Genomic DNA, 105,425 nt, shown 5'->3' on the forward strand with positions numbered 1-105,425 from the left:
AGTAATGGTGTGGGGTGGCATTTCTTTGGGGGGCCGCACAGCCCTCCATGTGCTCGGCAGAGGTAGCCTGACTGCCATTAGGTACCGAGATGAGATCCTCAGACCCCTTGTGAGACCATATGCTGGTGCGGTTGGCCCTGGGTTCCTCCTTATGCAAGACAATGCTAGACCTCATGTGGCTGGAGTGTGTCAGCAGTTCCTGCAAGAGGAAGGCATTGATGCTATGGACTGGCCCGCTCATTCCCCAGACCTGAATCCAATTGAGCTCATCTGGGACATCATGTCTCGCTCCATCCACCAACGCCACGTTGCACCACAGACTGTCCAGGAGTTGGCGGATGCTTTAGTCCAGGTCTGGGAGGAGATCCCTCAGGAGACCATCCGCCACCTCATCAGGAGCATGCCCAGGCGTTGTAGGGAGGTCATACAGGCACATGGAGGCCACACACACTACTGAGCCTCATTTTGACTTGTTTTAAGGACATTACGTCAAAGTTGGATCGGCCTGTAGTGTCGTTTTCCACTTCGATTTTGAGTGTGACTCCAAATCCAGACCTCCATGGGTTGATAAATTTGATTTCCATTGATAATTTTTGTGTGATTTTGTTGTCGGCTTATTATTATTATTGTATGTATGTATGTATGTATGTATGTATGTATGTATGTATGTATGTATGTATGTATGTATAGTGTGTGTGTATTTAATGAGATCATTTCATTTATTCAGATCTAGGATGTGTTATTTTAGTGTTCCCTTTTATTTTTTTGAGCAGTGTAGTTAGTGAAGAAGACACAATAGATACAATAAAGGAGTTTTATTATACAAAGTACCGTAAAAGTAAACCTGAATGTCAAGTTAATAATAGTTCAAAAATATTATATATTAAGGAAAGTGGGGAAACTTAAAAAATAAAATAAAATCAAAGGCATTTACATATTCTATTATATTAGAAATTAGCAGTGGTGAAAAGTGTTTTTTATTTTTTTTACTCCACTAAATTTATCTGACTTGCAGATTAATTCATTAATAAAACAAAATATAATAAAACATTTTTTTTACCTTTTGCAGGACTTTTACTTGCAACAGAGTATTTCTACACTACTTCTTCCACCAGCAAATCAGTAATATATTTTTTTATTATTGTTATTTTAATCATTGCCTGCAGTACTTGCCTACACAATACTTGTGTAGTGAGTCCAACATTATCTGACCTCCAGCTGGGTCAAGGAGATTCAGTGGTCTTTTAAAAGCATTGTCACAACAGTGGTGGGGATTTTTTTTTTCTTCTTCATGCAATGCATCCAAAAGAAGAATATTTACTTCTTCATTAAGAAGTTAAAATATTCTCTGGAAACATTAAAATTTGCAGGAGACTGTTGATTGTAGGTAATGGTGGCTTTGTTGTTGTTGTTATAAATAAATGTCATAATTTTTATTCCCTCTGTCAAATTCTGAGTGTTTAAAGAAAGCGGCACATAAAAAAAGGTCTAAATATTCAATATATTTCTGTAGGACTGCGGGAGTTGTGGTCTTGCTGTTTGACAAGAGCAATTAGTCTAATTAGCAACTCGCCGACCTCCCTGTTCTGTGCTGTTTCAGGAGAAACGTGTCGAAATAGGCCGAATTTTTCCTCAAAGCAAATCCTAATTATTATTTATCTTCACGCCAACAGGAGGAAGTTTGCGGAGCTCAGCAACAGGTGAGTTTGTGTAAAGTAATTATGAACTGGTAGTGCCACCATGGATGTTTCTAAATACTCGTTTGTACTGTTGCAACTGAGGTTTTAACATATTATTGGCGTCACTTAATTAACTTTAAATTTACTGATATCCTCAACGTCAAGCCATTTATATGGGACTATTTGGTAGTTTGTTGTCGTTTCTCAGCTGTGTAACATTTAGCTACGTTTATTTAGTGTGGTAGCTGGAAATGCACAGCCAGTGGTTAAATGTAAACACCAACATTTACTCAAGGACTGTACTTTCTACTAATTCGAGGCAGCTACTTGTACTTTACTTGAGTATTTCCATTTTATGCAGCTCTATGCTTACACTTGCATTTATATGGCTTATATGGAAAAAGGAGTATGAGCAGCCTGCTTTGTCTGCACAACACTTTCCAGTTGGCTGCATGTGGTTTGACGGTAGTAATGACGGCTCTGCTGCTTGTTTATGGACTTGTATGGGGGTAAATTGTAATAAACTAAGGTGGATTTTTGAGTTTTGTGTAATTTTAGATAACGCGATGGTCACATTTATCTCAAGCCTAGTTTCCTGTGGTGGCCTGAGATCATAATGACTATGGGTTATTTAGGGTAGTCTCTTTTTAATCGACACGTGATAATGGTTAAAGTGGTTTACAGGTTCACCTGTACAGTTTTAAATACAACAGCTCTGCCATAAATTAAATCTTTACGACGTTTTTAGTGAGATGTAAATTCAAGAATGTTTATTACTGAGGTCATATTTGAAGTTGTACATTATTTATTATTATTATATTTACATACAGGAAAGGGGAGGTACTATAATAGGAAAAACCGCAATGGGCTATAATTCAGACCACCACTAACTATCCTCTCAGGTGCTAAAACATAGCCTAATTAAATTAACTGACAGTGTCGAAACCCGCTTAACATTACAGGCATTATAAAAGTAAAAGTTATGGCAGCACTAGTACTGGGTTCCAGGTGTAACTAATAAAGTGCCCATAGAGTATATTGAGTCACATAAGCACATTTTCAGTGAGCCTGTTTTGTAAATTTATTATGACTGGCAGATGTGTTTCAAACCTTTTATAGTAGATAGATATTTTTATTTGATTAGTTCTATCAGGGAAATCACAGGTGTGACTAATAATATTAATGATACTGGTTCACAAGGGACTACAGCTATAATTAATGTTATTGTGATGCCTGTGCTTTTTACACTGTGCCATGTAAATGTGAAAAGGGCTATACATACAACTGAACTTTAGTAGGTTTATAACATTAAAATGAAGGCATGTTAATTTGTTTGCTTCTTTGCTATTGTCCACTAGAAGGCGCTGATTACTAGTCAGTGTGATACAGCCACTACACAATTAGTAATTAAGTAAAAAGTAACTTCATCATTAGAAATAGTTTAAATATCTATCTGAGATCCTCTGGAAAATCATGATACTCTATCAAACAGTCAAACTACCTACAAGTCTTTTTAAATAGAGTATTTTGTAAACAGTATTTTGTCTACCACCTTACATTTGGCACTGTGTAGTTTTTCAAGAACATTGAAAAACGGTCCTACATCATCAGTTTGTTTAAGAACATAGCCTACCATTTATCACGTATCAATGTTTTTCTTTTTTTAAACATATTTGGCTATAATTGTAAAGTAAAAATGGCAGCTCATTGATTTAGAAATGATTTTTTTATATGGCTATAGCTACATTATTTATATAGGATGTATACCTCTTTCACAGTTTACTTTAGGTCATTCTACTCAAGAAGCAAGAAAACTGATGTGGCAAGCTTGTAAATTTTATTTTCATGTGTAAATGTCTGTTACTGATTGTATTTTCTCATCCTTTTTTGTTAATGAAGAAACAGAAAAAAGCATTCACAAAGTAAGAAAACATTTATAGATACATACACTATATCGGTGTGATAAAACACAGTATCACATGTAGACAACCTGGAGGAAGCAAAGAAACCTCTCTGCTTAAAGGGATTCAGAGCAAAAACATTCACCATCAAAGATGTCGAAGTATCTGACTTTCTTGATCACACCAGTAAGCAACACAAGAATTTGTCCTTTAAATTTTAAAGATTCAAAAACCCTTTACTCAAAAATCCTTTTCAGATTAGTAAAATATATATTTTGTTGTCTATTGCCATTTTGACCAAAAAAACTGATCATTTTTTCAACATTTCCAGGAGGAGCGGATGACCTGCGAGACATCTTTGACAGTGACTTCTGCTGTGAATTCCAGGTGTGTGAAACAACCATGCATGTTGGATGGGCGAGTGTGGGATGAAACATACTGTACACCGGCAGAGACAGAATACGTTTACAGTTTACAACGTATGAACCACATGTGAATTTTACCACTCTGTTGCAGGCACAATGGAGAAACAAAGTTGATTTTTAACAAACTGAGGCGCCCAAACAAATCAACTTGTTCACTTTAACTGAAAAAGATGATAAACACTCAAAAGAAAGCCACTCAGAGATTGACGATAGATTGTTTCCACTTTCTGAATGATGATAAAAACTGGAATGTTATCAGATATTACACATCTGTCATTGGCTTTTCAATCCCTGTTCACCTTCTGTTTTAAATTTTATTTTGGTTTTTCAGCAGCGCCAACATGAACATTATGCAGACAACAGTGGTAAAAACACACCGTCTAAGCAGAGTCTGTGTGAGACAATGTGTGTGTCAAGCTGAAAACAATTACACTAAAAAAAGTAATATTGTACCTCAAATTCACACACAAATTCGATTGCACCCAGCGTTACCCATGATGACCCGATACTGTAAACCCTCCACGCAAACTTTTATTATTGCTGCTGCTTCATGGCACAAATCATAGAAACAATACATCATGTTATTCATATTATTATGTTCTTTTGCCATGCAAGCTCACTACAGTACTGCTTCTATATTAGCTTATATTACACAGAGCAACAAAAGAAATCAGAAAACAGAGCAGGTTCATGTTTGAATAGCCACACACAGTGCCAGACTAACTTCTACAGCTGGTTTTACAGTTTGAGTAAAAAGGATTAGTATTACTGTCATTATCACACAAAATAATGGTTATGATAGTAATAGCAACATTTTATAATAATAATAAAAAAAAACACATACTCAGGGCATCACAAACATAATGAACCAAAGGGGGCCAAACATAATGTTTGAAATAATTTAAACATTTCTGACATTCATTCCTTCGGGTGTTTTCTTAATTTATGTACAGTATATAGTTATATTTGTATAGAAGTAGTGCTTCATTTTTAGAAATACAAATGAAAAAACACAAAAGGGCTGCATTCTGTGAATGCTGTGCAAATAACATCTTTTTACATCAAACCTCCAAGTTTTACGGTCCTGACGAACACACATCACCCTCCCCCACATATTCTTCACAAGCACTCACAAACACAAAAAGTTCTACCCTTGACTTATACAAAACTTTGATTTCAAACCATCACACCTGCCGTCCACTGACAGACAAAAGGTGGCCATTAACTTTGATTCTGGCAGGTACATTTACATCTGTACAGCTAATAAAAGTACTACGTTGTCTTATCTGTCTTAAACATCTCACAAGTAACGAGCCACTTTACCAGAGGTTCTGATAATAGAACTTTGCCTGCCAAAACAGCCGGTTTACAAAACTTACCAGCTAAAGCCAAAATTCAGCGACAGTTGTAAATTTCTTTGTCCCACATTTCAAATCACACTGTGACATCTGGACTCCTGTCTGATACAAGACAACGTGACCTCCACAAAGAAATATGAAGATGACAAGCTCGTTGGCATGTATCAAACCTCAAACTCTCTCCTCCTCACCTCATTTTACCTGCCAGCAGGAAATGCAACTCCACTGGGACTGCGGATCTGAACAAAGACAAACAGCTGAGAACGTTTTTTGTTGGCTGTAAATCATGCTACATGCTATCAGACCCTCGGCACTGACTCATCAGTTGGGAAGAAATTTCAGTTTACCACAGACGGAGTTGTTGCCTCATCAATTCAGTACAGCCTGTAAAGCTACAATCAGACTTCAACCAAGGACCAACAGAGATGCATCACAGTTGTTCAGTCGCATCAGCTGCACAGCAACTGCGTCGGCACTGACATTCAGGAGACTGCGCTGATACTTGCAAACTCGTTCAAACTACCACTGCCTGTAGCCAACATGCTCGCTTCAGAGAAGCAGTAGCAAGGTGGACCAGATACTGGCTCCTCTCCTCAGCATTTATCACCCATCTTTCAGAATCTACCTTGTCCACCTGCAGCAAACTGGACAAGTAAAAAGTCAACAGAAATTTCCAGATGACTTTTGCAACAACCATCTACAAGATAAAATCTCCTAATCCGAGAAGGACTGTTTTCTATGAGCATCTTGAGTCAAATGCTGCATTCAAGTGCAGTCGGAAATATCAAAATCATGACATGACGTCAAAACTCTTAACAGCAGCGGTTTTCTGCAAGAGGCTCATGGGAAACGAAGTTCTGAGTTACTCCGTGAAGGAGAAGTACAGCTAAGCACTGTAAGCCAACTTAGTGTACATCCTGCTGACAAATACTACCAAAATAGGAAAGAAAATGCTGAATAGAAATAAATGAAAAGGAAAATCAGAATCTGTCTTTCACAACAGCTCCAAGAGTTAAAACAAATGACTTTTTCCTTGGAATACAACACACATCCTTTTGTCTTTCAAGAAAAACGTGAACAACAGTGTCTCACAAACATGAATACACTTTAACAAGAATACACGCATTAACTTGTTTTTAAACTGGTGAATGAATTTTAAAAATCAGTCAGAAGGTGAAGCATCCAGGATGTTAGATGAGTTTTCTTGACAGAATAAAATAACCAACCGCCTCGTGCCAAGGAGGCCACTTCTGAGAACTTGTGACTCCCTGAAGCAAGGCGAAAGAGGGACTTGTCACATAGTGCAACGTCCCAAAGAAACAAGTGTCTAAAATACCAGTCCTCGAGCTGTCCAATAAGATTCCTCAGCATGAAGGGAAAAAAACAACACGAAGAACAAAGATCGACAAAAGAAAAGTTCCTGAAATCAAAAAGTCAAAGTCTGTTTGATTTTTCTTAGACGATGGGGAACTGAGACACGATAACAGAATAGCAAAGTCTTTGTGGGATGATGATGATGATGATGATGATGAAAACAAACTGTAATGAGGATTCCTTTTTCTCCATGGTTTTTTAAACGATATGCAGTCACACGAGGCAGCAGGGATCAGTTGTGGCTGACAGGAGTGATTTTGGTGCTGCATTCATGTCATGGGAAAATGGCTGTAAAAATGCACATCTTGCGTCACCTTTTTAAAAGCACTTAATTAATCTCAGACTGTAATGTCCACATTACTGAATTCTGAAATCACCAACAAAGACACTGCTAGTAGTCAAACAGACAATCATGTATTTATCAAATGAATATGATTTGATAATGAACATTTTTGCAAAGATTTTTAATGCTTCTACGCATATCACTCACTAATAGGGGGTTTTCTACAGAACAGTCCCAAAACCGAACTGCCAGGAACTAAACAAAGCAGCTAAAAGTTATTTTAGCACATTCATCTTTACTTTTTTTGTCAGAAGACTCGCAAAGATTTGGCCAATTAGAATGATTTAAGTATTAAAAACCATTTGACATTTTTAGATGCCACAACAAAGTGATCATGTTCTTTTGATTTACTACTTACTTGCAATTTTTTACTGGTCAGAAGAAAGTCCCATCCCAAATCTTAATACTGCTCCAACAACAACCAATGTGCACATAGCTGCAGTCTTTAGGGTTGTGTGTGACCAGTGCTAGTCGAACAGTTTGACTAAAAGTCCCTCAAAAAAGGTTACTGGAAATGTTACCACGTTATAACTGCAAGTTAAATTATTACATATTGATTTTAACGTTCAGTATTTGACCTCATGAACGCATCCAAAGTACACTGTAACTCTGAACCAGCAAGTCACTCTGATTTAGTTTTCTCCACAACATAAATGCAGCACGCACAAGTGGTGGTCATGAAGTCTGACTGAGTGTCTCGACTTCCTGGGAAGTCACGTGATGTGGTTGCTGTTGCTGGTTGGAGTGTTTGTTAAACTCTTCAAGGTATGATGACGTCAGCAGTGATGAGAGCTGATGTGTGTGTGGTGACAGCGGGCGTCTGAGGAAGACGGGTCTAGATGGATTTGGAGGAATCCTGTTTGCTGATGAGAACCTCCAGGAGGCGGAGCTTGGCCTTGATCCTCTTGTACTCCCTGTACTCCTCCAGCATCGGCACCCGGTCCTCCTTTTGAACATTTCTACAGCAGTGGAGGTAGATGGAGGAGAATACATTTTTATTTTTTATTGTCATGTCCTGAAAAAGTCTCCCGCGTTGTCCTCCAACTGACACAAGCTTACTTTCCCTACTCCCAGCAGCTACAGATAAACTATCATTGAGCAAACTGAACCTCTCTGCGGGCCTGTTTGGAGGCTGTTTTACTGAAACAAAATAATTTATCAGCTTCCTCCAGTATTATACTGTTCTGACATGTTCAGTGATGCTTTCAATCACATCACATCACATTCCTGATACCAGAAGATTGTTTGCTTACTCCTCCCTCCTGACCATGTTTTCATGTCCTACATGTTGGGACAGGTTTCTAGCCATGTTACAGCAGGCACTGAAGGCACTGTGTCTACCTAATCTGTGATATTATCTTCAAAGATATATAGGATGTGTCTTCTAATCTAGAATTTTGAATCTGCAAGTGGGTGTGATTAGAGATAGATAGTTAACCTTTTTGGATAAAGCACGGTTAAAACATGTAAATAGATATCATTATATATCATTATGCTGACAGTCTGGATTTTGTTTCTGTGCGCATGTGAGTGACTGTGTCTTCGACCTACCTTCCATTACGCTGATAAAAATCCTCCTCAAACTCTCGAATGGTCTTCCTCAGCTTCTTCTTCTCTGCTCTGGCCTTCCATAGCTGTTCCAGCAGCTCTGGCCTGGAGGATGATAACACAGTTACATGCTCTGCCGTGATACTAACTAATAACATTACTACAGTTAGGAGTCTCATCAGCACAAAAACACTTAATGTATTTATTCAACAGCAACCATTTGGATCTTGACCCATAAATTAAGAATCTAGTCCACAGGGAAAAGGAGGGCAGGAAGTGAGGTTACTGTGAGTAGGAAGTGAAGTGTGGTGGCATTAGGGATCAGCTGTCAGGATCACGTCCCGGTACAAGATCGGGATGTACAAACCTGAGCTGATAAAGGATAGAGGTGTGTGTGTGTGTGTGTGTGTGTGTGTGTGTGTGTGTGTGTGTGAGCTACGAGCTTGGTGACACGTTAACCAGATTACAAACTCGGCAGATAAAAACCTGTTTTCTTTCCGTCTCACATTATTCCTGCTGGTGTCGCACAGTTAGCAAAGCTGGAGATAATCGGAGCTTTTTCCCTGTTCCACATTAGTTAATACAGTTAAAAAAAGAAAATAGCCGAGCTGGATCATCCATTATTGTAAACACAATATGCATTATGTTGGCTCTGCTTATGGTCAATCACCTGTAGAGGTGCAACGATTAGCTGTCAACTATTAAATTATTCGCCAACTATTTTGATAATCGATTAATCGTTTTGAGTAATTTTAAGAAAAAAGTCAAAATGCACTAATTTCAGCTTAACTGTAAAGATTTTCTGGCTTCTTTTGTCCTCTGATAGTAAACTGCATATCGTTGGCTTGTGGACAAAACAAAACATTTGAGGCCGTCAACTGGGCTTTGATCAACATTTTTCAACATTTTGTGGACCAAACAACTAATCAGTTAATCGTGAAAATGATCAACAGACTAACCGATAATGAAAATAATCATTAGTTGCAGCACTAATCACCTGACTCCTACAGGAATAAATGGACGTTTTAGTCAGATGTAGGGTTGGGCCAATAGACGATGCCATCATCCATGGTCGATGGTTGAGCAGGCATCGTGATTGTAAAACCCCAACCCACGGCAAATAAAATAATTTTTCACATAATACCTCTATGTGAAAGCAGGTTTTAATCACCACAAACATTCGCTCCTCGGAATTCTCTTCTCCCCACACTCAGACACACAAGAGGCCTACACCTCAGGTAAACACACCGACTGTAACGTCATAGGCTACCAAGTTTTTAACCGAGTGAAGTCTGTGCGAGGTAACATTACATTACATTTATTCATTTAGCGGACGCTTTTATCCAAAGCAACTTACAATTGCTATACACGTCAGAGGTCGCACGCCTCTGGAGCAACTAGGAGTTAAGTGTCTTGCTCAGGGACACAATGGTGGATGGGTCATTGAACCCAGGTCTCTCACACCAAAGGCATAGTCTTATCCATTGCCCATTGCACCATCGCCACCCCCGCTAATACATGCACATTATTAACAAGGTCAAACGTCAATTAAAATCTGGCTAACTATCAATGCATAAATTAAAAATAAATGACATGTGCATTAATGATGCTGGCACAGTGGATCTCTTCATCTTTGTATATTGCCTCTCATCACAGAAAAGGTTGCCGACCCCTGGTCTAGAACATACTGTAGCAAACACAGAATGTAGCCTCATGGATTAGCTATTAGAACTAACTGAACGTCTGCAGGTCAGTTTGTCTGCATTTCTGAGGCTGTGGGTTGCCATCGAGTTAGCTTGTGCTTAATAAAGAACAATTATGTTATTGTCTTCTGAAGAAATTCAACAAGTGTAATAATGGCCAATTATCTATTGACTAGACAATTAATGAGGAGTCATCGTGAGTCATTTCACTTTGATGACCTATTTGTCCAAACCAGACAACACAGATGAACTAAGTCAAATGGAAGGGGAGAGACTAAGAATGGAGAAAAGCTTTAGGATGTGCGAAGTTAGTCAAAGAAAAGGCACAATTATAAAAATTAGATGCAGGTAGAAAACTACTGGAATGTAAACATGTAAACAAAACAACTTGTATATGTGAAACAAGTATTCGCTTTACAGGAAGTGTAAAGAGGATATATATTAAGTGTGTGTGTGTGTTCCTACATGGACGAGGCGTTAGAGCTGGACAGCCGCAGGTCCATTGCCAGCTTCCCTGACCCCTCCTCCAGTTTGTCTCTCATTGGACAGTCGCTCTGTCTATCAGGTTGGTTCTGGCTCCTCACTGGTCCGTCAGTCGGGGTCACAAGGTCAACGGCCATGATGACCTCAGAGCTCTGCATCTCCCCACCGCTGCTCTCTCCCTCTTCCTCTTCCTCCTCCTCCTCTTCCTCCTCCTCCCTCTCCTCCTCCCTCTCTTCTTCTTCTCCACCTTCTTTCCGCTCGTCCTCCTCTTCTTCTTTGATCTCCTCCCAGAAATGAGCGGTTTCACCCTCAATGATTGGCTGGAGGGTCTGACTTCGCCTCTTACTGGAGGGAGAAACCTGGGGAGAGAGAGGGGAGGTTAATGCGGGAGAGGTACGATTTATTATAGGGCTGTTGGATTAGACTGAATTACCTTTAGCTAATAAACAGCACAGTAAGTATTATATAAAAACAGTATACTGATTTCTGTATGCTTTACTACTACTAACTTCGAATTAGTGAGTATGTTGCAAACAGTGTACTATATGTAATGATGTGTTTATGTGTACGTACTGTGACAGGTGTGATGCTGACTCTGGTGAGCATCTGTTTGACCAATCTGTAGCGATCGTAGAGAGGCTTCACCACCAGACGCTCCTCTCTGGTCACCTGAGAGACAAAGAGAGAGAAACTGGTTAGAAAAAGTTGAAATGAGTGTTTCAACACAGCTTCACAGAAAAAATGAAATCCAGGCAGGATTTAGGATATCTGTAACTTACTGGTCGACCATGCAGGCCCTCGTAGTGCAGCAGGTTCTTCTGAAGAACCGTCTTCTCAGAGGACAACTGCTCCTTAGTCATCTTCTACACAGAGGCAAATCATTATGTAATAGTGATACTGTAGAGAGAGACTGTTGCACAGCTGTGACCTGCCACAGTCCCCGTGTTTGCATCAATGAGATGAGAACTGACGATGTGACATCTTATGCAATACAACCAGGTCAAACGGATAAAACAATCATTACTCATGTATATTTGCTACACAGTTTATGCCCAATCTAATATACTAAAATACTTGTTGTTGTTAAATGTTGTTTGTGTTGTAGTAACAAAAATACAAATTTCCCCATTTGTCTCTTCTGTATAGGGTCTATTTGTATGCCTATATGATCTGAATTTGTTTGCATTTAATTACCATTCCATTTTTAAATGCATTAAATGGAGGATTACTTACCTCAAAATGATACATCATGTATCATGTAAAATCTATCACTTGTTTCTCAAAACAAACAAAAAAAACTTCTTCTTCTCATAATGCTTCTTCTGTTCACAGTTGCAAGGCAAAAAAACAAACAAAACTGCTGCTAACCTTTATGTCATCAGGCCAGCCGTCCTCCTGCCGCTTCCCTTTGACCCTGTGCTGGATCAGCTCTAGTGTTTCCTCCCTGGTGGGATGCTGACCCTTGACCTCCCCTGCTGTGTCATATTCTCCTTGGTCCAGCGTGGAGCCGAAGCTCTTGGGCAAGGTGTTGCTCCGAGGACGAGTCTGGGGTCCGAGTTCGCTCTCTGCACGGTGTTTGGCATCTGGGGAAGAACAAATACAGCGATGACAAAAAGAGAGGTGGGGGGGAGGGAAGAAATGGAGTTGATAGGGTAAAGTACAAAAGAACGAACCAGGACAAGAACAGTGCTGCAGAAAGAGAGAATGGGGAGAAACACTTAAAGGTGACCTATTATGCTTTTCCATATTTTCTGTCATATCTTTAATGTTACAATGTCGGATGTTCATGTTAAACGTGGCCAAAGCTTCAAGTAATGAGGTAAATGTATTTAAAATAAATTTCTGTGAGCGAAAACCTCAGATTCCCCCTGTTGTGAACGCTCCGGTTTCAACAGTGTTTTCTACTCTCGGCTCCATACCTCTATATAAGATCATAAGAGACACAACAGCATCTACAGCTTTTTTTCAGACAGAGCTGTAATGAGGGGCCAGTATAAGATAGAAAATAATTTTTTTGAACTTTGAATCATGCAAAGCTACCATAGGAGTCATGGAACTACAATATATGGCTAGAAATGCAGTATAATAGGTCACCTTTAAGTCTTCAGACACATAAGACATCTTTTACTGGACTATCAGATATGCAGGAGCCTGACAGACAGCTGCAGTGGTTTAAGTCAGCAAATTACAATATATGAGGAGGAAGACAAACATGCTTCGATTCAACACACAAAAACACAACACCGCACCCTTTCAACAAAACAGGCAAAAACCTTTTCCTGAACAGCATCTAGACATTCAACAGCCCCCGAGTCAGTCTGACAGACGTATTGCTGCTGGATATTGTAATTTCTCAAGATAAAGGGTCACCTAACTCTGCAATGATCCTATTCAAGTGTATTAACTTACCCTGTGCCAAAGCATACACAGTTTTGGTTTGCAAAACATGACTGTATTTATATTGTGCTGTTGTTTCCTTGTAAGAACATTATACACTGTTTAAAAATTTCAGGTATTTAAAGATTAATAACAGAAAACAATATTTTATTTTTTTATACATGCGCACAGCACTTCCCCCTATGTGGTTACATTGGAATAACGGTCACTGTATAAAGTTTTAGAGTCCAGTTTTGGTCACAATGAAATAAAAACTAATAATCAATGCCTAAGCATACATTTATTTATCAATAAACACCCCCATTAAAAAATAAAATGCCTTTCTCTTCCTCATGTTACTTCACTCCAGATGGAAAGAGTTAGATGTCCTGTCCCAGCATGCAGTTTCAACAGGAAATACACCAAAACAAAGAAGCAAGATGCCCTCACAATGCTGCCTCATTGTGACTGTCAGTAGTGTTATGTATTGTCTACTTACTGAGGGGGTTGGTACTTACTGAGGTGATACGGTCTAGAACTCAGGCCTGAGTAGGGGTGGAGCGGGGGGGTGAGTGTGTGATGGGGAGGTGAGCAGATAGAGGAGGAGGGTGGGGAGGAGGAAGGGGAGGTGGGGGCATGATGGCGTCTGTATGAATGGAGCAAAGCCTGGTGCCTCAGCGTGCTTCTGGGTAAAAGGTGGTGCTGGCGTCCTGGTTGGCCCATCAGTCAATCAATCAATCAATCGGTCGGTAGGAGGAGGAGGGAGGAAAGTGGAGAACGGGTGCTCGCGTTATTGTTGTTTTCAATTTTGATTTGAAACAGAGAGAAATGTTTCGACCACTGCGTTCTCCGAGGAGAGCCGTCACCTCACATAGAGAAGGTGGACGAGTGTCATGGGTTTTGTTCAGAATGGTGAAACGATGCACAGGGGAAGACACACGTCAAAGTGTAGGAAACTATTTCTAGACATCAGATAAATCATATTTTACTTTCTAATACCCGAGTTTGGCTCACTTACTGGCAAGTAACACACTTGCCAAAAACATCAAAAGCTTCAATTTGAATTCTGATCAAAAAGTAGATTGTGTGGATTATTTCTTTATCAGGGTGCCTTCATATTTCCAAATATTCTGCAATCAATTTATGTATAACTTTAAGTCTTATCCACCGTTTCACCTTACCGAATTCGCCGCAGAGGTAATGAATGTGGGTTCACAAGGACGCACCAGCACACGGAAGGGTGGGAGCCACGCATGTGAGAGCCACGTCAACCCCTGGCATGTTTGTGTTTGCACATGTGTGTGTGTTTATTAGACCAGCATACATGCAATGTTGTTACAAAAGTTTTTGAGTGGGGAGGGTCAAGCTGTCCAGCATGGAACAGGATGGCACGCAGACACTCTAAACCCAACACATACACACAAATGCACATTCACAGGAAAAAGAGCGAGTGGTACCTTTAATCTGCCTGCGGATCTTGGTGAGGTCGGTCATCCATTTGAGGACTTTAGGGTTAGCTGCCTTGTCTCCATGAGAGGGCTGCAGAGAGAGGAGGAGAGAAAGGGCAGAGAAAGAGTTAGTGTTTCACTAAAAAGGTCATGACAATACTGCAGAATTTACAACAGCAATTTAAGTCCTTAGCTGACGCTTTTATATACATACTTGGACAAAGTCTTGCTAAATGTTAAATATTAAATTATCAGGGTTTGTGATTTACTTTTTTAACCATTTTGCTTTTTATTTACTTTAAAAAAATAGTTTGTTCATATTATTGAGCAGTAAAATTTCTAAACAGTAAAACAAATAAAATCTCTTTACATTTTTTACCTTATAATTCCTCTCCTTCTCAAACTGCTCTTCAAATTGCTTAATTTTCTTCTTCAGGTGCTGAAGCTTTTTTGTTAGCTGGTGGGTCACCGAATCTCCGCCTCTCATTGCCTCTTTGGAGCCAAAAGATGCTCTGCGCGGCCTTGGGATGGCAGAATACACACTTATAAATGAATAAAATACCAAAATAAAGCAACAGAAGAAAATGACCATTAAAATCCATAAACAGAATCTAGTAGCAATGCTGGATGTCTACGCCTCATCGTACCTCTGTGCTTTGGTGGGCGAGGTGGCGTCCGGGTCCTGCTGGAGGAAGCGCTGAGCACCGTGCGCTCCGAAGTCGAGGAAGCGTCTTGCCAGGACGTGAGCGTGGTAGTGGGAAGAGGGGGAGGCATCTTGCCCTCCTTCCCCCTCGCCATCCTCCTCCAGGTGCAGTAGGGGGAGAGGAACCATACGACCGGCCAGCGGGGAGAGCTGCGCCTCTCCACTTTCATTGTCGTCCTGCCAGGATTTGAATGCCGGGACGGGGTCTGGAGAGAGAAGGAAAGAAACAAAGAGAGGAGATCAGATCAAGTTAACGGAGGTCAGTAAAGCAGGGAGAGAAAGAACAACAAATTGAATCCCTAGCTAACAAGAGTTTGAGGTAGGTACTGTACATATCAATAAGATCCACACAAGGGCTGCTTGGAAAGGGGGCTGTTGAGCTGATACAACAAATTAATGTTCTTCTTCGGTACCCTGCTGACTCAATCTTTGCCTGATTAATGGTGTCTTGACTGTCAGCGCTATGCTAACGAATGGAGTCAAGGGGGGAAGTAGCTTGTGAAGGAGGGTCAGAAAGATAAGAAGCAGAGTCGGGGGAAAAATGTATTTAGAGAGAGAAGGTGTCCGGATCAATCTGCCCAGTCACACTGCAGCCAGAGGGAAGAGGAAAGATAAGAAGAAAAATGTCCCGCTATGTTTTCAAATATGATGGAAAGAAGTGCTTCACATGCAGGGAGGGATTTATTCATGATCAGTATCACTCAAGCTAATTTTAAAATAGAATATATGAATAAAGTTTTCTGTACTGTACTACCAACAAGCAACTACAATTTTTACAAAAAAACAAACGGGAAAGGATGAAAGTAAGGATAGGTAAACCGGTGGATGTGTGGGCAGATATGAAACTACTTACCGTGGCCTTCTTTTTGCAGGTGCATACATGAGAAATCTATGGGAGGGAGGTGGAGATGGGAGGGGGGTGATGCTGTTTGGATGGAAGGAGGACAATAGGGAGGAAGAAGAGAAGAAAAGGTAGGAGGGACAGGGAGAGAGATAGCAGAGAAGAGGAGCATTGAAGTCATTCATCATTCATAACTTCACTCACCAACATTCACTCAGCACACGTGTGTGTTGGGTTTAATTACAACAAAATGATGCAGAACATCAAATTTTTCCCTCAGCCATACATAATATATGACAGGATTAACGGGGAAATGAAGGAGAATGACAGCTCAGAATGTAACTAAATTTTGATTAATTCAAAGATCTTTGAGAAACATTTAAAAATGCATGAGACACACAGAAAGTAATTTTAATTACATGTTTAGTGATAACATTTAGGTAAATTTTGGAAGAATTTCTTATGTTATACTGACCATGATTAAGCCACTATGTTCTGACAGAAAAGATGGTTTAGAGCCATTTCAACAACAACAACTCTACAAATGACTCTATCCCATGAACAAAAATGGAAGAATAACTGGATTTGACCAAACTTGGAAAATATATATAATTTGGGATCATGTTGGTAAAAACTCTGCTCACTGGGGCTGAACAATTAACTGAAATATTATCAAAATCATGCTGATTTGGCACAGACCCCAGCATAAGTCACATCATCGTCATTTGTTTCAGTGAAAATTAATTAATTAATTAAACAATGATTTTTTGATCATTCAGCCCTACCTCTCACTTAAACATGTTTTCTGGGTCTGCTTTCCTACTCAGCATTTTATTTTTTTATTGTATATTATGCATGCTGTGAAAACTGAGACAAGTGGGTATCTACCTTCCCAGTGGTTGTCAGGAAAGAGCTGGAGATGGGGGTTATGGCCAGAGTTTGGTTGGCATGGCGAAAGGTAGTTTCTGTTGGTCTGACTGGTGTTGGCGTTCTGATCACAGCGGCATGAAAGAGAGTCCTGGAGGAAGAGAGATTAAAAGAACCAAAAAAATGAGGGATGAAAGAAAAAGGAAACAAATAATTGAAGATAAAAGTATGAGAATGAGTAGAAGACAGAAAGAAGTATAGCATAAATTGTGAGGTATTATTGTTTTTAACTGATCCAAAATTACTCTGCTGTGCTTGTAATTCATTCCATCAAAAAAAGAATCACAAACTATTTTAGTACAATGAGACATACACTGATATACGCCCTCATATTGCTACTTACACAGCTTATGGGGTCGGTCTGAGTCTGCTCCATGGTGTCACAGGGGTCACTGTCCTGCCTGAAAACAAAGATTAGAAACACAAAACATGCTTGAAAAAATAATTACGACTCAAAGTAAAGTGAACAAAATATTCCAGATTTTACAACCACATTAAACTTGAGCTGTGCATTTTAATTGTTAGGGGACATAACCTTTTAACCGCTTTGTTGTTTTCAAATAAAATAAGAAAACTGTATTTTCTTTCCTGTACTGGCCAGTCTTTGAGCATACCACTGCAAACACTTACTGTTAACAAACAGCAAGCCAAGTGACCTCATGGATCTGGGACATATCTGATTTTGAGCAAATCAAAACCATTTTTGAATCAACTCTTCCCAGAACAATTTAATGATGATAAGTTGGAGATCCCAAAGTATTTTAGTCATAATCCTTCAACTTTATTTGAAGTCTTCCTGAGACATTGTTGGCGTCTGACCAGATCTGAACAACAGCTGAGGAAGAGTCACACTAACTAGAAGGGTTTCCACATGATGAATAATTTCTTGTGGGAAAAAGTCACAAAACTGCTGCTTCAACTGTTGGGAAATCTCACATTTGTTACAACTAAAATCTATACTGTTGCTATTGATTGTTTTATCCTGCTGATAAACATGTTCCCCATTTTCCTGCATGAACCATTTTACAATGAAACAATGCAAGCAACATGAACCATTGTACATTAACCTTGCTTGGAAGCAATCAGAACCTACAGGTGTGACACAGTATGACATATGAGGTGTAAACTACACAAGCATGCAGTGCAAGTTAAGACAATTATGTGCGAGAGAGACAGATAATAATGACTTGTATTAGATGCAGCATAATAATGAGTAGAGTTGGGCGATCTCTACAATGAAACATCGGGATGGACGATGGGGGGGAGGGCAGCAGTTGTCTTATGTGCATGACTTCACTCAGTAAAAAAACTGGTAGACTATTAACTTACGTTACAAGTCGCAGTGGATATTTTATGCACGGACCAGGTAAAGCAACAATGAACACAGAGGGTGCAGATGTTGGTTTCAGTTGTTTGATAGGCTACGTCATTAACAAGCCGACATGCGGCTCACCTGCTGCCGTGACAACGCATCGCGGGTGGAAATATACGGAAAAAAGACGAGTTGTCAGTCTTTTAGGCGACTTTATAAAACATACCGCTGATGGAGAAAATGGAGCAGACGGGGGGAGAGAGAGGCGGGGCAAGCCTGGTGTTTACCTGAGGTGTAGGTGTGTGTGAGTGTGTCAGAGTGTGGGGAGAAGAGAATTCTGAGGCAGGTGCAAAGCATAATTAAAAACAATAATAAGAATGTTCATGGTCATTGAAACCTGCTTTCACAGGGTGGTATAATGTTAAAATTTGAGATTATTTTTTGCTGGGGAGGGCCACCGATGGACGATGGCATCGTCTATCGTCTATATGGACGATGGCATCGTCTATCGTCTATATGGACGATGGCATCGTCTATCGGCCCAACCCTAATAATGAGCTGAGGACTCCATATCGAAGTGATTTGTAAACCTGAGGTGTCAAGTGACCAGTGTCCTCGTCCAAATTAAGTCTGAAGTTAGTCTGAAGTCTTAATTCTAATCTTGATTCTTAAAACACAAGGCTACAAAGCTATCTGTCTAACTCTAATAACATTGCTAGTATATTCTTGACACAAGGTGATTCTGAGCTAAATAGAGGCTCAAAAGCAAACTGACAATCAACCCAGCCCACCTGGCATTGTTGATGTTGTTCTCAGCATCTCTCTTCACAGCCTCTGTATCCAGATCCATTCCCGAGCTCTCCTCTAGGGTGGTGCCAGAGTCCAGTGAATCCTGAGAGAAAGCAACAAGCAAGAATTTAAGATATTTTATTGATTTTATAAATGGAAATCAGAGCCTTAAACAAAACTACTAGAACAGAGCAAGGCCAAGAATATAAACAAATAGGAATCTCATAAAAAGCTGCATTCAACTGGGCTTTCAACGTTACAAGTTTGTAGCAAGTTAATTTGTAAGTAATGTTATGTATCATCCATTGGGTTAAGTCAGTAGGTGTTTGTTCTTGTAAAGTTGGAAGTTGTTGTGTTATACTGTGCTGAATTAAATGAACAAAATGTTCAGTCCTTTTGCTGGTTGTTCCAACATATTCAGAATCATTACCGCTTTTCGTTAACAGGCAGTTAGTGCTTTAAAATTTGAATTTTAAAGGCTCATCATTATGGTTTTGTATTTGTCTGTAACATAGCACAGTGTCGACAGTGTTCCTTATAACATTCTTTCTCAGTCCTGGAACTCAAACCATTTTCTGATGTCCCAAAACATTTATATTTATATAACTACATTGATATCATAAATATTCACCGACTACAGGTGCTGGTCATATAATTAGAATATCATCAAAAAGTTGATTTATTTCAGTAATTCCATTCAAAAAGTGAAACTTGGATATTATATTCATTCATTACACACAGACTGATATATTTCAAATGTTAATTTCATTTAATTGTGATGATTAAAACTGACAACTAATGAAAATCCCAAATTCAGTATCTCCGAAAATTAGAATATTACTTAAGACCAATACAAAAAAAGGATTTTTAGAAATGTTGGCCAACTGAAAAGTATGAGCATGAAAAGTATGAGCATGTGCAGCACTCAATACTTAGTTGGGGCTCCTTTTGCCTCAATTACTGCAGCAATTCGGCGTGGCATGGAGTCGATCAGTCTGTGGCACTGCTCAGGTGTTCACCTGTGCCCAGGTTGCTCTGATAGTGGCCTTCGGCTCTTCTGCATTGTTGGGTCTGGCGTATCGCATCTTCCTCTTCACAATACCCCATAGATTTTCTATAGGGTTAAGGTCAGGCGAGTTTGCTGGCCAATTAAGAACAGGGATACCATGGTCCTTAAACCAGGTACTGGTAGCTTTGGCACTATGTGCAGATGCCAAGTCCTGTTGGAAAATTAAATCTGCATCTCCATAAAGTTGGTCAGCAGCAGGAAGCATGAAGTGCTCTAAAACTTCCTGGCAGACGGCTGCGTTGACCTTGGACCTCAGAAAACACAGTGGACCAACACCAGCAGATGACATGGCACCCCAAACCATCACTGACTGTGGAAACTTTACACTGGACTTCAAGCAACGTGGATTCTGTGCCTCTCCTCTCTTCCTCCAGACTCTGGGACCTTGATTTCCAAAGGAAATGCAAAATTTACTTTCATCAGAGAACATAACTTTGGACCACTCAGCAGCAGTCCAGTCCTTTTTGTCTTTAGTCCAGGCGAGATGCTTCTGACGCTGTGTCTTGTTCAAGAGGCTTGACACAAGGAATGCGACAGCTGAAACCCATGTCTTGCATACGTCTGTGCGTGGTGGTTCTTGAAGCACTGAATCCAGCTGCAGTCCACTCTTTGTGAATCTCCCCCACATTTTTGAATGGGTTTTGTTTCACAATCCTCTCCAGGGTGCAGTTATCCCTATTGCTTGTACACTTTTTTCTACCACATCTTTTCCTTCCCTTCGCCTCTCTATTAATGTGCTTGGACACAGAGCTCTGTGAACAGCCAGCCTCTTTAGCAATGACCTTATGTGTCTTGCCCTCCTTGTGCAAGGTGTCAATGTTGTCTTTTGGACAGCTGTCAAGTCAGCAGTCTTCCCCATGATTGTGTAGCCTACAGAACTAGACTGAGAGACCATTTAAAGGCCTTTGCAGGTGTTTTGAGTTAATTAGCTGATTAGAGTGTGGCACCAGGTGTCTTCAATATTGAAACTTTTCACAATATTCTAATTTCTGAGATACTGATATTGGGGTTTTTATTAGTTGTCAGTTATAATCATCAAAATTAAAAGGAATGAACACTTGAAATATATCAGTCTGTGTGGAATGAATGTATACATTCACTTTTTGAATGGAATTACTGAAATAAATCAACTTTTTGATGATATTCTAATTATATGAACAGCACGTGTATTTCACTAATGGCTTGAACTAACGACTACTAGTCAACTAGAAAAGTCTTTAGTGGGGGGCAACCCTAGTCTGGAAGCTCAAATGGTCCTTTGGACAAGAGCCACTGAGGGTCAAAGAGGGTATGTGACTCTCGCTGTCTTGATTTGGAAGATACCACTGTGCTGCTGCTATCTGAAAATGTCACCAGTCAAGAATATGTGGTTCACTTCATACATCCATTTACAAACCTACTATGTACCCCGGGCATACAGTAGGTACAAAATGTGGACCTGACTGCTTTCGTAAAGTTACAACAAGTAGAAGCAAACCCTCTGGTTAAATCTCGGAAAGAAGTTTAGACAGTTTTCACGCACTCATTTCAAGTATGTTTTGGCCTTACGTCGTTCCCTCATGACTAAAATTTTATAAGAACAAAACACTGCCTGTGTATCGTTGCATTCATTAAACTGTGAGTATATTTGTAAAACACATCTCTTGTTGTCTCTGCGTGCCACCCCATTTGAATTCCAGCTATTGAAGCAATCAGAGCAGAACAAAGATGGACTGTGCTGATAATATCAAACATTCAGCCTTGGAATGAACTGACAGACTGAGACAGGAAGGAGGTTAGCTATGGGAAATATGCCGCCTGCCCACGCAGCAATAAGTCAGGGTTTGGGGATTTTATGTGCGAGTTTTTGAGGGAATCTCCACTTGTGTCTGATTTAACTTTCAATTTGTTTACCCACCGGAGACAATTATGGTTTTTGCGATTGTTACATTTAGTTTGCATATAGTCTTTCTCTGATGTGTGTGTGTTTGAAGTCTAGTTGGATGCTAGCTAAAACATTGATTTTATGTGTTTGAGCATGTGCAGGTGTATGTGTTTACGTGAGTGTTTAGCATCTCCCACAGACCTGCGTGTCTTTCTGGATTTGTTGTAAATGCAGCTCGGTCTCTGTGATTGTGGTCTCCCCTTCTGTGTCACAGGGACTGTCCTCAGGGTCAGTTTGTTGCTCCAAATCTCCTTGGCAGCCCTTGTCTGCAGGCTCATTGGGACTCACCCTGGAAAAAACAAAAACACAAGCATTAATAAAATAATGAAACCTCCTATATTTTACCATTTTTTTCCAAAGCTGATTATATATATATTTAATAACTTAAAAACACTAATGCCGTTAGTGCATGCTGATTAAAATAAAGCTGCCCATTTTAGTATGCAGAGTAAAACTCTTGGACATCTTGTTTGGTCTTAGAGGTGACTGACCAGCTGCTGCCCCCAATAAGTACAGTTTGCTAATTAACATCACAGCTGTCAGCATGTTTACTGGTAAACCGAACCATCTGACTGCTTTCGTGCCTCTGTACACAATGTTCACTATGACAAATATGTTTCTTTAATGTAATCTGATGCCACGTTCAACCACTGAGGAATCTGTGTTAAGGCATGTTTCTACTAGCAGGTGCATGAAGGAAAAAAAGCAGCTCCATGGTTCTAATACTTTATTCAAGTGTATTTGGTCTTCGTGTTTGTGTATGAACTGTGTGAGTGTGAATGCTAATGTGTATGTGCGCTCTCACCCCTGGCTGTCATAGTTGCTGAGGTCTTGGTCGATGGAGGTTTTCAGATCAAAGAAGTGCTGCTCCACTGCAGCCCTGATGGTTCGCTGAATTATCCTGGGAAAACACAAAAAATACAAATGTAATTTATGAAGATTTATGTGTATTCACTTTTTTTTTTTACTGTGTGGCTTATGATGATACATTACATTTGACAAAAAAAAAAAAGGGCATTTTCGTCACATAATGTCCCCATGTTTTTAAGTTTTGTGCTGCTTCTGTTCAAACAAACAGAAAGGTAGGTGATCAAAAAATATATTTTTAAAATATTTGTGTCAGAGCATTTGATTATTGAAGGCATTCCCACTTTTGAAATTTAGCAAGGCAGTTAGTTGATGCTCAATTGCAGTCTTTGTTTAAAACCGTGTTAAATACAGAGTAACAATGCAGCTCTTGTTTGAGTTAAGTTCAACTGTAATGAGGGTAAACAGCTCAGTTTACCAGTGACTAACAGGACAAACTTTTTCCTAAGTTTAATTAACTACTTTACATAAGCTCCTGTGACCATTTTCTCTGTGACTCCATGGCAGAAAACCCCCCCACCGTAGCCAATAAAAATATCCAGGTAAATCCACATAAATTTACAGTCTGTTGTACAGTCAGTTTGTTTTGTTACGAGTGCCTGCATGTATGAGGGTGGCTGACTCACACCAGTGTAGTTTATAAACAGTCAAACTTTATTTCTTCCTATTTCCATTTACTAACAACTGGGACCACATTGAACCTGTGGTGTTATATACAAACTAAATGATGCCTGAAACCATTTTCAGTTTACTAAATGGAGAGTTCAGTTCTGCCCATAATTAGTTAAACATTAACGATAAGTAACTTCTGCCTGCTGTAATAATGCATGTTATAAATAAGTATTTGTTCTATTAGTTTGCATTTTTTAAACTGTAACCTGCAACATTCCTGACAAAGAATCCAAAACTAGAAATGTATTATATATATTTTTTTATATTTTGTAATTCACTTCAAACAATCCAATTTCCTCTCACTGATCAGAACGTAAAGTGATCATCTTAATGTTTTAACACTTCAGTAACTGTGTATCTTAGCCTCTGTTCTACAATAAGGTTCAATGATGTGTAATCCACTCCGTTGTGTTTAATTATTGAATTGTCTATATGTGAGATTAATTTATGTGCCCTTTTGTTCAGTTACACGGAATCCAATACGCTCAGTGCATTGTTCACCCATTTAATGAAGATCTTTTTGTTCAGAATAAGGTTTATGAGTACACAGGAATGATGCACAGATTAAAACCTTAATCTCTGGAACCACATGTAAGCCTCCTCACATAATCCTACCTGTAATCAGCCTCTTAATAGAAAGACCTCTACTCATCAATTAAATGACAAACTGATGTGCTTAGCTCCATGCTAATTACAAAAATGTATTGGGGTATAAGGTATATACAGTAAGAGACATTTACTAAAAGGTTAATCATTAATCAAACATATTGAGAGCCTTTTAATGACTGGCATGGTTTCTTTTCCATTCTGGGCTATTTAACAAGTCCTTATTAAGTCAATAACCTGGTCCAGTTCTGAGAGGATTAATAATGCTTAAACTAGAGCCAGGGAGAGAGGGGAGGAAATCGGCCTATAAAAGGTAACAACAGCAGCCACTCTGACCTCTACTACACTGACGTGTGACGGCTGATCCACAGGCTCTACTGACACTTTATTTAACTTGTTTGACCATGTGGGTGTGATCAAAACGTATGCCTCCCACATTTACTCTGGCTTCCTGCAGGCTTTTGTCAGGTTTGTTTCTCCTCTGTCTTAGACAGCAATAGAGGTTGAAGACCTGGTAGAAAAAGACATTTACTGAGAAATCTCAGCATTCTCCACACCAGCTGCTGCTCATGATGGATCATTCTTCATCATTCAATTTACTTCTATATGCCCCCCAACTCCTATTATTAAGCTTATACTCTTTAATTAAATGTGCTATGCAGTATATAGTCACTGGCAAGACCATACTAGGTGTACTGGTTTGGTGACTACAAGATGTTTCCTCCAACAAACATGATTTCAAGTGGTAGACTTGGAGTTCGAACATAATTGCGTTTTGGCTTGTCATCCATGGCCATTTAAGTTTAAACTCATAAAGGTCTTAGACCTGAGGTCTAATAAATGTGTGTGTGACCTGAGGATATATCAGCAATACTCCTGCACAATTTTACACACACTTCCTTGGACCACAAGCTCACCTTCGCCTGCAGCAACAACTCCACCTCTCGCTGTAGGAAGCTCTAATAATAATGACTATCCATCATGCACAAACACAGTTACTTCCACAAACGAGCACATGAGCAGTAAAAGATGATGTGCTAGCAGTCTCTCATTTAATGGACTTGTGAAAGTGGAAAAAGTTAATGCACTGGCATGACACCTAGAACTGAAGAGATAGTTCCCCCTAATAGCTAGTATGTATTCAAGTATGTTAGTATTCTTTGTCATTGATAACTTTATTTCTAAAGAAATCATGGTCAACAAGCTCTCATCTTTTGATAATGTGTGTTTTTTTAGGTTGCTGAATAGAGAGGTCATGTTCAGAAGACAGTATTTGTCTCACTGTTCAGCACAGAGGAAACCAACCTCATCCAACATATTATTATTATTATTAAAGTATTTTTTAAACAAAAATGCAAAACACTCCGTAGTTCCACATCCCAAATTTTGAGGATTGGTCTCTTTTCTTTGGCTTGTGCAATAGCAAACTAAACATCTTTGGGTTTTGGAGAACTGGTCAAACAAAAATAGGAAATAGTGAAGCATTTTTCACTATTTTCAAACATTTTATAAATGTAACGATTTGTCAAGATAATCAGGAATATAATTAACTGATTAATTGGTAATATGTTGATGTCAACAAATACAAATCATCAAACTGAATATGAAGATTTAGGCAGGACCAATTTTCTGCCAGTTTGTTCTCTTTCGTTATTAATTAATTAAAACTCGGGAATATCAGTGTTCATGTGTTATTTCTGAGCTGTGAGGCATTTTGTATTTGTGCCCTCAAGCCTTCAGGGCAGTAAACTCACATTAATACATATTGCACCACAGAAAATTATTTTATGAGTTTGCAAGAGGCAGACGCCTGACAGTCATGTGATTGCGGAGTTTATGTCCTTGAGGCTCTAAAAGAACCAAGCCACGCAAAATGCTTTAGTTTAGCTTCATAATCAAAACACAAGGCCGGTTTTTCTACTTCTTCCTTCCTCTTAACCTCTTTCTCCCAACTAAACTCTTCTCAGCGCCGCCTGCAATTCTTCTTTCTTGATTCCTGTTATTTTTGATCTGCCTCTTGAGTAGATGGCCCTGAGCTTCCTTTTCCCATTTCAGTTAACCTGGTTGTCTCTCTCTCACCCCTTGTTTGCCTCGTTGCTATCATTTTCTTAATAAAATGTGCAGGATATAACAGCTTACTTTAAGATTTCTTTCCCAATTTGGACATGAAATTACTTGCCAGATTACAGTTTCATAGTGTAGCTGTATGTCCTAAGGTTGTTAGAGTGTATATCTAAGTGCGTGTACATAAAGAAGTGCTTATGCATGTTATTGTGGGTGGATACAAATATTCTGTATGTGTGCGAGTGTACTTACTCAGCAGAGTCAGCAGGAAGGATGGATATAGGGGAGAGGTGGGAGCTGTAGAGAGAGAGAGAGAAGGGAAAAGGACAACACGATTAGAACATCACGTACTGGACTCCCTTCCCATATTGACATGAAATGACCTTGGAGGGTGTGGGGCAGCAAGAGTCACAACAGGAAAGAAGAATGACAATAACCATGAACACGTCTGTGTATACCGTGTGTGTGTGTGTGTGTTTGCAAAACAGCCAGCGATCAAGTGCTCACTGTGTGTGAAAAGGAACGTAATAAAGCTGTGTATAAGTCAGCATGATGAGTTTATGTTCTCACTGCAAAATATCTCCTAATCCAAGATCCCTTTTGCCAAATGACAATCTCAAAAATTGCACACACACACACACACACACACACACACACACACACACACACACACACACACACACGTTTCAGTCACTGGCGCCACTCTGGGTGGGCAGATTGTTATTTAGGCTACAGCGCTCTGCTAAACCCTACTGATCAGATAGAAGGGTGTGTGTCAAGACATTTATTCTTCAATGTTCTTCCAAAAGCAAGGAAGTGTGTGTGTGTGTGTGTGTGTGTGTGTGTGTGTGTGTGTGTGTGTTTGGGGGGGGGGGGGGGCATGAAACAGGGAGGCAGCTGAGAAGTGTTCATTGATCCATCAGGCTGCTGCTGGCCTCACATATGCACACTGACAGGCATGTCTGGACTCCGTATTTATATAACACTCCTACACACACACACACACACACACACACCAAAAAAAAAAAAACAGCAGCTGACACTATGCATGCTTTTAATGTGTATGTTGGCTCTTTAAAACAACCACACACACTCTAAATGCAGCCGTCCTCAAGTAGACTGATACATACTGAATGATTAATGACAAGCAGGACAAAATAATGCCATCCATACTTATTCTTCTTTTTCCATCTTTTCTTCTAATCTTTTACTTGTTTCTTGTTGCTATTCTTGCCCTTTTCCTTCAACTTCTTTCTGACTTTATATTCTGCCATTTTTTACAATTAGATTTTTTTTTCTCTAACCAAACATTCCCCTGTTTTCTCTTCGTTTACTTATCACTTTATTGATTATTCTCGCCTACGTCTTTTACATGTTTTCCTCAGATATTACATTTTTCCCTTTTGCTCCTTGTTAATGCTTTATACAAAGAAGTTTTTTTATATCATCTTTACCCTTTGCTTATCTTTTTCATAAGTTCTTCTTTCTCAATCTGTCTCCAGTGTTTCTTTCCCCTTTAATCTTCTCTCCTTCCTCCTCCCTCGATTCTTAGCATCTCACATTCCCTTTCTGACACTGTAACCTTGATTGTGAATGTGTGTGTGATGGAGAGAGAAAAAGAAAAAGGTGAGGTGTTGGAGATCAAAGAATACGCCTGCCAAAAAAGCCAGAGAAACAGTGGTTGTGAGGGAAGAGGAGTAATGAAATGTGAAAACAGACAAAGTAACAAAATAAAACTGTTTTGTTCTCTTGCCCTCCTAAGTTGACTGATTAAGTACTTGTTAAATGTTAAATTAGCTTCTGACTTTGTATAAGGTCAACATCTTTTGTGTCCATCTCTGAAGTGAGTTTACATCAGATCCCTTGTCATTTGAAATGCTCCTCCTCCTCTTATCCTGTTAGTTAACATAGTGAACTGCCCTTTAAACATGAAGGCACCCTACATGCTCCCTACAGCAGCGAATGTCTCTTTCGAAGCACCGATAACATCTGACAGCAGACTCCCCTGCAGAGATGTACCCTAAGGGACCGCATTGGGTGGCTACATGACTAACAACAGATTTGTGATAGGATACTCAAGGACATTACATAATCTCCATGTGCCTTAAGTAGCAAAGATAATATCTAGCCATACACCATTTTGCCCCTGAAGACTTGAACTGAATAGCTGTTGCAGCCTTCGGGGTTCTTGCCCTCCTGGAGCTCCCTAAGCGGCAGAGATAACATTTCTATCAGCGCCAGTTGACTCCCAAAGGACAATATCTTTTGGGCATTTATTCCATGTCGAGGACACTATGAAGGGCAGATAGGACTGAGTATTCTAGGTCCCTAATGTAGTAGAAACTGGTTTTGAAGTGTCTCAAGGTGATATGTTTCTTGCAGTTTTCCTTTACTAATCAACGGACTCGAAACTTTAAACCAGAGGGGGTGGTAAGTTGCTCTTTAATAGGGATCCATAACATGTTTTGTGTGTGTTTGTTGTTTATTTAAGACTTGATATTTAGATTAAAGGATGAAAAAGACAGGTCATTTTAATGATGATCCATGTATAATTGCATTTGTTGCAGCTAAAACTTGCACAGTATTTATTTTTGTTGTTGATTTTAGCTAGAAACTGCCACATGTGCATGGATGCCAAGAAAGTATTAGTTAGCGAATAAAGAACTGGCTTTCAGAAGTGCTCCAACTAGGTCGGATTAAATCAGCTCCTGCCCTACAGCCAAGACTGCAATAGTAGCCAAAGATAGAGATAAGACCTTGATAACATCTTAAGGACTCACACCTTTAGCTAGCTGTTGGCTGTGACACTGTAAAACCTTTTAAAGTGACCTAAGTAGACAGTCATGTTGTCTTTGATCATATCTCAGAAGCAAACAAATGGTCCCCTTGTCTTCAAATTTTATTTAGCAGTCATGACTGATTTATCAATCACATCCTAAAAGGCATCTGAGGCGAGTTAAATTAATTCTTGCCAGGCAGGTGTGTATTACCTGAGGGCTGACTAATGAACTTCTGATTTAATTTCAGTAAAACATATATATATATATATATATATATATATATATATATATATATATATATATATATATATGAGTAAATGTTAAAGAGGTGGTAATATGAATATGCTTTTTTCCCTCTACTTTATTGAGTTCTATACCTTTTTTGTGCATGTAATAGGTAAGTGAAAAAGCCCAAAGTCCAGCCCAAAGGGAGTTCCCATCTCCCACAGAAAACTCTGCTCTGAACTGCTTGAAAACAGCTCATTTGTAGTCCAGCCGTTTCCCTGTGACGTCACAGGGATGAAAGCTAAATGCGCCTCATATAATGCTCGCCAATCGGCTAGTCCGACACGTCCTCAAAAACACCGGTGGAAAAACACTGAGCTGCAGCACACAACTTTCCTCTCCCTTCCAAACACTAGCTACCCTCCAGGCAACCTGAAAATGAGCATAATACCACCTCTTTAACATCAGAAAACAGCATCGATCTTTACATCTAACCAGCGTTTGTCACATTTCAGTACCCACAGATTTTCACCCTCATGTTAAAATTGTCTATGATGTGATGATTTTTATAATCCTGTTTTATTTATAAGTGAAATTGACACCATAATGGTTTTATACAAGAACACCATGAAACGCTCTAAAAGGCGGACAAATACATGCACCAGTTTTGTTAGATTTATTGTTTTATTCCAGAAGGGTTGCAGTATCTAAATCACATTTGTGATGCATAAAACTTAAACATAGCTCTGTAATCCATAATTTACACATTTACTGCCAATTTACCTTAAAGAGACTGGTGACACATTACTGCGCCTGCGTGTTTCACTGGTAATGAGACTTTTAGGGATTTGCCCATAGCTAAGCATAACTGTGTTTGTACTGCACAAATCTTATAAGTAATACCATATTTTGTTTCTGCAGTGAGAATATTAAGCTTCATATCACATTGTAATCTAGGATTTTTTATCTCCATAAAGTTTGTGACCTTCATATATTAGCAGATAAAATCATTGAGAAACATAGTTAGCCCTGGCCTTGCTGGTAAAATACCGCAGCAAAATTTCCTGTCCCAAGTTCTTCTTTTCACTCTGATGCAGCATTTTGGCAAAACATGGTTCAGTCCAGCTGTTCAGTCACAGTCTCTGCTGCATTTTGGTATTTAGCCATGTTCATCTTTGTTGTTGAGAAGAAACTGACCTAACATATTGTAGTACCACATATTATAGGCAAGAGAATCAGCTTCACATAGCTAAGAGTGTATACTGCAGAGCTGAAACAGCAGCAGTGACTTCATGTCAGCGGACAGAGTGACTAAACAACAAAAACATCCCAGGACGACTGTGGTTTTATCTGCTGCATTAATTAACAGAATATTGACAACAGAGGAATTTTGTGTTCCCAGTGCAGATGGTGAAGAAGAAAAGGGCTGATCAAGGGCATACTCATATTATTTATAACAATCATTCAGAGGCGCTCGATATAAAGGACACAAAGAGAGAGTGTGCGTACGTGTGTGTGTGTGTGTGTGTGTGTGTGTGTGTGTGTGAATGTGTGTGTGCAAGGTGGGTTAGAGGTTAGTTGTAATTCCACAGAGGTGCTGTTGTCAGCAAACCTGACTCTGCTCTGTTCTGGCTGGGAGGTACGACAGAGTGCTGCAGTCTTTCCACCCACACACACACTACATACATATTATATATAAGCATGCACAAGAGGACATTTTTCATATTGCTAGTAACCTACTTCAAACATACTCACACCCTTTGTCCCTTTAAGCCATTCCTCCCTTCACACACACGCACAAGCATGTGTGCGCGCACACACACACACACGCGCAGTTTGTGACTCGGACTCGAGTCCGACTTAATTAAACAAATAGTGACATCACACTTGACTTGATACTCGTCCTCAAAAGTCTTCAGACTTGACTCGGACTTGAGATGCAGGACTCTTCTGTTTTGATATGAAAAGAGGAATGAGCGTTTGTTTACTTGCCAAACTTCAATTAACGTAATCATTTATGTCCCGCTTACAGCCATCAGTGTTAATTATTAACACTGGCTGCAAACAGGTTACAGGTTTATTGTTGATCATGTAACTTTCTGCATGGATGCTGCTCGTGTGCTTGCTCATCAGTTGCTTTGTATTTGGGATTATAAATTACTGCCACTTCATTAAGTTCACCTCAATAATCCCTCAAACATTTGGCCGTCTAATATTTTTTTGTTTGTTTAGTTGACTCTATAATCTTCCACATTCCTCCTCTCTACCTTCTCAACCCTCCTTTAATTAATCATTCCTCTTGCAGAGCTGATGCAAGATTGCACTTAAAATGTTGTATTAGTTTGGAACTACCTGAGGATACGTATAACTGGATGATCTATTTTAAATTAATAAACAATCTATGTGCATATCTTAGAATATCAATAGCTTTTACAGTTTCTAGTGACACACAAAATTCCCGTCCTGTGGAAAAATGACAAAAAGGGTTGCAACGATTATTTTCATTATCAATGAATCTGTAGATTATGTTTTGAGTCTTACATGATTTTTTAGTTTATAAAACGTCACACTTTCCGAGACAAAAAGGGGAAATCCAACCAGAAGTCCAAACCCAAAAATATTAATTTGGTTTTACAATAAACATTACAAACAGAGATAAAATTGACAGAAAATTACTTTGCAACTATTTTAAAGAAAGATTTTTTAACAATCAATAAATTAAGTATATAATAATTTCTCAAGCAAAAATACCAAAAATTCTCTAGTTCCAGCTTCCTATTTTTCTCTGGTTTTATATCATAGTTACATCATAGTTTGGGCTGTTGGTCAGATGAAATAAGATGTATAAAGACGTCACCTTGTGGACTCTAGTAACAGTGGGGAATTTTTCATTACTTTCGACATTTATTAAACTAATCACTTGATTAATCAAGAAACTAACCGTCAGAGTAATCAAAAATGAAAACAATCATTAGCTGCAGCAAGAGCTGCGGCGGTTCATTACTTAGTTGTGAGGTATTAAATTAATCACCGAACTATTTTGACAATTGATAAATCGGTTTGAGTAATACGTTTCTGTTTTGTTTGCTCCTCCATGACACTAAACGGAATATATTTGGATTGTGGAGAAAACAAGACATTTGGAGACGTCAACTGTGGGTTTGGGAAACACGGATTTACGTTTTTCATAATTTCTGACATTTTTTTTTTAAACCAAACAACTAACTGATTTATCAAGAAAAAGGAAAATAATCGTTAGTTCCAGCTCCAAATAAATCCTTACATTTGAGAAACTTGAGAAAGCATTGTTTTTCTGATGAACAACTTTAACAAACAAACAAACGTTTATTACAATTCTTTAATTTTCTGTCAATCAATTAATCAACCAATTGTTTCAGCATTAGTCCAGATTTATCATAGCAAACACAAAATTGCAAAAACAATTATACTCTTTTTACCTCATCGCTTCTCTAAGTGACACATATTGAGCAGATGATCCAATTATGAGTGAAGCTACTAGTTAAATGTGCGTGCCTCAAATATATTAAAATGGTATATTTGATTGATGAAGGCTTCATTTGAGAAAATGCTTATTAAAATGGGACACCAGCCAATTTCTGCCCCTCTACGTAGCAATACGCTGACACATTCTCAACAGGCCAACGCTTAGATTGCACAACACAACAGCTATAATGCGATGACCACTTTCTCTCTATCTTATTTTGCTCCGTTTCTCTTCCTGTAAAAGAAAAGACAGACTTTCTCTCAATTCTCTGTTCTCTTTGATCTCTCCCTGGTAACAAAACAATGAGCAAGAAACACAATCCAACCTCTTTTCCCTCCCTTTTTCCATTTCTATTAAAAAAGGCTTTAAATCACTTAACACAGCGTCCACTAATTCATTCTGGCATTTACAAGTTGATCCATTCTTGTAACTTTTGTTAATCAATATCATTCATCCAATTTCTAACCCTTTTTCTTCCTTTCACCCTCCAATGCTCATTTATTTATTCATCTATCATCCAACCACATATTTGCTTTCTCATCTATCCATTCATTCATTTGTCCATATCATTTATCCCAGTCAGAATAGAGGAGTTACATAACCCTGATGTTTACCTCTGCAGCAGAATGTCACAGGCCATTCTCATTTTTCCAGCTCGGTTTTCTCTCACTGTGATCTGTCGTTTTTGTTTTGTTTTAGATGTTTTATGTCAGTGGAGCCCGTCTGTGTTTCCATGTGACGGCAGCCTCGTTTGTCTGGTATGCTTTTTCTGTCCGTTTTATCTGTCGTGCCTCTTCTTCTTCTGCCCAATGTGGTCAGCAAGATTACACAAAGGTTATTAAAGACCGGCCTGTTTTTTATTTTTCAAATCCCGCAGAGAAGTCAGCTTGACTCTCCTCCTTTCAGATTTCTTCTGATTCAGTATCAGGTGGGTCGGCCTTGTATCCAGTGGGAAGGTTATCCCAGTTGAGCACTTTGAGGGGTCTGCGTCAGTACCAGCTGGTCTAGCTGCAGGACCAGGGTATCGCCTGGGTGCATTCTGTGGCGTCTTCTGAACCCTTGTATGTGTATGTGTTCTTGAATGGGTGTCTGTGAGTGAGAGAGGGTGTCTCACTCGGCACTGTCTGTGAAAGTGCTGCAGTAAACATCCAGAGCTCTGCTCAAATATATGAGCTTCTGATGTAACCAGGCAACAATCCCAGGAGGACCAATGGGATGGGAGGGGCTGAAGTAGTGAGCCAATCGTTAAAAGGGAAAGACTTCTGCAAGCCAATCATGAGCCAGAGAGGGGAGGAGGTTTGGTTTTTTTGGTCCACTCAGTGGTGCAGTTATTACAGCCGGCCCAGTGGGCTGTTTGATTTGATACACAGATGCATAGGCATTAATGTAAACATGGACACACACCTGTGTCTTTTATATCACCCTCTACGAGGCCTTTCGTAATGGAAGCCCTTCATCAGCCTCTCAATATGCATTTATAATGACAATATTTAGTTATAAAATTGTTTGTCTTTTAATATAATTTGCATGCAATTTATGTGAGCCTTTCATTTATGTTTTTATGTTGTATGTGAGCCCCTGACCTAAGACAATTTTCAATCATTATGTGATACAGTAAAGTTTTTTGAATGTTAAATCTTGAATGCATTAATACATTTGAATGTATCCGAATGCCTCATCTTATGTGCATGTGTTCACTCGCACAGACTTCACACTCGGTAAAAAACAATCCGATGGCGATGGCATCGTCTATCGGCCCAACCCTATACACCAAAAGGTATTTTGTATTTCGTAGGTGTGTCAGGTGACTATTTTGGTACATTCATTAACCCAAGATGCAGCTTGAGTTTCAGAAATTGTTTAAAATTCTACTCCTAAATTTTGATTATTCACTTCCTGTGTGCATAGAATTACCTTCAGAGCAGAATTTAAATTGAGCAAATTAAGTCAATTTACAGGGTATTTACGACAATTAATGTAATCCAATAAAACACTATACTATATAAATGTTACATTGTGCAACTTTTAATATTTTGCACAATATTTCAGTACATTATGGTGTACTAATTTGGGCACCAATCTTTTGGTGTCAGTCAAGAAAAAGCATGTGTGATCTATGAACAAGGTCAATACAACAAAAGCACAAACACACTGACCTACATCCTGTTATTTAGGTCAGTGTATAGGTCATGCAGACATGACCTTCATCATATACTTGTCATAAACATGTACATTATGTGCCAGGGCACTGCTGCTCGGCTGCATGCAAATCACGACACAAGAAAAGCAAAAAAGAAAATAGGATAAACACTGAGGCACATACTGTATGACCAGCAATATGAATTGTGTCACCACATACTGTTCTGTGAAATATGTGTTCACTTAACACAAAAGAAGGCACTAGCAATTATCTTTCTTTAGAGAAAAAGACAAGTAAAAACAAACAATCGAGGAAAGTTCAGTGCATAAAAGCGGTTTCTTTTTTTTGTCCATCACAAGCAGCTTTCAGCTTAAATCTTGGACAGTTGATGTTGCATTGGTTGCACATTGAAAGGTCACAAACAAGGTCATAACCTAAACTGATTCAACTCCAAATACAGGGGCGAGGCTGTAAATCTGTGCGTCTCTGCTCTCTCCATAAAACCAATGACTCACATACGGGGGCGGAGCTAGACTCTCAGCACAGTGGGGGCAGAGCTTCATCATGGGCCCACCTGCTACAAAGTCATATTAACCAGGTTTACATGACCCCAGACTCACTCAGAAAGTCCACTGAGTCTGTCTGCTTCGCTGCTGCCGGAGCAGCCATTCTACTAAATGTCTGTGCTTACACCAGAAGCACGGCAGTGCGTCCAGGAAGCGTCCCAGCATCAAGCAGCAAAGAGCAGATTAACCGGCAGGAAGTCAGACACAGAAACAGCAGAGAATTTTGTCAATTTTCAAAATAAAATACCCGTTACAGACTTCCGATCGTATATCAACAATAAACACAGTTAAATCTGACAAAAAAAGAAACATTTTAACTGTTTAACTGTTGTAACATTTAAATAGTTGGTAAATGTCTTTCTTGAGGTGGTTTACCTTCACCTTCAACAGTGAAGGGACTGTTTCATTTGATAACAGCTGCTGAATTCTCCCGGTGCAGCGTATTGTCATGTGCCGTTTTTTTTTGTTCGCATCCACTACAATCAACTGAGCTAAACTTCATAATCCACGTAGTGGGCCGCCAACCAGTCGGGGCCCTGGGTCGGCCGCCCCCATGCACCCCCGCTACCTCCAGTTCTGCTTTAAATGATCACATAATTTCTTTGCTGATCATGTGTTAAAAGCCTAAAGGACCTCAGCAGTTTTGGACTGTCTGAGGCGAAAGTTTGTGAGAGAAACGTGGTAAAATCTTCACCAATCAAATACAAAAAATACTTCTTTTGAAGTTTGTCGATGCATAAAAGTGTCGGCACTACGGCAGAAGTTTGTATATTGTTTTGCTGCACTTTTTTAAATTAAAATGCGGCACAGATGGATGACTCAAGTTTTTGACGTCTCAAATTAACTTTGTACAGTCTGACACATATTGCAATCGAGATTTGATTAGACTCATCTGGGACATTGTGGCACGCAATAAACTTACACGATCGTTTCTGTCACACAGCCTACGGGCTTCTTTACACAATTAAAAGGGTTTTGTGTGCTTAGTCACATGAATCATCAGGCGCTCCCCATGAAAAAATGCAATTGTACTGGACCTAGAAGGGAGGAGTGCACATATATTTGTGTCTGTGTGTTTTGTGTGGGTGTACACGTTTGTTGGCACACACAGAAAGAACAGTGCTCTCCAGCACTGGGATATAAATCATTTCCACAGCCACATAAAAATAACAGGTAGAAAATCCCACAAGGGAATTCAGCGACAGGGCCTTTAAAAAGTAAAGAGTGGTTATCTGCAGCATGAGATTCTACATATAAGCTTGATAATGTGTTTAAATGTAACCTTCTGAGTTGACTTTTCCCTCCCGAGGTCTGATATTGTATTTTCACCCAGCCTAAAAATCAATAAATTGTTCACAAGTAGGGACACTTTCAAATTCTCCGACCCTCTCCATGGCCTCCTCTGCCCTCTGATTCTCTGTTCCCTCCACTAATCCATCCCTCCCCCCTGCTCTGCTCCACCTCATGGGGGCCAGGAGTGCATCCCAAGAGCCCTCTTCCGCAGCCTGTCAGGACATTTCAGAGTCCTCGTGAAAAATGCTTTCCACAGAGAGAGATAGAGACTGAGTATATAAGCAGAGTACAGAAGGAGGTAAGTAGTGATGGGGGATGGGAAGAATGATAGTTGAAAGATCAGAACAGAAATACCAGGGATTATATATAGATTTGAAATGAGCTGAGGCTGTCATCATGTAAGGTGTGTGTGTTGACTGTCCGAGTCTATTAAGGGAGCACTGCAACAGCCACAGAGGACAGACTTCCCTGTCTGTCAAGTGCGAGACAAACAACTCAACCACAGTTAATGTTGAGTCACTAGACAGGAACTTTCCCTCTTTCAAAGCTGTCACAACCAGTTATGTGTCAGGGAATAATAGATATACACATGACAGTGAGCTATTCTGAAAACAGTCAAGAAAAATGCACATGTACAAGGACCCATCAAAATCTACAAGACAGTACTTAAGGTTATAATTACTTTAACTGAACTGGAAGAGTGACAAACTGAGAGACATGACACAAAATGCAAACAACATGAAAACAACACCCCCCACTGATTTTCCATAGCAAGTTCTTTGTGTTTAAACTGACAATCACTCAGTCTTCAAATTCTTGAAATTGCGGGTTTGGAAAATGTCACATCCTTTTAGTTAAACATACCAAATTATCTTCAACTCTCAAATAAAATCTTTAACATGTCTAGAACTAAAACTAATAGACGATTAATCAATACACAGAAAATTAATCGGCAACAATTCCGATAATTTAAGTCATTTTATAATAAAAATCATCATTTCAAATGTTAATATTTGCAGGTTTCCTTAGTTTTTAAACTGAATATTCGAAGACATTTTAGAGACTACTTTCAGCACTAAACTTAACAACAAGAAAAGTATCATTATTGTTGATAATTCTGTTTATAAAAAAATCCTAAAAAGAAATCTGAGGCTGAAATATGACTTCCTGAAGCAGGAGTGGGGGACTTTACCTATAAACAAACATTAAAGCCCTTGCCAAACAACTTCACACAATGGTGATTACACCTATCACCACAAGGTAAATCTTTTATATTTGAAGTATACCGGAATTTTTAAATTTGATGTCTGTGGCAATATTCCTGTGCTAAGCAGCAATGATTGGTTTGCTAGAACTGAAGGGGGGAGCAACTCTAGCAACAGCAGCAAGTCAGTATTGCAGAGTGCTGGCAAAGCCTATACATGTAAACACTGTTGTGTAATTACGCTCACTGTCAGAAGGGAGAGACTCCACACTGCAGGTTTAATCCAGTATTTTTTTTGTACCGTTACAGGATCTGAACAGTAATCCATTATCAATGCAATTTTTCTACAATTGTGTTTAATAGCTGATGATCCCTGTAGTTTGTGTTGAAATTAGAGAGCTTTGAGTTTTGTTACATGTGGACCTGGAACTAAGATAAGGGGGGTTCCACATAAAACACAGAAAGCATAGATATTCTTTAATTTTAGGTCAGGTGAGCACTGGGAAGTGAGAGTACAGTGAGTGCTCCATATTTTAAGCAATTTAAACTGATTTATTCTCTCAAGCTCTGGTTCTGCATTATTTAAATGGCTTTGTTGTGTAGCCTGCTGACTCCACAAATCTTATCTACAAATACAGCAATAATCCCCCTGAGCAGACACTAAGGCTAGACAAGGTCACAGGGATGATGGCTGCTATACGCAGCTAAAAATTTTACTAACTAAAACAATGACATCAAACTTGCGTTTTCGCCTGCGTGGTTAAAATTTCAATAATTTGCTCCATGTAAACTGAGTGTGTATAGTGTAAGAAACTGTGGGTGTATGTGGATTATGGATTACTGTCTATAATCACCTTAAAGGCCAGAGTAGGACGAGACTAGCAGCATGACCCTTACAAACATACACACACAAACACACACAGACAAAGCCCAGTAAGCGCTATAAAGAACCTCAGCGGACTGATTTACTGTCCTACACCGTTTTACAGCTTTGTCTTTATCTACCAGGTAGCGAGCTACTGAGCAACTAGGGCAATGCAGTGAACACAAAGCTGAAGGAACACAAGTTTTTACAAAACTCCTGGTTTAAGAGACCGTGAGTCAGGATCCAACACAAATAGAGGTCTCCACAATAAGACAGTAAATTTGTTTGAGGATGATGAGACAAAATAACTTTTCTGGATTAAAAAAAGTGTAGAAGCCACTGCAACCTATTTCATCAGGACAGGAGACAAATTGCAGTTAGGCTTACACTGTGTACTTCAAACGCAACTGACATTACAGAGTAAATTAAAGACATTGGACACATAAAGCAATCTTATAAGGTAAAATGGAAATAATACTGCCATAATAAAGTACAGCAGCATGAATGTAATATAGAATATAAATCCAGAGACAGCTACTCATGCTAATTAAAATTAATAAAAGAACATTTTGCATTAAATGTTCAACATTAAAGATGGTTTAAGTGTTGAGATGATTTATTTTCACATAAAAATTATCGTTTACTAGGGAAAAAGGCAGGCCATTCAAACTTGAGGAGTACACACTGACATTGAGGAATCAGTTTGAAGGCAAGTGCTGTCTGTGTCCCTAAACTTTGAAATATTTTACCTTTCACTATCAGATCATCCAATCCAATTGACTGACTCACTTATCTCCCGATAGCCTGTTCATTCTTTTGCTTTTGTTATTGGTTTTGTTAATTCTATTATGTTGCTCTTGTGTTTGTTACTGTCCCGCCTATTTCCTATTCCATGCTAAATACTGTAATTGTGAAGCAACTTCTGTTTTGAAAAGTGCTTTATAAATAATTATTTACTTACTCACTCACTTCCTTTGTGTTCTATTCTGACCTGAGATTATCTGCACAGACTTAATCAAAATACTGTGCCGTTCTGTGCTCTGAACTGAAGACATAATGAAATGATAGTCTGAGTCAAACAGGACTAACTGTGTTTCCCATACCAGGGTTAAAACGTGGAGATCTGAGATCTTCATGTACCTGCAGGGGGATTGCACTCTGCCTCTACCCTTTGTCTTCTGGTTGGTTACCAGCTACAGAACATAGGTCAGAACACAAACTCTGCATCTTTTAGTGGGAACAAATGGAAACTGCTGCAACTGTGACCGTGAAAACAAATTTACAATCATACTGGATTCTAATTACACTGGTCCCCTGACTAGACAGTAAAATGCTGAGCACAATGACTGAAGTGTGGAGACCCATTTCTAGTGTGGAATTTTGGAAAACAGCACAAGTACCAATGTAAAGATTACATAACATATACATTATTTTGCAGCTAATTAACAGAAGTAGACTGTCAGATTGCGTAGTGTTGCTTTCAGAACTCCCCAGCACCTTCTGGAGATGTCTGTATTAAACTACAAAAGCCACAGACCCTTCAGAGTACATACTAACGAGTAAAAAATAAAAGCTAAATTTGATCAGGTCACCTCACCTAGTCGACAAACTTTTTTAGGCCTGCACAGAATTGTAGTCACAAGCGCAGGCACAAGCAGTAGAAGCAGTGTAACTTACTACTCTCACCTGTTTCAAGAAATATCCATTATAAGTCAGTTTAATCTGTGTACCATTACCCAGTAATGAATGTCCAATTATCTTTTCATCATTTACTTATTATGCTTTATTGACTTTAGTAGGATACACTATGGAAAATGGACTCTGTAACCACAGTCCTGAGCTAAACTATTGAAAAAGTGTTACAAATGATCAAAATTCATCATTAGGAAAATAGGAAAAATAAATGTAGGAAAAGCCATGACAAGTTTAGAGATATATAAATGCCACAAGACAGTGATGGGATGTTATCATTATTCATAAGTCCATGATACATCGAACACAAGCGTTGTAAATCAGACTGAGAAAAGCAGCAGATAAATAACCAACTAAATCACTGATAGGCTTGACAGACTATTTATAAATACCATGTAACTGCACTGGCCTGTTCTGGAGTGACCCAAGAAAAAAAATAATTGGCTAGATACAGTAAGTTGTTGTGTCTCACCTCGCTGTGGGGCTGTCATCAGTGCGTGTGTGTTGTGGTAAGTCAGAGGAGGCAGGACCCTCCTCCCCGTCCTGAGGCAGCTCTTCACATTCTGCCTCACACCTCTCATCATCCAACAGTTCTGTGATCTGGAGAGAGAAATATAAAGGACACAAAAGGTTACCACTAAAAAGGATTCATTTATTGAGATGAAAAAGCATATGAAAACAGTGTTAATTATTACAGAACAAAAGGTAAAGTTACAACACATGGATTTCTGTTGGGTTAATCTAATCTGACATTGTCTTTGGGATCTAAACTGTTTCTAACTGGGTAATTTGATTCATGCCTCATGAGGAAGTCAGGCGAAGCGGATAATAGTATCTGTTCCAGGACTTCAGTTCTATAAATTAACAAGATTACGATGATGTTCGCATGCACAAAAGGTCACAGTAAAGATTTATTTAAGTAATTTGGTGGTGAAGTTGTTATATTTTATGTAACTGGTAATAACTCACCTCCACCGTGCTATGTAAAAACCTACAGATCATTTTGATAAAACATTACCCTTTCCCTCTCCTTTATTTTTTTAGTTTAAACTTTTAGTGTCTAGAGATGAACAGTTTTCTGATTAGAGACTTTCAAAGAAAGGTGTTCACATACACAGTATGCGTGTGTGAATAAAAAGAACAAGACATTACAGTTTGTTCCATAAGACATCTAAATATAGATGAAGCTAATGATTAACACATTGACACTACAGATACAGTGGTAAGCAGAGAGATAATAAAAAAGAAAGGACAGGGAGGGGGTGAGCAAGAAGCCACAGCCAGGGAGGGTTTGGGGTTTCTGTTCAACAGATTTCAGGAAAATGCTATATTTACGATTTCAAAGTACTTTGATTTTTACTTTTTCTTTAAAACTGAATCCACAAACGTTAAAACCTCCATATATCTACTGAAATTATGCAACTTTTTATGTCACTTTAACACAATATCTATTGCTAAACACTAACATTACAATGTTCTTTTTCAGATCTAGCTTAAAGGCAGATGCCAATGCAATAGATAAAAAGTAGTTAAGAATACAGGAGAAAGGCATAGACTGTGTAAAACATGGATGTAGTGCCGGTGAAACTGTTGTAAAGCACAATATTGGCGGCACCTAGTGGCTCCGGCCATTGGCTAATCTAAAAATGGGCAGAGGGCTGAGACGGTGCCAAATGAAGCCTGGTTGCTGAAGCACCCAGCGGCTACCCACCTTTGAGTGCACCCACCTATCACTCAAAGCAGCCACATCCATTTTAAGTAAGTTATATAAAAATTCGCCCCTCGCATAGTTGTCGGGAATGGGGAAATTAGCGATAGAGACCAAAACTATTTTTTGTACCAGGTTCTAAACATGTTTATTTCTGCTGTAAAGGTGGGTATTTAAACATGACCCCATGTTTAATGGGGATTGGCTTGTTTTTGGAGCCTCATGTGGCCATTCCATGAACTGCAGTTTTTGCAGAGTTTGCTGTTTGGAGAAAGGTGGAGAGAACCAGAGGGAAGAGAAAGAGGGAGTGATAGAGGCAAAGATTTAATGAATCTGACAGTAAACAACAGATGGAAGACGGGAAGGAGAAAAAAGAAGGGAGGTAGATAATGGAGCGAGATAATGGTAATAAATTTGTAGACAGAAATAACGATGTGGCGATAGGATAGTGGATAAGACACATGCCTTTGGTGTGGGAGGAATTGCATTGTCCCGCTGCGACACATCCACCATTATGTACCAGAGGCGTGCAACCTCTGATATATACATAGCAATTGTAAGTCGCTTTGGATAAAAGCGTCAGCTAGATGACTAATTATCTAATCATAACTGGTAAAACTGATACTGCAGTAGTTGACAACGAGTAGGAGCTACCAACTACTCAAACTACTTTTTTTGTTTTAAATAATATAATAAAATAATAATAATATAATTAAATAAATAATTTTTCTAAACAAATGTCATATTTGTTCTGTAATAACATCAAGTCCAACCAGTCCGAACGAGTCAAAAAGCTTTTCCGTGTGCAGTTTTATGTGACAAGTCAGTTAAAACTTAACTGGGAAAACCCCTGGCAGGAACATGGGTTAAAAGGTTGTGAAGCAGATTCGTCACCACGAGACCTTTATTCTCCATATATCTCCTTTTGTACTCGTGTCTATTCTATTTCTTCCCTTGCCTCTCTCTCTCTCTCTCTCTTCTCAGCAGCAACCCCATCTGCTGCTGTCATTGTGCCGTTGCTATGGCAACACCTCTGTTTCAAGAGCTCCGATTGGCTGTCAGGGAATTCTTGCATCGTCACATGTGCAGATCAGTGAGGATGACTCACAAGCCTCCTCTGTGTGTGTTTATATATTTTCCTTATGACCAGAACATTAAAGACCTTCTCAAATTAAACTTAGCAGTGAAAATGTTCTTTGTGTTGGTGCACAGCCAAGCATAGCCGGACTATGACGTGCATCCTTGTGTGTAGGTGTCTGTAAAATGTTAAGTAAATAACTAAATTGTGTGAAAAGCTGAGAAATAATGATTTATCACCACACCCTCTCACTCCACCTCACACAAACCCTTTTGCTTTTAGTGTGCTGTGTGTTTACGGGAAAAAAACAAAAAACAAAAAAAGAGTCTATGTCATAGTTATCTAGGGAAGGTTAAAATCCTGATTGGTAGGGAATAGCTGAGTCTCTCAGATCATGGAGGAAACATCTTCAAGTATCTTCAACCAAGTCCAATTGATATTGATTTTAACCTTCCTTGGATATATTTGTATAATATATACAAATTTCCTAGTGTTTTGTTGGAACTGCAGTAATTTGTTTGAATAAGTCAATTACTGTCACAGGTAAACAAACCTGCCAGAGTAACAAATCAAAATCAATATATCTCCACTTAAGTTTTGGATGAATTAAAACGTCAGCTACAGTTGATATCTTCAATTTGATTTTCAACTAATCTGTCTAGTCATAAATGCACACCGGATATCTTTAATCTAAATCCTGTCACTCTTTATTTGTTAATTGTGGATATCATAGATGTTCCACCACGTACCTAAATCATAATGAGGTGTTCATGTGGCCTAGGGGTTTTAGACAAGAATCTATAATAATATAACCACAACATCCCAAGCTGAAAAACAAATCCAAATGAAAATTGAATCATAATTTCAATCAATTATTCAGTGTCTTCCCCCCCTACTTCAAACTCAAACTGAACAACAGAAGATTACCTAGAAGAGATTACGGAATAAACAGTTGGGGACATCACCTCTCCATTAAATCAAATAGAGCGCTGGAAAAATTATCCAAGGGGAGTCATTAGATAATTGACTTCCTGCTATCATCATCCAGATCAGGTTGTTTCTGTGTAAAATTGTTCCAGATTTTATGGGCAGAATAAAAAAATTTTCAGGATTCTGGGAAGTGATGACCTTGGTTGAAAGTCTGATCTACGTTATCATCATGTTAAATTCATTCAGAGCGATTCACCAGTAATATGGATGAACAGTGCCATGAATATAACCTTGGATTATACACCAGCTACCAAGAGTATGTTCTATCAAGGCTGCTGATCATTGATATTGAAAAATGAGTCTGTATCTCGCCATAAATATAAACATCCCCTTGTGTATCCCCATTAAAATGCAGGAGTTGAGAATGTATAATTGTCCTCTGGGATATAGGTGTTCATTCAAATAGTGTGGACAGCGTTATGAATATAATCACAGCTCTGCTGAGTAATCAGAAAGCCTTTGAGGTGATGTAACAATATTAAAGGATATGAGTTGTCTAGGTAATCCAGTCAGGATGACCTGGAATGGTCACTTGTGTTGAAAATATTATCCCCTCATTTAAAACTGTGGAGCATTTTTATCATGATAACTCAAATTAGAACTTAGAAAAATAGCTGTCCGTTTCTGCATATTATGTAGGCTTTGTGTGTGTGTGTGTGTGTGTGTGTGTGAGAAGTGGGTGAAAAGACAGGGCAGAGAGCAAATGATGGATCAAAATGGAACAAAAGTTAGTGGCTTTCGTTTAGCTGTTCAGCTCCTCTTGAAAAACATCAAGAAGACAACTTTAGACTTTATGTTGCGAGGTCTTTTAGATTTATCCTGTTGTGGAGGGAATTGGCTTATGTTGGCTGGTGTTTTCTTTTAATGATTTCAACCATTCATGTGAAAATTAATATTTATCACTGTTAGTTTATTTTTCCTTTTTAAAGAAAAATATGCATGGGGAAGAGCTGAGTGTTGCTGGACAGGGTTTCATTTTCAAAATTTGCTTTGTTGTTTACATTAGAAACACAAGATCTCAGCCTTGGCCTTGGTTCTGTGCACAAGGAGGAAATACAAGAGAAGCAATGCGATCACTTTTCAATCTAATCACTGTGATCAATATGTTTTTTTGTTCACTGACAGACCTCCAGGATTCTGAGGCAAGCAGGAACGATTGCAGCTGACTCCTCCCACCCCGGACACAAACTGTTTCAGACTCTCCCCTCTGGCAAGTGGCTGCGGTCCATCAGGACCAAAACCTCTCGCCACAAAAACAGCTTCTTCCCGTCTGCAGCTAGCCTCATTAAAAAGGCCCGGATCCCCCACTGACACCCTCTCCTTTCAAATAATACAAATGTCTCTGCACAAGTAAATATTATTTCCTTTCATATCGTGCACAAACCTGTCACATTGCACATATTTGTTGTTAATCGCTGTTGTTTTATTTTATTTTTATATTGTCAACTTATATATTTATGTACACAATATCCTCTTACGTTGCAATACGTCTGCACAACACAAACCGGACTAATGCACATGTAAATATCTGCTACGTTGTTCTTTCTCCCCAAATAGTTGTATTATTTTTCTCTATTCTTTTATTATTCTTATATAACTTGCATTTGTTTATTCCATATTTATATATTTCTACATCTATTTATATCAACTGTATGTTTGTCTACATGTATCACCTTATCACCAAAGCAAATGCCTTGAATGTGTAAAACACTACTTAACACTACTTGCAATAAAGCTCCTTCTGATTCTGACTGGACCTGACCTGACCTCATTTGTGTCATCGAAGCTTGGGGTACATGTTTTAAAATAGACGTTTTCGCTTTCAAAGAGTCGAATATGAGAAATAGAAAACTGTTCTATTTCTTCTCCTCGCATTTTCGCTCACTCTTGCCTTTGTCACTGTACTGTTTACTTCCAACAGTACAACTGAAGATAAGCCCTCTGGCCTAATGTCCATGCAGAGAGTGGGCTGTGTGATCTCTCATCCTTACCTCCATAAGTGCTAGAAACCTTTTTTTTTTTTTACAGACATTCATATTCCCTCTGACTACTCACAAAATGCAGTCAAAGTAAATAAATCAACAGCACGAATGTTTATTTCTTAACACTAAAAATAATTTGTGTGGGGGTGTGTTCATACTAAAGGAGATATACATCTCCCAAATGTCAAACAACTAGGCCATCACCTCCTCCTTATATAACTCCATGTTCCAACATAAATAGGTTATTGCTCAACAGCTTGTCACGGTGCCACAGGATCATATACATCTATTTGCTCATACCTATATAGCCTATTCCCTGCTGCTGAACATAGTGACAACCTCTGGTATTTGTAACATTACTCCATTAACCCACTTGTAATTAATGTCTATAGTCTGTTTATGGCTCGGCTCCAGAAGCACTTGACTAAGTTGGCAGAGATAAAGTAATAGGACACATCCTGATTCATTTATCTTAGGTCAAACGAACAGGCCTGGAAAAATAAGGCTGTCATCAAGAGACTGATTAATTAAGTGGATAGACAACAAACAGTCTGTCCAAAACTGTGCCAGCAGGCTAGAGAGAGGTTGCTACTGAGGGCCTTTTCAAACATGGTATATCTAACACTGCTAGCTTCATTAAGCTGTTAAAGTGATGGCTTTATGTCTTTCAGACACAGACGTCCATTAAGTTAATGTTCCTTGCGGCTTGACAAGATCTTTACAGACTAAGCATGAAGTAAAAAGTGCTGTGAACACGATTCTCACAATAAATATTATATTAAATGTTCTCAAATTTTATCAGTTTTATCAGTTTTATCATTGGAGAATTAGGTTACCTGTTTTTTATGTCCAGCATTACACAAGAATATAATCACAAGAAGATGGGTCTCTCGTTTAATTCCTAATAGCTGACATGCTATATGTAAAGTGTTTTGCTGGATATTCATAGTATCATCAATGCAATTGGCATGAAAGAGAATCTAAAAACTAGGGAGGGTGCGCAGCTCTGATTAAGATTTTAGCTTTCAGACTTCAGACTTGTGCGTGCTGGCAGTTTCACATAAAAGCATGTTGCTTGTTGCATGTTGCTTGTTGCTTTCTAATGCCACAGGATGCAATGTGGCTGATTATGACTTAGGGGTGTGTTATATGTATTGTCTACAATAATATCTTAATTGTTGTTTTAATGTTGTGTGAGCAGACATTATCGAGTAGGCTACAATCAAAACCACTTTGCACATTCACTATACGTGCTAGACCTAAGCAAGCAATAGCTGCTGAAAAATGCACAACTTAAGTTAAAAATTAATGAACAAATGCCAGGAGATAAAACACACCACCAGTCTCGCAGTCTATGTTGTTAGATTTAATTGCTAGACGTGGATCTACCTCAATCGCATGGAGGTGGTTTGGCTTTGAAAAGACAGATGTTGTTAAAAAAAACATCAATCTGCAAACAATGTCAGAAATCGGTTGCTGTTGAAGATTACAAACTAACTACTGCATGGATTATCAAAAATATGAGAAGCTAAATAAGTCTAAACCAGCCAAAGTACCAGCACAAAAACAAACTCCGGTTCAAAAACCGCTACACTGATGATGACAGATTCAAAGCCACTAAGCCAACAGCTACGACAGAACTCATGGCTATAGCGATAGATGAAATCGTCGTGCTTGCTCTGTTTGATGTCCATAATTCTTGCACTGGTGATTTCAGGGGTTTTATATTGTTTTTACTTGAATGCTTTAGTTTTAATTAAATAAATAAGACCTGTTTCCATTATTGTCATTAGTAAGCAACAATTAATATCCTATTAACAAGAGCAAGCTAGTACAATATTAGACTTTTACAAATTCAAAACTGACTCTCCAACAGTTTAGCCTTTCTGCCAAGCTAGGCTAAAAATGTCATGGGCTACCTCAGTACCGGAAACACAGAAATTATGACTTTTTCCCCCTTATTTAAAACAATAAGGGAATCCATTCTGTTTTAATTATTTTCACTACTCTGCCCAGATATCTTGGCACTAGAAAGTGTCTTCAAACACTGAATCAAAACAAACGCACCCACTGGTTTCATCATAGCAACAACAAGCCTCTGCATAGCCTCACTCTGAACTAAGCAATAACTGAAATTACTCCCATTTTGCCAACAAACAAGCCAAAATCCAGCTTAGCATTTCTCATTGTTAGATCCACACCAGCCTCATTGAGTTTCAAAGTTATGCCCAAACATGCCATGACACAACTACTGTCTTCTTTCTCATTCCCTCCATATTTTATGTGCTTCTCTGTTAAAATACCCTTCTTCTTGTCCATTATTTCTGTAGTTTATTTGAATTGTTCTAACAAACCGTGTGATGCATTTTGAATGTACTCTTAAGTCTGATACCAGGCTTAACTCAAAGCATGAAGCATGTGTGCGTTTCCTGTGTGAAATCAGGTGTGTGTGTGTGTGTGTGGGAGATAATCCCCTTCATGAAGGTTTGTTCGCACAGAGAGCCATCCACAGTGAAGTGCAGGGGCTGGAGATGTTACATCATCACCAGTTTCTTTTCTTATCCTTCCCCTCCCTCGCCATCTCTCCCTCCCTCTATTTCTTTCTTCTGTCTCTGCACTCTCGTCATTTCTCCCCCATCTTCTTGGTGGCCTTTTCTCCCTCTAACTATCTAAACCACCCACTTTTTTGCCCTCTCTCTTACATAAGACACAGGGGTCAGTTAACAGATGATTTGTCTTTACAGATTTTTGTCACTGTTCCGGTTTTCTCCATCTTCTTCTGCTCTCTCTCTCTCATTCTGTCTCTTGGAATTGTTATATTCTCATTCAACGTTCAACTGAAAAGCCAGGCAATGAAACTGAACAACTGAATCTGAGGAAAAAAGTGGAAAACTTCATTTGGAAAATAACAATGAAATTAAAAGAGTTACACCAGGAATCCACTGACTCCGGCTACGGCATGTTACAGATGCACCACAGTTTTGATCCGTCTATAGCCCGGCGTCAAAGTCGACTGGAAGCGTCTCAGAAGCGTTTCAGCAGTGGAGCGTGCAGCCTGCTCCACATTATTTACTTGTTATTAATTTGTCCTTTTTATGCTTCTATTACCTTCTTCACAGCTGTATGTGACCCTGTTTCTTTCTGCCATCTTCAGGCCACATTTCCCACAAGGAGCGTTTGAGAATCAGAGCATTTTGCCTGCCTGATTTTGCTAACATGTTTAAATTTTGTTGATTTGGTAATCAGTGTCAGACTATGATTAAGTGGGCTACGTAGTTAAATGATTTCTTTTTGTGTCTGTTTTAACCGTGTTTATCGTTGTTTTAAGATCTGGACTCTCCACACTGTGTTTTAATTTGAAAATTCTCTATGCCGTTCTGTGTCTGACTTCCTGCCTGGTTTGATCTGCTCCTGCGGTGCAGCCGTAATGTGCCGAAGCCTGATTCAGTGGAATTGAATTAACTTGCAATCTAATTAGCTTTCTTTTAAAAGGCAGAGCTTTTGTAAAAGCTTAGATTTTTTTGTTCCTTAATAGAGAAAGGATATGACTGATAGTTTCCTGCATCAGTGCCAAGACGTCGGTTAAAAATACACTAAAATAGAGATATAAACTACAACAAAGAAGACATAAAAAAGGAGGGAATGAGTGTAGGAAGAAGGAAAGAAACAAAGAACTACAGGAGGCAGCTGAGAGTAAACTGTAGGTGCTTTTTCACTTCTGGCCAGACTTTCACAATGACTGTCTGTAGCCTTTAACCTCAACATTTAAACATGATCTTTATAGTCTCCCTGCTATTTTGGAATATGTACTCATAAATGTGACAGGAATTACAGTACAAAGGCAATGTGAGATACCGATCAATAAATATTGTGTTTTTGTATAGGTTATCATATAATAATACAATGTAATCAGGCCACTGTAAAATTAAATGTTAACTATGCCATACTTTGTACTGTTGGCCCAGTGGTGAGGTTGTGTTGCTGGGCAACAGGGGAAATGCCTTAGAGTTTGTTTAGTCTGCCGGTCACGTTCTGCGTGTTCAATGTAGATTTAAGACAACAAAGGAAATTTAGAGTTCAACACAGTCAAACACCTGCAGAAAATGTTTGGCATGAGCTCATTAAACCATGGTCATTCTTAGAGTCTGACATTGACATTTAACACTCAGCACATCTCAGAGTTTAGTCAATGCTCTGTGTGTGTGTGTGTGTCTGGGTGGGGCTTTTCTAGATTCTTCTGAAAAAAACATTTGTTGACAGAAGAGCTTTGTGTTCAGCAATACTATGTACTATACAACAATAGCTAGAAGAAGTGAGTGCAGCTGAATATTAACATTACTTACATTCCTGCCTGGATGGATTCACTGTAGTTTGTTTTACTGGAAGTGATTTTTGCTACGGGATGTAGTCATTTAATCTTTGTCAATGAGTTTCCTAATGTAGCCTGGACTAAGATTTACCAACTTGTATCACTGCAGTCCAAAAAGCCACTTGAAGTAGAACCTTGTAGTAATTCGTGTATTCTCTTGCAGTCTTTGCTGGTGTTATCATTGCCAACAATTACAATGAATGATTTATAAAATAAAACCATCACATCATGCATGAGTAAGTAGAGTAAACTTATTTTGTTAATTCGAAATCACAGCTTGATTGGAATCATTCAAATGGACAGGAAAAAGTGCCCTCTTCCCGAGTTAAATCTGTTATTATGGCCTTGTCTTTTTCCTCAAAGCAGTTGGGAGTTTGCTGCGTCTTGCGGCTTGAGGGTTTGCGGAAACTTTAATCTTTCACTTTTCGTAGAAGGATTTGACTGTTTTCGCTGTGTGACAACACAGAAAGAATTTCACCCCTGACCCTGGCAGAGTTAAATGCCACATCCTACTGTCTCAGTGCCACAAGAGAGAAAGAAAAAAACAGACCAGGAGGAGAAGACAAAGAGGATTTTGATGGGGTCGGTAATTTGACTTCTTCGCTATTATGTGAGGAATGTTGACAGTAAATTCAAGTATTCATAACATTTTTTTATGCAAAGAGTTTTACAACAATGCACAGATTGTGCTTTGTTCTCTATTGTAATGGTTATTGTACTTTGTTCAATGTTTTGTATTTACAAATTGTAAGTAAACATATCACTGGGTCCTATGCACCTATCATACAGTAGTAGACAGTAGATTTATACACTGATAATATAGAGAAAAGAATAACTACAAATACCCATTTGGGTGGATGGAGGGATGAGCTGAAATAGATCAAACATACTGTATTTATTCCTGAGGGGAAACCATTCGAGCAGCAGCAGAGGAGATGTGAAAGCTTGAGACCAAAGACTAAAATGAGCAATAAGATGAATAAAGGACAACCTCTCTGTGATTTCTGATAAGACTTCCTTCCTCACAATTTACGTACTTGTGAGATGTGACTATTAAATCAAAAGCCTTGCAGTACCTGTTCATTGATAGAGCTGTAGTCGTTGGTGGTGGAGACATCATCGTCCTCCGAGTCGAACAGGCCCTCCTGGTTGTCCAGCAGCTCTGCCAGGACTCTGCTGACAGACTCTTGGTCTCGAAGGTCTTCTCCTTCTGTTGACAGACTGCAGAATGAAGACAAGAGAATGGTGTGTCATGTTGATTGTATGCTGGGAATTACTGTGGGATGTAAAACCATTACAATAGCTGAATAAATGCATGTGTAAGTTCCTACACGTGCCTACATGTGACTATGTATAAGTTTATGTGTGCACCACCTAAATCTATTTCTTTCTGTACAGCTATCCTGTCCTTATGTTCCCATTTTCTGATGATTTTATGACATTTGCAGTAGATGATTTAATTTATAGTAATGATTTAAAACCAAATAAATTTACAGTTTTGACATCAGACATTTAAATACATACTACACTGGCAGATCCACAAAATCTACAGCTCAAATTATTTTGCAAAGGTACAAAGATTGTGATTGTAATAACAATTATTAGATAGCCCTATACAGGCATCTTACTGGAAGATGTCTGGCCCAAAGACGGCAGCTAGCGTCCCAATGTTCCAGCTCTCCTGCTGAAGAGATGCCACGCTGGCCAGGAAGCGGCACAGGAAACGCAGCAGGCCATAGTTCAGTAGGGGAAGCTGCTGCAGCAGGTACTTTAAGTTTCTACACAACTCCTCTTCATTGGTGTAATCTGGGGATGTATAGGAGGTTATGATTACATCTAACTATTAAGATTCTCATAAGCTTCACAGCAGACAATAGATCTTACTCACTGTAATTATTTTTACTGGAAAAGTAGAACTTGTATGATTGATACATGCTGCTTTCAATGTTGCTACAAAGCACATTTTTGTTACTGAGTGAATTATGGGTTATCAAGTCCTTCGTGTTCCTTCACAGTTGACCTTAAAAATTCTTAACAAGGGAAAACATGTAGACACACAAGATTAGCAGACATTCCTCTGGGGGAGGTGAAATGAGGTGAAACAGTAGATGGCATCAGGTAGAAAAAATTGCAAAAAGGGTAATCCTTGATGTAGTATAGTAGTGCAATTATAGAATATAATGAGAAATTAATGACATGACAAGGAAAGTCCTTGCAAACTCCGCCACTGCTAAAATCTACATGACAGCAACAGGAACAACCATCATCATGACAAGGGGATTAGAATAGATTATCTGTGATAGAAGCAGCAGCAAAAGAGGACAGGGCAAAGTGGAGAACCAAAAACAGAAACAGAGCTAATGCGGTGGAAGATCTGTAGAAGTGAATATTCATTTTCCATTAAACATGTATTACGCCACTTCTTAATTGCCTATCTTAATACAATATTTGCATGCCCATATATGTGGCCACGGGATGTACACTTCTTAAAGCAATTTCAGTGTAAGTGATGTGGGACAAAATCCACGGTGCTTGTTTTGTGCAAAAATTAATTCTAAAGTTCAATTGAAGTCAATACAAAAAGTCAATAGTCGGAGATAGACAAATCTAATGGGTTAAAGTTATGTCTGTTAGTCTTTTCTGGTAAAACATTCCTGCTTTGTGTTGGTATCTCTGCGACTATAGACTGTATCTGATAACAACCTGATTTGTCTAAACCAACCCAGCTGAACTTGTTAGCTTCAGCAAAACATTAGAAAACATTTTTGCACAGAACAAGGACTGTGGATTGTATCCCTCTTCACTTCCAATGATATTGCTTAAAGAAGGTTTTCTTGGCAGCCAGTATTGACAGTATGATAAAGTACAGCTACTAGTTACCCTTTTCAAAGTGCATATGGTGCAGAATTAGTACTACTGTTCATAGATAATATGAACCTGTCCTGTCCTCGGGTGAAGAGACAGAAATAAACATAAAGAAAAGGAAGCACAGTATCAGTGCAAAACCTATATAGACACCATTTAGGTACTTGCAGTACATGCAGTACAGCTAGCCACCTAGTGTTGTGAAAACACTAGGTGGCTAGCTGTGTTGTGATAAGAGAAAAAGAACAAAAAAAAAGAGGCTACATTTTCCACAACAAGCAAAAATAACTGCATGAATTAACCTCAAAACAGAGCAACAACAGAAAATCAAGTGTTGGTTTCAGAGTGGATAGAAAGAGAGATGAGGTGAGTTGAGTGGGTGGAGAAAAATACAGAATGGCATGAGAAGAGGGAAAGCAGTCCCTGTCACACACCTTGGTGTAGCTGTAATATGTGTCCCTGTATTGCCGTTGGGATAACAGGCTCAGGAAGCTCCTGCAGGAAGAGTCGGAGCAAACTGACTGCTGATGCCAGGTCCGCCTCCTTCTCTAGCTCCACCTCCTCACCACTGTCATAACGCTGGCGCAGCCAATCCACACGCTCTGCGTTTCCATTAACAAGGAAGAGCCCCTCTAAGTCCAGATGACCTGATGACACATACAACAATAATTAGTCAAAGTTATAAATGTTTGGGCTACTGACATTAAAGACATAATGATTATAAAATGTCTATAATTTAAGCTAACATCCTTGATTTTAAACCACCCAACACCGAGAACAAACAGGCAGTGTATCAAAAAGAAAGTTGGTCTACTCCGTTAACAAGCCACCTGCCTTTCTGCTTTACTCTTTGAGTAGAAGGATTGGTTGTAGCTGAGGCTGGGCATTAATATCATTAATAATAACAAAGTCTAGCTTCACAAACATAATAGTCCAAAACTAAAAGTAACAGTAATACTAGAGTAATAACAACCAGTAAGTACCTGAGTGCAAATACCAGGTAATACAGTATGGTCAACTTGGGAGTCAATGAAAAGTCTCCTGTACTCTCAAATAATTAACTGATTGATGTGTTAATGTTAGGGGAAACTGGTGGCTGCAAGGAATAAACCGGTTGAGTCCTCTAATTTCTGGCCAAAGAAGGTTGCATTTCTCAGCCATATTTGGAAGAGCCTTTGGGTGGGAAAGACCTTGTAGAGTCTTTATAACTTATTTGGTCTAGAAATGTGGACTCCAGCTCCTAAATTTGATACCCAGCTTACAGAAGGTCAACAGACTGATATAAGTACAAGGATCTGTGTGTCTGTGTGTGTACACAAATGCATTTGTGCATGTGAACTACTCAAGGCATGACCACACTGGCTGTTGTCATTACTATATGTGACAACGTCACTGAGCGTTTGCCATTAAAAGGACAAACTGATAACATCAGCATGTCCTGCCAGTTTTATAAAAAAAAAATGTATATATATATATTATCATGTTTTTCTTGTGCATCTAGTATGTGTACTGAAACCCGTACTGCTAGTAGTTTCTGAATTACTGGTTGGATTTATACAAATTAAAATCAAGATTATTTTGGCAAATTTTCACGACATACTGAAAGTATGTGTACAGCCATACAATTTAGTTTTAATTTTTTTTATGGATAACAACACACACTTATCTACATGTAAGCCGTATTATTCCATTAACTCTTGGCTTGCCTTAGTTTTGCAAATGCTTCAGGTAACACGTGCCATCCGCAACCATTATCATTGCAGCAGGTGAGCCACTTGTGGGCTTGTTAATGACGCAGCCTATCAATCAACCGAAACCAAAATGCAACCTGTGTGTTCAACGCTGCTTTACCTGGTCCGTGCTTGTAAAATATCCACCGAGACTTGTAACGTCATAGGCTACCAAGTTTTTAAAAGAGTGAAGTCATCGACCATCCCGATGTTTCAGTATAGCTATTGTCCGATGGAAATTTTGTAGATATTGCCCAACCATAGCACTGGAGCCTAAAGAATTTGAGTATGCCTCAAACAAACTAGTTTTTACGTAGAGTTGTTTGAACAGGTCTGCCTTGTCTGAACAAGTCAAATGACCACACTACAAAGCTGGGCAAAAAGCCTGCCGTAATAGAGAGGGGCAGAAAAAGCGAGAGCGTGAGAGCGAAATTCATTGTCTGTATACGTTACCACCTCCAAACATCTGGGCAATCTCTACATTTCTGAACTTGTGGGATTCAGAAAGTTACAAAAATCGACAGACAAAAAGCTTTACTATAATCCAACAAGCACTTTGGACCATAGTGCATCTTAAGAAATTATTTGACAAGATGACCATTGCATAAGTCCCACATAAAGAACCTGGGAAGATTTAAACACAACAGGGCATTGCTTGGAAATGTGATAATGTTGTGGTTTTCACAATAGGAAACCTGTTCAGTCTCTGGTTTCTCATCTGTTAACAAGCCAGCCAACACAATATTTTAGCTCAAATGTTCTCCAGGAGACCTGTGGGACCTATTGTCATGGTTTTAGTGTCATTATTTTCTGTTGTATTCTTGTTTAGACCTTTCCCAGTGTGTGTTAGTGTTCGATCACTCCCTGCCTCTGTGTTCTCTATCAGGTTTTGTTAGGCTCCTGCTCCATGTTCATGTTCATGTTGTATTTTGTTACTTTCATCCTTGTGTGTTGTCACTAGCTTAATTTATTTTTAAGTTGTCGCTGCCGGGTGTCCATTGTCAAGCTTTGTTTCCTGATTATTCCTGATATTCACCTGTTCTCCCTGCTCGTTTACCCCTGTATTTAATGTGCTCACTTCTGTTCAGGCCTTGCAGTATCTTCATCGTATGTCGAGTGTCCTGTTCCTGTGTGCGAGCTTTCTACCATGGGCTAGTATTTAATTGCTGCCTTAGTTTGGATTTTGCCTGTCACTACTGCCTATAAGAGTGAGTTTCACCCTTTGTAATAAACCTGACAAACTGTACCAGCAGTGTCTTGTATTTTGGTCTTCAAGCCGTCTGTCACTCGGCCAACCTTGACATCTATTACCATTTTACAACTCCAAAAAATTGTGTACATGTGGAACAGTATTCACTGACAAAAGGTTCGGCAGTCACAATCACTGCAGCTACAAAAAAATCTAATCTTCACACACTGTTGATTGATGACCCCATCGTTGTTCAGCTCTATGTAACACTTGAAAATATCTACCATATCAATCGGCTCCTGTGTTTTGTACGAGCAATTTGATTGGTCACAGTTGTCACAGCTCTGGTCCAACACACCTTCAAGTGCTTTCCATTTTCAATCTCAGTCTTACATCAGATTACTTTTATTCTTCATATTTCAACACCTTGCTTCTACGAAAACCTCAGATATCACACATAAATCAAATAAGAGAGATTAAGGCCTTTGCACTTGCCGTATAACGTCTGGACTGCAGCACCACTTTAATTAATGCGCCAGCAGAGGCCTGGGAGGATTAAAGACTTATTACATAACCTCATACAGTTGAGCAGCCCCAGGTCACACAAACCAACCTAATTCACTGGTTACTTGAGGGGACTTGAAGTGAAGTTTCATTCAAACAGTTAAAAAAACTCCACTGACTTGACAGGTTTTACAAGAAAATGTCTTTCTTTTGTGACTGACAGTGCTCACTCCACAACAGAAGACTGACAAAGGAAATTAGAAAAGGAAGGTTTTTCTATTGTTTAACTTGTCACTGCAGACAACCTTTCTTGTTGTACTGATTAGGCTTCACAACCCAAGGCCTCGTAATATTTAAATCTTTAACATTAATTCTTCGCCCACCCTCAGTCTACATTCTTATCAAGGTTTCTGCCAGTTAAAAGGGAGTTTTTCCTTTCCTCTGTTGCAGTGTTTGCATATTCTGTGATTTGTTGGGTCTCTGTAAATAAAATTATAAAGAGTACGGTCTAGACCTGCCCTATATGAAAAGTTCAATGAGATAACTTATTTTATGAATTGGTGCTATACAAATAAAATTGAATTGAATTGAATATATTGGTCTCTGGGATGTTTCTACTGTGAGAAACAAAGTAAATAAATTCTACAAATGGATCTTTACGTGCATATGCAATTTCATCTAAAATGAGAGTCCTTTTTCACAGATCACAGATAATCCGATTAGGGAAACAAGTAACAAATGTAAATGTATCTTTTTCTCCAGGGTTCACACTAATAACGCCTCCTTAGCACAAAGAGGACTGACTGGTAAGGTGTCTTGCTGTGGGCTAAACTGGCACTGTTTTGTAGCCAGTACCAGCCACATGCAGATAAATTCTGCAATAACTGGTAACTTAGTCTCCATTTTTTTTTCTCTCTTCCTTCAGATCAACAAGTCTGAACCTGCTTTTATAAAGATAATGACATAAGACTGAAGTTCATGCTCTGTGAGGCTTGAAGAGAAATGTTCCAGGGGGAATATGGGAAAGGCTCAGAGCCAAGGCTTTGGTAGGTTCCTCTCTTCACTGTTAAGCTCTTGTGTTTTCACAAGTGGAGCTGCAGCTGACAGAACTGTTATGTAATGCAGAAGGAAGCGGACCGTGGAGCTGTCGGCTGGTGCATTCCGAGTTCATCTTATCACATAAACTGGATCTCCGCTACCGACATATTTTGGTTTATCATGATGCAAGAATAGTCAACAGCAGCAGGGCGTGCATGGGAGATTGAAACATTACAGAAAGCTTTCAGATGTAACTGAGCGCTTAGAAGTATGTACTGTATGAATGAGACAAATAGAGGAATTGAAATTATAGAATAATTATAGAATAATTATCAAATTATAAATGTGCACTGTATGAATTTATAAGTTGGAGACAAATAGAGGAATTGAAATTATAGAATAATTATCAAATTATAAATGTGCAATGGCTATTGGTAATTTTATTCCATTTTCCCATTTCAGTACAAGTTATGTGAAATGTCACTATGGTTCAGCATTTTCAGCATAGAAATAAGTGGATGTAGCCACTGTGACGTCACCCATTGGTTTGTGGACTACCATTTTAAAGCTTTGAGTTTGTTGAGTTGTATTTTGGTTGTTGACATCTTCATTCATCTCCAATATAAAATATATACTGGACATGAATGATATGAAAAAAGATCTGCAGCCCAAAAGTACAAAAATCCACTTTTACCTCAATTTTAATGAATGAAGTGGTGTGCTCTTGTACGTGTTTGTATGTGTGTGTGTGCGTGTCTTTATCACTCACCATGCTCCTCAATGTAGTCGACGATGTGTTTCACCAGTGCAGGAACCTCATGGCCACCAATTGTGTGTGTGCGTGTCACTTCGTCCAATGGAACACCAAAAACCCGCGTGGCGCCAGCTGAGCTCCCACCCTCATCGCCGGGCAACGGAGACACGCTCTTCCTCATGGCCTCCTCCTCCTCACCACAACCCCGCCAAGACCTCACGTCTTCAGAAAGAAGAAGAAAAGGAGGAAAGGGATTAGACAAAATAAGTGAGATGGAATGAACTACGCATAAAAAGTCTTGGTGAAGGATAGAGCCCGGCATAAAACATCACTTTTCATCTTCAGTCATACTCACACTGCAAGCCAAAGAGTGGAGAAAACACAATCACGACGACTGATCGAGAGATCCAAGGAGAAAACAAGAACAGTGATTAAGGGTCGTGGCCAATCGCTCTACCTCTGCGCTTCACAAACAAACAAAATAAGCACACTGCCGTCAAACATATAGGAGTGGCTGGTTTACACATTGTCGCATGTTTGTGAACTTCCCCTCCTGACATTTAACCGAGAAAGAAGAAGAGGGGGAGGAGGAGTGGGAGGGGTAGTATCAGGCAACTAGCCAACAGAAGCATTTATAACATATATTATTTCAGAAGGGTATATAGAGTATATGTTAAAGTGTCAGGGACTGGGGAATGTCTGCTGCCATATCATTAGCTATCAGTGTTTCTAAAAGTGTTAATTTAGACCAAAAGTGGGTCAACTTACTTTTTACAACAAGCCCTAATGACATGTTTGTATTCAAAGGATTAGTAGGTGGGTGGACATAATACATTTTACAAAATTTAGGATCCATGTTTACAAAAAAGGGGCTTCAAGACACCCCTGCATTTGAGGAGCCATAGCAGGAAAAGACGGAGACAGATTTAAGGTTTTTTGTAAGAGTGGTGGTGTTTCTGTCAGACAGGGATTATGAAGCAGGTGTGCTGTCTATGCCAAATGAAATTGTGGTTTATGTAGCACACCCTAATATAAAGTAAACTTCTTACAACTATTTCTTCCCACAGGGGGATGTTTTGAATTACATAAACATGATTAAGACACTTTGACTGTTATATAATCATTATGTAAAAGGTCATTACTTGAATTAAATTCCCATCCCTACAGTATTTGTTACGTCCTTGTCACTCCTTAGCTCTCATGCAAAGAGTGGCTGTCACTGTCCGAGTCTGACAATGGAATGGAAATAAATGCAAAGCAAGTCAGAATCTGCATGAATAATTTGTGTTCAAAGTTTGACTTTGATGACAGTCAGGTTGTGAGTAATCTGAATGCAAACAGTGGCAGATGGTGTCCATTCTACTCGTTGGGGGAGGAGGCAACATCGCCAAATGTTTATCAGAAAATGTAATCTGGTTTTGTTTTAACTAAATTGAGTTTACAGTACATCCCAAATGTGTGTGAGAGAGAGAGAGAGAGAGAGAGAGAGAGAGAGAGAGACACACACACACGCTTACTGTTTTTTGTATTGTAATGTATGGGGCTGATTGTTCTTATGTTGTATATATGATGCTTTGGCAATGTTGTTGTTACATTCATGCCACTAAAGCTGAATTGAGAGAGAGAGAGAGAGAGAGAGAGAGAGAGAGAGAGAGAGAGAGAGAAGGATTATTTTTTTCTGCTAGGAATGAAACTTAACCTGTTCAAAATGATCAGGTGTTTGCTCCTCCTTTCACTCCACTGACAACGAGTTTAAAACTAGTTTGTTTTGACATAACTAAACAGCTACTAAGGAATTTGAGGAAGTTTCACATTAGGGTTTTTGTAAGTAAGTTAAGGAGATGTGCTGATGTTTGTAATATTTGCTTTTAAGGGAACCAATGTGCTGAATCAGTTGGCATTTTGTGTTTAGTTAATAGGCCTTGGATACACTTGATGTAGAGCTAAAAGTTTATTGTTTGTGTATCAAAATCACAATTTAGACCAAGTAGAATTTTTTAAACTGCAAGGGTTAATTATAGCATTAATAGATTACACTTGCACACAGGAAATAACATTTCCTGGCAGATTTTATCACTTGTAGATAATCAACATTAATTTTGTGAGTTGGCCAAAGGACACAATAAAACTCTTGTCTGTTTCCTAGTTAATACATGCTCTATATGCCAAAGTCCAACCGAAGTTTGGTTTAAGATGATATCATTTTTAAATATGTTAAGACTGAAAGGACTGTGATTATTAGCCGTTTAGATAGGCCAACAGATTTGTGAACCCTTCTCCAGGAAAGTGATCTAATTGATTGCATTTGTCACATTCAATCAGGTAGTTAGCAACTAACTAAGTTGTTAAAAAAGTGGAATTGCAATCTACAGGATTCTAGGCTGAAATACAGATTTAAAATATTTTAAATATTCATGTATGCTACATAACTGCATGTATTAGAGCGTACATGTTACTGTGTATTAGGAAGAGGAAGTGGGAACTCTTATTATAAAGTTCTGCTGGGTTGTGGCTGTTAAAGCTAGAGTTTGTCATTTCAAGTGTGTGAAGCTAATATTAGCTCAAGCACCTAAAGTGTTGAGCTAATATTAATTAATTATTATTATTAATTAATATTAGCAAGTCAAGTCACAAAAAGTGAGTACTATAATACAAAAAAATGTGCTATTGTGTGTCGTTTCTCTTTCCATTGTTTAGAAGTGAAGTGCAGCAATGGATGTGCCTGCATGCATGCATATGTGTGTGTACTCACCGTGTAGCAGTGAAAGTGTTATCCTCTCCTCCCCTGACCAGTGAACCGCTGAACCATCTATGGCTGCTTCAGGTTGTGGCAGAAGATGAGCCGGTAGTTCCTCATTGACGGACCGCTAATCCCTCTTGCAGGATTCCCTAGCTACACTGAGGGGAGACGGGAAGAAAAGAAAGTGGAGGGAGAAACAGAGGTGAGGGTGGAGACAGAGGCGAGGAGAAAAAAAAATGTTTTTAGTAACAACCTCTAGTATGTTGAAACATGCCATGAGATACTTTCTTTTGTAATAAAATGCAACAGTCCTTAAGCTGAACCACTTCCTGACACTTGCTGTTTAAGACCAGCTGTCAAGTGTTTATGGTGCATACGAAGAGATTACGTTTGTAGCAGCAGCAACAGGCGTTTCCTATAACACTTAGTATCATTTAGATGTTATCATATCTGCTGATCCTGCTTAATGATTCTGGTACTTATCAAATTCCTTTATAAATACTCATTATTATTTCAATATGAAAAAGAAATAAAAAGTATTAAAAGCAAAATGCACCTTTATTCTCAACAGCTTTAGGCTGCCATTATCAGTAATGTGTCAAAAATGACAATGAATTGTAATGAGCAGTGATACAAACTTAACTTATTAACCAATATAAAATTTATAAAATGGACCCTGCCAAGACAGTCACTGCAACATATAATGTAGGTACCAAAGGTCATTAACCAGTAAGCTGACTTCTTCTGTGCAGCAGTCACACACACTTCACTCCATCTTCGACTAAAAAACAGCCAGTGTGTTAAAATAAGCCAAAGAGAGAGTGCCGTTTACGGGAAGTCAAAGCTTAACAGAAAATCCAGGAAATAAGATGTTGCAGTACATGCTATGCTGTTTGAATATAACAAGATTTAACCACAGCAGTGACTACCTAATTAAAAAGAAATTAAAATTAGGGATGCCAATATTCGTTATACCGATATGTTAACTCATTTTGGCCGATGCAGATAATTACACATCTTTTTTATTTCACTGAAGTCTCTCCTGTACTACTTATACCCTATTACACTCATTTGTTGTAGAAACAGATATTAAACAAGACAAATAACATTTGATACTACCAAAAATGTATGTTTTTACAAATGCAGACATAGTAAATAAGTAAGTAAATTATTTCACTTGGGACAGGATTATATGTCAGTGCCACATTTTATTTTTATGTAAAACCATAAAAACCAAGCTCGATATATTTTCTGAGCTGCAAACAGCACTGTAACAGTGAGCTGTCAAAGTTGTCCAGACCTAAAACCTCAGTCCTTAGGATGTGCTTTAAAGCATAACAAACTAGGGTGAAAAAAATTCAGCTGATCGAGGGGATCACGTCTGCTGCTGTGGTTGTAGCTGAGCTAATATCCATTGCCAGCTGTTCATACTGCTCCAGCAAACTCCTCAGCATGTAAAATGTATTCTTTTAGACGAGAGATGTTGGAAGTGCTTAAAATGTCCTTCAATCATCCTCCAGATTGAAACGCGATGAAACGATGGGCACCGAACGTGGTATTAGACGGGCCCGGGATGAACTGTTTATTACCAGGCTGCAGTCTCTGTGTCGAATCCCCCACCCACCCACACACCAGATTACAGCCGCAGTGGAGACGGTGAAGTGAAGGTAGCTCCAAACTACTCAAGTTGATGACAGCTAAACTTGGTACTTTAAGTACGTACTGTTACGGCAGAAAATTGTGTCCTCTTACATTTAATCTTTTATGTATGTTCTTTTACTATTATTATTATTATTTTTATGTATTGTCTTTTATCCTTAACCTTTCCTCTCCTATACTTCTTATGTTAGTCTGTCCACATTTATTAGGGTTTAGGTCAGAGATGTGGTGCTTTCCCTCTCTTGTTGTTGCTCTCCTCTCCTGGAATGTTAATTCAAGGCCAACAGAGGATCTCTGTTCCCCAAAACATAGAAACCTAGACTGTGTAAATGATGATGCATCCCTTTTGTGCCATTATGCAATAGAGCTATCTTCCTCTTAAACAGTGAAAACCACCCAAACCATCGATCGTATGTTTGGCTCTAGCTGCCAGGACCCACGTCTGCGTGGCTCGATCCAGGCGCAGCAACATAACGTCCAGAGCACGACAACAGCAGTGGCACATTTAACAGCATTGTTTGATTCTCGTCGGCTAAATCATCAGCCAAAATTTCATTTTCCGATATGATTCCGATAATGAAAATATGCCCAATATCTGCGGATATTATATCGAATCGATATAATATCTGCGGATATTATATCGAATCGATATTTATCGTCAGAGACAATTTAGAGGAGACACGCCACTCCATCCCATCCTCAATACAACTCTATAGGGAAAGCCCGTAACGGTAAAGATGGCGGTTATCCCGCCCCTCCCGCTACAAAGCCAATCGTCTTTTAACAGCCAAAGCAGGAATCATATTTCAGCCAATCGTGTGGTTCCACTGACGTAAGGGTCTGAAAAAGTTTGACAACTTTGCCCCAAAATAAGGTTTAAAAAGCGTTTTTCCCGACTGGTTATACTTCTACTGCGCATGCGCGGAAGTGGTGACGCATGCGTAGTAGAAGTATAACCAGTTGGGAAAAACGCTTTTTAAACCTTATTTTGGGGCAAAGTTGTTAAACTTTTTCAGTGATTATTATCAGATTTTAATAGTGATTCTCTGCTGATGTCCCGGGTACCAGTGAAAGTACAGATCTGGCTCTCTCCCCCCATTCATTTAGATAGAAGCCTGGTCTTGTTAGTCCGAAATAGCTGCCCAGAGGCGTTGCCAAGATGGCTGCTGAGTGGCAAGACTTGCCTAAAAGGACTTCGTTATCGTGCATTCATAAAAAAAAAAATACACAAACATTCAGTACTGAAGAAGAAAGAAGAAGACAAAAGAAAAATGCAGAATCATGTTAAGATGCCAATGTAAAATGGCCACTTTAGCCGCATTCTTATAAATGCCTACAGACTACGCGAGGACAAGATTCAGCAAACTTATATTCATTGCAATTAATTAGAACCTACGGCAACACAGGGAATCAATGCAATAAATCAAGCAAATGCTTACTAAACCACATGCAAAATACATTTTCACAAACTGGATACAGATGAACAATGACACAAATGAGGGCAAAGGGGTGGCTTCAAAAGATGTCTGTGAAGATCAGTCACCCAGATTTTAGTTATTCAAGAAGGGTAAAATCAGGAGCAACTGGACTGGCTGAGGATACTTGAAGACATTTCTCCTCCCATCCAAGAGGCTTCTTCAGGTCTAACTGAGTAACTCGGGAGGATTTTCCACAAACACCACATCCCTGTGTTTTTTAAACCCAACAACACCCTAAGACAGATACTGGCCCACCTGAGAGACTGCACACCCAAACAGAAGAAAAGCAATCTAGTACATGCTGTCCAGTGCAGTGAGGAATGCACAGACCTATATATCAATCAATCAATCAAAATGTATTTATAGAGCACTTTAACAGCAATCACGAAGTTGCACAAAGTGCTGTACAGAGATTAAAAAAGCAAACATCAATTTACAGGTTATCACATAAATATAATGTATACCGTTAAAAAACTAACAAATGAGTTCCTCCAAGTGTCATCCTCGAAGGTCAAAAGCGAGATGGATGGGTTTTAAAATCAGACAGTGAGGAAGCCTGTCTAATGGTAAGAGGAAGGGCATTCCACAATTTCGGAGCTGCCATCGCAAAAATTTATTATTGCAAACACTTTTTTTGTTTTTAACTGTGTTATGTCAAGGTTAGTAGACCCTAGTGCAGGACTAAGTGAATGAGGAGTTAGATAAAATTTACTGCGGGGTTACAAGGACGGGAAAAGCAGAAGATAAGGACGGTGCGTGCCGAATCGGGTTGGTGCCTGATGTGCCCAGCAGGTTAGAACCATTGGCTACCTACCTGAGAGTCTAGACTGAGAGGCTGAACTGAGCAGGTCCAGAGCAGAATACGTGAATATATTAGACAGACAGGCTTCCAAGTAGAGCAAACAAGATGAACGCTTTTTCCGGTAGGGACTAAAACATCACGTTATTATGCGTTATCACTTTTAACTTTTATGATAGCCTACTACATGATTCTTCAATTGGCCTAATATAATGATTTAAATGTGTTCATTATTCTGTTGTTTGTTTGTTGTAGCCTACAGTTTAAGCTACTGCTTAATTTTAAAATGTAGCCTATTTTACTTTTTTTTTATCTATAATTAAATTAAGGATTGTAAAATGAATAAACCCCATAACTGCCACAGTCATCATTCTGTTTAAAGTGTTCTCACACAGCTGTGGGATTCATTTTGCTTTCCCTTTGATGTAAACTAGAGCTTTACGTTCTCTGCTCTGAATGGAGGTCAGGCAGCTATTCGAATATTCGAGTCCAGCCCTACTATGAATGCGTCTGTCTTTTCATGTTTGTGTCTCCTTCAAATGCTTGAGGAAAGCTAAAGCCTGTTTCATTCAGAAACCGAGGCCCTCCTTTCTCTTCATTTAATGTTTTTGGTGCTAAAGAATTAAGAACAAATGTCTCCTCTTTTTGTTTTCTCCATTTCATCTCTATTTTCTAAACCCCCTTTCCCTCATTCTCTTTACTTTCCTTCACCTTCTTCTCTCTCCTTTAATTTCGCTCACATCCTTCCTCTTTAATCTCATCCTCCTACGTCAAGGCTTGAGATGTGTGGCTGACGACTCAGCTGGAGGCAAGAACCAAACACAATAATTATACTGACACTGGTTAGGCTAGAAAGCTTTTCCACTGTGTGTGTGTCCTGCATGTAGAATGTGAGCAAACTGTCACTTTGAACTTGGGAGTGTGTGTGTTTATATATGTGCTTCATGAGGTCAAGAGTGCAAAGTCAAGACTGTTTGTGTGTGTGTGTTAGGATAGTATAGTGAGTATATGGGAGATGGGATAAAAGGGGGAATGTGTGTTGGTGTGTGCTTGGAAAGAGAAACTGTCCTTTGAGGCTGCCCCTGGCGACTTAAGCCTAGTTCACATTAAATGATTCTAAGCCCGATTTGCCAGTCGGCGAGCTCAACGACCGTCAGGCTGTGATCGGGGTACATCAGCGATGATCTGCGGTCGCCAGTCGTTATGTGCGAACAACTCAACGACGCAACAAAACGGCTCCTTGACGCATTGCTGACACATCGCAGATGCCAGCCAGATATCTAGCATGCCAAATATCTGGAGGAGTCGGCCGACTCGACATCCACATCCAGCCAATGATAGCAGGCAGCTAGCAGAGCAGGCAGCTACTTTTTCCACTGCAAACACTTTTTACTCACCTCCAGCTCTCTCTGTAGCTCAGATAATCCCTGCTACCTGCGTGTGCTAATCCATTCTTTCACCCATATTCTTTGTCTTTATAATTGCTATCTTTATAATAACAACAAACAACAGCTGTTTCGTGTGTAGGTCCCGTTTCACATTTCATGTGTGTTTTCTTGACAAAACGTGATTTGGAGACCAGCCATTGGGTGACACAGCTGTTGTCAGCTCGTATAGTGTGTGTGTGACCCCCTGTCATGTAGTGTGAACGCCAAAACAACTTCCAGACTCGGCAAGTTGTGTAGTCTAAACAGCATGGCGAACGGCCGACGCCGAAAGTCACGTAGTCTGCACAAGCCTTTAGCTGCTCTACGTGGGAATATGGCCATGTGGTAAAATATTTAAAACACTACCTATGAGAGTGTTATGGAAACACACAAAAATGAAAGAAACACACAAAAATGCAAGAGATGGAAAATGTAAGAGAAAATGAGAGGGGGTGAGGAAGAAGGAAAAATCTATTTGCTAGAGGTGCTACATAATTTTAGTTTAGTTCTTGAATAAGTCATTTATAATTTAAGTTATTTAAAAATGTTGAAAGCTAAAGTTAGCGTCCACAAAAAGTGAGAGAATCAATTAATTCTATGAATAAATGGTCAAACCATCACACACTCAGACTGTAAGTGTCTAAGACCAGATTGCCTTGACCTTTTTGGAAGTTTATTCCCCCTTTTCCCCAGGAGTAACTCTTCTGTTTTATATCACTGTCAGAGCCAATTGTTTATTTTAATCTTAAAATAGAGAGGGTTGACAAGGGAATTATTTGGTTTTGATAACAGGGTACCCCAAGGATTCTCAAAATTAAATTTAAGACTTAAGACCTTTTTAATACCACCTAGGATGAAATTTAATACCAACTTCACTGCCTTATAATGGAAAATCTGTATGAATTTTAAGCCTGAGAAAATTATTATTAAGTTACCTGAATTTAATAAAATATTTTTATTATTATACATTCATATTTAACACACTATAGCGTTTTGGGGTGTGTTTGTACTTTGATAAGATAAAATGAATCAAGGACGTCACTTTGTGTTGAAAAGTGGTGGGGACATAAGGGTTCAGATTAGGGGTGTGACGATACACTTGGCTCACATACACTATTTACAATATTGGGTTCACGAGAACAAGACAATTTAACATTATTTGATAAAATACGCAATGCTGAAATATAAAAATGGGTGTTCTGGGGGTCCCCTAGAACATTTTGAGCATTAAACACTTAATTTTCTGCATTCTGGAGACATTTTCTGCACCAATTTATGATAGAATTGTCTTTATTATATAAAGTGATTCAGGTGACAATTCAAAGAATATAATAGAAAGAATATAATGCAGCACTCAGCAGCTGTTTTTTTAGCTTAAGAAACTTTTTTGAACAATGCACATTTGTTTCTTCTATCTTTAAATTGCATTGCATGTTTTCCTATTGTGCAAATAAATCTTTCTCAAATTATTTTCATTTGTTTATTTAACATTTCCTGTTGCAAGCCATTTTCATAAGATATTTAACAAATTCTTTTAAAAAAGTGATGGAGACATGTCCCCAGCATCCAGTGTAAATGACAACTATGAAATGAATACAATATTTGTGCACTAAGAAGTCTTAAGGGGTGAAATCAACAATACCAAGAAATTGTGTGGTATGAGTTGTTGCAATTACTTACACCTTGGCTAGATAAGGTAATGTAATGTAAAATAATATGCCAATTGCTTCAGTGATTATTAATTGTATTCTGTGTTTGCATCTAAGGCTGCATGAAAGTACAGTATTATTATATTATTGGCTTGAAGGCAGCGGGGATAAGGGCTCCAGTTTGGGTGATATAAGTTTTATGTGCGTCAACGTTAGTTGGATGTTTCCATTCACATAACTTTACTCTACAACAGTGGCGCAACGCCGACACACAGACACCGTCTTCGTCTTATACACACCTGGCTCTCCATTGCTGTTGTAACATTAACTGACCAGTAACCTGCAGCGGGTCTTCCAGCGCCGCTGTTCCATTAGCGCTCACCATAGTGCTGGCTCGCACGCCAATCCGCTTGTCGCGCTACCCTCAGCCTCAACCGCCAACTTGTCCATATCTCTGGCTTTCTGAATTTCAGACACTTGCCCATTCTCAGTCGACGAACTAGTGTTAGCTTGTTAGTAGCACGTCAGAGAAGTTTTGTTTTCTTTCCTGACAACTGACTGATAAGCACCAGAGCTGGATGCCAGAGCTCTTGCACCGCGAACACGCCACAGTACAGAGTGTAAAGCTAAACACAGGAACGTTACCTGTACTGCCGTATAACATCAGAGTCACACCAAACGGAGTATATTATAAAGTCACATACACACAAAATATTTACTTATGATGTTACGGCATTAATTTAATCCTACAAAAGGGGAAGAAAAAATTTAAGACCCTGGTAAACAAAATTTTGGCCTTATTTTTGGAATATGAAATTTAAGATTTTGAAAATATTTTTAAGACCCCGCAGGTTAAAGTAGTTTGTCTTCAACGTGTGTATTTGTCCAAAACAATGCTCAATAATCACCTCTACATCAAGAGGAGCATTGTCACTGAGGTAAAATACTGAGTTAAGAGACACAATACTCCCTGTATGTCTTGATCCTTTTCTCCAGGTGTCTGTCTCTCTCACCAAAAAGGATAAGGATAAAGAATTTGCTCTAATCTGTTAGAAGCATCTATTTTTGCAGAAACAGTTACATCACAAAACCATAACAGTACCCAAGACCCCAAACAATGTTCTATCAGCAAATATAATCAAGTAACAGATACGATTCCAGTCAGTAACGAGTTTTAGCAACTACCATGTGGATAAATAAAGTCCACTGCCATGGTATGAAAGCAGTAAGCTCCAAAAACTGTCTGTGCAATGCTTCAAACGTTTCAGATACAAGGAAAAAGCTATTTAAACTATTTTAGGTACAACGGAAAAACAAAGAGCCAAATCATTTACCATCTATTCAGTCCAAAATTTTTATTTGGTATGAAAATGAAAGTAAAGAAAATCCACAGATCCCACTAAATCCTGATACTAACATTTGCTTTGTCTTATAATATTGTGATTAATATAAAATCTAAATCCTTGTCAGGACCTTTTAAGTACACTAAATGTTATTACTGCGTTTGGTGGGACAGCGATGATTCATTGCGAGTTAAGCTTTTAGTGGTATTCAGCTCAGCAGCACACACATTTACAGCCTGTAAATAAACTACTTTTTAAGCTCCTTATGTAATTTAGTACATATATTTCCAAGCAGATGTACAAGGTTGCTCATAAATTCATAAATCCATACATACATTTCTATAATGGATGGCTCCAAAGAAGACTGAAACCTCAGGAGCGATTCAGCTACATCAAAGAAAAATAAGACTTTTAACCTTTCTGCACAGGCAGCACTGAGGTGAGGAAAATCAGTTCCTGCCTTAAATGGCCCCGGTCTGCCCTCCTCTTAGTTTTTTGGTCAAACCATAAGTATTAGAGAAACCTAACACATTGCTTTCCACCTGTAAGCTACAAGGTTTTTGAGAGTTTTTTTTGGCACAGGGTAGGGCTGTCGCGATAACCCCAAAATTGAAATACAGCGCTATTGGTCAAGCCTACCGCGGAGGATGGCAAGCACCGCAACAACCGCAATGTTCATACTGTACACTTCAGGGCGTGTTAAATTAATAAAATGAGTGCTTCAAAAGTTCCACAACCGTAATGAGCTCTCTAACGGTTCAAGGATGGATCGCCGTGGGCTGTACGTGACCCGACTACAAACTCTGAAGTTGTAAGTGTTGCCGTCTTTTGTGTTGTTATTTTAAAAGTTAGCTAACTTGGCGTTAGCATATTGCGCGGCTAATGTGGTTAGTACACTCAGCGATGTTGGACTAACGTTGTGATCCTGACGGACAGTCCAGAGAAACTGGACAGTAAGCCTCATTTGACTCTTACTAACTAAGGAGCGTAGTGTGTCGGAAGCCTTTTCATGTTGCTTTCTGTGGAAATTTAGTTAACGTTACTCGACGTTACTCGACTGACTACGACGTAGTCAGTCTACTAGCACTACCTGGGTGCACATCATATGGTTCCCAGTTTCACCGTAGATTGAGAACAGACCATGACTATTATTTTACATCTCTATGTGGAACATACGTTGTGCCACTGTGTGTTGTCTTTCCTCCTGCTATGTCTCTCTCTCTCGGTCTCTGTAAATAATATTGCAAAGATGTGGTCTAGACCTGTAACACGAAAAGTGCAATGAGATAACCTGTTAAGAATTGGCACTATAAATAAGATTGAATTGAACAGAGGTATTGCTTTGGCCTGGTGTGTCATGGCCTCTAATCTACTTCTGCCTTTGTAGGGATAAAAGTACATATGAACTCCACTAAACCTGAGCATGGTGTTGCAGGCTGAAGAGTTGAACCTTTTTTCATGTTTTCTATTTCTTAAGCTTATTAAATGGGGGTTTCAGAAGTCTTATGTTTGCACATAAAGATTGCGGAGTCCTCTAAAGGCATTCTTCAGCCCCTATTCTTTCCAAAACCAACTGAACTGGCACCGCTAGGTCCTAAGCCTCTTTAAAAGCTAGAAAATCCCACTATTAGAAAAATTCTTGTATTGGGTCAGGGCCCATACTACTGAAACCAAAGGTAGCACAAACCAGCAAACTGAGTGTATTAAAAACCTTCTACATATTGTTGAATATAATGATTATTAATGTCAACAATTTGAGGGACTATAGAGCACAGCACCATAGTGCATACACCTTTGAGCAAAGGTGGCCTGGTTACATCCAAGCTCAAACACTTGAGGGATGAGGACAATGACACTAGGAGATTAGGACACTCAATGTGACCCAACCAGTTCCTTGTCTGCCATGAAAACTTATCCTGAAAGGCCTCTGTAGCGAGGATTTGGTTGGTAATGGAACAGTCTAGAATGGCTCTGTCTGTGTTTCTGTCTGTCTGTCTGTGTCTTAATCCCAGATACCATGCTTGACAACCTCCTGCTCAACAATGAGGGTCATTGTTAGACGGGAAACAGAGACACATAAGGCAGTAAGGCGATGAGAGAGAAAGAAAACGTAAATGAAAGGGAGAAAGAGAAAACTGTGGGACCAGAAGGGAAAGGGGCCAACGGATCATATGAGAACAAGACGTTTAAAAGGGAGACATAACTAATATGAAATCATTAAGATTTGAAAATCCTCTAGTGTGCACCAGACGATTTTCAAATCTTAATGATTTTAAAAATGCGGGATACCAAAGACGTAACAACAGAATTAACATATTTGTTCATATTTTAATCTTAAAAAACACACACACCAGACAATTTAGTTAAGACGGACGACTACACACTTGGCATTCATACTAAATGATTTTAGTGCCGTCTCCAGGGACTTGGGATCTCATAGAAACTTGTCTGATCAAACATGACTTCAGACATAAACAATCATGTCGTCGTCAGCTGGTTGCACTTGAGTGTGCTATGTTATGCACAGAAAAAAAGTAAAGCTGTGGATGAACTCGTGGCTGAGAAGAGGGAATCAGCATGATTAGACATATTATAGCGAGAGCAAATACACAACACGTTGGTGACGCTTTCCGGTCAGCTCGCTCCCATTGGCTATTGCGGGTTACAGACGGAGGCGCTGCGATTTCGATTCGGAAATATAACCCAGTCGGTGACCTTAAGGATTATATCTGTAAACCCCTCACACTAATTTAATTTATGACTTTAGCTACATTCCTGATGCTGTAAGTGTAAAACTTCTGGTTTTGTAATCCTAACAAGTGTTAAAGAAACCGCAGATAGGTGCATGCAATTCTGAACAGTCTTAACTTAAGCTAAATGGTAAAGATTAAGTTCATATTTTACTATGAGAAAATCATCTCGCTGAACTTTCAAGAGACAGAAGGGACAAAGATAAACTATGTGAAAAAACATAGCGGGTATGATTTGGCTCCTTGTTTGTTCAAATAGCTTGTATCTGAAATGTTGCACAGACTGCAGTTTTCAGAATTCACAGCTTTCATACCAAGGGACCAATTCTATTGCCACGTGTTAGCTGCCAACATCTGTACAAAAAACGCTTGTTATTGGCTAAACTTAGATATATGTCTGGTATGGAAACAGACCTATTTGGAAATATGTACCTCTCTTAATTCACAGTAGGTTTTCAGTAACGGTTGTACCACAGCTGTGGCAGCAGTAAATTTAAATAAGCCTACTATACATCAGATTTCCATTGGTTTCCAAAAGCGGAAGAGTTCATACAGGAACCCAACAGCAGCCTGCAGGGTTCCAGCATTTAAAGCAAGTGTCCTTTAACAGAAAGGTCACAGGTTCAATACCTGTAATACTGTTTGTCCTTGTGAAGTATGCTTTAGGGAAACATTTAACCTGATTACCGTTCACTCATTCTACATCAAACCATTAAATTAACGGAATACTAAAGAGAGAGCGATAAAACAAAGAGGACATATTTGGGGAAGACACACTCACTAAAAGAATATCAACAAAAACATACGTTGATGTCCTGAATAATGTCATTTGAAATGAAGGATCCCTTTCCGCATTTGTTCAATTACTGAAATTGCAGCCTGTACATCAACAAATGGAAGAGTACATTTATATTTCAGACATTTTTATATGCATCACATATGACAACAAAAACCCTGTTATGATTAATCTGTGATCTGCCAAATAGCCTCAGCTCCATTAAAACAAAGTGCAACAACCACAATGAAGATAAAATATTCACGAGGTTATAAATAAATCAGCAAATTTCATCCAACTTGCATCACGTTGTGAAATCCCCAAAATAAAAGAGATCAAAGCAGTGTAACTCTGCAAATTCTATCACCACTGGCCAAGCTGTCATGGTCAACCAAAATCAGGGAAGCAGAAAGTGACAGACAGAAAGGTCCGACAGCGGGAGACCACTTCTGAAGGTAAGATCGATCAGATTTCTGCCTCAAAGCCTACAAACCCCAGGAGGTAAAAAAACAAAACAAAAAAGCTAAAATGAATGTTTCAAAGATCATTAAATGTATTTTAGTTGAACAAGTTAAAACAAAAAAATAATAGACAACATTCTTTGCTCACAAACAAACAAATCTCCAGATTTGTGAGTAGATTGACTCTGTTGACTTAAAATCTTAAAAAGGTCAAACAAGCTGAAAACCACCTCGGGCCAACTCTGAGGAACCCACTGAACCCACTGAACTCTCTGATTTGAATCTCTACAAAACAACCAGTGTGAGAATGAATGTCTGGTATTTCACTCGAACAGAACTTTTTTTTCCTGGAAATTATGCTTGAAAAAGTTGGGGGGTGTATTATATTTGAGGACTAGATAATTACATTCTCACTACATCAGATATGTTTTTTGAAAAGAGACAGTATTATCAACTCCTTCAGCGAGTGTTGCATTATGAGTTGTTTGTAGGCTCATTGTTGCTAGGCTAGCATCAGTTTATAGCACATCTTTTTGAGTTAATCATCCTTAAAAGTGTTTCGTAAAGCTAAAGGCTGGTGTAAAGTGCTTTGGACTTGTTTTGTTCATGGACGAAATACATTCACAACAAGCAAAAACAAATCGAAAGTGTCTTCAGACAGACGCCACAGAAATGGGCCGTGAACGCAATCATCACATTTGTCGAGCAGCCCAGATTTACCACTATCGTGCAGACTAATTTTGAACGCTATCAAGAGCCTGACAGGCAGGGTGCAAAATTAGCACCAGCCAAATGCTGTGCGATGGTACTGCAAACGATGTTAATCTATTGAATGGCTGGTTCACTTTAAGCATCCACTAGCCATTGCCTGGTGGACAAAAAAGTTAACTTTGCACCCTGCTGACAGGAAACAGCGAGTATGTGACTGAGCCAATATAGTGTGTGTGTGTGTGTGTGTGTGTGTGTGTGTGTGTGTGTGTGTGTAGGACACGATACGGTGCACGCAAATACGACTTAGCTTGAATCCTGGAACCTGGATACATACTACCAGAGACATTTTATAGAGGAGAAACGCCTCCCTCTAGAAAGCCAATCATCTGTTTTTAACAGACGAAGCAGGAAACATATTTCAGCCAATCGTGTGGTTCTACTTACGTAAGCGTCTGTTTTATTTCTACTGTGCATGCGTGGAAGTGTTGACACATGCTTAGAAGTATAACCGGTTGGGAAAAATGCTTTTTACACCTTATTTTAGGGCAAAGTCATCAAACTTTTTCAGCAATTTTTATTAGATTTTACTGCTGATTCTATCCATGTAGTTTTTATGTCCCAGTGACCAGTAAAAGTGCAGTTCTGGCCCTCTCCCCATTCATTCAGAGGAGCCTGGTCTTGTTAGTCTGAAACAGCTGCCCGGAGGCGTTGCCAAGATGGCGGCCAAGTGGCATGACTTGCCTATAATGACTTTGATATTACTCATAATGTATCACCTCATGGAAGTGATGTTAATTTTCAACTAATAGCCGGCCATCTAGGGTGCTTAACTGCCTGGCAAGAAACCACTAACAGGAAGTCTATAAATAACCTGCTTAACATGAAGATGGTGTTTTTAGTCATATCAGTCCCATGTGTACAAATTAATAGATTTAAAAAAATAAAATGTTGCAAATGAAAGCCTGCAGCATACCCATACACAGAGAGGAAATGCGACTATTAAAAACCCACATGATGGTTAGGTGTTTGCTTGTGCACATATTAAGCAGTGTGCCATTAACACTGAGCCCTCCTGCTTCACTTGTGGCAGTAAGCCAGAGGAGTAATGGCCGCCATAACAGTACGGTCAACGGTAAATAAACAATGTGTAGTCAATATGCAAAACATTAGGAGAAAAAGTTGGTATTTAACCATATCAACAGTTTCTAACTTTCCTTACACATGTAGCATTAACTTACTGTATTCTTTTATATATGTTTCTCCAACTAGGAATTTTAATGTGTCTTTCTATATTTTACTGTGGCTCTTAACCACATCTTAGACACGCAAGCATAATGGGGATTAACATGCAGAAATGTGCAGGTCAATGTTAAGAAGTCAGCCTTATTCATGCATTGAATTCATGATTTCCTACACATGCAGATACAGGCAGATATCAGCAGATCAAGTCAGGCTGAAAGGCGTGGATGTAGATGGATGAAAGGAAAAATAAGAGGAGAAGAGACTGCGTTATGGAGAACAAAAGGGCATCAGAAGATGACAGAGGAAGATTAGAGGAGAGAAAGCAGCGGGGAGAAAGAAAGTGACAGGAAAAAAAGAGTAAGTGATGTAAAGAGAGACAGAGCTAGAGAAAAGAATCAGAGGCAGTAAAGGCAGTGTTTGCCCTTGAATCAGTAGCATCAGTTTGCTGCCCTAGCCTAGTTTAGCTGCTCATCCCAGGCTACCCCTGTCAGTGATAAATTAATAAGCACGTCTTCAGGGGACATGGGCTTTTTTAGGCCTCGTTATCTCTCTCTCTAGCAGCACAATATTACCTTTATTTGTTTTGAAGACGTAGGGAACGCCCAACAAAAATAAGGATTCCTTTTAGAGACTTGTTCTTATCCAACTATAAGTTCAGACTGAATTTTCTTCGACTGGATTTTCTTTGAAGCCTAAAGAATATTCTGATGAAATCCTGCCGAGGGGGAGAACAGAGCTTAAGGTTGTTCCTTGTACCAATCTAGACTACCATATTTGTTATACAGCTAAAATAATTTATCAAATTGCTGGGGGAAAAACTGTTTCTGTTTCCAGGTTCACAAACGTGACGATTTGCTGCTTTTCTTTACTTTCTACAATCACTCGAATACAAAAAAGCAATCTGAAGACTTCAATTTATGGTTAAATTAACAAATTTCAGATATTTCATAGACCAAAGAATTAATTCATTTATCTGCAGAGACGTTGCTAATAAAATAATAATTTACTACATTCATCTAAAAAGAAACAAAATGCCAGGGTACCAACGCCCTTATCAGCATTGCACTTTCTATGCATTGGGGCTGGGCGATATGACCAAATGTTATCACGATAAAAAATTTCATATCATTCGATATTGATAATTATCACAATAAATATCAAAGCATTACTTCTTTCAAGTTTAAAGGCTGATTTTTGCTCCTGAGTGAAATTTGAAGAAACCAGATGTTTAATTGTGGTTTTAGACTATTCTTTATGGTCAGAAGATGAAAAACACTGCTAGAGGACAAACAGTGGATCACTTAACAAATATGAGGTAGAACATTCAACACAATTATGATAAAATCTTTTTTCAGCAAATATGCATGAGAAAAATTAAGTAAAATCTTTTTTAGGCCCTTTTCCTCAACAAAATAAATATCTTAATAGAAAAATTAAGTGCTAATTTGTTTGCGAGTCCCATTTGTTATATTGTTATTGAGGAACAGGACTCCCTTGAAAAAGAGATTAGTAATCTCAATGGGATTTTCCTGGTTAAATAAAGGTTTAATAAAAAAAACCATTTACATCACAATAAAAATAATCATTAATAATCATTATTGTTTTATTCCCCAACCAATGCATACTGGACAATTTCACCCCAGTACAACAAAAGTTTTCTGCAGCTAGACACTATGGGCTTCCACTACTGGGGTTCAGTGACCTGCTTAATTGCATTTGCTAAAGGAGGAGAGAATTTCTCTGAACTGGTGATCTAAAGTAAGAATCTTTAAGATTATCATATAAATAATAAGTCCCTATCTATCACTGAATGAGGTAACATAGTGGTAATTGAGCCTATGGCCCACTGATGAAAGTATTGCAATATTAACATATTTGCAATATTACAAACTGGGTGTCATTCCCGGAAAAACGCTGTTTTAAGTTACTGCTTATGCAAACGGGAAATTTCCTACTGATGCAGCTTCACAATGAAGCATTTCACAGGCAATACAAGTGGTAGTCACAGAAAATTAGCACTTACCACTATCGTTCATCATCCTGCGTCTACAAAACAAGACCATTTTTGGCAGCAGATCAGTTTGAAATATTTCAGGGAGTAATGGAGCCGACAGGAGCAGCCACGGTGAGCTGTTAGATAAAGAGCTGCACGCTGCGTACCTCCAACTTCTCAGTGAGGTAAACAACTCCTTTCATTGTGCCCTGCTGTTCGTGCACAGCATATAATCAGATCATGGTTGCTCACAGAATGATGGAAAAAGGCAAATTATTGCCTGACTTCTTTATTAAAACGACAGTAGTTTGTTCTGCCGCTCCCAGAATTCTGTGATGTGTAGTATTAAACCACATTTCCTGTTAAGATCAGTAAATACAGGTGTCTCCAAATGAACCTGAACTTTACCCCTGCTTCACTACACAGGTTTTCACATTCTCCAACCTTTCATGTCACTCTCCACTAGGTTTCAAAGAAGGGCTGATGTTCCATACCAGTACTCTTTAGGGGAAACTGTAAAATAAGACCCATTCCTTACTGGCCTGAGGGGCTGTGACACTGCAAAAAGCTTGAACGCCTACAGTGGAAACAAGTGCAGCTCTGTGTTGGCAACTGTGGGAGTGGAGGATTTTGTTCGGGACATTTGCATGAAGTTTGCTTGGTTGCCATCTGGGTGAACAGTCACGCATATTCTTTCTTTAATGTGTTTAGCTGTTTATTGACTCAGCTTTTTTCACATCACAACTTCACATCAACTACTGCTTACAAAAACAGTTTATTTACATGTGGGTTTGACAATTTGTCAAAAGAAACATGTTTGATCTTTAAGCAATTAAAACTAAGCCCTACCACTTTGTTAGCAATGTTTATGTGTAACACAGTAAAACATCTAAAGTGCATTTTTAGCATTGTATACATTCAGTGTAGAGTCGTTCTACAATCTTTAAGCTTAAGAGACTTTTGTTTATACGCATTTTACTGTATTGCTCTATGTATAATCATTTCTGTTGGGCCTTCAAAATTGTGTCCCTAGCGCTTGTAGTGATTCATGCTAATTGGCTTAGGTAATAAATCTGGATTTTCTGGTCAAATGATGATTTCTCCAACCACAAAGTAGTTGTTTGTGGGTTTCAAACAATTAATGTGTGTCAGATGAACAGATTAAAACTGATATAGCAAGGACATTAAGTACTATAAATAGGGGCTTCATTTAATAAATTTTCGTTCCACCCTTGTGCTGAGAAGGAACTCCCTTATCGCCATTTTTAACACTCGCAGTGAATGTGTTGAATGCATTATGTCTGCATGGATTTGGGGTGGGGGCATGAATAAAACCCTCTGTACCATTTTAATCATCTATGTCGTTTTTTATTTTAGATTACAACATTGATTGATCAATTACAATAAAGTACATATTCTGGAAAATTGATGGGGAAACAGTTAATGGCTCAAATAACCAGTTACGAATGTCTATTTTGGTTAATTCTGCTGATTGGGTTGCTCTTTCTGAGGTTTCATTCATTTCTTTCCCAGTAAGAGTTTTTTACTCATCTGAATTGAAGGTCTAAGGACAGGTGGTGTCGTATACTGTACCATTTAATAGATGTCACTTTAAGAATTCTGAATATAACTCTATTGGAAAAACCCATAACGCCACCGCGGTTATCCCACCCCTCCCGCTAGAAAGCCTGTCATTTGCTTTTAACAGCCGAGGCGGCAAATCGTGTGGTTCCACTGACATAAGGGTCTACTACACATGTGTCACTATTACCATGCATGCGCAGTAGAAGTTTAGCAGGTGTGGAAAAACACCTTTTAAACCTTATTTTGGGGCAATGTCATCAACCTTTTTTATAGATTTTTTTTCAGATTTTATTGGTGATTCTATTCATGTAGTTTTATGTCCCAGTGACCATTGAAAGTGCAGTTAAGGCCCTCTCCACAATCATTCAAATAAGGCCCAGGTTTTGTTGGTCTAAAATAAATTCCTGGAGGCGTTACCAAGATAGCTGCCGAGTACTTGCCTATAAGGACTTTGACTGTACAGACTGGTAGGGATGCAACAACTAATCAACGTAGTCGACAAAAATTGATTATTAAATTCGTTGCCAACAAATTTACTAATCAATTCGTTCATGACGTCATCTGGCCGTAACGACATTGTCAGCTTAACGGACTAAAGTGATGTGAACAGTGAAGTTACTAAAACGACACAACATCAGCGCTGCAGTAACACCTAAAACCTGCAGCGTCTGCAAAGCTGAACTTTCCTGGAAACACCGGAGCATCTGCAGAGGATGCGCGTAACGTTGTTGCTGTGTGGATGATGAAGACTTGTCTTGGTAAGGTAGTTAGCGAGCTAGCTTACGATTAAAGCCGTGTTACTTCACGTTATGAGCTGTAACGTTTTCTATACAGTTTCTTTCCTTAGTCAATTTAATTGATTTTTAATGGCGCTGAGAGTAGCACATAATTATGATACACAACGGCCACATTCACATTCCAGATGTTCCCTCACTTTACAATTATAAACGATGCATCACTAACGGTGACGTTCCCAGCTGGAGAACGTGTTGCTGCCGAGTGCGCAAGATTACACAACACCGGACAATTTCATACTTTCTAAAGAAAAGAGTTCTCCTGTCTATGCGTGAGGCAGCAGGTAATCTGCACCAAACTCCCTTAAAAAAAATATCAGAGTTTTGTGAGTTGTTGAGTTAGGGGAAAATATATAAATGTTGTGTGTCTACTATAAAATCATTAATTAATAATTATTATAATATTTATTGACCCCCCCCTGTAAATTCGGCAAATGTGATGCTTGACGTTATTCCTTTCTTTGTATATGGTGTCAGTTTGTCCCGGTGTGTTGCAGTACTGGCGTGTAAACTGCTCCGTCACTAAACAGCAGATCAGCTGCTCAGATCAGGACTTGATTTCAGTGGAACTTTCTTTTGCTGTAGCAGAAACGTTCATTAAAAGATCCATTTTTGAAAGCAGTAAACCTCAAGTTTAATTTAAATGTTGGTAGCTAAATAAGACACATTGTGTAATTTTGCAATTCATAATCTGAATAGTCGATTATTTGTTTCAATCATCAAGCCCCCCTTGAGCAAATTTGTAATTTGTGATATTGGGCTGTATGAATAAAATGGACTTGACTTATTAAACATCTATCAAACCAAAGCACTACCCCGAGATGTTAAAAGGAAAAGCTGCCACAGAATTACTATCATCTATTACTATCATCATCACAAAATCTCCGAAAGTTAATACATTCAGATAATCTCATGGTATCATCACGTTGCCCAGCCCTAAAAAACATACCAGTGCACTATTCTGTAGCAGATGCATTATCCTGCAGCATAGTTTTGAATTCAAATCAACTTGTTTGCATTTCTTAAAATCTAAAATTAATTTATATAGTAATTAAATCATTTGGCAATCACCTATGGCCAATTTTATTTGTTTATTTATGTAGGGATGTAAAATAATAGTCAGCTGATGATTTGGTTTAGGGGTCATGATAACCTTTCTTTATTTCTCTTTAAGTGTTTCACTGTGATTCACAACACAAAACTACTATTCAAAGCTACATCAGAGCAGTGTGGATCAAGTGTGATCCAAACATTAGCAGAACCTGCCGGAGTCACTGAGCCCAGCCTCGTCTTAGACAATGACACTGAGCTTTATTGATTTAGTATTGATCTATATCACCTCTCTCCCTAGCGCTGTCTGATACTGATGGAAATTTCCAGACCACTGCATGCTAAAATACCAGCCAGTATGCCTTTGCTGTATTAAAAAAAAAAATTCCTCTCCATCTGTTGTCTTTATATTGTACACGCCTGACAGCTCTATGAAAGCAGTGACGGTGCAATGAGGAAGTGAGACTACAGTGAATAAATGAGGAAATCCCAAGTCTGTTGTTAAATATCATCAAATAACCCTTTGCTCTATTATATGAGGACTCTATTAACACAGAGCAAATAGCTTGAGCAGGATAGGATCATTTTCATCTGTGTGTGTGTAAACAATAGATCAAAACACCAGCTGTGAGAGTGCACTGACAAATGAGCAGACAGAAGAGCAAACAAACAGTGACCAAGCAAACTGACTGTGTGCTTCAAAGGATGTCTCACACAGCATACATGACATGACAGGTTATTAAAGTATTATTTATTTTAAAGGCTCTCCTAAATGTTTACTTTTAATATTTTAAAAGATTTTTTTTATAAATGAGTGTATGTCAGTTTGTGAGTAAATGGGCATTTGTCATTAAATATGTATAATGTGAGATACAGCTATATTTAATTTGTGGCTTTCGGATTACAAAAAAAAAAAAATTTAAAACAGGAAACCACAGACTTAACCCAAAGCAAATGGCGACCAACCAGTGTAGAAAATGGTGCCAAAGGTTATCGATATAAACTATGACAGTTTGTTGCCCTGTATTTCCAGTCATGTGAGTTTCATCACTGTGCAATCACTCTTGTGGTTTCACACATTTAGCAGATGCTGTACAGTTAGAGCATTGCCCTTAAACCTACTGCCGCCCGGCACAGGATTTCTCCATCTGCCTTCTTGGATCCTGAAGCTGTGGCCTTCTGATTCTCAAGTGTTTGTTTTGGTATGGTGTAGTGCAAATACATTTCAAATAATACAGTAACGTATGGATATCTACAGTAAAAATAAAGGGTAACTTCAGTATTTATCAACCTGGACCATATTTTTTATCTGATACAATTTAGGTCAACATGTTTTGAAACTGGTTCTGTATTGAGTGAGCACAAGACAGCAAGACATAGCTGCAAACAGGGCTGTGCAATTAATCAAAATTTGATTGGGATAATGACTAGAAGACTTTTCTTCTACACATAGCTTTACAAATTACATATTATTTATGCTTATACTAAACCCGGTGTGTAAAGAGCTGCTTTACCTGGTCCGAGCTTGTAAAATATTTACCGTGTTCCAGATTGCCATAAACGAGCAGCCCCAGCTGCAACACAACCCTTGTGGACAATTGAGCAATTGAATAAAGTCCTTATTTTTGCCACTGACAGACTCAGATTGTTATTACAAAAACAACATTGTGGAAAGGATTCCTACAGAGACAGACCTTTTTTAAAGAGTAAGATCCTTTTGTTTAACCAGAAACAGTCATCAGACTCCATTGCTAAAAACAACAATTTTCCCTCGCAGAACATAGGAATTGCTCATCTACCTCTGCCTGTTCGTTTGTTGCAGTTATTGTGTGACTTTGTTGTTTTTGTTTATTTGTGTTATTACAATGATAATAACACAAACTAAGTGATCAAGGCAGCGGTTGACCAGAGAGGTAAAATAACTATTTTTGTCACGGGAGTCTTGTTAAACAAAAAGGATCTTACTCTAAAAGGTCTGTCTCTGTGGGGATCCTTTCCATAAAGTTGCCAGACACTTGTAATAAGGTGATGGCGTAGTGGATGAGATGCGTGCCTTTGGTGTGAGAGACACATCCACCACCCACGAGCAAGACACTTAACCCCTAGCTGCTCCAGAGTCGTGTGACCTCTGACATAGCAATGTGTATTTTAGCCAAAGTCGCTTTGGATAAAATGAGTAAATGTAAATGCAATCTTATCATGTTAGTGGCACTAACATGAACAAGCACTTTAGTAGAAGTACTTTGACAGGGAGCAATTGCCCCAAAAGATCACATTACATTGAGCCCATATGCTGCCGACTGCAATGTGCTCGCTCAATACTGGACCAACTATAAAAGAAATGGGTCCAGGTTGAAAAATTCCCTTTAAGCGCTTGTCTCAAATCCTTGCAAATCCTCTGCCATTACCTAGTCGCAAAAACGAGAGTACACCAACACCAACCCAATCTCTAAAAATCTCTCCGTATATATCATCATATTGTCTGACCCTGCCCTGGGTCAAAAATATTAACTATTCCCAACTATTTCCCAAAGCCCAAGTTGACATCTTCAAACTGACTTGTTTAGTACAATAACACAAAATTCCAAAATACTCAGTTCAGAATCATAAAAGAAAGCCTGCAAATATATTTGAAAAGCTAGAACCAATGAATTATTGCCAACAACATCATTTAAGCAAATCATCAATGATAAAAATAGCTGCAGATTTTCTGTGATTAAGTCATTGACAGATCGCTTCAGCCCTACTCTCATGACAAATTCCTGGATAGACTAAATTAGGTATGAGAAATCCAGTGTCAACACAGTAATTAGTGAAAATTTACTTTCACCTGAGCAAGTTTTGGTTTTAGATAAATGGCCATACACTAGTGCATCCACTTATCACATTCTCTTTTTCTGCTTAAATAAAACACAATGCAAAGATGTGACTGATGGGATAAACAGTTGGTGAAAGTCACAAGAATTATTTTCTACATTTCTAAGGCATAGCAATATTACATCAATGTCACATATTTTAGTCTTTTACAATTGTTTAAATGAATGTGCATTTGAACAATGGATTAGAGTATTTTTTTAGTACAGTTACAGTCTTGGATAGGGAAAGACAACAGCACATGAATAAAAGATTGTGTTCAAGTCTTTGTTATTTCAGCTCCCTAATGGACTACCTTCTACAATCTTTGGGCCAGATCAGTGCCAGACTGCGGGAAACTGTCTTCAGCCCATTTTGGCTTCATGTGAACCACAAGATAAAGCTTTAAGTCTCCTTATTAGATGTTAACATATCTCTTTTCCTTTGTAGCCTGCATCACTGTGTTTCGATCAAACTGCACTGCTTTGATTACTCCTTGAAACGATGGTAATGAATGAATATCAGCTTATTCTTCTGCAGAAGAGCAATAGTTAAATGCTTAATTATAAAAAGCACATGATATTTTAACCAATAAAAACTGAAGTTATGAAACATATTTCCATACAAGTGTGATCACAAGCAGACAGATTAAATCTGGTGAATTTCTGGCAGTGTGGGTCCAGCTTTAGAGAGATTTGGACCACATTCGGTTTAGCTTGGACCCTACCCAGAGTCTAAAACAACCAGTCACTGACCTGGCAACAACAGGCCCACACTGCAGGCAGCTGTGTGGTTATGACACTGCTGTGTCTGCGCATTTGGGTCCACATAAAAACTATGGGTCGTCTCACGTACACTGTCTTATCTCACACAGCAGGACGTTGGAGAGTTTTGGCACTGTTGGTATGTGCATACTTGAGATCCTTCACATAATAGGCTACAGGTCCAGCTGAGGTGCAATGACAATGCCACGGTGTCTCACTGACCTTGCATTTTATTAGTGTTGCCGTTGAGTTAACTAAACATTTATAATAAAACAATGAGTGGCTTCAACATAATATCTTAAATCTATAACGGTGATCTCACACTAGGTTTTGGGGCCCAATGTAATTTTAAGTGGTTGTGTTTATGACCTTAACTTTACTGACTTGTATCTGTGCAAAGTTTGTCACCAGAGAGGTGTGTCTACATTTCGGGGGGGATGTCTGTGCACTTCCCTAAAATCTGAGATTCAAAAATACCTCAAGTAAGATAGTTTTCAGCTAGTAACAAATTCAAAAGCCAATTGCTGTCTAGCAAATGCCACCAGCAAAGAAACCTGAGCCCTCCAGCGCAGAGCAGACTTGTCAAGACAGAGGGAACAAAAGATTTTTGACAGCAAACATGGTAGAGTGTGCAGTTTTGGGATTTAATCTGGACCCTGGTGCTTTCTTCCCTTATCTAGTATGTAATAACATGTGACAACGTGAACACACAATTATTTTCATTATCAATTAATATGCCAGATACTGTCCTGATAAAGGGATTAATTGTTTAGTTTATGAAATGTCAAAGAAATACAAAAAAAAAATTATGCCTGCAATCATTTCCTAAAGTCCAATTCTCACACAAGACAAACAGCAAAAAAATAAAAAGCTTGAACCTGAGACTGTTTGGTATTAACCGACAATCAAAAGAGTTGCAGATTAATTTACCAATTAATGTTTCAGCTCTAAACTACTGCAAAACCAACTTCTCATATAATGTTATTATACATTACCTGAAATAAAAGTTTTGCATGTATGCACAATAATGTAAGTATGTACGCTACAGTATACTCTGGGACACAAGCACACCATAAGAAGAGTCAAATCCGCCCTAAATCTGGACAATGGCCAGATACGATTATGTAATGTGCAATGGATTTCAGAGAGCCCAGAAATGAAAGTCAGCCGGTCACATCCTTAAATCCGACGTTGCTGAATCAATAATTACACTTAACAATCTATCCACCATGATCAGCACAAGCAAAATCGACTAATGTCAAAGCGCCGTGCCACAAAACACCAGAACATTCCAGCACAGACAGATTCTGTGCTGGAGCATCTGTGTAAACGATGAAGCTTTCCAGAAACAGTCAGGGCAGAAAAGAAAACGAAACTACAGTTACTACAGTACGGCTCAAAAGAACAAGAACTTCAAACGCCGAAATACAGGATATACGTTTCTGTGAACAGGTTGAGTAACACGTTACAATAAGCGTCAAAACCAGGTGATTTTGAATTGTCCATTGCATCTCACATTCTTTACACGAAACTACTGAATATACACAGCTTACGTTACAGTATTAAATGTCTGCAACATTGAAAACAAGACACATAGTTCAGTTTTGCTTGTGGCATCCAAAACCCTTCAAATATTTAATTATTTATGACAGCTTTTCTTTTTCTGTCTCCGAGTTAGCTCGCTGTGCCTACGGAGGTGCCACAGATGTGATGGAACTGCCTCTCCGTTGCTAGCCGTTAGCTACCAATGAACACAAATTAAGCCATAAACGGTTTATAACACCCACTTTACACGTCAATGATAGCATCTAAATAGAAGTACAACTGCGATACATAATTCTAAACTACCCGTACGCCATAATTAAAATAAACAATCAGATAACACAAAGCGTCAGACACAGATAGCTTAGCTCGCTAGCATTAGCTACTAAGATGCTGTGTGAACCAGAAGAAGCGCTGCTAGCACAGCAAGCTAATCAGCAGCTACGGGGTACCTTACCAGGTCAAATCAAACAGGACCGCGGAGCCAGATGCATTAATTTCTTGTTTAGTTTCTTTAGCCGACTTCTGTGGAGACGGCAACTTCGATGAGATCAAAGAAGACGGCGTAGAAATATCGTCGGGAACATTGCAGAGACACTCGATAATGATGTGGTTCCTGTTTTTTTGCTCGGATGCCCGTTTGCAGGTCGTTGCTTAGCGAGTCTCTCTCACACACAAGCTCAGGGGACGAACCTGCCAAATACTGACCCCGCCTCTCTCACTCTCAACGCAGCAGGAGACAGCTGCCAAAAACTGACCCCGCCTTGAAGACAGCAGACAAAAAACTTAAGACATCCAAGACGTTCACCGTGTACCCTACCCACGCATTGTACTTAATTGTCTAATTGTCTTAATTGATAATGTATTGATAAGAGGCCTATTTAAATGTAAGCCACTGTTTGACATTACTGCCCCTTTCTTATACATGCCAGCAAAAGACATCTGATTTTAAGTGAATTACCAAAGGTCAAACTTATTACACATTTCCTTTTTATGTTTATTTTTTTATTATTTAAAAAAATAGACATATTTTACTTTATTTTTCATGTTATGATTCTTGCACCAAAATACCAAGGCATATTCCTTGTATGTGAAAACATACACTTGACTCTGACTCAGGCGTATACTACATTTCATTGGAAAATATTGTACTGTGCTATATTTATCTCTCAATTATTTAAGTACTCCACAGCCCCATCGCACCCAAAAACATTACAATTTTGTTGCAGTTTAGACTGCAATCTTATGTTATACAGGTGCACCCCAGAAAATAAGAATATTTAAGTTCTTTTGGAGCAACAAGTGTCACATTCCTAGTGTCAAGCCATCCCTGAACCAGAGACAGCGTCAGAAGCGTGTCTTCACAAGTGTGCAATACATTAGTATATTGTTATACCTGATGAAATTGATAAAGTCTGCATGTAGCACAGAAGCATCAGAGGCTTTGAAACCAGGAACATTTTGTGAGAGACACATTAAATATATAAAATTTACTTTATGTTAATCTCAAACACATTTTGTCAGGCTTTGTTTTAGTTCAACTGAAAATGGTAACACTGGCATGAACTTTTATTTTCCCCTGTTCATATACAATCTTTAATATTATTTGTGAAACAACTGTCATGTTAGTACCAGTCTATAACTGTACTCTAATGTACTTTATGTACTCTAAATATAAATTGTGATATTTATAATTATCATTACTGGGTTTCTTGATATTTTAAATTTTGCCTATATTACCTAAACATGTTTGTGTGAATAAGTGTCTTTCAGTGTATATAAGTATGCACGATAAACGCATATATGTCCATACTCCAATCACTGACATATTTACAGGCAAACTACCCCTGTATTGTTAACTGTTAACATCCATTACTGTCTCCTGCACCTGCCTTATAAAAATCAGTTGGCATATACCGCCACCTAGTGGCTGATGCTCTCAAAGCATTTTAATTTGAAAGAACCCATATCTTTGTCCTCCTTCCCTATCTGCAACAGCATTGTTTCTCCTTTGTTTCAGTTACAATAGTTGTTCCAACGAATCAAATGAAAACATGAGCTGCTCTATAGACACTTTATTGCTGTGTTTATTGTTTTACACTCAATGGAATGTTTAACTGTGTGTTTGGTGGGCCGGTCCACTCAACCTCCCAAATATCTGTTACCAAACCAAGATTTAAATAGCAAAAACAACTATAATGCAGTAATACAATATACATGACACTACAAAGTCTTAAGGTGGATTCTTCTCACTAACATATAGGCTATACTGGTCCATTTACAAAGTGCTTCTTTATATATATTTATATATAAGATATAAAACAACAGTTATGCACATTCTTCAAAAGGTAACGAAAATGTGATATTTTTGTATATATGCAGATATATTTGTGTGTGAAGTCTGTTTGGTGGCAACAAAACAACCCCCAATCGTCAATGTTACAAAGTGTATCCACAGCATACAAAGTAATAATATTGTTGACAGTATTGTTCAGGAGATCTACTGGAGGAGAGATAAGAAAGAGCAGAGTATCAACACCCATGTAGGACATACAAGAGAGTGAAATGATCATTAGCAGTACAAATGAAATGCCTGCCATATATTTTAAGCTGTAATGTAATTAATGAGTGCATGTTTTGTACATGGACAGTAAGAATGATTCAGGATACTGAAGTTGAAATCTCATGAAACGACCCATGCTTATTTTCATATCAACATAACACAGTCCATAGCCCATTTAAAAAGATAAGTTTGACAATATTCTGTATTTTTCTTATTGTCCATTGTTTTCTTATTCTAACAAATATTATCTTATTCATCTGCACTGTTGAGCTCCATTAAAACACATCAATGAGCCACACTGTTGCACTGGGTGATATGGTTCTTTATTACCATAAACATGGTCACTGTAGTTTATTTGGATCACCGTACTGCAGAGCACCAAATGTGTGTTAATCCACAGCTGATAATAGTCCCCAACAAATGCACCATTTACTCCTGCTTGAGTGACGTTTGCCAAAAACTACAGTGCCCAGCTGTTATTTAGCTATTTATTTAGTTATTTAACATTCTTATTAAATGAAAGCATTTATTCTTGACCTGTTTTCAAAAATTTACATCTTCAGTAGGAATGAATGTGCTTCGGGCTGAGTGCCACAGACAGGGTGACAGACTGGAAAGCACTGAGAGACGGAGTAACGCATTGTTGATTTGGATATTTTCATGGGACATTGGTAAACATTGACGAAAAACTAGAATATCGCCAGTCTTTTCCTTAAAGTTTGCTTTCATGTGTGGCTAAATTGAGTGGTTATGTAGGCAGTTTGTATGAGATATTGCTTCATTACACATTTACTTTCCTTTGCTTCACACAATTCAAGAGGTGGAATTAAAAAATCTTTTAACCAGTGAAAATATACAACAGATCCTTTGTTGATGTAAACTGCCGACGGTCTTTTCTTTCTAAGTATGTTTAATAATCTTTTTTTTTAATGAACTCCAATCCACAGACTGTACTACATGTAGCAATGGCACACATATGTATACTTTTATGTCTATTGGAACTACAGTCTGCTGGTTAATTAGATACTATTTTACAAAGTAGTGCTGTGGAGTAGTGTGTTTGTTTTACACATATGACTAGCATGGACATGGTAAACACACACATAGTGGTAGATCTCCTTTATCTGACTGAACAATAGCAACTTCTGTATTGTATGTAACAACACACTGACTGCCTCTCCTCTTTAAACACAAGGAATCAGATTCGTTGAGAACCTTTATCGCTGCATTTCGACTACAACCTCTTAAAGACAGTTAACTGGATCCTAAATATTGGCAGTGTACTAACATCCCACCTGTCATATTGAATACAGAGTAGTGAAAATCTTAACAATTGAAACACCCACACTGTAATTTTCATAGGAAGGTTTGCCTGTTCCTTCAGAATAACACATTCTTACATATTCTTCGTTTTGAAAGAAGCTTAAAAGCCAAAGCAAAAGAGAAATTCCTTTAAGTAATAACTGAACAAACCGTTTGACCACAGATGATGGCGTTTCATCCACTATTTGACAAGTGCAACTACAGCTGTAAAGACTGGAGCGGTGAGTGACCGCAACTAGATTGATAGCCAGCTAAAACGAGCCCACCAGCTTACATACAAACTAAAGATATCTCTTAATGTGCTTGACAGATCTCAGGCAGAAGTGGGGGAAGTACAATTTGATTGTAGATTACATCTTGCACTTCGTAAAAACAGTTCTGGTGGTATTGTTGTCTTTTTGTTGTCTCACTTGATCCATGTGTACTGGTTAGCCGAGGTTTTAGGCTTCGTACACCCTGAGGAAAAACAAAAAAATAAGTGTTAATTTCTCTGTGATTTCAAATGTTTGTTCACCTTGCTCTTAAAGATTCTCTGCTTTAGCTGCTCACGAGATCTGCCAGCATCAATAGCCTCCTCTACCAGGTATTTTCATGTAGTCTCTGGATGAATGGAGATCGAAGGTTTGTTGTATTTAATATGTTGGCCTTGTGGATGTAAGTGGAAGGACATAGGTTTAATCACCCTGTAACCAAGTCCTTTTGGAAATCAAATTCACACTCAACAAAATAATGAATCTCTGCCTCCTCCACAGGATTTTTCTCCTGTCTGTGGCTTACCGTGACCTCTGACCTCCCCGTGTTGGAGGGAAGGTGAGAGGAGAAATTTCCGCTAAACAAATCAATTAAGGTGCACCGAGAAGCCACACGACACTATCTACAACTCAGTGATAACACAGGCTGGTGGATCAGGGCAGATTGTGTGTTGGGTGTGCTTGGCAGAGCAGTAAGGGGTCTGGAAATCTAATAGGATATATACATAATGGAGGCTAGAATCAATTATGAGCCTTTTCGTGTTTCGTATTTTATCTTGTCATCTTGGACACAGCCCTGTAAACATTAGTCATTAAGGTAGAGAGATAGATAATATAGAGACACACGGGAAATAAGAGAATAGATAGAGGTGTGTGACATTCACCAGGTCCCTGGTCGGAAACACATGGGATTAAAACATGAGTAAAAAATTACAATTAAAAAAAAATTCAATTTTGACAAGGAATTATAAGATGTATTACCTGTGCTTGTCCTTCCAGATGCGGAACCATTTGACCAGATTCTTGGTGCTCTGAAGTTTGGGATGAAGACAATACTCCTGCCCTTTAAACCGAGCCACATTCTCCATGGTCACACTGAGAGGGCAAGCAAAGATGTTAGAAAGTATAAGAATTATTATTAACAAAATATAAGAATATTCTTATAAGAATATTGTTATAAGAATAACAGTTTGTTGATAATCTTGTGCACTCCCATGTCTGGGAAACTAACGTTTGTAAGGTTCAGCAAAAAACATTCCTGTTGCTTCTAAACAAGTTCTAAAACTAAAACGTTCTAAACAGCTCTAAACATAACATACATAAACACAGAGTGACATAGCAAGTAAATGTAGAGATTAAGCAATGGATATTTGACATTTAGACCCCCAGTGCAATCATTTGGCTACACAGTAGTTTAAATAGACTGCACAATATGTCTGGAGAAATAGACAACCATGTTACCTTTAATAGTTTTAGAGCCATCATGCAGTATGTTCTTTGTATGAACTTCAATAGAGCTGAATGGAGTAAAAAATACTGACTTGGGGTTATTTCAAACTATCTGAAAGCCAGTTTGAGTCATCTGAATAAAGACTGGTCAAGTTGTAGCCCATTTGGCCTATTTTTGCCCCAAATTTTAGCTGCTATTCTACACTGTCCTCAATAACATTTCCGCAGTTAAATGCCCTCTCAATTCAAAAGATCAGCTTGCACAGGGCTGGCCAGTTACTTGGCAATGGAGTAATATTATGGAGCTGCCACTAAAAAATGTGACATCTAAGCTCATTGAATAAGTTGGTCTGTCTGTAACCCTCTGCTTAAGGCAACGGTAGAGACAGTCTGCCCGCATGTGGCATATTCAGGCCAAACAAGAGAAATGTGGGAAAAACACCCACCATGCCATGGGGCCTCTCCATCCAGTGACACACTCAAAGGCTCACCAAACCATGAATGTTAAATGAGTTGACTAGAGGAGAAAAGACTTGACTCTCAATAAAAATGCTGTATTCAGTAGTTATAAGGCTCCGATTAAAGAGTTTTGCATCTATTTTCCTGCCCTTTCAGTTGTCAGTTTGTTTGGCTATTGGTATAGTTGGTCAGCTGTACATGCTTTATTTTGAAAGAACAGAGCTTTGAGTGTGTTTGACAGCGAGAACATGAAAGTGCTTTTGTATTTTTGCATGCCAATGGACTTCATATCTGCAAGGCTGTAATAAACGGAGATTAAATGTTTTTCCATGTCTGCTCAGTAGAGTTGAAATTTAACCTAATTATTGTATTAATTTGAGCTTTAGTTCCTTCTCATTATAATTCACCTGGGCAGCCGAAGTGCAGCCACCAGCTCTAACAGCTAATATGATAAGCAAACTGTTTCACAAACACAGGGACAAAGGAAAGGCTGCCAGAGAGCTAAAAGAAGACCGTGTGACCAAATGAGAAAAGTGTAAAATTGAGTTTTGTACTTTTTACTTTACTACAATCATTTGACAGCTGAAATTAATATGAATATTATGTATACTTTTGATACTTTGAGTCCATTTTGCTGATAGCACTGATGTACTTTTACTTGGAATCTATGACTATCACTAATATTTTCATAGTGTCGTGTTAAAACTTTTACTTAAGTAAAGGATCTGAATGCTTCTTCGACAACTGACAAAGGCATAACACATGATAGAAGAAGAGAGGCAGCAAAAAAAAAAAATAAAGTGATAAAGAGAGACAAAGGGCACCAATAAGAAAAATAAAGAGTGTAGGAATGAAAAGAGGGAAATTAATAAGATAAAAGGAAAAAAGACTGAATGAAAAAGAGTAAGAGGAAATGGAGAGAAATAAAAGAAATATAGAGAAAACAGGGACTCCAGGCTTGAGTGTGTGGTTAGGAGTGGTCGCTCTGAATGCCAAACTCAGCGCCGTAAGCCAAACACCCACAACAAAGGCCAGAGTGGGACTCTCTCGCTCATTTCTCTCCTTACTCCCTTTCTTTCTGTGGCTTTCCGGACCCCGCTGAGGCTCATTTTTCACTGGGCACCAGTGGCTGGTGGCCCCCATCCCATGCTTATAGAGTAGCCTTAAATAATGGCTTTGTGGCGGGTAACACACTCACACAGAAACAGGCCTGTGAGTTGACATAGACATATACTAGTGCTTGTGTTTTTTGCATTCAGACACACACTTTATTTCCTAAACTCCATGTATTCATTTTCCTTTATATCATTGTAGACACACACACTGTGACTATTTTCTAAACCTTTTTAAATGGTGTTATTGTGATTTATGCATTACTCTGACTATTGTACAGACAAGATTCAACCTTTATATCAACCTAAGTCACTTCACAGGTTGGTTACATTCCAAAAACTTTACTTAGTTACTTTTAAAATACAGCTCTTTATAGAGTATCAATTTTAAAAACAATACTAGGGCTGTAACTAATGTCTTGTTTTCATTATCAATTAATTTGTCGATTTCTTTTGACTAATTGATTAATCAGTTGACAATATTACAAGTTCACAAAGCCCACAATACAAAAATACGTAATTTAAATTCTATAAAATGGAAAAATGTTACACATTTGAGTAGCTTGAACCAGCAATTTGTACATTTTAGCTTGATATCTGATTTAAATGGTAAATCCGTAAATAGAAATGCTGCAGATAAATTTTCTAGCCACTGACTAGTGACTAGACTACTAGTTTCAGCACTGACAATGCTAAAATGAGATCTACATAATCTTATTAATCTAATTTCAATTTGGAAATTTTCCTGCCATAATCTATACACTCAGTTCCATTTTAAAATGGCGCAATTCATATGGAGTTATTGTTACTATCAAACATAAAGCTACATGAGAAATCCGATTCCAGTCCTTCAATCCTATTTTTCTGTATAATTTGTGTAAAAACTTAGGCGCTTTGTTAAGTGTAGAAATTAGATTAGAAGGGCTTAAATTTCACCAGCATTAGACTGATTCCCTGGAGACTTATGGTGCAAACAGATTTTGCCATATGTCACATCCATGTCCAGTGGTCACTGTTGTTACCCAAACTGGGATCTCTGCCTGATATTGTAATTTGCCAGCAGATGGCAGCAGAGTATGCACCTTGGACACAAAACTGGCCCCAGGGAGGCTGACATAACATCCCCATCTGTTGTCCCTTCATGTCGCTTTGACATGAAACTTCAAATGAATTCCACATGGAAGTCACAGTTCCCATTTCTGGCTGTATGGGTCTTCATCCTCTAGAGTTGACCCCAGATCATTTTCTAAGAAATATTCTACACACTGTAAATAAAACGTAAGTTTATTTATTTAAAGTTGTCTGTCTATCTTAGTGCCACAGGCTGCTTTGAGCATGTTTGGACCCAGCTAGAAGGCGAGGACTAGTTATCATCAGAGAGGTTTGTGTTGCATTCCACCCAAATTGAATGTAATAGCTCTTTGTATGCTCAAGCTATTATTTTATGCGTCAAAGCTCAGTTGGCAAAAAGAGAGAGAGAAGATGGAAGGATCAAACAGACCAATCCAAGCCAAACATTTTCGTATGGACTAATGTAAAAGGTGTATGTTATTCATACATAGCACATGCTGTATCTTTGTGCAACTGGATCTTAACTGTAAGATAACGCTTCAATTTATCATCAAATGTCTGGAAATTAAGCTTAACCCTTAATTAGATGGTCATGTAGAAGGTAATCGAATGTTCTGGAAAGTTGTGTTTCTTGTCTCTCCATCTTTCCGTCTAATAAATCACTCCTTGTTCCTGACTGCAGGAAGTAATTAAATCATACTTTTATTATCTCACTGTAAATCTTTGTAAGTGTTTTAAGCACAGATGTCAGGATGTTTTGATAATGCCTGTACAGCTGCCAAATCTTCTTATGGTATTTTGGAGGACAGCCATGGAACATTACAGTTGTATATCTTTGTGTCAAGCAGGTACAAATACTGTGATATTATAACTTATAGTGCATGCCAGCACAGTGAGGAAGAAGAAGAAGAAGAAGAAGAGAAGAGGAAGAAACAGAAAAGAGAGGAAAAGCAAGAAAAGATGTGTAGAAAAAGGTCAAGGGATCAAGGAAATTAAGCATACAAGGGGTGAGAGGAAAGAAGAAGAAGAAGAAGAAGACAATGAGGTAGAGGAAGAAGAGGTATAAGACGAGTAAGGAAAGAATTCTCACTCACAATATCATCTTCTCTTGGCAGTACGGGTGTTTGGGTTTGATCTCCAGCTTCTGTACATCCTTGTATCTGATCTTCGGTCCTTTTCTGGTGCATCTGCACTTGTAGGCTGTGGAGAAGTCAAACACATGAGTCAGACTACCTTTAACCATCAAACAGAAACATAATGAACTTGTAATGCTGGGGATTTAAAAATAATGGGAACTGATCATGTGGTAACTGAATTGTGTGACAGATTTTTTTAAGTGAGTCTTCCAGTTTTGAAAGTGGCATAGATACTGAAGTGATAGAAAAGTTAATTATTTGTGATTTTACAGCAAATTGGCTCCAAATCCGTCACCAGTTTATCTTATCTCACATACTGAGAAGGTGGGATTACCAGTGGCAATATTTCAATCTGATAACTTACTGGTGAAACATCACATGCTTTACAAACACTGTTTCTTTCAGTCAGCTCCTTTATTCATAGGCTACTTATACAATACAGTACAACAAAATGTTAAATAAATAAATTATGACTCAAAGATGAATGAAACAGAGTGTTTTTTTTCCATTTGCATGTAGCTCTTACCCTGCAAAATCAAGTATTACTAAAATGAAACTTTTGGCTTGAGGGAAATGTACTATGTCAGTTTGGTAGACATCAGAAAATTCAGCAAGTTTTATCCAGTGCAGCTCAGATGATTAATGAATTCATACTCAAGTCAGGCAGGGAAACCTGTGGCTTCAACAGAAATCCCCCCTTTTTATGCACCGGGGACAGACACATGCACTGCTTCAACTGAGGCTAAATTTTGGTCACACTTCTTAAGTATCGCCACATCTTTTCATTTCGGTCCAAAATCTTCTTGAGGCTTAGTTGTTGTGACTTGATGCTGCTGGGTTGTATATTTGTGATGGGAGATGATGACCCGGATAGTCCAAGGTTTCCTTCATCCATCACCTGCAATCTGTCCTCGGCCACTAAATCTATCACAAGCCCCACAGTGGTGCCAGCACTCAGGCACACTGGACAACAAAGGCCAATGAGGAGACACTGAGGTTAACATACCCATGTAGACTGTGTAATGGGGCTTTTGAAGGGTATACTACTTCAATACTTCAGTCTACGGGAAGAGACGGGTTCTCCTTTCTAATGACATATATCTGTTTACTCATGATCAAATCTATCCATCAAATAGAAAGGAATTTAAGAAATGTGACTACGATAGTTGAATGGAAGTTGATGGTTTGTAAGCAATTGGGTTTCCTTGTTTTTGCCCCAAACTATGAAGCTATGTGAGTAAATGTGCTTTCCAAAGAGCTGACAAAAAAATGCCCCAGCACAAAGACATAGTTTTCCTAAAAAGTTGTAGAATAAATTTTAAGATTTGCAGATTGTGTTTGCTCAAAACATTTTCCTAATGAAATCTGTTATTTACAAAGAAACAATGGCATTTTATTCCTGTCCCCAACCCCCCCTCCGCATGACCCCAAGAAATTTTGGCTTTAAATTGTATCAGCTACATATGGTGAGCTTCACAAATCTTGCCAGACACTCAGAGTCTCAGAGTGGTATTCAGGGTGTAAAAAGGCTTGTAGATGCCAACTAAAGGCTCATGATTAGATCAGATCCTCACACCACAGTGAATTTATCATTGTACCCTACTTTTGAGAAGTTCTTGATGTTTATGGGTAGAGTAAGGTCATGAATAGTGCTGAATTGAGTGTGTTGTGATCAGATAGAGTAAAATGCATGCAGCAGGTGGTATATGTGTAAAACACTACTTGGCAATAAAGCTTCATCTGATATTGGCTTTGTATAAACATGCAGGCAAACAAACCACTGAGACACTTATAAGTTGTTTTCACAATCTGTGCAGGACATCTGGGGATCTTTGGCATCAGCTTCATTCAGTTCATTTCAGTTTTGAACAAACTCTGGATAGGAAGCCTGATCTTGCATTAACCCATCATTCCCTTCATGCACACGCACAACAAAGCAATAGGCATCAAAAAACATTTTACCACCTATAATTTGATATCTAGTTACATCACCATAGCTTCAGCGCAAAACACCTCATTTTCAAAAATGATCAACTTAACTAAACATTTATTAATAAAAAAGAAAAATAAGTTTACCTTCTGCGCTCAGGAAGCACAAGGCAACCACTAACAAAAGTAGCACCGCTGAGCACCGATGCATGTCTTTACAAGTGAAAAAAGATGTTTATTTTAAAACAAGTTCCACAAAATCCGATCTCTTCAAATGGTCTCTACGAGTAAAACGCACACACAAAAAACAAATCAACAAAAGTCTTTCGAGGTGCAGATAATATCCACTTGCAGTTACTGTTGGATGGCAGAACTGAAGGAGCGCTGAGGTTTTTCTGCTTTTTGGAGCGCTGATTGTGCAACTCCGTCTGTGCGTCTTGGGCGCTTGGATGAACCGCCAATCACTCGTTTCGGGTCTCTCTTTCTCTCCCCCTCTCTCTCTCTTAGTGTGGAGAGGCAGGCAGCAGCTCTTTTAAAAAGCAGCCCGCTGTCCCCTCCTCATTATTATGCACGGCCAGACAGCGAATCAAACACTTGTGGTCTGCGAGGGAGAAGTGGAGAACATGGAAAGGGAGGGAGTAAGGGGAAAAACAAACAAAAAATAAAATCACATGTTGGTGGAGTGGCGTCTGATTTGGCTAACATCGTTGGCTAGTTTATGTTAAGTTCTCACACAAGTTCAGCTTCTGTCCTAATTGTGACTTAGCCGGAAGTAGCCTACATTAACGTCATAACGACAGGAAAGGCAACAGTTTACGCAGCACGTTTGGACGTTACAACAAGGGAATTTAACTTTTCTATGACATTCTGTGGTGACTTTTGATGTGTGTCAAGTTATGTGGGTCAACGCGACAGAGACATGCTTCTACATGCTTCATGGGGAGAGCGAGTAATAGGCCTATACGTAACACGCACGTCTCTAGACTAGCAATAGTTAGGAGCTATCGAAAAACCGTTTATGATTGGCGCATCTCCTTCTAACAATCTAAGCTTAAAGATTCAGCTCAATTCGCCAAATGAAGACTCAGTTGAAAGCTCAATAAAGCTAGTAAGGGGACCTTTGGCTTTGATATTTTTTTTAAATTACATTTAGTTCCCAATGGCCACGAACTAACCACAAACATATTCCATTTAACCATGGCTCTAAATCTGTGCGCTGGTAACAGTAGGATTCTTGTTTCTGTTGCTGTTTTCTAACAATACAACTAGGCTCATTGGTGAAACTGACAGCTAAACTGACTAAAAACAAACATTAAAAAATGAACATACAGGTAAACACATGTCCTTTTGCCTCTGGTGAGTGGAAATAGTGCGATAATAGGCAAGGCATTTCATACACATGTGCATTCAATGTGCTTTACATAAAAATAGAGACCTTATATGATAAAATAACACTCTGCAGTTTCCTTATACATGAAAATAATGAATAAGACCAAGGCAAAGAACACCACAATATACAATTTCCTCTGAAGCCTGTTATTTTCCTACAGTATGTGTGGAAAGTGTGCACAATAGAAGTAGTATAATCATAGTTTTAGTATTTCCTTACACAAATGTGAGCAGAATTATTATTATTTTTACTTATTAAAACATACATCCAACCTTAATTCAATGAAGTCTAATTTATTGTCATTGTTCTTGTGAATTCCTTGCTTGATGACGCTCTGATCTATTCTGTTCTGTGGATATGAATAAATGCAGCCATTGTACCTTGGGATGCCATCAGGCGGAACCATTGGCCTGTAAGAGATAGCCCTGAGAAGACAGTCTGACCCCTCCCACGTGGGATGCTCTGACCACAGGATTAAACAGAATTCATCACCATCCTGCATCATGAGGGAATTGTATGTGTATGTGGTTGTGTGAGTTCATCTCCCTGCCCTGAGCACTGATGCAATCAGTTCCTGTCATCACTCAAACCAGCAGCCTTGAAATGTCTGCACCTGTGTGTGTGTGTGTGTGTGTGTGTGTGTGTGTGTGTGTATCCAGCCTGCATATCCATATTTGTGAGTCTGTATTTGTATGGATACTAACATGTACATCTGTAAAATGCTGCTTATGTGTATGTGCAACCTGAACAAATGTTGTTTTCTACCTGAACATGGAAAACCCTGAAGTCTGGGTCACACACAGAAAGAAAGTCTTGGCCAATCGTTCCTTTGGTCCTCTGGTTATAGAGTGAATGACAGTAGGACATGATCCTGGCTACTATTTACAGCAAACTGTGACAAATTAAGATGTGACCCCTGCGGGACATTGATGCTGTGTGAATCCATCTCAGGTCTTTTTGATCTCAGGATAAAAGACATCGGTGAGCTGTCTGTTCCAGTCTTCGGCTGAAGTGATTGATAATCAGTCGGACATCTGTTGTCTTCATCCATTAGGTCAATTCAGCTTCACTGAAGACCAAAGGAAAGAAATACATTAAAGGCAGAAAATACAGAGGATTTCAGCCAAAAGGAATCCATGAAATCATGATGAAAATGACATGATCAGTCAAAGATGGTGGTGATTTAGAGAAATGTTTATTTCTTGATCTCTAACCAGGACCTCATTGAGGACACTGAGAATATCTTAAATGTCCTACTTATATGTTTATTCATATAAAGGTAATAGAAAATGTAATCAGCTGATTTGTACCAACATTTTTAACAGATGCACCAGGATCTGGTCAATTTGTCCATTACCTCGGTTTATGAGTTAATACCTGCAGGGTTTTTCCTGCATATAGAAATTTTTGGCGCCCCCCAAACAGGTTTTAGCGATGATAATGATCAGAACTGAAAAAAATAAACAACCTTTCAAATCCTCTCTGAATGTGTTTTAATAGCACTTTATCAAACAACTGTTGAGCAAGCACAACTTAAACTTAAATACAACGTCTTGACTTCAGCAGTCACCTCTCCTCTCATCCAGCGCCGTTGTACTTTACACATGCTGGCGCTGGTTTAATAAATCAGGTGCTGCGTTGGTTTAACTGCGCCTGAACGCTCCGCGACGAAGTTCGCGCTAATGACGGTGATGTCACTTTTACATTTTACTCTTTGGCGTACCGGCACCGGTCCTCTCCTCTGACCTCTCCACATCAGGTTTTCTGGGCACTACGTGACGCTCACCTGCTCCCGTTCTCGCCTGCCTGCTAATCTCCGCAGGGAGATCGGGAGCCTTTCAAACAGCCGTGTGTATAGTGGCACTATAGTCGCTTTTGTTAACCAACCAATCACAGCCTGGAGGAGGCGGGACGTTCAAAAAAGGTTGAGGCACTACAGCAAACTTTAGAAATGTTTAACTCGTTCTGTATGCATTTTTTTTTTATTTCTGACAAGTTAATTTGCTTAAACAAATGAGAGACTGACCATGTAGAGCATTTTGCTTGCACAATAATTTAGTGACTGAAAACAACCCACAGAAACTGCTGTTTTGTCCAACTGGAATAAATATTAGGCTACTAATGGTAAACTGTACTGTTATCTGAAATTACAATGAATACACAAACATTAGCACTAATCAAACCTTAACCACAGTGGTGTATGCTAATATCAGAAAATGGTTTTATTCGTGAAACAGCTAAATCTCTACTAATAAACTATCTATAGGCAGATTATCCAAATAAAGTGTAACCTGTAAATATATTATTATACTAATAAACTTTCTATTTAATGTTATATATATATTTTGTTTATCAAATGGTCAGAAAGAACAAGAAAATGCATAGATTTCGGTCATTAGGCAAGTCATTGCCATTACTGAACGTGTACCCATCATTCTTACTGTCGTGCAAAGTCACCCCCCAAAGGCCCATGCTGAGCCAGGAAAAACCCTGTACCTGTAAAACTACTGACACTCCCATTAGCCTCAGCTGCACTTTTTATTGCCAATTACCAAATATTAGCATGCTAACATGCTAAATTAAGTTTAAACATTGGCCTCCTCAACATCAGCATGTTAGCATTGTCATTGTGAGCATTTAGCTTAAAGCGCAGCCTCACAGAGCTGCTAGCATGGCTGTAGGCCTGTAATTGTGTTTCAGTAGGTTTGAAAAAGTTCACGTGTCCCAGACTGACAAGAGCTGGACATTTTAACTTTTTAGCCATTGCTTTTAACCATCTGTTTTGACTTGACTTGCTTGTTTCCTAAGTAGTTGCACACACTCTAAAAGTTAAGGTGTAATAAAAGACAAAATTAGGATGAAATTAGGATGTGTTGGTACTTTACTGGTTAAGGTGACAGTTAATGTCTGACAGATCAGCATTCCACAAATTGTAACCTTATTTGAGCGTTTATTTTCCTCATAAACACAAATATATGTATATAAAATATTTACTATATATTTTTTTAATTAGTTAAGCTACTCCACAGACTTTCCAAGTACCATCTGGAAACTGCAGCAGTATTGGGAATGACCTGTGACCTGGTTGGGAATCACTGCCTTAAAGAACTTAATTTTTTGCTTAAAACAAACTCTCTACAGTAAATGAAACAATGGTCACTTATGACCCCCACAAGAGGCAATACAGAGTGGGGAGCAGTCCAGAAGAGAGTTTCCCTTTTTATGTTGTTGCATTTAATTGTTACAGGGGACATAAAATACTGTAGTGTCCCTCAAATAAGAAGCTACGAGATGATAGCTGGCACTGCTCGTGCTTTATTACTGAACAAAATACAGGCTACTGTGGGCCGTAGCCAACGCCAAAACAACTCTGCTGTCGCCGAGTAACAAGTTAACTTCTCCTTCTTGACTCTCTGTCCCGCTCCTACTTGACTCACACACACTCACCCACCCTTTGGCCTAGCAGGAACAATAACAACCATCTCCCTTAATCTCTGCCAATCACAGGTAGGAACACCGTTGATTGACAGGCTTCTAAACATATTGCTTGGACAGTCATAACACATCCTGGATCATTGGGAAAACCAGTCATCCAGTCCGTTACAGTACATTTATGTTGAATTTCTTCTTGTTCCATTAACCAATGCATTTATACAGTTGGTTAAAGAAAAATAATATATACTAGAATACATAACAGATTATCAACAATTAATAAGATCCATTGCATCAATTTGTTTCCTTAAGGAAAGGAAATATTCACGATTGTTATCATTTAGTGGCAAATCAAAATAATAGAAACCCTAATATCAAATCATTTTGCCAGCCTGAAGTATCACCATGCATTTCAAAAGATTGTGTTTTTGGCAATAAACACTTCATATTCTTACACTTATAATAAAAAGATTTGACTCTTTTGCTTGATCAAGTAACAACAGCTGTTTACAGAAAGTGGTTATCAGAACACTTCGGCTACACTGCCAGCCCCTGTGGCCACCTCACCGATTCTTTCAACATGACTGAATTCCTCAGAAAGAGAAGGACTATGTCTAGTTACACAAACCTGGACTGCGTGCTAGACTGTAAACCCCATTTGTGTCGGCAATCTAACATGCACTGTGTCTAATGGCTTTTAGTGGACTTGGCAGCGGCGTAAGTGCAGACCTAATTTGCAGGGAAATTGCTCAGTTTACCCCAGAGTCAAACATGGCAGAGGGTGTGGGAAGTAGGTTGGGGCTGTTTAGCTTTTAGGAATGATATGTGGAAAAGTGCAACAAGAGACAGAAAAAAGAGAGGGAGTATATTTGATGTGGGTTGGCAGCCAGACTGAGTGTGTTGATACAGGCTGCAGTCTGTAACTAAAACACACAAAAACTTTTCAGGCAGGTTATACCCATCAGTGCATAAACTCTATGTCTGTGTCTCTATGCATACAAAAACAGCTCAATATGGCCTCCAAAGTAAGTGTAATTTAAGATATACGTATTTTAATAGTCAGCTTGCAGCTTGGATAAGTAGTCAGCTTGTACATGCTATCAAATATACTGGTATGCCTTTAGTCAAAGGTTTGCTGAGATGTTGCAGGTGATGTCTCTGTTCCTGACAAAAACTTGTCCTTGACCTTTATTACCACTGGAAGATGAGCACCCGCTTCCTCTTTTATGCCAGAAAGCAATTCCAACAGATTTCTTCTGATTTATCAAAGAATGTCAGAACATTGTGGTGGCAAAGTGTTCTGATGTAAAACACCCATGCTGGAGAAATATGATACTTCCTGATTTAAAAATGTTAATATACAATGTTCATTTGAATGATGATGTATTCGTGGTGATCTGCGTTCCTACATAGCCAAAAATAAATAACATGCTTTTTATTAAATAGATAATCAATTAAATTTTTTTTTGCTCAAAAACAGGCAAAACTGAACCAAAAAGACTGTAAATTGTTTGAAAAGAATAAAAAACTTGTCATGTTTGTAAATAACATACAGTATTAATATAACATCTGTGCAAGTTACCATCACAATTGTTTACTTCTGTCACAATAAATTTACTTCTCTTTTAAAGATGGATTTCGGTGGTAGATGTCCACTTTTTTTTCCTCCAACAGTCAATGGATGGTACTTTAGCAAACAAAAACTCCTCATATACGTAAAATAATATAAGTCTGTGTGTATTTGCGTTTGCTTGTTTGGTGGCGCAAATCATCATCATATTGCTTCAAGTACCGTAGCTTCAGTCAGCTACATTATTACAATAAATGAAACCTTTGATTAACAGACTTTGAATAGGTGGAAATAAAGTATATTAAACCGCGAAAACATGTAAAATCATACAATGTAATTTCTTAATGAAAGGTATTTATTATGTAGAAGATTATTTCGTAACATATTTGTTGGCAAATTAGCTTCAGGTGGACGTCCAACATCTATTTGCAATCTACTTATTTGCATGTTGTCCGAGAGATTGTCTAGGTTTCCTTCAGGTACCCCAGTTCCCTTCAACAGTCAGAAGATAGTGAGAGAAAGACATCTTAGTCATTTTCATGCAGACAGGTCAGCTGGCAGACAGACACGTACACAGACAGGTAGGCAGGTGCTGAAGCTAACTGCAGGAACATAATGATGTTTTCTGCACACAGACAGGTGTGCAGATGTTGGGAAGTTATTACTAGTAATAATGGGATGCTAAGCAGCGGCTATGTTTTGTTATTTCCTCTGCAACAGATTACTGCAGAAGCCATGAATAAACCTGTGAAATTGGAATGTACCTGTTTGTACAGTTTACCATAATGTATTATGTGGACATTAAAAAGGTGTGTGTAGCTCTGTGTGAGTCTGAGTAGCTAAGCAGCTGACAGACAAACAAACAGAAAGGTATGCAAAAATAGGCGGACAGGCAGAAGAACACGCAGGTATGAGAGATAATCCCTCTGAGGTTTCTGGGGTGAGGTTAAGGGTGAGGCTAACTGCCCAGGGCAGAGATGTAATTGCTCTTTAAACTGTCATGTTCACATCACGCTGTTTTCATATGTTTACGGACATCAGGCTAAAGAGTGCTGGCAGGAAGGCTTTGTAGTGAAGGGATGACTGGAGGTTGGATCTCTTTCCTTTATTTCCTCCAGGGCGCAATTTTCCTTTCTCTTGTGGTAATTTTGTAAAACCATTTAAGTCACCTTCATGTTTGTACTGACATTATATGCAGTTGTGCTGCCTCTGTAATTTACTTTAAATACAGTTTGAG

The 105,425-nt window shown here is 38.7% G+C and overlaps 2 protein-coding genes across 6 annotated transcripts; both read right to left on the reverse strand.

The window, feature by feature from the left end:
• Positions 1-3,494: 3,494 nt before the first annotated feature.
• fam13b (family with sequence similarity 13 member B) lies at positions 3,495-87,188 on the reverse strand. Of its 5 annotated transcripts, XM_038698820.1 has the most exons (25): positions 86,961-87,188; positions 61,642-61,787; positions 59,245-59,283; positions 58,905-59,111; positions 54,109-54,321; positions 52,438-52,615; positions 51,886-52,030; positions 41,155-41,282; positions 26,665-26,709; positions 23,009-23,104; positions 22,345-22,492; positions 19,213-19,313; positions 17,453-17,510; positions 17,071-17,200; positions 16,195-16,266; positions 15,286-15,547; positions 15,018-15,159; positions 14,648-14,729; positions 13,709-13,900; positions 12,183-12,397; positions 11,594-11,677; positions 11,388-11,483; positions 10,797-11,173; positions 8,632-8,733; positions 3,495-8,039 (listed from the first exon to the last, which is right to left on the reverse strand). In XM_038698820.1, exons 4-25 carry the CDS (start codon positions 59,068-59,070, stop codon positions 7,916-7,918), a joined length of 3,156 nt encoding a protein of 1,051 aa, XP_038554748.1. In that variant the 5' UTR covers positions 59,071-59,111; positions 59,245-59,283; positions 61,642-61,787; positions 86,961-87,188; the 3' UTR covers positions 3,495-7,915. The 5 variants fall into 5 exon arrangements, with proteins under 5 accessions (XP_038554748.1, XP_038554749.1, XP_038554747.1 ...); XM_038698821.1 differs by lacking the exon at positions 59,245-59,283 and having other exon boundaries at positions 61,642-61,782; XM_038698819.1 differs by lacking the exon at positions 59,245-59,283.
• Positions 87,189-88,568: 1,380 nt separating this feature from the next.
• cxcl14 (chemokine (C-X-C motif) ligand 14) lies at positions 88,569-98,313 on the reverse strand. Its single transcript, XM_038699645.1, has 4 exons — positions 97,944-98,313; positions 95,826-95,931; positions 91,622-91,735; positions 88,569-90,845 (listed from the first exon to the last, which is right to left on the reverse strand). Exons 1-4 carry the CDS (start codon positions 98,005-98,007, stop codon positions 90,830-90,832), a joined length of 300 nt encoding a protein of 99 aa, XP_038555573.1. The 5' UTR covers positions 98,008-98,313; the 3' UTR covers positions 88,569-90,829.
• Positions 98,314-105,425: the final 7,112 nt, after the last annotated feature.

This window comes from Micropterus salmoides, unplaced genomic scaffold, assembly GCF_014851395.1.
Source record: "Micropterus salmoides isolate LMB-PRFRI ecotype aquatic unplaced genomic scaffold, ASM1485139v1 Ms_hic_scaffold_5, whole genome shotgun sequence".
NCBI classification, from domain to species: Eukaryota; Metazoa; Chordata; class Actinopteri; order Centrarchiformes; family Centrarchidae; genus Micropterus; species Micropterus salmoides.

Excerpts from the sequence above, each read along its gene's own strand:
- fam13b (XM_038698821.1), bottom strand. The coding sequence starts at position 59,070 with ATGAGGAAGAGCGTGTCTCCGTTGCCCGGCGATGAGGGTGGGAGCTCA. Across the intron at positions 54,322-58,904 it reads CGACTACATTGAGGAGCATG|GTCATCTGGACTTAGAGGGG; the intron begins GTGAGTGATAAA and ends ATGTGTCATCAG. Across the intron at positions 41,283-51,885 it reads ACAGCTCTATCAATGAACAG|ATCACAGAACTGTTGGATGA; the intron begins GTACTGCAAGGC and ends TTCTCTCTCCAG.
- cxcl14 (XM_038699645.1), bottom strand. The coding sequence starts at position 98,007 with ATGCATCGGTGCTCAGCGGTGCTACTTTTGTTAGTGGTTGCCTTGTGC. Across the intron at positions 95,932-97,943 it reads GTGCTTCCTGAGCGCAGAAG|CCTACAAGTGCAGATGCACC; the intron begins GTAAACTTATTT and ends ACTTCTCCACAG. Across the intron at positions 91,736-95,825 it reads TGCCAAGAGAAGATGATATT|TGTGACCATGGAGAATGTGG; the intron begins GTGAGTGAGAAT and ends TTGCCCTCTCAG.